This window comes from Symphalangus syndactylus, chromosome 8 (genome assembly GCF_028878055.3).
Source record: "Symphalangus syndactylus isolate Jambi chromosome 8, NHGRI_mSymSyn1-v2.1_pri, whole genome shotgun sequence".
In the NCBI taxonomy this organism is placed as follows: Eukaryota; Metazoa; Chordata; class Mammalia; order Primates; family Hylobatidae; genus Symphalangus; species Symphalangus syndactylus.
Window position 1 is genome coordinate 101,861,238 of NC_072430.2, and position 103,961 is coordinate 101,965,198.

Here is a 103,961-nt window from a genome sequence, read left to right on the forward strand (position 1 = left end):
GTTTTTTGGTTTCAATTTCATTTAGTTCTGCTCTGATCTTTGTTATTTATTTTCTTCTGCTCGGCTTGGGTTTGGTTTGTTCTTGTTTTTCTGATTTCTTGAAGTGTGACCTTAGATTATTTGTGCTCTTCAGTTTTTTTGATGTAGGCATTTAATGCTATGAACTTTCCTCCTACCACCACTTTTACTGTATCCCAGAGGCTTTGATAAGTTGTGTCCCTATTACCATTCAGTGAATATCCAATTTTATTCCACTGTGGTCTGAGAGGGTACTTGATATAATTTCAATTTTAAAAAATTTATTGATATTTGTTTTGTGGCCTATCATATGGTCTATCTTGGAGAATGTTCTACGTGCTGATGAAAAGAGTGTATATTCTGCAGTTTTTGGGTAGAATGTTCTAGAAATATCGGATAAGTCCATTTGTTCTAGGGTATAGCTTAAGTCCATTGTTTCTTTGTTGATTTTCTGTCTTGATGACCTGTCCATGCTGTTAGTAGAGTACTGAAGTCCCCACTATTATTGTGTTGCCGTCTATCTCATTTCTTATGTCTAGTAATAATTGTTTCATAAATCTGAGACCTCCCATGTTAGGTGCGTATATATTTAGGATTGTGATATTTTCCTGTTGGACTGATTTTTTAAATCATTATATAATTGTCCCTCTTTATCTTTTTAAACTGTTGTTGCTTTAAAATTTGTTTTGTCTGATACAAGAATAACTACTCCTGCTCCCTTTTGGTTTCCATTTGCATGGAATATCTTTTTCCACCACTTTCTCTTAGATTTATGTGAGTCCTCATGTATTAGGTGAGTATCTTGAAGACAGCAGATACTTGTTTGGTGGATTTTTATCCATTCTGCCATTCTGTAAAATTTTTTTTTAACTTGAAATGTTATTATTTATGTATTGGCATATAATAGATTATTTAAAGCTGTTAAAATTATTTAAAATAGTTTTTAAAATTATTATAATTTAAGTTCTAGGGTACATGTGCACAATGTGCAGGTTTGTTACATAGGTATACATGTGCCATGTTGGTGTGCTGCACCCATTAACTCGTCGTTTACATTAGGTATATCTCCTAATGCTATCCCTCCCCCCTCCCCCACCCCATGATAGGCCCCGGTGTGTGATGTTCTCCACCCTGTGTCCAAGTGTTCTCCTTGTTCAGTTTCCACCTATGAGTGAGACCATGCGATGTTTGGTTTTCTGTCCCTGTGATAGTTTGCTCAGAATGATGGTTTCCAGCTTCATCCATGTCTCTACAAAGGACATGAACTCATCCTTTTTTATGGCTGCATAGTATTCCATGGTATATATGTGCCACATTTTCTTAATCCAGTCTATCATTGATGGGCATTTGGGTTGGTTCCAAGTCTTTGCTATTGTGAATAGTGCCGCAATAAAGATACGTGTGCATGTGTCTTTATAGCAGCATGATTTATAATCCTTTGGGTATATACCCAGTAATGGGATGGCTAGGTCAAATGGTATTTCTAGTTCTAAATCCTTGAGACATTCTGTAAATTTTAAGTGGAGCGTTTAGGCCACTTACATTCAACATTAGTACTGAGATGTGAGGTGCCGTTTTATTCATAGTGCTAGTTGTTGACTAAATACCTTGTTGTTTTTTTTCCATTGTGTTATTGGCTTATAGGCCCTGTGAGATTTATGCTTTAAGGAGTTTCTATTTTGATGTATTTCAAGGTTTCATTTCAAGATTTAGAACTCCTTTTAGCAATTCTTGTAGTGCTGGCTTGGTAGTGGTGAATTCTCTCGGCATTTTTTTGTCTAAAAAATATTTTATTTTTCCTTCATTTATGAAGCTTTGTTTTGCTAGATACAAAATGCTTGGCTGGCAATTATTTTATTTGAGGAGGCTAAAGATAAACCCAGTCCCTTCTGGCTTGTAAGGTTTCTGCTGAAAAATCTGTTGTTAATCTGTTAGATTTTCCTTTATAGGTTACTTGATGCTTTTGCCTCACAGTTCTTAAGATTCTTTCCTTTGTCTTGACTTTAGATAACCTGATGACTATGTGCCTGGGTGATGATCTTTTTGTGATGAATTTCCCAGATGTTCTTAGAGTTTCTTCTATTTGGATGTCTAGATCTCTAGTGAGGCCAGGGAGGTTTTCCTTGATTATTCCCTCAAACATGTTTTCCAAACTCTTAGATTTATCTTCTTCCTCAGGAACACCAATTATTCTTAGGTTTGGCTGTTTAACATAGTCCCAACTTTCTTGGAGGTCTTGTTCTTTTTTTTTTTTCTTGAGACGAAGTCTCGCTCTCTTGCCCAGGCTGGAGTGCAGTGGCCCGATCTTGGCTCACCGCAACCTCCACCTCCCTGGTTCAAGCAATTCCCCTTCCTCACCTTCGCGAGTAGCTGGGATTACAGGCGCACACCACCACACCCGGCTAATTTTTTTGTGTTTTTCCTAGAGACAGGGTTTCACCATGTTGGCCAGACTGGCCTCGAACTCCTGACCTCAGGCGATCCTCAAAATGCTGGGTAATCCCAGCCATGCCCGGCCTGTTTATTTTTTTAAAATATTCTTTTTTCTTTGTCCTTGTCTGATTGGGTTAATTTAAAAGCATTGTCTTTGAGCTCTGAAGTTCTTCTTCTACTTGTTTGATTATGTTGTTGAACCTTTTAAGTGCATTTTGTATTTCTCTAAATGTGTCTTTCATTTTCAGATGTTTCGATATTTTTTTCTTTATGATATCTATTTCTCTGAAGCATTTTTCATCCATACTCTGTATTGTTTTTTAAAATTTCTTTCTCTGGTATCTTTTCCAGAAGCTTAATAATCACCCTTCTGAATTTTTATTCTGGCAATTCAGAGATTTCTTCTTGGTTTGGATCCATTGCTGGGAGCTAGTGTGGTCTTTTGGGGGTGTTATAGAAACTTGTTTTGTCATAATACCAGAATTACTTTTCTGATTCTTGCTCATTTGGGTAGACTATTTCAGTGGAACAATCTGAAACTCAAGGGCTGCTTCTCAGATTCTTTTGTCTGATGGGGTGATCCCTTGATGTGGTGCACTCCTCCTTTCCCTAAAGATGGGGCTCTGGCGAGCCAGACTGCAGACTGATTGTTATTGCTCTTCTGGGTCTAGCCACCCAGCGGTGCTACCAGACTCTAGGCTGGTGCTGGAGAATGTCTGTGAAGAGTCCTGTGATGCAATTCATCTTTAGGTCTCCTAGTTGTGGATACCAGCACCTGTTCTGGTAGAGATGGTACGGGAGTGACGTAGACTCTGTGAGGGTCCTTGGTTGTAGATACATTTAGAGTGTCTGCTTTCTCAAATGCTGGTTATGCCAGCAGTGAAGCTGTCACGTGGACAGATTCAGAACCACTGGTTAGCCAGGGTGTTGCAGGCAGTGGAATTAGCTGTTATTTTCTCCTTCCTTGGAACAGGGTTGTTCTGTCATGAGTTGCTGTAATGTCCTGAGTTGGTTGGCCTCTAGCCAGGAGGTAGTGTTTTTGAGATAGCACCAGAGTTTTTCACCTGTCTTGTGGAATTTGCAGTGGCCTGCCACTTATTTTAAAGGATCTGTGATTTGTTTTGGTTTTCTTGATATGCTTCTGCAGTGGTTGCTGGAGCAAAAGTTCATGGTGTGAATCTCCCCACACTGTTCTCTCCATCCAAGTGGGAGCTGCACATCAGCCCTGTCTCCTAACCACTATCTTCCCTCTCTCACTTTTTTCTTTTTTATTGCTGAGTAATAGTGCATCGTATAGATATATCACATTTGTTTCTCCATTCATCAGATGATGGACATTTGGGCTGTTTCCACCTTTTGTCTATTGTGAATACTGCTGTTATAAATAAACACTAGTGAGATAATACTTTACATCTATTTGACTGACAAAAATTAAGACAGACAATACCAAGTACTGGAGAGATCTATTCAAGGGTATATTGCTGAGTAGAGTGTAAATTTGTTTAACCATTGGAAAATAACTTGGCATTATTTTGAAAAATGGAAAACTCATACTCTCTATGATCCAGCAATTTCATTCCCATGTATATGTCCAACAGAAACTTTAGCATATAGGCACCAGGAGACATATACAACAGTGTTAATAGTAGTATTGTTTCTAAGAGCGAAAACTTGAATCACTGAAGTGTGTATCAACGGCCATTTCTTTAAGGAGTTCTGCTTTAAAGGGCGGGAAAGAAATGGTGCAGTAATGGAGGATGAGAATTTTTTTTTTAAATGGGAGAAAAAATAGCACACTTGTATGCTGAGGCAGTACTTCAATGGAAAAGGAAAAGGAAAAAAAATAGTAAGAATTTCTGGATAACCTGGTTTCTCAGACACTGAGCTTCAATTTATCTGCCAGTTCTGGAGGGTGCTGTATATACCTTCCAGTTTTAAGTTTTACCTATGTTCACTTGCCATTTTTAAAAAAACTTGTATTAGGTTCAGGGTACATGTACCTGTTTGTTATATAGGTAAATTGTGTGTCACAGCAGTTTGGTGTACAGATTATTTCTCCACCTAGGTAAAAAGCATAGTACCCAATAGGTGGTTTTTTAGTCCTCACTCTCCTCCCTTCCTCCACCCTCAAGTAGGCCCCAGTGTCTGCTGTCTCCTTTTTTGTGTCCATATGTACTCAATGTTTTGCTCCCACTTGTGAGAACATATGATAGTTGGCTTTCTGTTCCTGTGTTGGTTAACTTAGGATAATGGCATCCAGCTCCACCCATGTTGCTGTAAAGAACATGATCTTGTTCTTTTTTATGGTTGCATAGTATTCCATGGTGTACATGTACATTTTCTTTATTCAGTCTACTGTTGATGGGCATTTAGGGAAGATTCCATGTCTTTGCTATTGTGAAGAGTGCTGCAATAAACATAGGAGTGCGTTTTTTTTTTTTTTTTACAGTAGAATGATTTATATTCCTTTGGATATATACTCAATAATGAGATTGCCGAGTCAAATCATAATTATGCTTTGTGTTCGAGAAATCACCAAACTGCTTTCTATAATGGCTGAAGTAATTTACATTCCCACCAGCAGTGTATGTGTTCCTTTTCTCTGCAACCTTGCTAGCATCTGCTGTTTTTTGACTTTTTAATAATATTCATTCTGACTGGTGTGAGATGGTATCTAAATGTGATTTTGATTTGCATTACTGTAATGATGAGTAATGTTAAGCATTTTTTATATGCTTGTTGGCCACATGTCTATCTTCTTTTGAGAAGTGTCTGTTTATGTCCTTTGCCTTTTTAATGAAGTTTGTTGCTTATTGATTTGTTTAAATTCCTTATAGATCCTGGATATTAGACCTTTCTTGGATTCGTAGTTTGAAAATATTTTCTCCCATTCTGTAGATTGTCTGCTTACTCTGTTGATAGTTTATTTTGTGGTGCGGAAACTCTTTAGTTTAATTAGGTCCCATTTGTAAATTTTTGTTTTTGTTGCAATTGCTTTTGGCATCCTTATGATGAAATCTTTGTCAGGTCCTATGTCCAGAATGGTATTTCCCAGGTTACCTTCTAAGGTTTTTAGTTTTAGGTTTTACATTTAAGTCTTTAATCCATTTTGAGTTGATTTTTGTATATGGTATAGGAAGGGGGTCCTGTTTCATCTGTATATGGCTAGCTAGTTATCCAAGCACCATTTATTGAATAGGGAGTCTTTTGCCCATTGCTTGTTTTTATCAACTTTGTTGAAGACCAGATGGTTGTAGGTCATTCTTAAACTGCTGGATTAAATAAGAGCACATCAACTGAGTATCCAAAGTTATATTTTATATCTCTTATACAGAATTCGATTGGTCCACCTTTCATCATATCACTACAGAAATCAGATCCAAGTTACTATATGTGTTCAGTCAAAGGTTATTACACAGCAGTCAAAATGAATGAATTACATGCAACATGTATTAAGAACGTATGAATGCAGTTACATGCAACAATATGGATTAATATAGTAACAAAATGTTGAATAAAAAGGCAAGTTGAAGACTACATGTAGTATTATATCCTTTTTAGAATATTTAAATACAAGCAAAATTAAACAATGTTACTTAGACATCCTATGTATGTGATAACACAAATGTGCAAGAACAAAATTCAGGACAATGACTACCTCAGGGAGGAGGACAGTAAGAGAAGAAAAGGAGCACACAGATCTAAATCATTGGTAATTTTCTAGTTCAGTGTTTCTCAAACTTTAATGTGCATCAGAATCACCTTAAAATCTAAATTCCTGGGCCCTACCCTCAGAGTTTTCTGATTCAGTAGGTGGGGGATGGGGCCTAAGAATATACATATCGAACGAAGTTCCAGGTGCTGCTAGTTCTGCTGCTCTGGGGACCACGCTCTGAAACCACTTGTAGTTCTTAGATTGGGTTGTAGGTTCACAGCTGCTCCATTTTATTATTAAATGTATATGCTACTTAAATTAAATGAAAAAAAAAGATCAAAGATGACAGTGTGTTATGAACCAGGGATTAACATTAATTCATTTCTGGGCTCCTGAGGTTTCCTCCCCCCCAAAAATTCTAAGGTTCCATTACTAAAAGCAAACTTGAGAAACACTATTTTAAGAGAACTTCAAGACCATTAAAAAAAATTAACTATTTTTGAGAAATAAATTTGAAAATTATTCTTTATATGCACAGTGACAGCATATTGCACTCTACTTTCCTGGATCTCAATAAACTTTGGCAAGAACTTGGCAGATCACAAATCTACTTTTGTTGATTCAACAAAAACTGTTTAAAGACTTTTCTTCCATTCTCAGTTCTTATCCTTCTCTCAAAGTGCTGTAGGTAATGATTTTTCATCTTTTTTCTCTCTCCCTCCCTTACAGATTGATTCAGGCTCCAAGATAAAATTTAGATGACATTTTAGATATTGACTGGGCATGTGCAGAGCCATACTCTGTCTTGCAATATAACAACAGCCACGGACGGGGTTTAGACAAACGGCTGAATATAAAACTCTTGCCTACAAGCAGCTCAGCCTAGGGGGGAAACAGATTCATAAATATAAAATTACAATCCAAAGCAGGAAACACAGTATGTTATACGAAGGCAAAGCGGTTCGTCTTCTTTCATAGCCTCTCCTAAACCCGGCGACTCTGAGCTATTTTTCTGGCAAGCCGCCGTCCTTTGGGGACCTCTGGCGCCGTGGCTTTCGGCCTGCGGCGGGCGCAGGCGCGGGCGGGGCGGGGCCGGGCGGGGAGGGCCGGCGCTCGGGGCCGCCTTTCATTGGCTTTCCGGCCGGAAGCTGCGGCGAGACCCGGCTGCGCATGCGCCTCTCACACGTGCTGTCAGAACACCGCCTCCTCCGCTGGCGGCCGGTCTGCACCATGCTGCGAACGTCTGTCCTTCGGCTGCTAGGACGCACGGGGGCTAGTAGGCTCTCTCTCCTGGAGGACTTCGGCCTACGCTACTACAGTTCGGGCTCCCTCAGTGCCCGCGATGATGCTTGTGATGCGCGCGCCTACTTCACTACACCCATTTTCTACGTGAACGCGGCGCCGCACATCGGGCACCTGTACTCGGCACTACTGGCGGACGCCTTATGCCGCCACCGTCGCCTCCGAGGTCCCAGCACGACCGCCACGCGATTCTCCACTGGTACCGACGAGCACGGGCTGAAGATTCAGCAGGCAGCAGCTACTGCGGGCCTGGCCCCGACCGAGCTGTGCGACCGAGTCTCTGAGCAGTTCCAGCAGCTTTTCCAGGAGGCCGGTATCTCCTGCACTGATTTCATCCGCACCACGGAGGCCCGGCACCGGGTGGCTGTGCAGCACTTCTGGGGAGTGCTTAAGTCGCGCGGTCTGCTCTACAAGGGCGTCTATGAAGGTTGGTATTGCGCCTCCGACGAGTGCTTCCTGCCTGAGGCCAAGGTCACCCGGCAGCCGGGCCCATCGGGGGATTCGTTTCCTGTATCTCTCGAGAGCGGGCATCCAGTATCCTGGACCAAGGAAGAAAACTACATTTTCAGGCTTTCCCAGTTCCGGGAGCCACTCCAGCGGTGGCTGCGGGGCAACCCTCAGGCGATTACTCCCGAACCGTTTCATCACGTAGTTCTTCAGTGGCTGGACGAGGAGCTGCCCGACCTGTCCGTGTCTCGCAGAAGTAGCCACTTGCACTGGGGCATTCCGGTGCCCGGGGATGATTCGCAGACCATCTATGTATGGCTGGATGCCCTGGTCAACTACCTCACTGTAATTGGCTACCCAAATGCTGAGTTCAAATCTTGGTGGCCGGCCACCTCTCATATCATAGGTAAGGACATTCTCAAATTCCATGCCATCTATTGGCCTGCCTTCCTCTTAGGGGCCGGCATGAGCCCGCCACAGCGCATCTATGTCCATTCCCACTGGACAGTCTGTGGCCAAAAGATGTCCAAGAGCTTGGGCAACGTGGTGGATCCTAGGACTTGCCTTAACCGCTATACTGTGGATGGCTTCCGCTACTTTCTCCTTCGGCAGGGCGTCCCCAACTGGGACTGTGACTACTATGATGAAAAGGTGGTTAAGTTGCTGAACTCCGAGCTGGCAGATGCCTTGGGAGGTCTCTTGAACCGATGCACTGCCAAAAGAATAAATCCTTCTGAGACCTACCCAGCCTTCTGCACTACCTGCTTCCCTAGTGAGCCAGGGTTGGTGGGGCCATCAGTTCGTGCTCAGGCAGAGGATTACGCTCTGGTGAGCGCAGTGGCCACTTTGCCAAAGCAGGTAGCAGACCACTATGGTAACTTTCAGATATATAAGGCTCTGGAGGCCGTGTCCAGCTGTGTCCGGCAAACTAATGGTTTTGTCCAAAGGCATGCACCATGGAAGCTGAACTGGGAGAGCCCAGTGGATGCTCCCTGGCTGGGTACTGTGCTTCATGTGGCCTTGGAATGTTTGCGAGTCTTTGGGACTTTGTTGCAGCCTGTCACCCCAAGCCTAGCTGACAAGCTGCTGTCCAGGCTGGGGGTCTCTGCCTCAGAGAGGAGTCTTGGAGAGCTCTATTTCTTGCCTCGATTCTATGGACATCCATGCCCTTTTGAAGGGAGGAGGCTGGGACCTGAAACTGGGCTTTTGTTTCCAAGACTAGACCAGTCCAGGACTTGGCTGGTGAAAGCCCACCGGACCTAGAAACTCAAGTTCTTACCGGCTTGCGGTAAAAAAGCAAATGTGTTATTTTTTTATTTCTTATTTTCAGGAAAGTTATACTAGTATTTTCTTAAGTGTGTAATCAAATGAGCACATAAGCTGTGTCCCTGTGAAAAGAGGTTTGTAGCCTTTCAGGTGCCTACTCCTATTCTTCATTTCTCTGTGACCATTGATCACTGTCCTTTGTGCATTGTGTGTCTAAGATGTCTTCAGCGGAAAGATGGGTAAGAGACAGTGTTGCTAATGCTGTTCATTCTTTGTGCCTCCTTCCAAACCACAGTTATTTGCCCAAACTACCTCTCGTGGCTGGTGTTTCATTGGCCTGGCCTCTGCTTCTCAGGCTAATTAGTGGAGTGACTCCTTTATTTGAGGGTCAGGGTTGGAGGCCCCTTACCGGGGCTTTTACAGGGGGATCCTGCTTTGTTACACATGTTGGGTTTCCTGATAAAAAGAGAGTATTTTATTAAACCTTTGAACCAGCGTCCTAGACCAGATGATTTTTGCCCATGTGCATCCCCATTTAAATTCCTACGACTAAGGCTCACTGCTTTGTTAATAGTCCAACAGTTGGGTTGTGTAACATCACACTTCAACCGGTAGATGGCTCTAATCTCACATATTTAATTACTAAAGAGTGAGGATTCAGAATATTTATAATAAATTAGTTTTCTGCTTTCTAATTTTGCAGCTCTTTATATTTTTATTGCTTTTCTTAAAATAAGGGATAGCTTTGCAACCAGTGTTGTTTTAATGGAAAGCAAAAAAACCCCCCAAACTTATCAGAATCCTCGTTCTTTTTCAGACTACTGAAAAATGACATTTACTCTGTTAAATGTTTAATAAGTGGATAAGTAAATGTATCAAGTTGTTTATATAATAAATTATAAAACTCTTGAGGCACTTGGTATGTTAAAAATTTTAAACTTTAGTAACATTAGGTTACAGGTATGATTTAAAAATTTGTAAATAGTTCAAAAGGGCAATGTTTTCTTTATATTTCTTATAGTCTTAATTTTGTTATCCATGTACATAATATACCTCATGATTTCTTTTGATCAGGATCTATAATACAATATAGAAATTGTGTAATAGTTATTTTAAATGTTAATACACAATTTTCAGGTAATTTTAACTGATTATTTCTTTTGCTCTTTTAACTTAAGTTATTAAAGTTTAAAAGTTTGTAAGTACCTTATTCAGATCTGTTCTGTTGCATTCGTTGAAGGTGATGGTGAAAGGAGGAACTGACCAATGCTTCAGGAGTCTCAAACTGGATTTAGGAATCTCTCTAAGGCTCCATAAGAGAACATCACAGAGAAGATGTTAGCAATTTACACAGTGACTACAACATAGTAAGCCAGAGTTATGTCTCATAGGTGATTAGACAGCTGGGCCAAAGTTCAAAATGAGAACTTGCCTTGGAATATACATTCTAAGTACGGTAGCAAGTAGAGAGGGCCTGCAATGAATTAAACTATTGTACTGGTAGTTCCCCTGGATTTATTCGAGGTGCCACCATTCAGTTCCAGTTTCTATTTATTAATCAGTGAAATGAGGAATTTTTGGTTGCTGGAATATTGCTTAGAAGAGAATGCTTGAAGGCATTCTAAAGGTGGAAGGACTGTTTCCACAAATGTTCCTTCAGACCCTTCTTATTCATAAGTCTGGGCTTTCCACATGACATGTTCAAGTTAACTGCTGGGGTTATTAGCACAGACTACTGGGGCATAGGATGTAGGAGTGTAATATCTCCTACAGGTGGATAGAGCAGAGAGTGGAAAAAGATAACATGTATTTACATGGAAGGAAAACATATTTGAAAACCAGTGAGACGATAACTTCTGCCTTTGAAGTGCTCTTATAGCAGTGTTACAGTTCCTACCATGGATGGAGACAGTGTCTTCTACTTGAATGATCTTTCCTATGGCCTAGTGCTGGTCAATACAATCGATCTTTGCTTGCTGGAGGGTGTCAATGGAGTTCTTTTAGTGCAGTCTGTCATTTGTGCAGGCACTTAGCTGGCTACCTGGATATTTGTGATACTGGAGGACACAAGAACATAGGGGAACCAGATAGGACAGGGCGTAATTATTAGAAAGGATATTTAATTTAATTATTTATTTAATTATTTATTTATTTATTTATTTATTTATTTTTGTGTGAGCAATAAAGCTTTTTAATCACCTGGGTGCAGGCGGGCTGAGTTGGAAAAGAGAGTCAGCGAAGGGAGATAGCGGTGGGGCCGTTTTATAGGATTTGGGTAGATAAAGGAAAATTACAGTAAAAGGGGGTTGTTCTCTGGCGGGCAGGGGTGGGGGTCACAAGGTGCTCAGTGGGGGAGCTTTTGAACCAGGATAAGCCAGGAAAAGGAATTTCACAAGGTAATCTCAGTTAAGGCAGGCACAGGCCATTTTCACTTCTTTTGTGGTGGAATGTCATCAGTTAAGGCAGGAACCAGCCATCTGGATGTGTACGTGCAGGTCACAGGGGATATGAGCTTAGCTTTGGCTCAGAGGCCTGACTTTCCAAAGACAGGATATTTTAAATGGAGGAATGTGTGGTAAGTTGGATCTGACTTCTATGGTGATACTGAAGATGAACCAGTTGGATTCTCTATAGGAGGCACAATAGATACAGCAAATATTCTTTGAGTAATTAGTGATGTGTTTGAGTTGATCCAGCAGTTTAAGAATAGCAAATGGAGAATAGGTGAAAACTGGAGGGGATGTACTTCCAAGAGGGGGCATCCTAACCACTTCTGGTAGAAGATGATACACTTGTAGAATTCCCTACTCTAGCACTGTTAATACTTTATCTGGCATTTTCTGGATTCCTTCGCCAGAAAGTAACTGTCTTCCAAATACTGTCCTTGAAGTCCTAATATTCATTTTGGTGTGTTCCTGGAAGCAGTATTGCAGGAGGTGATAGACCACTGCCTAGATCAGGTATTCATGGATGTCACATTAGGAGAGTAATAAAAAGACGTCAACTCACTCAGCGGACTATAATCCTCTCTGTGAAGTCATGTGAGAAGTGGGCAATGCACATTTTAAGTGGCACCATTATATACTGGAGGGCTGTTTCACAAGTGAACTCATAGATGAGACACCTCAGAAGTCAGAAGACCTATGGCTATAGGAAGGAGCATAAGAAATAGATATAATCTCTGATTTTATTGAAACCTCAGTTTATTCTGCATGTAGACCTCATTATTTCTCTTAAGAATCTGTGGACTTTTTAGGGGCTATGATGAGCCCAATAAATTGAATATGAAGTTGATGTCAGAGTACTTAAGAAGGGCCTAGGCTGGAACATGGGCCCTGGGACACTGGTCTTCCCCCTCCCCTCCACCCCCCAAGGTGGTTGTAACTGTGATTGGGACTTAGCTCTTTAGCTCTGGGAAATGTCAAAACTGAAGTGAAACCAGTAGTTGGTCAGGTTGTGAGCCCTCAATGAGGATGACATCATCATGAAGTAAGACCTGGGGTGCTGGTGGGTCCTTGCCTTGTCTTTTGTGAGAAAGTGAATATCAATGGACCTAAAAGGATGTAGACATAGTGACAGCCATTTGTCTATTTTTGCAGCAATGGTTTACTAGTTCAGAGAGCTTGAGAGGAGCTAGGACACAGGGGTAACCAAGAGCAGATTCTAGAAGAAAGCTCTTGAGTCTCTTGCAAAACTAAGATAGTATAATATATGTAATTTCAGCACAACAAAACTCACCCTGCCCATTCCTGTTGCAGGAAGATTGGAGAGGATTGGTTAACTCTTATCAAGAGGAACACACCAAATTCAGAGGTTAATAACAGTAACAACCAAGTTAATTAAGGTTAATGGGAATTTTAACCTTTTAGGAAGAGTATCTTATTCTCTCTGGAGACAGGACAGGAGAAGCCCAGGTAAAACTTCCTTCCTATGTCACCAATAACTACTTTGAGCAGAGGGGAAGGGACTAACCAATTTAGAGGTGAAATTAGCTTCTTCTCTTTAGTAGGTAGTCTGGGGTTACCCAGAATAGATCCTCTGAATTAAAGGAACTACCTAGCAGGAAACAGTTGGCCATATTTAAATAGTTTGTTTAGGATTGTATTACATTAGTTTCTACTTACTTTTCACAATGAGGGAAGGGAACTGGAGGGAACTACATACCAAGAGGATCTTCCTATGGCCCCGACAACTAGAAATAATATATCCTCTACCATGCCTCTTTTGACGAGTACCACTTGGGAGGTTCAGCCATACTTGGATGTTCACCAAGGTAAGCAAGGCATAGTACATATGTTTCATCCTTGGCCTTGAGCTGAATTTTACCCCCTTAGCTAATGGCACAGTTTACTCACCATGGATTTTAAAGTCCACTGCTCCTCACTTAAGTACAGGATGGTGTGAGATGTCAAGATGTTTCAGGAAACCAAGTGTGCCATCTGCAAGAAGAAAATTATAGCTCCAAGGAGAGATGAGCCCTGCCCTTGAGTCACTTCTGGATGAAACATCTGCAGAGGGCCTGACTCACTGGGCAAGCTGAAGGGACAGACCCAGGAGTAACTATGGAAATGGAGGATGCTACCTTTCTTAGATTATGATGTGGGAGAAATGGTACTAACACCTCCATGCTACTGCTATTAAGGCCATGCCTTGTACATGTACCCCTCATTAGTTGAGAATCAATTGTTTATGGGATTTAACATGATGATGAAGCTTCAAAAACTAGATAATGATTGTTATAGGTTGGTATCATCATACTATTCTCTTAATACATTCCATAAAAATATGACCAATTACACATTTTTTCCTGATTGTATATTTTTGGAACACATTAAATAAAACAGCTTCAGTAGTTTGGCTTCCTTTGAAACCAGTCTAGAAGCTTCTATTGGTTAAAAAGCTATAGATATTAAAAATATAAAGTTAATAAACATAGTATACATCTTAGGTTAATCACAAAATAATACAAATAGAATGTATTTCTTTCAAGCCAGATGAAAAGAGAAGTGAAAGAAAACAATTCAACAGAAGCCAGGAAGGAACAATGCAATAGAAGACAGGTAGGAGAAAAAAGAGGCAAAGAAAAAGGAAAAATATTGTAAATAGAAAGCCCAAAATAAAATGGCAGAAATGAATACAAATATGTCAGTAATTGTAATAAAATAAAACTTCATGAGTCTTCTGTCAAAAGACAAAACTATTCAAAATTAAATTTAAAAAGCAATATATGTAGTTAAGAGGGATATACTTAAACATAGAAGAAACTAAGACATATGAAGAAACACTAGGCATATATTAACCAAAAGAAAGCTGGTATAGCAATATTAATATTACACAATCTATACTAGGGGGAAACCATTACTAAAAAAGTGGAATTTAAAAGGAATAATGCACGAAGTTACAGTTATAAACTTGTATGACCTAACCACATAGCCTCAAAATGTAAAAAGCTAAGATTGAAAATTACAAGAAATGTTCAAGTCTATAAAAAAAAAAGGCCCACACGGTAAAAGTATAACAACTCATACTAGACATTAGCATTTCAGTCTTTAATGCTTACTACTAAGTGTATCATCACTGCTAAATGCACGAAAAAAAATTAAGGCAGTCAAGGTTTTGTGACTCTAAAACTTTGTCTTTTTCCATCTATACCTGTGTGAAAATAACAGCTTGCTTTCTGAATATAACTGTCAGCCAAATATACCTATTCAGTAAGTCCTCTCAGTGGGTTACTAAAAGGGGGGAATCACATGGCCATAATTTTGCCAAATTTTCTGTTAGTTCAGTAATAAGTTGAGGGGAGAGAACCAACAGTTCTGTATTCCTTATTTGTGTTCTCTCATTTATTTTTCCCTTGAGGTACTCAGCGCCTTGAGGTACTCTTCTTGTGTTTAACCCATTTATGCCTGAGGTTGCAATTTTTTGAATTTTTGCATTCAGACCTTGGCAAAGACCTTGAGCAGGATATAAAATAACCCCCACATGCTTGGCGTTCCAATAATGGAACACTAGGCATAAATGGGCTAATGAGAAACTGAGGTACAGAGATTAAGCAACTTGGCTAGGGTTATACAGCTTGTAAAACGGGAGAGCCTGGGACTCAATCTTGTGTTAATGCCAAAGCCTTAGCACCACCTTTAGTACCAACACCACAATCAGTCAATGTGTATATACTGAGGGCATGGTTTTAAGTATTGTGGGGAAGAGGAAGTAGCATAATGAGATTTAAAGATCTGAAGATGAAAAGTCCAAATAAGAACCTTGAACTGAAATACATCAGTTAGTGTTTCAAGATGAGGAACCTGTTTGTTGATAGCCAGATTATGAAACTGATGAGTGCCAAAATAGAAATTCAGAAAAATATACTTAACCTTTATCATGAAATATGGTATATTTCACTTTTGCTTTTAGTATTTTCTTTATATCCTAAACCTGCTTATATGTGCTGTGCAAATTGTTAAAATTTTAAATAACTGTATAGTCCCTATTTTTGTTTGTCCTTGTTTTATTTTGTTTCTTAATTTTAGAATGATGTTCCAATTTCTAGAATCCAGCAGTTCTCTAAGTGAAAGTATATAGTCATAAATTCATGAATCTAAGTATTTTTTAATGATATTTTACTAATTATTTAAATATATATTTATCTCTGAACATGAAAACATCAACATTCAAAAGTTTTATTTGAATTAACTATTATAGTAACAAAGCCAGAGAATTTTATTAGAGGCCACAAACACTGAAACTTTTTCATACATACAGTTTTAATACAAATGAACTTATTAATATGACATCCATTTATTAACAATTTAAGTTCTATGAATTTATCAAACATTTATTACTGTATTCTTATATCTTTCCTAACAAGCCTGCAGAAACCAGATTAAATACCCTTGACTGTGGTTGTTACCAAAGCAAATACCACCCTGTTAGCTAAAATGCCACAGATTGGATAATTCCTGGTAAATTAAACACCTCATATCACAGTTGAGATAAGCTCTTATACCCCCAAACTAAGAGACTTTACTATGAATTGCATAATGAATACATAATGCTGTATTTTACATTTTTTCTGAAGTGTAGCTATTTTGTTGGACATGATGTGTCTTTGAAGAAATGTGTTGAATCTTATTTTTATATAGGTCTCTTAGCTATCATCTAAAATGTATTTAAAAAAATATCAAAAGGCATTAAAGTTCTTGCTAACTTGGAAGGCCAGGAAGGCCTATATTTTTATTCCATGTTTAAATAATTTTTTCAGGATTCTGTCTAAATGCAAGCAGTATAGTCCCATAGCAAAGCAGGATGGGTGCTTTTTCAGGTTTTTTTTTTTGGTATGGCAGGTTATGACTTTTTGACAGAATCAGATTGATAGATCATACAAAATGTCCTGGATAGCATATTTTAGATTACCTTTAAAACTCACTTAAGGAATTTATAAAGGCTTTCTCTCTCTCTCTTTTTTTTTTTTTTTTTTTGAGATGAAGTCTCACTCTGTTGCCTAGGCTGGAGTGCAGTGGCATGATCTCGGCTCACTGCAACCTCTGCCCCCTGAGTTCAAGCAATTCTCCTGCCTCAGCCTCCCGAGTAGCTGGGATTATAGGCACCTGCCACCGTGCCCGGCTAATTTTTGTATTTTTAGTAGAGACGGGGTTTCACCATCTTGGCCAGGCTGGTCTTGAACTCCTGACCTTGTAAGGTAAGAAAGGCCTCCCAAAGTGCTGGGATTACAGGCGTGAGCCACCGCTCCCGGCCTATAAAGGCTTTCGTAAAGAGTCTTCAATTTTGGTAAATTGAAGTTACTGCATTAATTTTTTATATTTAAATTTCTATAAAATTTATTTTACAGAAACATCCTATATTTAAATAAAAAGCAAAACAGTACTGAGTTCTGTTTGATTTTATAAGTAATTACTGGACTATTATATCAAGTTAAAATGTGTGAGAAGCCTATTGATTTATAGAATAAAATTGTAAGTACTAACATAAGCAAATTTTTGAAAATATATATGGTTAATTGCATGAAAGCTGATGATTGCATTTTCATGCCATTTTAAGAGTTGAAAAAAGTAGTTTTTGGCTTGGCTATAAAGGAAATATTTTTAACATTCATTGTGATATTGTTTAACCTACTACAAAAAATAATAATAGTCCTCAAAATAGTAAGTTTTTTCTTATTTAAATGTTACGTACATAAAAATCAGCCTCTAGAAGGTAGTTAATTCGTAACAAATTTTAAGTAAAACACTTTTGGTTGTAACTGATATCCTAAAATTAGTTTTTTAGCTTAAGGAGAATATGTAGCACTTCTTTCTTTTTCCATAATCCATGGAGATGATCTAAAAGTGGATCTATCAGCACTGAGGCATAAAATATAAATGTATAACTGTGTAGCTATTGTAAAAATTGGAATCAGTATGACACCAGTTAGAAAAACATAGGAAAAATAGTGAAATCTTATTGCTTAACACGGAGTAGAGAGAAGGGGAATACCCAAGTTAAACCAAGTTATTGAAACTCATCATTGGTAAGTTGGTTGAGGTAGATGTTTAAATATTCAGTATGTGAAGGTAGGTAGGTGAGTCTGAGCTCAAGAGTTTTAAATAAATTGTCTAAACAGCTATAGGGTGTAAGCATGAAAATCTATTTGGTAAACATAGGATTGTTGCTGCATTTATTTTAATTTTTCCTTAGACATAAGGAAATAGACAACATTAGGATATTAAATATGTTACTTTAATTGAAAGCTATTCTCACAGACAGTTGGAAATAGCCTGAATAAAATAATGCTAACAGGTTAACTGAAGTCAGTATGTGGGTACCTATATAGGGCAGGAAAAATTTACACGTATTAGTATCTTTTAAAATATTTTGCGTAATAGTTCAGATACTAATAAGGATTTTAGGAAATTTCTTTTATGTGTTGCTACAAATATATAAATGAATATTGTGTAGCTTTATTTTGGTATCAAAATTAGACATGTTAAAAGCAAAGATCCTGAGTGTGATTAGCAATTAATACACATTGTATTAAAATAATCTCAAATTGTTAATGAATACTTTAAAATTATCATCCTTTAGATGTTTTCTCCAAAACATCAAAGGAAAAAAAGGTATGCTTTTTAGGCAATACTTTTTATATTAATGAAACGTTTATATACTATCATTGTGTTGTTTCACAGCTATATGAGGTTAAAGATGAGAGTTTAGTCTCGGTATCTTCATTCATTTTTATACCATGATTTATAAAAATGATGTTGATAATTAAAAGTTAAAGCATTGATCTTTTATAGTTATTAAAGGTATTTTTGCTATCATGGATATGTTATATTACAAAATAAGAGCCAAATATCACAATTTAAGCAGAGTAAGTTTTTTGGGGGCAATACATTAATACATTTTCCTACCATCTCTGTTCTTCTGTACTTTATAGTTTGGAGTGAGAAATAAAGTAATATATAATATTTGTAGAACTGAACGAAAGTAATGTGGAAGCACATCAATACATTTTGGTAAAGAGCCAACTGCCTAAAATAAATTAGCTAAGAAAAACACTTCGATATCAATCTTTCTTGAACTAATATACAATGACTCTCAGACTCTTAAAATTTACAGATGGTGTGGAACAAAAATGCCTTGTTGTACACTTGAATAAGCCTGAATAATAAATATAGGATTAACATGTATGCTGAAAACATCAGACAAGCTGAATATGAAATAGATTGTTTCATGATATTTTGACTAGGGCTCTAATAACACTCTACTGGGCTTGTCCTACACAGCATGTTACTTTAAAAATAACTAGCTGGGCGTGCTGGCTCATGCCTGTAATCCTAGCACTTCGGGAGGCCGAGGCAGGTGGATCACAAGGTCAGGAGATAGAGACCATCCTGGTTAACATGGCAAAACCCCATCTCTACTAAAAATACAAAAAAATTAGCTGGGCGTGGTGGCGGGCGCCTGTAGTCCCAGCTACTGGGGAGGCTAAGGCAGGAGAATGGCATGAACCTGGGAAGTGGAGTTTGCAGTGAGCCGAGATGGCTCCACTGCACTCCAGCCTGTGCAACAGAGCGAGACTCAGTCTCAAATAAAGTAAAATAAGATAAAATAAAATAAAATTAAAATAAAAAAATAAAAAATAAATAAAAATAACTGCAGAACTCAGGCCTGTAATCCCAGCACTTTGGGAGGCTGAGGCGGGTGGATCACCTGAGATCAGGAGTTTGAGACCAGCCTTGCCAACATGGTGAAACCCTGTCTCTATTAAAAATACAAAATTAGCCGGGCGTGGTGGCAGGCGCCTGTAATCGTAGCTACTCGGGAGGCTGAGGCAGGAGAATCACTTGAACCTGGGAGGCAGAGGTTGCAGTGAGCCAAGATTGCGGCATTGCAATCCAGCCTCGGGGACAAGGGTGAGACTTCGTATCACAACAAAAGAAAAAACCAAAACAGAACAAAAAAACTGCAGGAAAAAAAAATTAAATAGATGGAGTGGCCTTAGGGTGTGCCAAAATATTCTTTAATGTAACTATGCTATTACATTTTATTCCTTAATCCAAATATTTGAGCTCAGAAACATTAGTACATTATCTTTTATGACAAGGTAAAATAAAATCACCTGAAGTTATTATTGGGTTATCTTCCTAATATTATGAGAAGATTTTTTATATATAATTCTTATTCTTCCCCAACAGAAGTACAAATCAACTTTAGATCTTAGAATGGATGTGAAATTAAAATAGCAAAATCCTAGTATTTCCTAGTATTGTGCAATCGAATTTTATTAAAGGCCAGAATAAATTTTCATGTAGTCAATATAAATATTGCTTATTTATGTAACTTATTTTTATTGTTTTATTAATCTAATCTTCTATAAAAGGAGTATAATGTTTTTACAGAAGAAAGTTGGGATATATATTAAACAGGCAATATTTAAAGAAAAGTTACTGTGGCAGTTATTTAATTTTAAAATGTTCTAGTTAGAGTGGCATTTTTCAATTGTAAAAAGCTTCTCTAATTCTGTAAAAGCAGACAATCATAGCTTCTTTGTATGTAAAAGGTGAAATATGCGCGGTGGCTCAATGCCTGTAATCCCAGCACTTTGGGAGGCCGAGGCGGGCAGATCACGAGGTCAGGAGGTCGGGACCATCCTGGCTAACACGCTGAAACCCCGTCTCTACTAAAAATACAAAAAATTAGCCGGGAGTAGTGGCGGGTGGCTGTAGTCCCAGCTACTCGGGAGGCTGAGGCAGGAGAATGGTGTGAACGAACCTGAGAGGTGGAGCTTGCAGTGAGCCGAGATTGCGCCATTGCACTCTGGCCTGGGCTACAGAGCCAGACTCCGTCTCAAAAAAAAAAAAAAAAAGATGCCATAGGGAATAAGGATCTTTATACTTCACGTATGGATGGCAAAAGAGGGCCAAAAATAGATATGGTGATAATCCAGATAATCATTAAGTATGTTTAAGAATAGTGTAAACTTTGGCCATTGTAATTGGTATAAAATAAAAATATGGTAGATTTCTGGATTTTTATATATATACAGATTATACTTTATAGATACTAATGTTTGCCAACATTTCTAATATAAACTTAGAGTTTGAAATGTTTCATCAAAACATTTAATACATGTAAAATATATACAAAGTTAAATACAGTAAAATCAAAATAATGTGGAAACTAGAATCTACTTGACATATCTCCCTAGCAAGATAGGGCTTTTTTTTTTCAACTGTACTATATTATACAAATGGCCTGTTGCTACACATATTCTGTACATGCCATGGCTATGTCTACAAATATGAAACAGCTGGAATAAAAGGGAAAAATCTAAACACCAAAGATGTTTGTACGTGGTTGTATATGAAATTATCATGTTGACAAAATAGCCAGATAATAACTAAATTTTTCAAACTCAACATTTTTGTTGTCTTATAGGTGTAAACTTTGTTCTATTTGTTACAGGTTATAAGTCTATGTTACTTAAGTGTGTGAATGAATAAAGGAAACATTAAGTTTATCCTGCATCTCCAATGTTCTGGTTACTAAGATTTCTTTAATTCTCTTAAAAAAGCAAAAACATTTAACCTTAAGCACATCCAAACCCTCATATTTGTTACCAGATCATATATGGGGCTAGTTGTTTTTTATTATTGGACAAAACAGTTATCCAAGATTCTACTTAACAGAATCAGTAGAGGAAGGTGGAGTAAGAATTGAATCCTCTGCTCTGAAATCTTTTCTAGGATGAAGGTGTGGGCTTTGAGAATATCAAGGTTTCAAACCTACAGACGAAGGCTGAGAAAAGCTTCTCACAGAATGTAACCTTGGTTCCTATTAAGAGATTTAAAGAAAATTAAGGTTTAATGCATTTTAAATGGCTCTAATTTTATAATTACTTGGGAAAGATTTAAAACATCAGATTAACTGGGCCTGGATTCTGCGGAGAGAAGGTGTGTTTTAGGAAATTCCCGCTAGAAAAAGTAGGTGACCTTATAACCTGCTGCTGGACAAGGAGGCATTCTAGGGCTATAAAAAGAGACTCACTTCAAGGGATCTGACGCCACATCCAGTGGTATTTCTAAACTATTAGGTTATGCTTTCTTTGTATCATCCCTGAACTTTGGTAAAGATTTGTTGAAAAAAAGATTTATGAACTTATGATACACAAAATTAAGATGAGATCTGATAGGTAATAAAGCAACTATCCAGAGAAAAATCAGAGAATTATTAATATACCACTTCATGTTAATAGAGTAACATCCTGTTAAAACATGCAACGAATAGACTCTGTGTCCCAACAAATGATTTTTATTCGATCCACTGCTGAACATAAGAAGCCTTTGAGATATTGTTTTGCTCAAGAAACTGAGAATAGGAAATTTCAGTTAAGCCATCCATAATGAATAAATGCTTACTTCAGGAGTCAAGATGTAACCAAATCCTTTTACCTAAAAATCTTGTAATTTTCCCTGCCTGCTTTAAGTGATTTGAGTTATGATTGAAGAAGAATGCAAGCATCAAGGAGGTGGGGTTAACTTCATAAAGATGAACACAACTTTTGAAGTAGCACTTAGGCCAAATCAACTGCCCGGCCTGCATCTAATAACAGAAATTTAATACTAAGTGTTCTGTTAGTTTTTCCAAAAACTTAACTAGGGACTTACATAGTTAAGGGAAATGAGCTAAAGATTCTAAGGTAAAAGGCAAAATTTTTGTAAAGAGGTATGTTTCATTATATATTGTAATTTCCATGATTTAGGTACGTAGGCCACTCTGCTGACTTACCAAAGCATTGAGCATGTCTACCAACAATCAATTTGCCACTGCTGGAATAGGTAAGTATCAGGAGTAAGTAATAAAAACAATGGATAATTTCTCATGGTATATAAGACCTAGATAACTCTAGGGTCGAGTGTTTTAAATTGTGCAATTACACAGAGAGTTTATTCTTATCAAGTATCTTAAAGCAGTATGAATAAGCTCTCTGTGTAAATGCACAATTATCGCTTGTGAAGTTATAAAATAGTCTACCAACTAGGAAAGAAACACATTTATGATGTATTTTAATAATAAGTTAAAGGTGGTTTATCAAAATCAGTGTTGTGAAAAAAATTCACTCCAATGACATCAGACTATTTTAACCTTAGGCACTGTTATAATTTTTGAGCTAAAAATACTTCAGTGGACAATTATGATAATGACCCATTTACCTTAGAGCCACATCCAAGTTTTATCAGTATAAAAAGTCTGGTACCTGTCATTAGGATATAAAAAGGAAAACTAAACTAGAATAACCCTTTCCCAAAATAGCAAATTCTACATGGAGGGCCTGTACTAAGACTGATACATGCCTACATTGTGGCAATTAGCAAGAAAAATTGAAAGGAAGAAAGAAGAAAAATAACATTTATTTTTGGTGAACTTTATTCTTTCATAAGCAGTGGAAATGTGCCATGTTCCCAATATACAAAGAGGTCACGGCACAGCCTCTAGGTATCTTCTGCTATAGCAGGGATTAAAGTTTTTCTGGGATACCTTAGAAGTTCTTTCTTCTCATGCTGTGTTCCTTCTTATATTTCCCAGAACGCTGACTTGCACAACGCTTTTAAAGAAAATTAAATTCTGGGGTAATTTATTTCCACTATTTTGGTTAGAAAACTGGTTCATATTTAGGTTACTTGATAAAAGCAGGATTAAACAGTTTTATGTTTATCACAATTTGTTTCTTTTTTTTAGAAGTGAAATATTTTTCTGATTCAGATTCCCGGATGCTAAAGGGATTAGAACAGATATTTATCTGAGTTAGATTTAATTTTGGTGATTCAATGAAAGATGGTCCATAACTCTTGGGTGGGACAAAAATTATTTTTGAAAAGCATTGTGTTAAGGAACTTTCTCCTACCCTCCTCCCACCACCACTTCCCAGAAATCACTTGCTTCCTTACAGGTGACCATTTATTAGTAAAAAAAAGTTCTGAGTTCTAACACTTAATAGTAATGTCACCTTGGGAAATTCTCTTAACTTTTCTGAGCTTCACTTCTGTCACAAAAAAGTGCCTGATTATCTCACAAAAATATTGAGTGGATAAAATGAGATAATGCATGTGAAGTGCTTGTACATTGTAAGGTGCTATATAAATATAAGGTATTACTCTTGTTTTGAAATAATATAGTTGGAAAAAACGTGGTATTTTAAGCAGGACTTTACAGCACATCATCAACAAAGTTAATACCATTTTTACTTGGAATATTATCATGGACTTTGAACAATCTTCAATGATGTAAGCAAAGCTTTTCTGTAGAACAGTGAACACAGGTTAAGTGACCAAAATTTCAAGACTAGTATCTTAAGACTATTCCATAGTTATAGACTCTGTTTCTTCATATATAAAGTAAGGGATAATAGGATCTCTGGGATCCTATTTGAGTCCTTAAATTATATAATTCTATGATTTCATATTTATAACATAGGAAAATAGGCTTATATCTAAACATAAGTCAATCTGTTTATATAGCTGTATCACTCACTGGCTAAACTGGAAACCATAAAGCTTCAAGGGTTAAACTAATAAAGCAGTCCAGCCCTAGGCCCTATAGCTTAATCCCTTTTTAGGCCATACTTTTTGATCCTGATTTAATGTTACATTTATTGTGTAATATATTAATAGGGTTAGCTATATTCCAATTTCCCTGAGACAGTCTAGGCTTACACTTACTGTATTACTAGAATTTTAGTTTTGAAAAACAGTTTTTGAATAGAACGATTTTATAGGCTTATTAATATGGCAAACTTCTTTGTTGGCCAATAAACACATATTTCAAAAAATATGTAATTTTAATTCTTTTTGGTGCCCCCTTTCTCAAGTATTCATATTTGGATGATAAGTAGATGATTACCCCATATAAGATCTCTGAGCAGAGATCAGCAAAGTCAAGAACTGGCTGACTAATAGAAGGAGAAGTTAAAGCAGAATTTGATATGACTGATGAAACATCAGAGGACCTCGTCTATAGGTGAATCACCTTGATTTCTATAAAGATAATAAAAATCAAGTCTGCTGCTCATCAATGCAGGTGGGGGTGAGATTCAAGAGGAAATATGTGTTGGAGAAGAAGGACTCCTAATTCTGAGTCCATATAATGTTGTTTCAGAGAAGGTTAAACTAATAATTACATTGGAACTTGGCATGTGTCTAAGGATGTAATCAGTTCTGACAAAAGATGTAGTTACGTTACTACACATGACCCTATTCAGGCAGACTGTAATTGTAAGTCTGTCTTACTTTAATAGAACGAATTGTACTTTATTTAAATAAAGATGAGATTTCTTTTGAAACTGCATGACCCGAGATTAAATCATGTCAGTAAAAACTGTACTGTTACTTACCTTTAGCTAGCATGTATGAAGATGTTTGGCTTGAAGGATGTTTAATAAGGAAAGACCAACTGGATGATTTATATGAAGAAATGACATTTAGAATGAATTCTGGATGTTTCTCCAAATAATTCATCATTTAGAAGAAAATAAGGAAAGCTGAATTCTCTGTAATGGATATACAAAATTTAAGCAAAGGTGACAGTGATTTAGAAAGTAATTTTCATGAAGCAAGTGAATGGATTAAATGAGTTGTAGAGTGTTAGGTTTATATCCCAAATCAAAGTTTGAATCTTTAAAAAAAGTGTTTAACTTCAAAAAGTCCCATCAAAAAAAAAACACATTATCTTTTCTTCAGCTTTCTAAACTTTTCCCATATCATGGCATAACCATAATATTCACATGGCACAGTGGGGCTAAGGGAGCCTGTGTGCACTGAAGGTGATACGAAAAGGTGTCCTGAATTCTCCATTGCTGTTTTTAATATGGTTACTAAGATAACAAAGTAATTTATTCACTGGGGGGTAGGGGAAAAAATAAATAATGCTTTAGCCTACCAATACAAACAAATACATATACTCCAGTTCTGTAGGAAACCACCACTTAAACATTTGATGCACGAAGAACTAAATCTTTTTTTTTTGTTTTGTTTTTGTTTTTGTTTTTGAGATGGAATCTTGCTCTGTCACCAGGCTGGAGTGCAGTGGTGTGATCTTGGCTCACTGCAATCTCTGCCTCCCGGCTTCAAGCGATTCCTCTGCCTCAGCCTTTTGAGTAGCTGGGACTACAGGCGTGCACCACCACACCTGGCTAGTTTTTTGTATTTCAGTAGAGATGGGGGTTCACCATGTTGGCCGGGATGGTCTCGATCTCCTGACCTCATGATCCACCTGCCTTGGCCTCCCACAGTGCTGGAATTACAGATGTGAGCCACTGCACCTGGCCAAGAACTAAATCTTAACAAGGAATTCAGACTTTTATATTTCTCAAAAATCAGATGTTGGTCAGTTCCCCCTAAACTAGAAATAAGTCCACAGAATTTTGATCCATTAATTAGATGGGATTTATCAGTTGCTTTTTTGATACCCTCTACAAAGGGATGGAATGATAGCTGTTAGATAAAGCTGCAAAAACTCACCTGTTAAAAAATTAGAACATGTCGCTAGCCTCAGATTCCCAGTCCAGACACCTAGAATAGGTGCCACACTACTTGTTAATAAGTAATATTACAATAATATTGTCTGTTCTAATTAACGTGTTTTCTGTTATACTTCTTTATATCTATACATTTATGCATACATATATATTTGTGTATATATATAATATATATAATATAGTTACATAAAAGCTCTAATCATCAAGATATTTCTATAAAAGGACTTCACTATAGATTATCACAAAGCCTCAGGTTTCAGATGACTATATTCCATTAGATTAATTAAAAAAACAGAATGAATGATGACATGAGCAATTGTACCCCAGTGGGCATCTGAAATTCAAATACTATGACATATTGAAGGATGAACTTAGAAATGTTTTTATCTCAAATGCTTCATGAGTGAAAGTAAAGCCACTATTAATGTAAATACCACAAGTCCCATTTGATGGAGAAAATACTTTACTGAGATAACGCATAGATTATATGATAGACCCAGCCTTCACAAATACTTTTTAAAGGAATAAAACCTATCAAAGACAAAGGTATAGAGAGAATGCCACAAAACTTGTCAGTGGTTAGTAAAGGGAGAAAATAAATATTAAGACATTAGGGGCAGTTACTTTGAAGGCTTTATACCTCTGGAAAGAAACCTGACTCATTATAAAACAAAATAACAACACAAAACTACCATCTTTTAAAATGATATTTTTTTCCCAGGAAATAAAAACTCTTAGAGATGTGTTTTTATCTTCACCATCTCATGCAGGAAGAAATGGAGAAGAAAAAAGTAGGAGTCTAATCAAAGAACTTTCTTCTTAGACATTCTCTCTTCAGGCCTAAGGGTATACCAGACTCTTATGGGTACATCCCAAGAGGTGTGAGGATCTAGGTCCCCAAAATTTTCTCTGATGACCAACCACCAACTGTTGCTTATCTCCTGAAGTGAGAAGACTCTTGGCAGGGGAGGAAGTGAGGGACTTTGGTCTCTAAGTATAGAGAGGTCACTTCTCACACTCCTGTATTTCAAAGGGAAGAGTAAGCCCAACAAACAGCAGCCACTGTAGTTGCTAATCAGAGAGTGGTATTCAACATGTAAGGACAAAGCTGATGCGATATTTTTAAGGACTTATGCACAGGGATAAAAACACTGAATAGAGTTGAAAGAAACAGCACCAATTATGAATATTATTTATATTCATTCTTTGGGTAAAATTTTCCTCTTTGCCACTTTTAGGGATTTCAGGATAAATTGGAGTCAAACTACAGATCTAGAGGCCAACCATTTATTACAGTAACAAAGAACATGTTGAAGCATGATATTGAAGTTGTATTGGATGCCCTCCTAACGTCCTTTGATTCTGTATTTTAATTCTATTGAAGTGCAATTTCTGGGAAAGATACAAATAATTTTTATGTGTGACCCCAAATCATTATTTTATAGTTAAGTGTAGCATAAATCCAGGAAACACACTCCTACATATGGGGGTTATCATGTATAAATTTGTTTGAAAATAATTGTACTGTTCTTGTTGGTGGAAATTTATAAAGCAATCTGTTTTAAACTAAATCATACCTCTTTCCAAGCCATCCTTCTGAAATCAGCTGACAGAGAAAGTTAAAGCCTAATTTCCCAAGATTCTTTATCTTTTGACCTGTTACCATCTTTCTATCTCTGATTGTATTAGAGATTTTTGGAAAACAGGCTGCAAAGTTATTACCTTGTGATTTTGGTACATGTACGAATATCTGTATTATCCATTTTATTCTAACACCCAGTGAATTTCAGATAATTTCTTCAGATTGGCCTTTCAAAATGGGTCCTAAGTAAAACCTTAATTTTCAAAATTATCAGAGATATACTACAAAATAGAAATAAATAAAATGGGCTTTACTTAGTATATGTAAGGAGAATTTTTGTTCTCTCAGTCTATCTGTTTTTAGAAGTAACATGTGTGGGGCCGGGTACAATGGTTCACGCCTGTAATCTCAGCACTTTGGATGGCCAAAGTAGTAGGATCACTTGAGCCCAGGAGTTTGAGACCAGCTTGGGGAACCTAGTAAGACCCTGTCTCTACAAAAAATAAAAAATTAGCTGGGTGTGGTGGTGCATGCCTGTAATCCTAGCTACTAGGGAGGCTGAGGTGAAAGATTGGCTTACGCCCAGGAGTTTGAGGTCACAGTGAGCCATGATCGCATAACTGCATTCCAACCTGGGGTCCAGAGCAAGACTGTCTCTTAAAAAAAAAAAAAAAAAAAGTAACATGTTTGGGCTATTAAGCTAGGCCATGAAGAAGGCTGAATGATATCCTCCATTTATTCAGATTGTCAAACTCCAAAATTTTTATTAGCTTCTCAAAATAAAGCTAAATTCTAAGAAAGTGCATATGTATAAATTATGTATGTGTGTATATATGTATATAAACATGTATATATGTGTATGCATATAATCTGTATGGTTGTGGAAGAAACACACTTGGGTATCAATTATCATCAAAATTCCTTATCCAATAATATGTCATTAATTTTTATTAACAGTCCAGGATTTGTATAGCATCTTGTTTAACATTTGAAAATCAAAACATAAACTTTTTGGTTCTCAAGGATAGTGCTATTAAAAGAAAATCTTGAACATCAGTGGTTAGTAATTTTTTACTTACAGAACAAAAACTTTTGAAATTTCATTGTGGGACTTAATCTATTTACATTCCTAAAACTGAGAATAATTAATGTATTTGAGATCCTTGTATGCTAGTATACATTCATAAGGTTCTACTGTTCTCATGAAACCATTTGACTGGCAAACATATTCATGACGGTTTCAAAAGAAAACACCCTATTTGGCTCACCAGAAAAACCTTTGTGATCTATATCCTATTATTTCTACTGCTGCTGCTGAGCGTAGAATACATTTGGGGTTGAAACAGGGGAGGAAAGAGATAGATTTATTAGGGTAATACCAACTTTTATGGCTCCCCCTGCCCCCTCCACCTAAAATTAGGAGGTCAGTGAAAGAACTGCAAATGAATGTAAAGAGGAATATTTCCTGTACTACTGTAGAAATTTTAGAGATTAAAAACCCCTATGATTTGTTCTGCACCTTTTGAAAAATGAATGACACCCCTCCCATCTATTTTCCAATTTTATAGTAAAAATCGGATTTAGAATCAGAATCTGAAATTTTCCTTTGGTGTAAAAAATAATTTTGCATTTTATGAAAACAATTGCCCTTTTAAAAATTAATCACATATATAATTGAATATATTGGTTGCATATAAGAAGAAAAGGTTTAAGGATTAAAGCATTCAAAGAACAGTAATTTGCTGGAATTTCAGTCAATGTTGTGGGATCATGTCAGAGATGAACCCTTCTTTATCAAAATTCCAAAGGTGGATCCATATTTTATAAAATTTGATACCAAATAAATTATGTTATAGGAAGATTTCAATATTGTCTCAAACATTGGAGAAAAAATTTAATATAGTCAAATTACATGAAAAGGCAAGACTATTGATCATGTTGATGGTGTTTCTAATATTTGGAAAATGTTATAAAAAAAGAAATATAAATACTATTCAGATTCTGAAAACCATGGCAGACGCAAAATTAAATAAGGAGTAACAGTAATAAATGAATGAAAAATTAGACAAAAGCATATTAAATGACAAAACAGCAAAGCAAAAATAGAATTAAGTCATTAATATTAAATAGTATACTGTTGTAAAATATATGAAAGTATTAAAAGTATTATAATTAAAAATGATTCTTATCCTAAATATGAAAATAAAAAATAATATGAAACATAACATCTAATAGTTTGATAAGAAAAAATAACACAAAGCAGAGAAAATAAAAGACACCTCACTATTCCCAATGTGGTTATTATTTATGGAATGGATAAAACATGTTGTAGAAAAGGTCATTACAGTTAGGTTAGCACATAAAAAACCAACATGCCACATCTACCCAAATAATTTTGTAGAACAGCTGAAAAAGCAAATTTCATCAAATTTAGACAGCTTATAGTGGAATAACTGAGTATGGTGAGGTATTAACTAACACTAAATTTCACAACGGGCAGCTTCTAGCTGGTTCGTTGAAGCTGGATCTCGGCCACGCAAGGATCATTGGACAAGAAATCAGTTGAGCTGGACTAGAGCTGCCCAATTGTCTTAATAATGAATGCTCCACACTGTCTGTTAAGTAAAGAGAAAATATAGATCAGGAAGACTGAATGGAAAAAAAAAAGATAAGTTAGAACAGATGAGTGCAGACCATCAATCAACATTCACTAAATATTTGCAGAACCTTGGTACCAATTAAATTAGAATGTTACAAAGTGAGAGGCTAGCAATTAGGAGGGCTCCAGAACTCAGGAAAACCTGCTCTCTGAGAGCTTAGAATCTGTATTAGACAATCTCTAGTCTAGTGTTACAGTATAAATGTTGAGTAAATAAAATGAGGGATGGGTCAGCACAGATTATGAGTTACAACATTTCCTTCTATTAGGTGGATCTTAAAAACCTGTTTTTAAAAGGGTAATAGTGTTTTTGGCAGGAGGCTATTTAGAACGCTGTCCAAAACCCAGAAGTATCGTCTAAGTGGGCATAAGTAGGACAGGCATACAGGTACTTATGCTGTATAATTCAGAAGAATTCCATATACCTGTGTCATTCTGGGATTTTTTTGTTGTTGTTGTTCATACTAGTTTGGGTCAAAAAATCAACCTAGTTACTACTACCTTTTTGGCAATTTGGGCCTAGGCCAGCTCCTAATTTAGGGAATCATGCTATCCTAAGACATACTTTAAATTTTGGATAGGCTCAAAATTTTCCATATTTGTTCCACTATCTCTAGAGCAGTGCCGTCCAATAGAACAGTCAATGTTGATGGGGATGTTTTATATCTACACTATCAAGTATGGTGGCCACTAGTCCCATGTGGCTATTTAGCACTTGAAATGTGGTTAGTTGCAACTCAAGAACGGAATTTTTAATTTAATTTAAATTAATTTAAAATTGAAATTCAATAGCCTCATGTGGCTAGTGGGTGCCATATTGGAAGCAGCATGGCTCTAGTGGCTCAAATTTGTTGGGTTTGCTAAAACCAAACTCTACAGACTGGCCTAGATTTCCCTGGCCTGTTTAATACCATCCAGTACCATTTACTAATGTTCATAGCTGTATTCCCAGTGTCTAGAATAATGGCAAACACAAGGTAGGTGCTCAACAAGCATTTGCTGAATGAATAAAATCTACTATGATAATACACAGCCATTCATACCTAGTTAACTACTTAGAGGTTATTGGCTGTAACCCAGTATACACTGGTCCTCTCAGGGGAAATAAAGATATATGAAGTCAAACTGTTTTATGTATGTGAAATTACTTGGTTAAAGGCTCACTGTGCTAGAGAGAACAGGGAGCAGTGCTAACTTCAGTATATTCATATATGAATAATTTAGGTTGATAAATATGGGAAAATGAGAGAATATATCTCAGTCTGTCACCCAGGCTGGAGTGTAGTGGCATGATCTCAGCTCACTGCAACCTCCGCCTCCCGGGTTCAAGCAATTCTCCTGTCTCAGCCTCATGAGTAGCTGGGACTACAGGTGCATGCTACCATGGCTGGCTAATTTTTGAATTTTTAGTAGAGACGGGGTTTCACTGTGTTGCTCAGGCTAGTATCGAACTCCTGACCTCAGAAGATCCACTCACCTCGGCCTCCCAAAGTGCTGGGATTACAGGCATGAGCCACTGCGCCCGGCCAGAGAATATAATATTTAATGGTAAGAGTGTGGCTAAAAGTTGATGAGAGTGATAAGAGGGGAAAAGGGAAAAATTAATGTTGGATAAAAAACTAAATTCAGATTTTATGCATGACTAAAAGATGGAAAGTGAAGATGTAGAAGTCTTGAAGAAATATATAGTAATCCCAGGCTGGGCGCTGTGGCTTACGCCTGTAATCCCAGCACTTTGGGAGGCTGAGCAGGTGGATCACGAGGTCAGGAGTTCGAGACTAGCCTGGCTAATATGGTGAAACCCTGTCTCTACTAAAAATAGAAAAACTAGCCAGGCGTGGTGGCGCACGCCTGCAGTCCCAGCTACTCGGGAGGCTGAGGCAGGAGAATCGCTTGAACCTGGGAGGCAGAGCTTGCAGTGAGTCAAGATCACGCCACTGCATTCCAGCCTGGGCAACAGAGCGAGACTCTGTCTCAAAAAAAGAAAAGAAAAGAAATATATAGTAATCTCATTAGGCAGTAATAGAGCTTTGAAAAGGGATTTGGCAGTGGAGAGAGAAATTAATACAGCTGACCCTTGAACAACATGGGTTTGAACTGCATGGGTGCACTTATTAAAGTTTTTGTCTGAGACAGTCTTACTCTTTTGCCCAGGCTGGAGTGCAATGGCATGATCTCAGCTCATTGCAACCTCTGCCTCCTGGGCTCAAGCGATTCTCATGCCTCAGCCACCTGAGTAGTTGGGATTACAGGCATGTGCCACCATTCCTGGCTAATTTTTGTATTTTTAGTAGAGACAGGGTTTTGCCATGTTGGCCAGGATAGTCTTGAACTCCTGGCCTCAAGTGATTCCCTTGCCTTGGCCTCCCAAAGTGCTGCAATTACAGGCATGAGCCACCACGCCTGGCCACTTATATGTGAAGTTTTTTCAATAAATATATCAGAAAATTCTTTGGAGATTTGCAACAATTTGAAAAAACTCGCAGATGAGCTATACTGCCTAGAAATACTGAAAAAGTTAATAAGGCACTTTTAAAGTTAGGCATGTCATGAGTGCATAAAATATATGTAGGGTCATTGTGTCATTTACTACCATAAAATATACAGAAATATTTAACAAAAAGTTGAAATTTATCAAAACTTCTACACACAAACATAGACATGGTGCCATTTGTGGTTGAGAAATGTAAAGATGCAGTACTATATCATAAAATTTACTTCATAAAATTTACTGTAGTATACTGTACTACTGTAAAAATTTCATAGCCACTTCCTGTTACTATTGCAGTAAGCTCAAATGGTGAGCTCAAGTGTTGTGTCTGCTTAAAATACTGTGTGATGATAATCATCTCTGCGTGAGCAGTTCACCTCTCCAGTAAAATGCATATCAAAGTAAAATTTAATCTCTCTCAGTTTTTGCATATTTCTCGTGTTTAGCGCAATACTGTGAACCTTGAATAACACCATAGGACCCTTATGAAATGCTACTAGTGATGCAGAAAGTGCTCCCAAGAAGCAAAGTCATGACATTAGAAGAAAAAGTTGAATTGCTTGATAGATACTGCAGATTGAGATCTGCAGCTGAGGGTGCCCACCATTTCAGGACAAATGAATCCAGTGTAAGGACCACTGTAAAAAAAAAAAAAAAAAAAAAAAAGGAAATTCATGAAGGCATTGCTGCAACTATGCCAGCAGGCACAAACACCTTGCACTTTTTAAAAAAAATAATATCTTTTTATCTTGTATTGGAAAATGTGGATTTTATGTGGATGTGGGATTGCTAAGATAAGAAAGGCATTCCTATAAACTCTAATATGATTCGAGAAAAAGCAAGGTCATTATATGATAACTTAAAGCAAAAGGAAGGTGAAGGATCTAAAGCTAGATAATTTAATGCCACTAAAGGGTGGTTTGATAATTTTAGAAAGAGGTTTGGCTTAAAAAATGTCAAGATAACAGGAGAAACAGCTTCCAAAAGGCAGCAGATGAGTTCCAAGATGCCATTAAGAAAATCACTGAGGAAAAAGGATATCTGCCTAAACAGGTTTTTAATGCAGACAGAAGTGCCTTATTCAAAAAAAATATGCAAAGGACTTTATTAATAAGGAAGAGAAGCAAGCACCAGCATTTAAGGCAGGAAGGTAAAGGCTAACTCTAGTGTTTTGTGCAAATGCAGTCAGGTTTATGATCAGTACTGCCCGTATCTATAAAGCTACTAATAACTGAGTCTTGAAGGGAAAACATAAACACCAGATGCCAGACTTTTTTTATTTATTTATTTATTTATTTTTTATTTTTTATTATACTTTAGGGTTTTAGGGTACATGTGCACAATGTGCAGGTTTGTTACATATGTATACATGTGCCATGTTGGTGTGCTGCACCCATTAACTCGTCACTTAGCATTAGGTATATCTCCTAATGCTATCCCTCCCCCCTCCCCCCTCCCCCCACCCCACAACAGTCCCCGGAGTGTGATGTTCCCCTTCCTGTGTCCATGAGTTCTCATTGTTCAATTCCCACCTATGAGTGAGAACATGCGGTGTTTGGTTTTTTGTCCTTGCGATAGTTTACTGAGAATGATGTTTTCCAGTTTCATCCATGTCCCTACAAAGGACACGAACTCATCATTTTTTATGGCTGCATAGTATTCCATGGTGTATATGTGCCACATTTTCTTAATCCAGTCTATTGTTGTTGGACATTTGGGTTGGTTCCAACTCTTTGCTATTGTGAATAGTGCCGCAATAAACATACGTGTGCATGTGTCTTTATAGCGGCATGATTTATAGTCCTTTGGGTATATACCCAGTAATGGGATGGCTGGGTCAAATGGTATTTCTAGTTCTAGATCCCTGAGGAATCGCCACACTGACCTCCACAATGGTTGAACTAGTTTACAGTCCCACCAACAGTGTAAAAGTGTTCCTATTTCTCCACATCCTCTCCAGCACCGGTTGTTTCCTGATTTTTTAATAATGGCCATTCTAACTGGTGTGAGATGGTATCTCACTGTGGTTTTGATTTGCATTTCTCTGATGGCCAGTGATGATGAGCATTTCTTCATGTGTTTTCTGGCTGCATAAATGTCTTCTTTTGAGAAGTGTCTGTTCATGTCCTCTGCCCACTTTTTGATGGGGTTGTTTTTTTCTTGTAAATTTGTTTGAGTTCTTTATAGATTCTGGATATTAGCCCTTTGTCAGATGAGTAGGTTGCAAAAATTTTCTCCCATTCTGTAGGTTGCCTGTTCACTCTGATGATAGTTTCTTTTGCTGTGCAGAAGCTGTTTAGTTTAATGAGATCCCATTTGTCGATTTTGGCTTTTGTTGCCATTGCTTTTGGTGTTTTAGACATGAAGTCCTTGCCCACGCCTATGTCCTGAATGGTATTGCCTAGGTTTTCTTGTAGGATTTTAATGGTTTTAGGTCTAACATATAAGTCTTTAATCCATCTTGAATTAATTTTTGTATAAGGTGTAAGGAAGGGATCCAGTTGCAGCTTTCTACATATGGCTAGCCAGTTTTCCCAGCACCATTTATTAAATAGGGAATCCTTTCCCCATTTCTTGTTTTTGTCAGGTTTGTCAAAGATCAGATAGTTGTAGCTATGCGGCATCATTTCTGAGGGCTCTGTTCTGTTCCATTGATCTATGTCTCTGTTGTGGTACCAGTACCATGCTGTTTTGGTTACTGTAGCCTTGTAGTATAGTTTAAAGTCAGGTAGCATGATGCCTCCAGCTTTGTTCTTTTGGCTTAGGATTGACTTGGCAATGCGGGCTCTTTTTTGGTTCCATATGAACTTTAAAGTAGTTTTTTCCAATTCTGTGAAGAAAGTCATTGGTAGCTTGATGGGGATGGCATTGAATCTATAAATTACCTTGGGTAGTATGGCCATTTTCACGATATTGATTCTTCCAACCCATGAGCATGGAATGTTCTTCCATTTGTTTGTATCCTCTTTTATTTCATTGAGCAGTGGTTTGTAGTTCTCCTTGAAGAGGTCCTTCACATCCCTTGTAAGTTGGATTCCTAGGTATTTTATTCTCTTTGAAGCAATTGTGAATGGGAGTTCACTCATGATTTGGCTCTCTGTTTGTCTGTTATTGGTGTACAAGAATGCTTGTGATTTTTGTACATTAATTTTGTATCCTGAGACTTTGCTGAAGTTGCTAATCAGCTTAAGGAGATTTTGGGCTGAGACAATGGGGTTTTCTAGATATACAATCATGTCATCTGCAAACAGGGACAATTTGACTTCCTCTTTTCCTAATTGAATACCCTTTATTTCCTTCTCCTGCCTGATTGCTCTGGCCAGAACTTCCAGCACTATGTTGAATAGGAGTGGTGAGAGAGGGCATCCCTGTCTTGTGCCAGTTTTCAGAGGGAATGCTTCCAGTTTTTGCCCATTCAGTATGATATTGGCTGTGGGTTTGTCATAGATAGCTCTTATTATTTTGAGATACGTCCCATCAATACCTAATTTATTGAGAGTTTTTAGCATGAAGGGTTGTTGAATTTTGTCAAAAGCCTTTTCTGCATCTATTGAGATAATCATGTGGTTTTTGTCTTTGGTTCTGTTTATATGCTGGATTACATTTATTGATTTGCATATGTTGAACCAGCCTTGCATCCCAGGGATGAAGCCCACTTGATCATGGTGGATAAGCTTTTTGATGTGCTGCTGGATTCGGTTTGCCAGTATTTTATTGAGGATTTTTGCATCAATGTTCATCAAGGATATTGGTCTGAAATTCTCTTTTTTGGTTAAGTCTCTGCCAGGTTTTGGTATCAGGACGATGCTGGCTTCATAAAATGTGTTAGGGAGGATTCCCTCTTTTTCTATCGACTGGAATAGTTTCAGAAGGAATGGTACCAGTTCCTCCTTGTACCTCTGGTAGAATTCGGCTGTGAATCTATCAGGTCCTGGACTCTTTTTGGTTGGTAAGCTATTGATTATTGCCACAATTTCAGAACCTGTTATTGGTCTATTCAGAGATTCAACTTCTTCCTGGTTTAGTCTTGGGAGGGTGTATTTGTCGAGGAATTTATCCATTTCTTCTAGATTTTCTAGTTTATTTGCATAGAGGTGTTTGTAGTGTTCTCTGATGGTAGATTGTATTTCTGTGGGATCGGTGGTGATATCCCCTTTTTCGTTTTTTATTGCATCTATTTGATTCTTCTCTCTTTTCTTCTTTATTAGTCTTGCTAGCGGTCCATCAATTTTGTTGATCTTTTCAAAAAACCAGCTCCTGGATTCATTAATTTTTTGAAGGGTTTTTTGTGTCTCTATTTCCTTCAGTTCTGCTCTGATTTTAGTTATTTCTAGCCTTCTGCTAGCTTTTGAATGTGTTTGCTCTTGCTTTTCTAGTTCTTTTAATTGTGATGTTAGGGTGTCAATTTTGGATCTTTCCTGCTTTCTCTTGTGGGCATTTAGTGCTATAAATTTCCCTCTACACACTGCTTTGAACGTGTCCCAGAGATTCTGGTATGTTGTGTCTTTGTTCTCATTGGTTTCGAAGAACATCTTTATTTCTGCCTTCATTTCATTATGTACCCAATAGTCATTCAGGAGCAGGTTGTTCAGTTTCCATGTAGTTGAGCGGTTTTGAGTGAGTTTCTTAATCCTGAGTTCTAGTTTGATTGCACTGTGGTCTGAGAGACAGTTTGTTATAATTTCTGTTTTTTTACATTTGCTGAGGAGAGCTTTACTTCCAACTATGTGGTCAATTTTGGAATAGGTGTGGTGTGGTGCTGAAAAAAATGTATATTCTGTTGACTTGGGGTGGAGAGTTCTGTAGATGTCTATTAGGTCCACTTTGTGTAGAGCTGAGTTCAATTCCTGGATATCCTTGTTAACTTTCTGTCTCGTTGATCTGTGTAATGTTGACAGTGGGGTGTTAAAATCTCCCATTATTATTGTGTGGGAGTTTAAGTCCCTTTGTAGGTCACTGAGGACTTGCTTTATGAATCTGGGTGCTCCTGTGTTGGGTGCATATATATTTAGGATAGTTAGCTCTTCTTGTTGAATTGATCCCTTTACCATTATGTAATGGCCTTCTTTGTCTCTTTTGATCTTTGTTGGTTTAAAGTCTATTTTATCAGAGACTAGGATTGCAACCCCTGCCTTTTTTTGATTTCCAGTTGCTTGATAGATCTTCCTCCATCCCTTTATTTTGAGTCTATGTGTGTCTCTGCACGTGAGATGGGTTTCCTGAATACAGCACACTGATGGGTCCTGACTCCTTATCCAGTTTGCCAGTCTGTGTCTTTTGATTGGAGCATTTAGCCCATTTACATTTAACGTTAATATTGTTATGTGTGAATCTGATCCTGTCATTATGATGTTAGTTGGTTATTTTGCTCATTAGTTGCTATAGCCTCGATGGTCTTTACAGTTTGGCATGTTTTTGCAGTGGCTGGTACTGGTTGTTCCTTTCCATGTTTAGTGCTTCCTTCAGGAGCTCTTTTAGGGCAGGCCTGGTGGTGACAAAATCACTCAGCGTTTGCTTGTCTGTAAAGTATTTTATTTCTCCTTCACTTGTGAAGCTTAGTTTGGCGGGATAGGAAATTCTGGGTTGATAATTCTTTTCTTTAAGAATGGTGAATATCGGCCCCCACTCTCTTCTGGCTTGTAGAGTTTCTGCTGAGAGATCAGCTGTTAGTCTGATGGGCTTCCCTTTGTGGGTAACCCGACCTTTCTCTCTGGCTGCCCTTAACATTTTTTCCTTCATTTCAACTTTGGTGAATCTGACAATTATGTGTCTTGGAGTTGCTCTTCTCGAGGAGTATCTTTGTGGCATTCTCTGTATTTCCTGAATCTGAATGCTGGCCTGCCTTGCTAGATTGGGGAAGTTCTCCTGGATAATATCTTGCAGAGTGTTTTCCAACTTGGTTCCATTCTCCCCATCATTTTCAGGTACACCAATCAGACGTAGGTTTGGTCTTTTCACATAGTCCCAAATTTCTTGGAGGCTTTGTTCATTTCTTTTTATTCTTTTTTCTCTAAACTTCCCTTCTCTCTTCATTTCATTCATTTCATCTTCCATCAGCGATACCCTTTCTTCCAGTTGATCGCATCTGCTACTGAGGCTTCTGCAATCTTCGCGTAGTTCTCAAAAGTTGGCTTTCAGCTCCATCAGCTCCTTTAAGCCCTTCTCTCCATTGGTTATTCTAGTTATCCATTCTTCTAATTTTTTTTCAAAGTTTTTAACTTCTTTGCTATTGTTTTGAATTTCCTCTCATAGCTCAGAGTAGTTTGATCGTCTGAAGCCTTCTTCTCTCAACTCATCAAGGTCATCCTCCATCCAGCTTTGTTCCGTTGCTGGTGAGGAACTGTGTTCCTTTGGAGGAGGAGAGGTGCTCTGTTTTTTAGAGTTTCCAGTTTTTGTGCTCTGTTTTTTCCCCATCTTTGTGGTTTTATCTACTTTTTGTCTTTGATGATGGTGATGTACAGATGGGTTTTTGGTGTGGATGTCCTTTCTGTTTGTTAGTTTTCCTTCTACCAGACAAGACCCTCAGCTGCAGGTCTGTTGGAGTTTACTAGAGGTCCACTCCAGACCCTGTTTGGCTGGGTGTCAGCAGAGGTGGCTGCAGAGCAGCAGATTTTCGTGAGACCACAAATTCAGCTGTCTGATAGTTCCTCTGAAAGTTTTGTCCAGAGGAGTACCCGGTTGAATGAGGTGTCAATGTGTCCCTACTGGGGGGGTGCCTCCCAATTAGGCTGCTCAGGGGTGAGGGACCCACTTTAGGAGGCAGTCTGTCCATTCTCAGATCTCCAGCTGCGTGCTGGGAGAACCACTACTCTCTTCAAAGCTGTCAGTCAGACAGGGACATTTAAGTCTGTGGAGGTTCTTGCTGAGTTTTTGTTTGTCTGTGCCCTGCCCCCAGACGTGGAGCCTACAGAGGCAGGCAGGCCTCCTTGAGCTGTGGTGGGCTCCACCCAGTTCGAGCTTCCTGGCTGCTTTGTTTACCTAAGCAAGCCTGGGCAATGGCGGGCGCCCGTCCCCCAGCCTCGCTGCCGCCTTGCAGCTTGATCTCAGACTGCTGTGGTAGCAATCAGCGAGACTCCGTGGGCATAGGACCCCCCGAGCCAGGTGCGGGACACAATCAGCGAGACTCCGTGGGCATAGGACCCCCCGAGCCAGGTGCGGGACACAATCTCCTAGTGTGCCGTTTTCCAGTCCCGTTGGAAAAGCGCAGTATTAGGATGGGACTGACCAGGTGTCTGTATTCCAGGTGCCGTCTGTTTCCCCTTTCTTTGACTAGGAAAGGGAACTCCCTGACCCCTTGCGCTTCCCGAGTGAGGCAATGCCTCGCCCTGCTTCGGCTCGCGCACAGTGCGCTTCACCGACTGTCCTGCACCCACTGTTAGGCACTCCCTAGTGAGATGAAACCGGTACCTCAAGCAGAATTGCAGAAATCACCCGTCTTCTGTGTCGCTGCGGCTCGGAGCTGGAGACGGGAGCTGTTCCTATTTGGCCATCTTGGCTCCACTCATATTATACTTTAAGAGGATACATTAACCTGTTAATGAATTAACTCAAGGGTCATAAAACTATGGACAGCAGGCCAAATCTGGGTCATCATCTGTTTTATAGATAATGTTTTACTGGAACACAGCCTTACTCATTGTTTCTGTTATGCCTATGGCTACTTTCATGCTACAATGGCAGAGTTGGGTAGTTTTGATAGCAACTATGTATTTGAGCCTGTAAAACTGAAAACATTTGGTATTGGGCCCTTTGTGACCCCTGGTTTAACTTTCCAGGCTGGAAAGAAATTTTCAGGCTGAGAACTTCTGATATACTATGAAAGGAAACCTTAATAAGGTGCTTTAAGTGCATAGGGTGAATGTATTCTTGCTATGGACTGAATGTTTGTGTCCCAGCCAAGTTCATATGTTAAAGCCCAGTCCCCAGTGTGATGGCATTTGGAGGTGGGATCTTTGGGAGGTAATTAGGTCATGAGGGTGAGCTCTCATGAATGAGATTACTGCCCTTTTAAGAAGAGACAGGAAGGAGCTTGCTTCTGCTCTCTCTGCTTTTCACCTTGCAGAAATGAGAAGACAGACATCAGCAAACGAGGAAGTCAGTCCTTAACAGATACCAGACCTCCCAGCACCTCAATGTTGGACTTTCCAACCTTTTCGTCTCCAAAACTTTGAGAAATAAATGTTGTTGCATAAGCTACCCAGTTTATGATATAGCTGTTATAGCAGTCTGAACTAAGACAACTTTTATTTCATAGTTTTTTATTTCATTTATTTCATATAATGTGGGAATAATTTATTACCAGACTTAAATATATTGGATTCACTTTAATTAAATGAAAGTGCAAATCAGAAATGACAAGTTTAATAGAAACCTTGAGAGAAAGAAGCTATAAAATACTACTGCTTTTGAGACTACAAAGAACAGGATTAACTAAATACATGTTTAGATATTTAGGAAGATAAGTAACTGTGCACTTGTTACCATGGTTAAGTTAAATCTCTATTTATTCTGTGTTTTACTGTTAGTTGAAAAATAAATGATGAGGGGACATCCTTGCCTTGTTGCTAATAGTTTTTATTCATTTCAAAATAGAAAAGTGATACCTTTGAGTCACAAATGTTCACATAAGAACTTCTAGAAATGTACATTATAGTACTTATAACTTAACCTGATATCCTAGAGAAGATCCATTGATATTTCCCTCATTTATTTCTTTTACTTCTTTCCAAAACAAGGTAAAATTTAACTTAGGTCCTGCCAGTTTCAATAAAAAGTACATGTTGGCACTGAATTTTGTGATATTTAAGGGAAATAGCCATTGACCATTTAAAGTAACAGTTAAAGTTACAAGAAAACTATGGGCTCAGGTCATGAAGAAAGTTGAAAGTTATCTTGAGGGTAAGGTCTTATTAATTGTATTTACAGCACTGTAAAATTATTCTTCAAATGTCATGCTCAATGGACGTCTGAGGAACTACTGAGAATGAGCTCTTACTTAAGGCTTGTCATATGGTAGAGCCTATATGTTATTTCTATGTGAAGGGTAACTTATGTGATTTATAGAGTTAACTAGTGGCTCATAATACATGAAGATTCTGCCAGATTTGACAGTACATAGCAATATGTAACAGAAATGGCAATAATAACTTAAATCCTTAAGTAAAGTTTTATTTTAGCTACAGTTTTTTTTTCTTTTTGACAGAGTTTTGCTCTGTCGCCCAGGATGGAGTGCATTGGCATATTGGCTCACTGAAACCTCTGCCTCCCGGGTTCAAGTGATTCTCATGCCTCAGCCTCCCGAGTCACTGGGATTACAGGCATGCACCACCACACCGAGCTAATTTTTTTTGTATTTTTAGTACAGGCAGGGTTTCACTGCATTGGTCAGGCTGGTCTTGAACTCCTGGCCTCAAGTGATCTGCCCACCATGGCCTCCCACAGTGCCAGGATTACAGGCATGGGCCTCTGTGCCCAGCCTATTTTAGCTATAGTTGTAATATCATCCTCCAATTAAATATATACCTTTTTTTCCAGATTAGAAGGATAAACACACTGATCTGATTTTTTATTCCATTTCCTTATTTTTAAGAAACTTACTTAAGGAGCAGCATTCAAAAATGAGAAAAAAACTTACCAAAAGTCAATATAGGAAGTGAAAATAAAAGGAACTGAGGTAATCTCCAGCTCATATAAGCATTATATGAATAAGACAAAATTGACAGTATGGAATAGAAAAGATATCCTATAAATATTTTTTAAGTAAAAATTATTTGACAAAACTTTAAAGTTGAATGAGGAGGGTTTTAAATAAACCTTGGTTTAAATTTCCAGGATGACATGAAGAACTCTTCCTTAAAGGTTTACAAGAAGAAATAGGTAGCTATTTTCCCATTGCAATGAAGAGCTAATACAGTTTGGGTTAGGAATATCTCACTGCAGAAAGAATTTATTCTGCAAAGATAAAGTGTTCTGCAATGTACAAATACTTTAAAATTTGCTATTATTTTCAAGTTTAAATATAAACAAAAAATATAACACTCTTAAATAACACTGGTTCATGAATGATATACCTAAGGTCTAAAGTACTTAAGAAAGAATGGCAAAGAAAATGTATGAAATGGAATTTTATCTGAATGTATTTTATCTGACTTAGTTGTACACAGAGAAACTAACTCATATTGATAGAATTCTATTTAAAGTGGGGTGGAGCCAAGATGGCTGAATAGGAACAGCTCCAGTCTACAGCTCCCAGTGAGAGCGACGCAGAAGACAGGTGATTTCTGAATTTCCAACTGAGGTACCAGGTTCATCTCATTGGGGAGTGAAGGACAGTGGATGCAGCGCACTGTGCATGAGCTGAAGCAGGGCGACACTTCGCCTCACCCAGGAAGTGCAAGGGGTCAGGGAATTCCCTTTCCTAGTCAAAGAAATGGGTGACAGATGGCACCTGGAAAATTGGGTCACTCCCACCCTAATACTGTGCTTTTCCACTGGGCTTAACAAACGGCACACCAGGAGATTATATCCCACACCTGGCTTGGAGGGTCCTACACCCACGGAGCCTTGCTGGTTGCTAGCACAGCAGTCTGAGATCAAACTGCAAGGCAGCAGCGAGGCTGGGGGAGGGGCGCCCGCCATTGCCTAGGCTTGAGTAGGTAAACAAAGCGGCCCAGAAGCTCGAACTGGGTGGAGCCCGCCACAGCTCAAGGATGCCTGCCTGCCTCTGTAGGCTCCACCTCTGGGGGCAGGGCACAGACAAACAAAAGGCAGCAGTAACCTCTGCAGACTTAAATGTCCCTGTCTGACAGCTTTGAAGAGAGTAGTGGTTCTCCCAGCACGCAGCTTGAGATCTGAGAATGGGCAGACTGCCTCCTCAAGTGGGTCCCTGACCCCTGAGTAGCTTAACTGGGAGGCACCCCCCAGTAGGGGTGGACTGACATCTCACACGGCCGGGTACTCCTATAAGACAAAACTTCCAGAGGAACAATCAGGCAGCAGCATTTGCGATTCACCAATATCTGCTGTTCTGCAGCCACCGCTGCTGATACCCAGGCAAACAGGGTCTGGAGTGGACCTCCAGAAAACTCCAACAGACCTGCAGCTGAGGGTCCTGACCGTTACAAGGAAAACTAACAAACAGAGAGGACATCCACACCAAAAACCCATCTGTACGTCACCATCATCAAAGACCAAAGGTAGATAAAACCACAAAGATGGGGAAAAAACAGAGTAGAAAAACTGGAAACTCTAAAAATCAGAGCACCTATCCTCCTCCAAAGGAACACAGCTCCTCACCAGAAACGGAACAAAGCTGGATGAAGAATGACTTTGACGAGTTGACAGAAGAAGGCTTCAGAAGATCAAACTACTCTGAGCTAAAGGAGGAAGTTTGAACCAAAGGCAAAGAAGTTAAAAACCTTGAAAAAAAATTAGACGAATGGCTAACTAGAATAACCAATGCAGAGAAGTCCTTAAAGGACCTGATGGACCTGAAAACCACAGCACAAGAACTACATGACAAGTGCACAAGACTCAGTAGCCGATGCAATCAACTGGAAGAAAGGGTATCAGCGATGGAAGACAAAATGAATGAAATGAAGCAAGAAGAGAAGTTTAGAGAAAAAGGAATAAAAAGAAACGAACAAAGCCTCCAAGAAATATGGGACTATGTGGAAAGACCAAATCTACGTCTGATTGGTGTACCTGAAAGTGACGGGGAGAATGGAACCAAGTTGGAAAACACTCTGCAGGATATTATCCAGGAGAACTTCCCCAGTCTAGCAAGGCAGGCCAACATTCAAATTCAGGAAATACAAAGAACGCCACAAAGATACTCCTCAAGGAGAGCAACTCCAAGACACATAATTGTCAGATTCACCAAACTTGAAATGAAGGAAAAAATGTTAAGGGCAGCCAGAGAGAAAGGTTGGGTTACCCACAAAGGGAAGTCCATCAGACTAACAACTGATCTCTTGGCAGAAACTCTACAAACCAGATATTCAACATTCTTTTTTTTTTTTTTTTTTTTTTTTTTTTGAGACGGAGTCTTGCTCTGTCACCCAGGCTGGAGTGCAGTGGCACAATCTTGGCTCACCGCAAGCTCTGCCTCCCGGGTTCACGCCATTCTCCTGCCTCAGCCTCTCCGAGTAGCTGGGACTACAGGCGCCCGCCACCACGCCCGGCTAATTTTTTGTATTTTTAGTAGAGACAGGGTTTCACCATGGTCTCGATCTCCTGACCTCGTGATCCACCTGCCTCGGCCTCCCAAAGTGCTGGGATTACAAGTGTGAGCCACCGCGCCCGACCCTCAACATTCTTAAAGAAAAGAATTTTCAACCCAGAATTTCATATCCAGCCAAACTAAGCTTCACAAGTGAAGGGGAAATAAAATACTTTACAGACAAGCAAATGCTGAGAGATTTTTTCACCACCAGGCCTGCCCTAAAAGAGCTCCTGAAGGAAGCACTAAACATGGAAAGGAACAACAGGTACCAGCCACTGCAAAAACAAGCCAAATTGTAAAGACCATTGAGGCTAGGAAGAAACTGCATCAACTAATGAGCAAAATAACCAGCTAACATCATAATGACAGGATCACATTCACACATAACAATATTAACCTTAAATGTAAATGAGCTAAATGCTCCAATTAAAAGACACAGACTGGCAAATTGGATAAAGAGTCAAGACCCATCAGTGTGCTGTATTCAGGAAACCCATCTCATGTGCAGAGACACACATAGGCTCAAAATAAAGGGATGGAGGAAGATCTACCAAGCAAATGGAAAACAAAAGAGGCAGAGGTTGCAATCCTAGTCTCGGATAAAACAGACTTTAAACCAACAAAGATCAAAAGAGACAAAGAAGGCCATTACATAATGATAAAGGGATCAATTCAACAAGAAGAGCTAACTATCCTAAATATATATGCACCCAATACAGGAGCACCCAGATTCATAAAGCAAGTCCTTAGAGACCTACAAAGAGACTTAGACTCCCACACAATAATAATGGGAGACTTTAACACCCCATTGTCAACATTAGACAGATCAACGAGACAGAAAGTTAACAAGGATATCCAGGAATTAAACTCAGCTCTGCACCAAGCGGACCTAATAGACATCTACAGAACTCTCCGCCCCAAATCTACAGAACATACATTCTTTTCAGCACCACGCCACACCTATTCCAAAATTGACCACATAGTTGGAAGTAAAGCACTCCTCAGCAAATGTAAAAGAACAGAAATTATAACAAACTGTCTCTCAGACCACAATGCAATCAAACTAGAACTCAGGATTAAGAAACTCACTCAAAACCACTCAACTACATGAAAACTGAACAACCTGCTCCTGAATGACTACTGAGTACATAACGAAATGAAGGCAGAAATAAAGATGTTCTTTGAAACCAATGAGAACAAAGATACAAAATACCAGAATCTCTGGGACACATTCAAAGCAGTGTGTAGAGGGAAATTTATAGCACTAAATGCCCACAAGAGAAAGCAGGAAAGATCTAAAATTGACATCCTAACATCACAATTAAAAGAACTAGAGAAGCAAGAGCAAACACATTCAAAAGCTGGCAGAAGGCAAGAAATAACTAAGATCAGAGCAGAACTGAAGGAAATAAGAGACACAAAACACCCTTAAAAAAAATCAATGAATCCAGGAGCTGGTTTTTTGAAAAGATCAACAAAATTGATAGACCACAAGCAAGACTAATAAAGAAGAAAAGAGAGAAGAATCAAATAGATGCAATAAAAAATGACAAAGGGGATATCACCACGATCCCACAGAAATACAAACTACCATCAGAGAATACTATAAACACCTCTACACAAATAAATTAGAAAATCTAGAAGAAATGGATAAATTCCTGGACACATACACCCTCCCAAGACTAAACCAGGAATAAGTTGAATCTCTGAATAGATCAATAACAGGCTCTGAAATTGAGGCAATAATTAATAGCTTACCAACCAAAAAAAGTCCAGGACCAGATGGATTCACAGCTGAATTCTACCAGAGGTACAAGGAGGAGCTGCTACTATTCCTTCTGAAGCTATTCCAATCAATAGAAAAAGAGGGAATCCTCCCTAACTAATTTTATGAGGCCAGCATCATCCTGATACCAAAGCCTGGCAGAGACACAACAAAAAAAAGAGAATTTTAGACCAATATCCTTGATGAACATTGCTGCAAAAATCTTCAATAAAATACTGGCAAACCGAATCCAGCAGCACATCAAAAAGCTTATCCACCATGATCAAGTGGGCTTCATCCCTGGGATGCAAGGCTGGTTCAACATATGAAAATCAATAAACGTAATCCAGCATATAAACAGAACCAAAGACAAAACCCACATGATTATCTCAACAGATGCAGAAAAGGCCTTTGACAAAATTCAACAACCCTTCACGCTAAAAACTCTCAATAAATTAGGTATTGATGGGACATATCTCAAAATAACAAAAGCTATCTATGAAAAACCCACAGCCAATATCATACTGAATGGACAAAAACTGGAAGCATTCCCTTTGAAATGGCACAAGACAGGGATGTCCTCTCTCACCACTCCTATTCAACATAGTGTTGGAAGTTCTGGCCAGGGCAATCAGGCAGGAGATGGAAATAAAGGGCATTCAAGTAGGAAAAGAGGAAGTCAAATTGTCCCTGTTTGCAGATGACATGATTGCATATCTAGAAAACCCCATCGTCTCAGCCCAAAATCTCCTTAAGCTGATAAGCAACTTCAGTAAAGTCTCAGGATACAAAATCAATGTTCAAAAACACAAGCATTCTTGTACACCAATAACAGACAAACAGAGAGCCAAATCATGAGTGAACTCCCATTCACAATTGCTTCAAAGAGAATAAAATACCTAGGAATCCAACTTACAAGGGATGTAAAGGACCTCTTCAAGGAGAACTACAAACCACTGCTCAGTGAAATAAAAGAGGATACAAACAAATGGAAGAACATTCCATGCTCATGGGTAGGAAGAATCAGTATCATGAAAATGGCCATACTGCCCAAGGTAATTTATAGATTCAATGCCATCCCATCAAGCTACCAATGACTTTCTTCACAGCATTGGAAAAAACTACTTTAAAGTTCATATGGAACCAAAAAAGAGCCCGCATCGCCAAGTCAATCCTAAGCCAAAAGAACAAAGCTGGAGGCATCACGCTACCTGACTTCAAATTATACTAACGAGGCTACAGTAACCAAAACAGCATGGTACTGGTACCAAAACAGAGATATAGACCAATGGAACAGAACAGAGCCCTCAGAAATAATGCCGCATATCTACAACTATCTTATCTTTGACAAACCTGACAAAAACAAGAAATGGGGAAAGGATTCCCTATTTAATAAATGGTGCTGGGAAAACTGGCTAGCCATATGTAGAAAGCTGCAACTGGATCCCTTCCTTACACCTTATACAAAAATTAATTCAAGATGGATTAAAGACTTACATGTTAGACCTAAAACCATAAAAACCTTAGAAGAAAACCTAGGCAATACCATTCAGGACATAGGCTGGGCAAGGACTTCATGTCTAAAACACCAAAAGCAATGGCAACACAAGCCAAAATAGACAAATGGGATCTAATTAAACTAAAGAGCTTCTGCACAGCAAAAGAAACTACCATCAGAGTGAACAGGCAACCTACACAATGGGAGAAAATTTTTGCAACCTACTCATCTGACAAAGGGCTAATATCCAGAATCTACAATGAACTCAAACAAATTTACAAGAAAAAAACAACCCCATCAAAAAGTGGACAAAGGACATGAACAGACACTTCTCAAAAGAAGACATTTATGCAGCCAAAAAACACATGAAAAAATGCTCACCCTCACTGGCCATCAGAGAAATGCAAATCAAAACCACAATGAGATACCATCTCACACCAGTCAGAATGGCCATCATTAAAAAATCAGGAAACAACAGGTGCTGGAGAGGATGTGGAGAAATAGGAACACTTTTACACTGTTGGTGGCACTGTAAACCAGTTCAACCATTGTGGAAGTCAGTGTGGCGACTCCTCAGGAATCTAGAACTAGAAATACCATTTGACCCAGCCATCCCATTACTGGCTATATACCCAAAGGATTATAAATCATGCTGCTATAAAGACATATGCACACGTATGTTTATTGCAGCACTATTCACAATAGCAAAGACTTGGAACCAACCCAAATGTCCACCAATGATAGACTGGATTAAGAAAATGTGGCACATATACACCGTGGAATACTATGCAGCCATAAAAAATGATGAGTTCATGTCCTTTGTAGGGACATGGATGAAGCTGGAAACCATCATTCTCAGCAAACTATCACAAGGACAAAAAACCAAACACCGCATGTTCTCACTCATAGGTGGGAACTGAACGATGAGAACACATGGACACAGGAAGGGGAACATCACACTCCGGGGACTGTTGTGGGGTGGGGGGAGGGGGGAGGGATAGCATTAGGAGATATACCTAATGCTAAATGACGAGTTAATGGGTGCAGCACACCAACATGGCACATGTATACATACATAACGAAACTGCACATTGTGACATGTACCCTAAAACTTTAATAACAATAAAATTAAAAAAAAGAATTCTATTTAAAGTCTTCATAATGAAAAATAAAGCAGAAAATTACTGCAAAAATACACAACATTCTTACAAAGTGAACCATTGAGACATAATTATTTCCAGGTTATATGATACATTTGAGGTAAAAGTTATTGTAAAATTTATTTAAAAAAATGGATAAGATCAAGGGAAAATGTGATCTATTTTCTCTCTTTAGTAGCTTTTGGAATTTTTTCTATTATTCCTGCCATTCTGAAATTTCACAATAATTGGCCTTAGTGTGAGTCTTTTGCAGTAATTGTGACAAGTAGTTGGTAGGCCCTTTCAATTTAGAGACTCTTGTCCTTAAGTTTCTAGGAAGTTTTCTCGTATTAATTTATTGATAATTTTCTTCAATGATTTTTCTCTATTCCTCTTTCTGCAATTTTAAAAAATATTTGACTTGGATTAATCTAATTTTATCTTTTCTCTATTATTATTCACCTCAGTCTTTTTTGATTCTACTTTCTGAAAACTTTTGCCTGTAATATTTAACTCACACATATTTTATTTCAGTTATCACATTAGTGGAAAAACCAGTGACATTTTAGAATAAGGTGTATAGTTTAGATTACTGTACTGATGTTCATTTCCTGTGCCAATGCCCTCTAGCCAAAGGATGAAGTAGGCGAAGGATATACAGAAACTATTATTTCTATAACTTCTCAGTAAATCTGAAATTATTTCAAAATGCAAGGCTAAAAAAATTAAAAGGACATATGTTTGAGAGAAAAAGTATCAGGCTGTCTATGCATGTACCACTTCTCAGTTTTTGCCTATTTCGGAGAGGATATTAATTGTAATTTCTTTGATATTTTCTTCTCCTCCCTGCATTGTATGTTTCTTATGAATTTCTTTTTTTCTGTTTATTTTGTTCTCTCACTCTAGAGATTTTCTTCTAACGTGGTTGCACGTCATAGTTAAGAGGGAGGCACTATAATCCTAATGGGAAATTCTTTGTGCATGGTTTGTCAGTGATGTTCATGCAAGGATTTAAGAGACCAGCTAACTTTTTCTCTACGGTAGAAAGCATGCTTAGATTAGAATCCTGGATCTGCCACTTACTCAACTATGCTACTGTGGGCAAGTTACTTTTTAAGCTTAAAGTGATCAAAGTTAACACTGCCAGTAATTAGACATTTTGACATCTTATATCCCCTGATATGACACACTGATAAGGGCATATCACCTCTGTGATATTATTGTCCCAAATTCATAACCTTTATCTAATTAAGAGAAAACATAGGCCAAACTCAAAGTGAAGAGTATTCTACAAAAAAATCAGTATTTTAAAAAAGAATCAAGGTCATGAAAGACAATAAAATACTACGTAAATGTCACAGATTGGTGGAGAATAAGGAGACATGACAAATTAATGTAGGATCTTAGATTAGATCCTAGAACAGAAAAAGAATATAAGTTAAAAAAATGGTGAAGTTTGTAGTTTACTTAATAGGTCTGTAGTTTACTTAATAGTACTTTATGAATGCTAATTTCTTGGTTTTGCTAATTGTTGATTATGTAAGCTGTTAAAATTAGAAGTTGAAGAGATACATGAACTCTATGTATTATTTTTACAACTTTTCTGTAAGTGTAAAATTATTTTAAAATAAAATGTTAAAAAATAGGTTAAAAGGCCAAGGACGTTTGGTAGGATGGGATGATGGGGGAAAGATAACTGCCAGGATATCTATGCATGGGTTGCCTCTCATTAATTTTGTTTGAGGCATGATGAATCCTTTTTTGATTTGTAAATTCAAGTCACAGTGCTTTTGATTTTGTTTTGCTGTTAAAATTTCTGCACATTCTTTCTGTTCCATTTATTCTGTATTCTTTTCTTGATAATTACTATTTTTTGGTTGGACCTGTCTCTCTGCTCTCTCTATTCTAGCATTTTATCTCATCATTTCATCTTTCATGTTATTTTCTTTTACATTCTGGAAGAATTAAAAATATCCTTCTCTATCAAGGATTTCATTTTCTTTTGTGACTACTGGCCCTTTATGACAAAGGCAAATATGATTCTTTCCATCATGTCAATAGTTTTTGGGCAGTATTTTCTTACACTAGCCAGCAACCATTTAATTTTTCCTGTTTTTCAGTTTGCAATTGTTTTTTAAAGATCCATTACTGAGAACATGGGATATATCTTAAAAACTGTATTTAATTTCCTCTCATACATATGTTCTTATACATATATACATATTTATACTATTCATCCTTGCCTTCAATGTAGTGCCATATTCAATTTTTTTCACAGAATCCATATAATATATACTTTTCTGTTTACTCATCCTTGAATGGGGATCTACCCATGACAATTAGAATTGGTGCCATGAACACTTGATTCTCTTTACTGTCCTATGTTGCCTCTTTTAGATTTACATCAAAAAGGAGGCTTGGTAGACACAGAACTTACACAATTTCTAATGTCTAAGTGGGTGAGCATTTTTTGCTCCTTCTGCCTAGTTCTTTATGAGTAAAAAACTTATTCTAGAGAATCTGAGTCTGTCTATTGTCTGACTATATATAGCATACATGAAAATTTATACCCTCCTTATATATTCAGAGTTACAAGGCACCAGCTTTTCCTGCCTCTGCCTTCTAGATTACATTGCTTTATACTTGTCCTTCCTAGGTTTTTCAGAATACAAGACAATTTTAGACTCTAAATTGATTTATAAGAAGTATTAATGATACTCAAGTGAGGAAATTGGTTGGGAAAAAGATACTGGTAGTGGAATCTTTTTGTAAAGTAGATATAGTTGCTAATTTTTAGGTAAGTGCACACTCTGGGCCTCTGAACTAGAAGTAGATAACGGTAGTAGTTCAGATCCCTCTCCAATTTACTTCTGAATCATACTTTGTAGACCATTAGTTGTGTTTTTCATTTAAGTCCAATCAGTACTTTAATTAGAAGAAATTCCTTATAGCCTGGGCAAGTGGTTAAATATGATCCTTAATAGCCATATGTTTTCATCGATTGTTAGTAGACATGGGAGTTAAATAAAATACACATTGAACTTAATCCATATAAGAACAAATTTATTAGATACTTATATTAACGCAAAAATGTAAAAACACTGTAAGAAAACCGAAACACTTTAGAATTCTCCACTCATACCTTTCATACCTTGGGGTTTGATATTTATCTTAGAAACATAATAGTTCATATACCCAGAAACACAGATTTTCTTTTTGTTCCTTCCTAGTCTAGTTCAGTGGGATAATTTTGACATTATGTGGTTTTGCTTTTTTTGACTTTAAAACTTAATTCTCTTTTTTTTCTTTTTTAAAATTATAGATGGGGTCTCTCCATATTGCCAGGCTGGCCTCAGACTCCTGGCTCAAGTGATCCTCCTGCCTTGGCCTCCCAAAGTGCTGGAGTTCAGGTATGAGTTACCACAACTGGCCTAAAACTTGATTCTGTATAAGATGTTACTGCTGAATTAGGGAATGATGGCCCTAATTAGTATCATATTAATCTAGTTACCTCTATATTGGTCTGTTTTGTATTTATTCGTTTTCGTATTTGATTTGACAGAGTATGTGGGCTGTGGCTTACAGTCAATGAGTAGTTTCTGGTAAACAGTACTTCACAGCAGTTAGACTTGTGCTTCGAACTCTGCATAAGGTTTCTATTTTATGGAATAGATTTGTTGTTTCAAGATAGTTTTGACATCTGAAATTCCTACTTTGGGATATCCTCAATTAACATTCATAAAGTTGTAATCATTAGAGTTTTAAAAATGAGTTTTATGCTTATAAAAACAACAACTTTTCCAAAGAATATTTCCACCTTTCTATTTTAAAAGTCACCAAGATTTTTGGTACTAGAGAAAATTTGCATTGGAAGTAAAAAAGGCTAATGTTTCAAATGTCATTCACTAATATTTTAATATTAATAATATGTTCTAGAAAAAGATTGTTTCGTAACGTAGAACAACATTTGTATATTAAGATTTCCATGTTATAATACAAATGCACTATAAATAAAAATAGATAATTTGCCACATAGTAATACATGCATATTAAAGCATTTCTACAGCATTATATAGTTCTAGAAAACTACAGAAGTGGTTTTGGAGTTTCTGTCTCTGAGTGGGGTAACGTTTTGTATTGAGGGCCACTAAACCACCTAAAGAAAAATATTGAGTATAAAATGCATGGAACATTTAACCTTAAAAAATAAAAATGAGAAACACAAAATTCTACATAACTGTCTTGTGTTCCAGTTTTGACTCTGGAAGTCTATTTTTTTTTCCATCTCTAACAAAAGAGGAATTGGTAATTTTTTTTTTTTTAATTTTAGAGATATACACGGTCTCACTCTGTTGCCCAGACTAGAATGCAATGGGGTGATCATAGCTCACTGTAACCTTGAACCTTGGGGCTCAAGTGATCATCCTGCCTCAGCCTCCTGAGTAGTTAGCACTATAGGGGTGCACCACCATGCCTGGCTAGTTTTTAAAATTTTTATTTTGTAGAGGCAAGGTCTCACTATGGTCTCAAACTCCTGGCTTCAAGCAATCCTCCTACCTTGGCCTCCCAAAATGCTGGGGTTACAGGCATGAGCCACCACAGTTGGCCAGAATTGGTAATCTTTATATGACTATATTAAAGAGTAAGATACCAGGTTCTCCGTACAATTTCTGATGTTACCTACTCACAGAACTAAGAAAATTTAGAGAAATATATACTCTTAAACTAGAAGAATTAAATTTTAAGAATGTTTAACATTAACACCCTTTGGAAATTTCTCCTATCCAAATACCACCCACCACTCCATCCTTTATTCACATTATTTAATTTGTATAATTGTATAAATTACACAGTTTCCATCCCTTGTGATATAGCTCTCTCTCAGTAACTGAAAATAACTATCACTTACATAATATGGCATAGCAACATCAGCCATTTCTGCAGAAGTATATTTGAAGTAAATGTTAACGACAGAAGAAGTCTGTTTTAGGAGATTTTCTAACAATACTAAAAATGAAGCCTCTATAAGTAATGTTTAGTAACACTATAGGTTTTGACAATATGTCAAAATTATGGTTTTATTTCATGTTTGGTGTATAGTGGTAAAGCCAATGAAGGGATGCAGTGAGTGGGATTGGGGTGAAGGGACACGAGAAGATCGGAAGGCTCCTTAAAGTAGACTGTGTTGGTATTGAGTTCAACACATAGGATGGGCCAGAACATAAATATGAGTGTGAAACAGCTAATATCCATTATTCTAATGCAAAGACTATGCCTACCTTCCTCACTAAAGTACACTGTATGCAGGATTCATATTACCATCTCAACAGTTGATCAGTCTGTGGCTCTTTACTGCAGATAAAGTTCATTTCCTTAATGGAATGATGCAAGAGTTTCACCAAGAAACTTGTTCATAAGGGAATAGGAAGAATTCCCTGCTACATAGTAGATAGTCAAAATATATTGAGTATATACATGGGTATAACTAGATTATCATTCTTTGGCCTGAATCTGACTAAGAAGGCATGAACATGATTCCCAAACTGGAAAAGGAGATAATTAATTGTTTTCACCTCCCCATAAATGCCACATGTCATCAACATAGATAATAAAAATCAGAGTAGTGTACATTAAATATCTAGAATAGGCAAATTCATATAGATAGAAAGTAAATTAGAGGTTACCAGGGACCAGGGGTTGGGAGGAAGCCCATAGGAAGAGTTATTGCTTAATGGGTGCAGAGTTTCAACTTGGGGTGAGGAAAAGGTTTGGAAACAATGGTGATGATTGCAGAGCACTGTGAATGTAATTAATGCCACCGAACTGTACACTTAACAATGGTTGAAATAGAAAATTTTTAAGTTGCATATGTTACCACAATAAATAAAAAAAGACCATTATAGTTAATTTAGAATTATATTTCCTTCACATGAAAGAGTTTGCTAATTTTGTACTTCTGATCACAAGTGTGATGCAAATATCCAAAATTGTTCCTTTCTAGAAGAGAAAGTTGGAAAACTTGAAATACAATGGAAGGAAAAACAAAGTAAAAAGTCAAAACAAATTTCTTACTTTAATTGGTTCAGGCTGCATCACAGGCGCAGGCATAGTGATGGCACTTGGAGCATAAACCTGGTGATACGTTGCTTGAACTCCATGATCAGAATAAGGCTATTACAAAAAAAGAGACAAAAAATATCACCTTTCATTTATTAATTCAAAATATTTACTCAGCATTTACAATATACTAATCATCTAGCTATAAAATGTAGAAACAGTTAAAAACACATTCCCTTATGTTTAATTAACTTATAATCTGATGAGTTAATATAATGAATTAACTTATAATCTGATGAGGGAAATAGACAGTAGTCAGAATGATCACAAATCCTATAGACACGTATAGGGATTCAACAGGCAAGGGAAGAGATTATGTAAATGCAGTTATGGCTTGTCCAGCAGATGGTGGTACCATTCATTGGAATATAGAATACAAGGAAAGCTTAATATTCATGTAATTGTGTCTAAAGGGTTGGAGAGAAGGAGTTAGGTTTGTGATATACAAAATTTGTGGTATTTGTAGAAATTCTAGTAGAGGTATACTGTTGATAGATGTGGCTCTAGACCAGCACTGTCAAATAGAAATATTTGATGGGTCCAGCACACCAACATGGCACATGTACACGTATGTAACAAACCTGCACGTTGTGCACATGTACTCTAAAACTTAAAGTATAATAATAAAATAAAAAAATAAAAAATAAAAAAAGAAATATAATGTGAGCTACATATGTTATTTAAAATTTTCCCATTGTCATGTTAGAAAAATAAATAAAGGTAGAATTTTTAGTAATGCCTTTTATTTAAACTAATACATATTAAATATTATCATATAAAAGTACAATCAATATAAAGATTACCAAGATGTTTTACACTCTGTTTTTCCTTTTTTTTTTTTTTTTTTGAGATGGAGTCTTGCTGTCTTCCAGGCTGGAGTGCAATGGCACGATCTTGGCTCACTGCAAGCTCTGCCTCCCGGGTTCACGCCATTCTCCTGCCTCAGCCTCCCGAGTAGCTGGGACTACAGGCGCCCGCCACTACGCCCGGCTAATTTTTTGTATTTTTAGTAGAGACAGGGTTTCACCGTGTTAGCCAGGATGGTCTCGATCTCCTGACCTCGAGATCCGCCTGCCTCGGCCTCCCAAAGTGCTGGGATTACAGGCGTGAGCCACTGAGCTGGGCTACATTCTTTTTTCATACTGTGTCTTCAAAACCCAGTATGTATTTTACACTTAGAGGACATCTCAATTCGGTCTTACCACATTTCAGGTGCTCAATTGCCACATGTGGCTAGTGGCTATTATAGTGGATAGTGCAGTCTAAAACTCAGGAGTGAGATGGGGGCTAGATACACGGCTATGGACGACAACATCAGAGTGAATACATGTGGTGAAAGAATGGAGAACCAAATATGAAATCTGCTTATAAAGGAAAACAAAAGGAGGTAAAAGGATTGCCACAAGAGAGTAGTATCATGGAAACCAAGGGTAGGAAGAGTTTTAGGGAGTAGCTACAATGTCTCTGAGAGGTCAAATAAGATTAAATAAAGAAAGGAAAGTTTGTGTCAGTTAGGAAGTCATTGAGGACCTTTACCCAAGGCAGCTTCAGCAGAAAGGTAATGAAGTGGGAATTGAACAATGAGAACTCATGGACACAGGAAGGGGAACATCACACTCCGGGGACTGTTGTGGGGTGGGGGGAGTGGGGAGGGACAGCATTAGGAGATATACCTAATGCTAAATGACGAGGTAATGGGTGCAGGAAATCAACATGGCACATGGATACATATGTAACAAACCTGCACATTGTGCACATGTACCCTAAAACCTAAAGTATAATAAAAAAAAAAAAAAAAAGAAAGGTAATGAAGTAGACTTCAGCAGGTGAGGAGTGAATGGGTAGTGAAGTAGCAGAAATTCTGAATGTAGACTACTTTTTCAAGAAACTTGGCTTTGGAAGGTAGCAGAAAATTAGGGAATTGGTGGGATTGTGTGTCACAGGATAATATTGCCTCTTACAAGGTGTTGGGCACTATACAAAGAACTTGGTATACCATATCTCTAGTCTTTACATCAATCCTGCAAAATAGTTTTTCCTGATGTCCTCATTTTCCAAATAAGGAAATTATGAAAGCAAGACCATGAAGGGTTAAGCAATTCCTCAAAGTAACACAGTTAGTAAGTGGTGAAGCTGTAAACCAATGGAGAGCAGAAGACTTCAAATACAAGAGAGAAAAAGAACAGTAGTTGGAATGAGGTCCCTGAGGAGGAGGGAACTGATAGCATCTAGATTGCATGAGGTAGAAATAACCTTGGACAAGACTGAAAGTCACTAAATAAATATAAGAAGCTAAGGATGAGTTAGGATACAGGTAAGTTTGTATTTCGGGGGTTGAAGGCTGAGTTGGTTTCCACAAATTGGTTCTTACTTACTCTGCAAAAGAGAAGACAAAGCTATATTCTCAGAGTGACATGGGCAGGCGGTGGAGTGGGTACAATCTGGTAGTACTGAGGGCTTGGCAAAGGTTTAAAATAATCATTGAAATAAGTGAGTGAAGAAGGTAACTTTTTTTTTTTTTTAAAAAAGAAATCTGACTATAACGCTCACAAGAAAAGTTGTGAAGTTCTTAATTTTAGGGAAAAAAACACTTCAACTGTAAACCATCCCACTCTATTCATTAAGTTATATATTAGTCAGACTATACCTTCTACTAGAAACAATATCAAAACAAAAACATGCAAATATTTTGTATGGAAATACACAAAAGTACAAGTTATAAGATAATGATGAGAAATATTCTCAGAAAAGCTTTATTAGATTCCATTAAATAGTGCATATATTCTGATGGTAAGTAAGTGTCTGATATCAGGAATTAAAAATATGATTTAATGCCAAAAGAGATTCTGACAAAAAATCAAATGTAAAACCATTCTTATCTCACTACCTGCTCCTTGCAAACCAGAAAACAACAAAATATAGATTTTTAAAATGCCATCATCAATTAAAGAAGAAAATGCCTGTGACTCTCAAACCATACACAACGTAGAATGTCTGCCAAGTGCTGTGCAAGTTGGACCAATATAAGGGAGGATTCTGAAGTCTCCTCAGACATGAGAAAGGATGATGATTTCCCTAGAGGTCGACGTTCTGGAAGACCTCCTCAAAAACACTTTAGAGTCTTGAATGCAGAAGTATGTATTGGTCAGGGTGAGGTAGAAGCACAAAATATCTCCACAGAGATCCTATTACTAATTAGGATAAATAATTAATAATAATTAATAATCCTGACTTAATAACAGGGGAGGTAGAATTGATGGAGAAATCATGTTTATACAATTTTTCTTGTCTACTATCTAGCCTTTTACCTGAGGAATACTGCTGGAGGTGAAGCAGGGAGAAAGTGGGAAAGGAAGTAGCAATTGCCACATCCCAATACAGAACCCCTGTGATACAAAGGGCTTTACAAGGAACAAAAATGATCTCTGACAAGGATGTGGAGGAAAGGGAATCCTTGTACACTGCTGGTGGGAATGTAAATTAGTATGGCCATTTTGGAAAACAGTAGGGTAGTTTCTCAGAAAATTAAAAATACTATCATATGATCTAGAAATCCCACTACTGTATATACATATCCAAAGGAAATGAAGTCACTATGTTAAAAAGATATCTCCATTTCCATGTTCACTCCAGCATTATGTATAATAGTCAAGATATGGAATCAACCTTAGTGTCCATCAGTCAGTGAATGGATAAAGAAAATGTAGTATCTGTATACACAATGGAATACTGTTCAGCCCTAACAAAGAAGGAGATCCTGTCATTTATGACAACATGGATGAACCTGGAGGACATTATGCTAAGTGAAATAAGCCAAGCACAGAAAGACAAATACTGCATGATTTCACTTATATGCAGAACGTGAAAAAGTCGAACTCATAGAAGCACAGAGGGCCGGGTGCGGTGGCTCACACCTGTAATCCCAGCACTTTTGGAGGCCGAAGCAGGTGGATCACGGGGTCAAGAAATTGAGACCATCCTGGCCAACATGGTGAAACCCTGTCTCTACTAAAAATATAAAAATTAGCCAGATGTGGTGGTGTGCGCCTGTAGTCCCAGCTATTTGGGAGGCTGGGACAGGGGGATCGCTTGAACCCAGGAGGCAGAAGTTAGAGTGAGCCGAGGTGGCGCCACTGCACTGCAGTCTGGGCGACAGAGCGAGACTCCGTCTCAAAAAAAAAATAAAATAAAATAAGTGGGGCATGAAATAAACAATAAAGAAATCCTAGTAAAAGTATTGATAGTAAATCTTAAGATCCAACTGTGGAAATTATTGTTTCAGAACAAAATTATAATATTACAAAAGTAATAAAACAATTACTTAAACTCGGAGGTAAATGATAATTTCCTAATCTTTCATCACGCTGATTTAAAACATACCATGCACATGGTACTGGTACAAAAACGGACACAGACCAATGGAACAGGATAGAGAACTCAAATAAGACCACACATCTACAACCATCTGATTTTCAACAAACCTGACAAAAACAAGCAATGGGGGAAGGATTCCCTGTTTAACAAATGGTTCTGGGGAAGTCCAGGGAAAGATGGCCAAATAGGACCAGCTCCAGTCTGCAGCTTCCAGTGAGACCAATGCAGAAGGCAGGTGATTTCTGCATTTCCAGCTGAGGTACCCAGCTCATCTCACTGGGACTGGTTAGACAAGTGGGTGTAGCCCACGGAGGGTGAGCAGAAGCAGGGTGGGGCGTCACCTCACCTGGAAAGCACAAGGGGTTGGGGATCTCCCTTCCCGAGCCAAGGGAAGCCATGAGGGACAGAGATATCTGGCCCAGATACTATGCTTTTCCCATGGCTTTTGCACCTGCAGACCAGGAGATCCCCTCGGGTACCTACACCACCAGGGCCCTGGGTTTCAAGCACAAAACTGGGTGCCCATTTGGGCAGACACTGAGCTAGCTACAGGGTTTTTTTTGTTCATACCCCAGTGGCACCTGGAACCCCAGAGAGACAGAACCATTCACTCTCCTGGAAAGGGAGCTGAAGCCAGGAGCCAAGTGGTCTTGCTCAGTGGATTCCACTTCCATGGAGCCCAGCAAGCTAAGACCCACTGGCTTGAAATTCTCGCTGCCAGCACAGCTGTCTGAAGTCGACCTGGGACGCTCGAGCTTGGTCGGGGGGAGGGGCATCTGCCATTACTGAGGCTTGAGTAAGCGGTTTTCCACTCACAGTGTAAATAAAGCCGCTGGGAAGTTTGGACTGGGCGGAACCCACCTCAGCACCGCAAAGCCACTGTAGCCAGACTGCCTCTCTAGATTCCTCCTCTCTGGGCAGGGCATCTCTGAAAGAAAGGCAGTAGCCCCAGTCAGGGGCTTATAGATAAAACTCCCATCTCCCCGGGACAAAACACCTGGGGGAAGAGGCAGCTGTGGGTGCAGCTTCAGCAAACTTAAACGTTCCTGCCTGCTGGCTCTGAAGAGAGCAATAGATCTCCCAGTACAGTGCTTGAGCTCTGCTAAGGGACAGAATGCCTCCTCAAGTGAGTCCCTGACACCTGTGCCTCATGACTGGGAGACAACTCCTAGCAGGGGTTGACAGACACCTCATATAGGAGAGCTCCGGTTGGCATCTGGAGGGTGTCCCTCCAGGATGAAGCTTCCAGAGGAAGGAGCAGGCAGCAATCTTTGCTGTTCTGCAGCTTCCGCTGGTGATACCCAAGCAACAGGGTCTGGGGTGTATCTCCAGCAAACTCCTGCAGTCCTGCAGCAGAGGGGCCCGACTCTTAGAAGGAAAACTAACAAACAGAAAGCAATAACATCAACATCAACAAAAACCCCATCCAAAGGTCATCAGCATCAAAGATCAAAGGTAGATAAATCCACGAAGATGAGGAAAAACCAGCACAAAAAGGCTGAAAATTCCAAAAACCAGAATGCCTCTTCCCCTCCAAAGAATCACAACTCCTCGCCAGCAAGAGAACAAAACTGGATGGAGAATGAGTTTGATGAATTGACAGAAGTAGCCTTCAGAGATGGGTAATAAACTCTTCCGAGCTAAAGGCACATGTTCTAACCCAGTGCAAGGGAGCTAAGAACCTTGATAAAAGGTTGCAGGAATTGCCAACTAGAATAACCAGTTTAGAGAAAAACATAAGTGACCTGATGGAACTGAAAAACACAGCACGAGAACTTCGTGAAGCATACACAAGTATCAATAGCTGAATTGATCAAGCAGAAGAAAGGATATCAGAGATGGAAGATTGACTTAATGAAATAAAGTGTGAAGACAAGATTAGAGAAAAAAGAATGAAAAGGAATGAACAAAGCCTCCAAGAAATATGGGGCTATGTGAAAAGGCCAAACTTAGGTTTGATTGGTGTACCTAAAAGTGATGTGGGGAATGGAACCAAGTTGGAAAACACACTTCAGGATATTATCCAGGAGAACTTCCTCAACCTAGCAAGACAGGCCAATATTCAAATTCAGAAAATACACAGACCACCAGAAAGATACTCCTTGAGAAGAGCAACTCAAAGACACATAATCGTCAGATTCACCAAGGTTGAAATGAAGGAAAAAAATGTTAAGGGCAGCCAGAGAAAGGTCAGGTTACCCACAAAGGGAAGCCCACCAAACTAACAGTGGATCTGTCTGCAGAAACCCTACAAGCCAGAAGAGAGTAGTGGCCAATATTCAACATTCTTAAAGAAAAGAATTTTCAACCCAGAATTTCATATCCAGCCAAACTAAGCTTTATAAGTGAAGGAGAAATAAAATCCTTTACAGACAAGCAAATGCTGAGAGACTTTGTCACCACCAGGCCTGCCTTACAAGAGCTCCTGAAGGAAGTACTAAATATAGAAAGGAAAAACCAGTACCAGTGACTGCAAAAACATACCAAAATGTAAAGACCATCGACACTATAAGGAAACTGCATCAACTAATGTGCAAAATAACCAGGTAACATCATAACGACAGGATCAAATTCACACATAACAATATTAACTTAAAATGTAAATGGGCTAAATGCCCCAATTAAAAGACACAGACTGGCAAATTGGATAGAGTCAAGACCCATTGGTGTGCTATATTCAGGAGACCCATCTCATGTGCAAAGACACACATAGGCTCAAAATAAAGGGATGGAGGAATATTTACCAAGCAAATGGAAAGCAAAAAAAAAGCAGGGGTTGCAATCCTAGCCTCTGATAAAACAGATTTTAAACCAACAAAGATCAAAAAAGACAAAGAAGGGCATTACATAATGGTAAAGGGATCAATGCAATAAGAAGAGCTAACTATCCTAAATATATATGCACCCAATACAGGAGCACCCAGATTCACAAAGCAGGTTCTTAGAGATCTACACAGGTTAGACTCCCACACAATAATAATGGGAGACTTTAACACCCCATTGTCAATATTAGATCAACGAGACAGAAAATTAACAAATATATTCAGGACTTGAACTCAGCTCTGGACCAAGTGGACCTAATAGACATCTACAGAACTCTCCACCCCAAATCAACAGAATATACATTCTTCTCAGCACCACATAGCACTTATTGTAAAATTGACCACATAACTGGAAGTAAAACACTCCTCAGCAAATGCTAAAGAACAGAAATCATAACAAACAGTCTCTCAGACCACAGTGCAATCAAATTAGAATGCAGGATTAAGGAACTCACTCAAAACCACACAACACATGGAAACTGAACAACCTGCTCCTGAATGACTAGTGGATAAATTACGAAATTAAGGCAGAAATAAATAGGTTCTTTGAAACCAATGAGAACAAAAAAACAACATACCAGAATCTCTGGGACACAGCTAATGCACTGTTTAGAGAGAAATTTATAGCACTAAATGCCCACAGGAGAAAGTGGGAAAGATCTAAAATTGACACCCTAACATCACAATTAAAAGAACTAGAGAAGCAAGATCAAACAAATTTGAAAGCTAGCAGAAGACAAGAAATAACTATATTATAGCAGAACTAAGGGAGACAGAGACACAAAAAACCCTTCAAAAAATCAATGAATCCAAGAGCTGGTTTTTTGAAAAGATTAGCAAAATAGATAGACCACTAGCCAGATTAATAAAGAAGAAAAGAGAGAAGAATCAAATAGACACAGTAAAAAATGATAAAAGGGATATCATCACTGATCCCACAGAAATACAAACTACCATCAGAGAATACTATAAACACCTCTACACAAATAAACTAGAAAATCTGGAAGAAATGGATAAATTTCTGGACACATACACCCTCCCAAGACTAAACCAGGAAGAAGTCGAATCCCTGAATAGGCCAATAACAAGTTCTGAAATTGAGGCAGTAATTAATAGCCTACTAAACAAAAAATGTCCAGGACCAGACAGATTCACAGCCGAATTCTACCAGAGGTACAAAGAGGAGCCAGTACCATTCCTTCTGAAACTATTCCAAATAATAGAAAAAGAAGCACTCCTTCCTAACTTATTTTATGAGGCTAGCATCATCCTGATACCAAAACCTGGCAGAAACACAACAAAACAAGAAAATTTCAGGCCAATATCCCTGATGAACATTGATGCGAAAATACTCAATAAAATACTGGCAAACCAAATCCAGCAGCACATCAAAAATCTCATCCAGCACCATCAAGTTGGCTTCATCCCTGGGATGCAAGGCTGCTTCAACATATGCAAATCAGTAAATGTAACCCATCATATAAACAGAACCAATGACAAAAACCACATGATTATCTCAATAGATGCAGAAAAGGCCTTCAAAAAAATTCAACACCTTTCATGCTAAAAACACTTAATAAACTAGGTATTGATGGAACATATCTCAAAATAATAAGAGCTATTTATGACAAACCAATAACCAATATCATACTGAATGGGCAAAAGCTGGAAGCATTCCCTTTGAAAACCTGCACAAGACAAGGATGCCCTCTCTCATCTCTCCTATTCAACATAGTATTGGAAGTTCTGGCCAGGGCAATCAGGCAAGAGAAAGAAATATAGGGTATTCAAATAGGAAGACAGGAAGTCAAACTATCTCTGTTTGCAGATGACATGATTGTGTATTTAGAAAACCCCATCGTCTCAGCCCCAAAACTCCTTAAACTGATAAGAAACTTCAGTAAAGTTTCAGTATACAAAATCAATGTGCAAAAATCACAAGCATTCAGCATTCCTATACTCCAATAATAGACAGACAGCCAAATCATGAGCGAACTCCCATTCACAATTGCTACAAAGAGAATAAAATAGCTAGGAATACAACTTACAAGGGATGTGAAGGACCTCTTCAAGGAGAACTACAAACCACTGCTCAAGGAAATACGAGAGGACACAATCAAATGGAAAAACATTCCATGCTCATGGGTAGGAAGATCAATATTGTGAAAATGGCCATACTGCCCAAGGTAATTTATAGATTCAATGCTATTCCCATCAAGCTACCATTGACTTTCTTCACAGAATCAGAAAAAACTAGTTTAAATTTCATATGCAACCAAAAAAGAGCCTGTATAACTAAGACAATCCTAAGTGAAAAGAACAAAGCTGGAGGCATCACGCTACCTGACTTCAAACTATACTACAAGGCTACCAAAACAGCATGGTACTGGTACCAAAACAGAGATATAGACCAATGGAACAGAACAGAGACCTCAGAAATAACATCACACATCTACAACCATCTGATCTTTGACAAACCTGACAAAAACAAGAAATGGGGAAAGGATTCCCTATTTAATAAATGGTGTTGAGAAAACTGGCTAGCCATATGCAGAAAACTGAAACTGGACCTCTTCCTTATACCTTATACAAAAATTAACTCAAGATGGATTAATGACTTAAATGTAAGAACTAAAACCATAAAAACCCTAGAAGAAAACCTAGATAATACCATTCAGGACATAGGCATGACTAAAACATTAAAAGTAATGGCAACAAAAGCCAAAATTGACAAATGGGATCTAATTAAACTAAAGAGCTTCTGCACAGCAAAAGAAACTATCATCACAGTGAACAGGCAACCTACAGAATGGGAGAAAATTTTTGCCATCTATCCATCTGACAACAGGCTAATATCCAGAATCTACATAGAACTTAAACAAATTTACAAGAAAAAAACAACCCCATCAAAGTGAAGGATATGAACAGACACTTCTCAAAAGAAGACATTTATGTCGCCAACAAACATATGAAAAAAAGCTCATCATCACTGGTCATTAGAGAAATGCAAATCAAAAGCACAATGAGATACCATCTCACGCCAGTTAGAATGGTGATCACTAAAAAGTCAGGAAACAACAGATGCTGGAGAGGATGTGGAGAAACAGGAACGCTTTTACACTGTTGGTGGGAGTGTAAATTAATTCAACCATTGTGGAACACAGTGTGGTGATTCCTCAAGGATCTAGAACCAGAAATACCATTTGACCCAGCAATCCCATTACTGGGTATATATTGAAAAGTTTATAAATACATGCACATGTATGTTTATTGCAGCACTATTTACAATAGCAAAGACTTGGAATCAACCCAAATGCCCATCAATGATAGACTAGATAAAGAAAATGTGGCACATATACAGCATGGAATACTATGCAGCCATGAAAAAGAATGAGTTCATGTCCTTTGCAGAGACATGGATGAAGCTGGAAACCATCATTCTCAGGAAACTAACACAGGAACAGAAAACCAAACACCGTGTGTTCTCACTCACAAGTGGGAGTTGAACAATGAGAACACATGGACACAGGGAGGGGAACATCACACACCAGGGCCTGTCAGGGGGTGGGGGCTAAGTGGAGGGATAGCATTAGGAGAAATACCTAACATAGATGATGGGCTGATGGGTGCAGTAAACCACCATGGCACATGTATACCTATGTAACAAACCTGCGCGTTCTGCATATGTATCCCAGAATGTAAAGTATAATAAAAAAAATGGTCCTGGGAAAACTGTCTAGCCATATATAGAAAATTGAAACTGGACCCCTTCCTTACACCTTATACAAAAACTAACTCAAGATGGATTAAAGACTTAAATGTAAAACCCAAAACTATAGAAACCATAGAAGGGCTGGGTGTGGCGGCTCATACCTGTAATCCCAGCACTTTGGGAGGCCAAGGCAGGCGGATCATGAGGTCAAGAGATCGAGACCATCCTGGCTAACATGGTGAAACCCCGTCTCTACTAAAAATACGAAAATATTAGCAGGCTGGGCATGGTGGCACGTGCCTGTAGTCCCAGCTACTCAGGAGGCTGAGGCAGGAGAATCACTCAAACCTGGGAGGTGGAGGTTGCAGTGAGCCGAGATCACGCCATTGCACTCTAGCCTGGGCGACAGAGCGAGACTCTGTCTCAAAAACCAAACAAACAAAAAAACAACAAAAAAACCCCCAAAAAACCAAAACACACACACACACACACACACACACACACACCATAGAAGAAAACATAGGCAATACCATTCATTCAGGACACAGGCATGGGCAAAGACTTCATGATGAAAACATCAAAAGCAATTGCAACTAAAGCAAAAATTGACAAATGGGATTTAATTAACTAAAGAGCTTCTGCTCAGCAAAAGAAACTATCATCAGAGTCAACAGACAACCTATAGAATGGGAGAAAATTTTTGCAATCTATCCATCTGACAAAAGTCCAATATCCAGAATGTACAAGGAACTTAAACAAATTCACAAGAAAAAAACAAAGAACCTCGTTAAAAAGTCGGCAAAGGACATGAACAGACACTTCTCAAAAGAAGACATTTATCCAGCCAAGAAACATAAAAAAAGCTCAACATCACTGATCATTGGAGAAATGCTAATCAACCACAATGAGATACCATCTCACACCAGTCAGAATGGCGATTATTAAAAAGTCAAGGAACAACAGATGCTGGTGAGGCTGTGGAGAAATAGGAACGCTTTTTTACACTGTTGGTGGAAATGTAAATTAGTTCAACCATTGTGGAAGACAGTGTGGTGATTCCTCAAAGACCTAGAGGCAGAAATACCATTTGACCCAGCAATCCCATTGCTGGGTATATACCCAAAGAATATAAATCATTCTATTATAAAGATACATGCATGTGTATGTTCATTGCAGCACTATTCACAATAGCAAAGACATGGAATCAACACAAATGCTTATCTGTGATAAGACTCGATAAAGAAAATGTGGTACATATACATCATGGAATGCTATGCAGCCATAAAAAGGAAAGAGATCATGTCCTTTGCTAGGACATGGATGGAGCTGGAAGCCATTATCCTCAGCAAACTAACACGGGAACAGAAAACCAAACACCGCACGTTCTCACTTGTAAGTGGGAGCTCAACAATGAGAAACACATGGACACAGGGAGGGGAACAACACAGACTGGGACCTGTCAGGGGCTGGGGAAGGTAGAGCATCAGGAAAAATAGCTAATGCATGCCAGGCTTAACACCTAGGTGATGGGTTGATAGATGCAGCAAACCAACATGGCACAGGTTTACCTATGTAATAAACCTGCACATCCTACACATATATACTGGAACTTAAAATAATATAAAATAAATAAAATATAAAATAAAACATACCAGACACAGTTCCTGGCACACAGATGGTGAAGCTATAAGTAATGGATCAGAAATATAATTTAAAGATGCTGAAGAGGATATTAAAGTTTGTAATTATAAATTTAATTTACATTTTTGTAGGAAGAATTTTTTTTAAAGATTTTTTCTTCTTCATCTTAATTATATGCTTTTGACTAATAGAATGTTAGTAACAATACAGATTGACAGGCAAAATGAGAACGCAGAGTATTTGGAATTTTACTATTTCAAAAAGATCAAATCAAAGATTAGCTTAGTGGAATGAATGGTTGATTTGGGAAATGGTTCAGAACTAGTTAGTGAAAAAGTCTAAGATGATGCATTCTTAGATATAAGAAAGGGGAAGAGATTTGAATGAATCAACAAAACAGAAGATGAAGCAGTTTCAATGAGGGTGGGGAACAAATTTAAAAAAGAGAAAAAGAAATAAACGTTAACATGAGGTAGTTATAGATTAATTACTTTAAGACTAATACATACCTCTGGAACTGAAGTTTCCATCAGAGACAGTGGAGGAGGAACACATCCACCATCCTGTGCAATTTCCACTGGTTGATAAATAACCTCAGAAGGTTGCAGGTATAAGAATGGAGCAGAAGAGGCAGGAGGCTAAAATACAAAACCATATTTCTAATTCAAATATGATTAGTTATTTCTGTTAAACCAAATGACTTAGCCAACAGATGAGAAGTATTTGTTTCATATTTTACTAAATTTTTTTTTTAGGAATAGCACAGAAGTATCTCAGCAATGGATTAGAAACTAATCTGTTATAAATTCCAATTGTGTAGCTATAGTTAAAGAATCTTATCACTGGTAAGCACTAAAACTTCTTAATGACTCAGAACCTCATATATAAATAAAGATAATAATTATGGTTATATTAATATCATCAGTAAAGGTTGTAATAATGTGACCTATGGTATTTAAATGGACATAAATGTCTACTCTCAGCTCTGTGACTTCTAATGGAAGTGGGAAAATGTCAAACAATTTTTTGGTGAAGTACTATTTGTTACTAAAAGTTGGGAAATAGAATACTTATTCAGGAACAGAATAAAAAGTGAAGCCAAATCCAAGTGAAGTTAGAAAAATGCTAAATTTTCAAATAACACTAATAGTAAAAAAGGGTAAGTTTTCATGTTTATACAGTACACATTTATAAAATGCTTTCATTTATGCATTATCATTCGATATTCACAAACATCATGTAAGGAAACTTACAAAGGTATAGTATCATTACATCCATTTTACAAATGAAGAAACTGAAAATGAACTGCCAAAAGAGTAAGTTAATAAACAGAAGAAGAAGGTCTCAAATCTAAAAAACTTTAGTATTCATGCAGTCATCACAAGAATATAATGAAAGAAGGATTTAAAATTATATATTGAAAGTTAACATTTACCTGAGGAACACTCCACTGCCACTGTCCTGGTAGATACTGTGTGGTGGCCTAAAATTAAATAAAAGAAAAGGAAAACCCATTCTGATGATAAACAAGGGTTAACACTAGATATCTACAGGCAAAAATGTGAAGTTGGACCCTCACACCATACACAAAAATTAACTAAAGCCATATACAAAAATTAACTCAAAATGGACCAGAGACTTAAATGTAAGAGCTAAAATTATACAACTCTTAGAAAAAAACATAGGTGTAAATGCCTGTGACCTTGAATTAGGATATGTTTTTAAAATTTTGATTCCAAAAGCACTAACAACAAAGCAACAACAAAAAATAGTTAAATTAGATTTCATCAAAACTTTAAAAACTTTTGTGCAAGTGAAAATACAACCCACAGGATGAGAGAAAATATGGAACTTATATCAAGAATGTATAAAGAACTCTTACAACTCAATAATCAAAAGACAAGTAACCCAACTTAAAAATAGGTAAATGATACGAATAGACTTTTCTCCAACGAAGATATACATATGGCCAATAAACACAAGAAATAATGCTCGACACTACTAGCCTTCAGGGAAATACAAATCAAAACCATAATACAACATCACTTCATACCCACTAGGATGGCTTTAATCAAAAAAGTAGATCATAAGTGTTGACGGGCATGTGGAGAAATTAGAACCCTCATAATCTGCTGGTGGGAATGTAAAATGGTACAGCCCTTTGGGAAAATAAACACTTCCTTAAAAGGTTAAACAAAGTTACCATATGACCCAGCAATTCCACTCTAGTTATAAGACCTAAAAGAAATAAAAATATACGTTCACATAAAAATTTGTATGTGAATGTCCATTGCAGCATTATTTATAACAGTCAAAAAGTAGAAACAACTCAAGTGTCCATCATCTGATGAAGGGATAAACAAAATGTGGTACAGTGTATCCATACAATGGGATATTATTCGAGAACGAAGTACTGAGATATGCCATGTCTCATTTATCATGACATACATAAATCTTGAAATCATTATGCTAAATGAAAGAAGCCAGTCACAAAAGACCACAAATTGTATGATTGTTTTTATAGGATATATCCAGAATAGGCAAATCTAGAAAAACAGGTAAGTAGATTACCAGTTGCCTAACGCTGGGATAAGGGGAAAAAGAAGACTCAACTCCTCTACTGTAGCACAAAAACAGCCATAGACAATAAGTAAACAAATGTGGCTGTGTTCCAATAATGTTTTATTTACAAAAACAGGCTGCTGACTGGAGTTTTGTCTGCAAGCCATAGTTTGATGACCCTGCTATAGACCAAAATGGTCTGGCATTATAGTTCACTGATCCCCAATTTTTCACTAAAATTAATGAAGAGTGCTGGTTAACTGAAAGAGGATGTCATAATATATAATAAACAACAATATATTATTTACTTTAATATAAATTACGTTAAATATAATATAGCAAGAAACTGACATATGTTAACGTTAAAAAACCAGCTTGCAGTCCAATATCTGTATCTTATTTGGGGAATTATCGCTAAAGACTTTTTAGATTAAAAGTTAGCCAGGGGAGCAAAACTGATCTCATCACATTTGGTAAAAGGAAGCAAAGAGTCCATCTTCTTGTATGACATTGTTTAGTTCCCTCGTAAGAAAAGAGAGGCATGATGTCAGCAAGATGGCTGACCAGAGATGCCTGGCATTCATTTTCCACTGGCTCCCCACCCCGCTACAAGAAATGACTAAGGCAACGAATAAACAGCTGCAATTTGACAGGAGCATCAAAGGGAGAGTGCTAGAGTGCAGCAGGGGAGTGGAGACACACCTGTGGTGATTGCAAATCCAGGAGCGCAGCATGGAGCCACTCAGCCTCTGCAACCCCTTCTCTTCTGCTAGGATTGGTTTTGCCTGGAGTCCTGCAATTTCTTATTGCAGGGAAAAGGTAAGCAGAAGATCCCCACCAGCCTGCATTGCTACTGCAAACACCCACACTCCTTGCAACAGGAGAATCCCGCAGTCTCACAGTTTGAAGAGCTGCTGGGAATTCGTGGCTGCATTGCCCTGAATTAGGAGTACAAAGTGTGTACTCCCCACCCCCTCAACCCCACCCTGTGAGCGAAGCTGCTGCAGCGTGACAGCATCTTGAGGCCATAGTCACCTCTAGGGGGCCAGTAGCTATTGCACATCTCCAGTACTGGGGTTCCATTTTCATTCTGCCAAGTCCATACCAGTGGCTGAACACAACCCCAGCAGCATGGAACCTGAGGCTCAAGATTGGCTGTGATTCTGGTTCTGTACAGTAGGGAAACCAACTTCTGTTGCCCTCACCTCCAGCTAGAGGAACAATCTGGCTGACCTGCCCAGGGTAAACCCACTCTTTAGCTGGTCAAACTGCTGCACTCCCCTGAGCAGGAGAAGTCCTCAAGCCTCGTAGCAGCTGAATGCTGCCAGGATGGAATGGTTACATACCTGCATACAGGGCTGAGAAACAGCCCAGAGGTGCCTCATGCCCTGCAGACAAGCCCCTGACCTACCCTGTGCATGTAATTAGAGCCCAAGAAACAGCTCTGGGGACTGCCATTGGCAGAAATGTCCCCAGGGGAGTGGAGTGGCTGTGTGTCCATCCCTCAGGCCTAAGAAATGGCCTCATGCCCACCCCTCCAGCAGACACATCCCCAGGACAGCTGAGCAGCCTGGAACCTGTGCGCCAGGCCTGAGAAGCAGCCCCATAGGCTGCTTCCAGTGGGCATGATCCCAGGCCAACCAATAGCCCTGTGCCTGCATTCTGGGCCTATGGAACAGCCGTCACAGAAACGTTTCCAGGCCGGGTGATCCACCCTATGCCTCTGTCCCAGACTTGAGAAATAGCTCCGTGGGCCAACCCCAGCAGACATGCCCCTAGGCCAGGTGAGCAGTTGTGCACCTGCATCCTGAGCCAGAGAAACAGCCCCTGACAAACATATCCCTAGCCAACTGAACAGCCATGTAGCTGTATCCCAGACCTGAGAAACAGTCCCATGGGCTGTCCCCAGCAGATGCACCCCCAGGCCAGCCAAGGAGCCATGTGCCTGCATACCAGACCTAAGAAACAGCCCCACAGGCTGCCTCTGGTGGGCACTCCCCTAGGCTGGCTGAGAAACTGCATGCCTGTGCTCTCAGCCAGAGTAACAGCCCTGTGGCCCCAAGCCCAGTGAGCCAGACTCACCATGTTCATGTACACAGCCCTGACCTGAGGAACAGCCGAGCAAGCCCACCCCGGCAAAGCCCCACCACCATTGTCACAGACTCTCTTGTCCTAGGTCACTGAGTAACTTGCAAACACAACTAGAGTATTACAACTTAAGAAACTAAACAGAGACTACCCTGCTGTGTCCACCTAGAACCAAGGCCAATGCACCCCACTGAACCAACACCCCAAGACTCATTCATAGAAATAAGTCTTGCCCCATGAAACCTACTCCAAATTTGAAAAGGCAACTTTTGTACCAGATGTGTAGAAATCAATGCAGGGACACATCAGCCATCAAGGAAACATGTCACCTCCAATAAAAACAGTAATTCTGTAGTAACAGACCCCAATCATAGGGAAATATTTGTATATATTTCATAATGCCAGAAAAAGAATTCAAAATAGTAATCTTAAGGAAATTCAGTGAGATACAAGAGAATACAGATAGACAATTCAACAAAATCAGGAAAACGACTCATAATTTGAATGAGAAATTTAACAAAGAGATAGATATCATAAAAAAGAACCAAACAGAAATCCTAGAGCTGAAGAATTCAATGAATAAAATAAAAATACAACTGAGAGCTTCAACAATACACTAGACCAAGCAGAAGAAAGAATTTCTGAACTTGAAGATAGGTCTTTTGAAATAACACAGGCAGACAAAAAAAGAACAACGAACAAAACCTACAGGATTTATAAGACACCATGAAGAGGAAAAATATTCATTCATATAATGGGCATTCCAGAAGGAAAAGAGAAGGGAAAATGTGAGGACAACACATTTAATGAAATAACAGCAGATAATTTTCCAAGTCTTGGGAGAAGAGAGGGATATCCAGGTCTGGGGAGCTCAAAGAATCCTAGTAGATTCAATCTAAACAGATCCTCTCAGAGGCACGTTATAGTCAAATTGTTAAAAGTCAAAGAGAAAGAAAGAATTTTAAAAGCAGCAAGAAAAAAGTGTCAAGTCACAATTAAAGGAATCCCCATTATACTAACAGCAGATTTCTTAGCAGAACTCTTACCAGGGAGAATGGGATGATATATTTAGATATATTCAAAATACTCAAGGAAAAAAAACCTGCCAGCCAAGAATATTACACCCAGTAAAGCTATCCTTCAGAAATGAAGGAGAAATACAATCTTTCACAAGGCCAGGTGTGGTGGAATCCCAGTGCTTTGGGAGACTAAGGCAGGAAGATTGCTTGAGCCCAGGAATTTGAGACCAGCCCGGGCAACATAGCAAGACCCTATCTCTTAAAAAAAATTAGCAGGCATGGCACATGCCTGTAGTCTCAGCTGTGTGGCAGGCTAAGGTGGGAGGGATTACTTGAGCTCACGAGTTTGACACTGCAGTGAGCTATGATCATGCCACTATACTCTGTCTCTAAAAAAACCAGCTCTTTTATAGACAAGCAAAAGCTGAGAGAATTTATCACCAATAGATTGGCCTTATAAAAAAAATACTCAAGGGAGTCTTACATCAGGAAGTGAAAGGATGGTAACAACCATCATGAAACATGCAAAACTATAAAATTCACTGGGACAGCCATTACACAAAGGACAAAGAGAAGAATCAAACCTTATAATTACAGAGAACCCAGCTGCAAAAAATCACCAAAAAGAGAGGGAACAAGGAACATAAGATATGCAAAATAACCAGAAAATGATAAAGAAAATGACAGGGTGTCCTCACCTATCAATAATAACCCTGAATGCAAATGGGTTAAATTCTCCATTTAAAAGATAGAGACTGGCTGAATAGATTAAAAAAAGAGACCCAACTATATGCTACCTAAAAGAAACTCACCTTACCCGTAAAGACACACATAGGCTGAAAGTGAAGGGATGGAAAGACATGTTCCACGCAAATGGAAACCAAAGCAAGCAAGAGTAGCTATACTTATATCAGACAAAACCGACTTCAAGTTAAAAGCTTTAAAAAGAGACAAAGAAGGACATTTATATAATAATATAGGGATCAATTCTGCAAGAGAATATAACAATGTAAATACGTATGTACCCAACACAAAGCACTCAGGTATATAAAGCAAGTCTTATTTGATCTAAAAAGAAAGGAGAAGCCCCAATAAAATAGTGGTTGGGGACTTCAACACCCCACTCTCAGCATTGGACAGATTATCTAGAAAGAAAATAAACAGGCCGGCACGGTGGCTCACACCTGTAATGCCAGCACTTTGGGAGGCCGAGGTGGGCAGATCACAAGGTTAGGAGTTCGAGACCGGCCTGACAAACATAGTGAAACCCCATCTCCACTAAAAATACAAAAATTAGCCGGGCTTGGTGGCATGCACCTGTAATCCCACCTACTCAGGAGGCTGAGGCAGGAGAATTGCTTGAACCTGGGAGGCAGAGGTTGAGGTGAGCTGAGATCACGCCATTGCACTTTAGCCTGGGTGACAGAGAGAGATTCCTTCTCAAAAAAAAAAAAAACACAAAAAACAAAAAGAAAAGAAACAAAGAAACATGGATTTAAACTGCACCATAGGCCAAACAGACCTAACAACCATTTAGAGAACATTTAACTGAACCGCTGCAGAATATACTTTCTTTTCATCAGCATATAAAACATTCTCCAGAATTACCATATTTTAGGAAATGAAACAAGTCTCAAAGAATTAAAAAACACTGAAATTATATCAAGTATCTTATCTGACCACAGTGGAATAAAATAAGACATCAATGACAAGAAAAACATTCAAAACTATAAAAATTCATGGAAATTAAGCAACATACTGCTGAATGACCAGTGGGTGAAGGAAGAAATTAAGAATGAAAATAGAAACACAACATACCAAAACCTATGGGACACAACAGTAGCAGTATTAAGAGGCAAATTTATAGCAATGAATGCTTACATCAAAAAACTAGAAATATTTCAAATAAACACCCTTACAATGTACTGCTAGGAACCAGAAGAGCAAGAACAAGCTAAACCCAAAATTAGTAGAAGAAAAGAAATAGTAATAATCAGGGCAGAAATAAACAATGTTGAGACTACAAAACAATACAAAAGATTAACAAAACAAAAGGTTGATTTTTTAGACAAACCATTAGCTAGTCTAAGAAAAAAAGAAAGTAGACCCAAATAAATAAAATCAGCAATGAAAAAGACATCACAATGGATACCACAGAAATACAAAGGATCATTAGAAATTAACATGAACAACTATATGCAAATAAATTAGAAAACCTAGAAGAAATGGATAAATTCCTGAACATATACAATCTGCTAAGACTAAACCAAGACTGAAGAAATTGAAAACCTTAAGAAACAAGGCTGGGCGCGGTGGCTCACGCCTGTAATCCCAGCACTTTGGGAGGCCGAGGCGGGTGGATCATGAGGTCAGGAGATCGAGACCATCCTGGCTAACACGGTGAAACTCCATCTCTACTAAAAATACAAAAAATTAGCCGGGCGTAGTGGCGGGCGCCTGTAGTCCCAGCTACTCGGGAGGCTGAGGCAGGAGAATGGCATGAACCCGGCAGGCGGAGCTTGCAGTGAGCTGAGATTGCGCCACTGCACACTCCAGCCTAGGCGACAGAGTGAGACTCCGTCTTAAAAAAAAAAGAAAAGAAAAAAGAAAACCTTAAGAAACAAATTTAAGTAACAAGATTGAACCAGTAATTAAAACGTCTTCCAACAAAGAAAAGTCCAGAACTATATGGCTGAATTCTACCAAACCTTTAGATAAGAATACCAGATCTTCCAAACTATTCCAAAAAATTGAAGCAGAGGGAATTCTCCCTAATTCATCCCATTAGTTTGATTATATTAAACGAAAAAGTTCCTGCACAGTGAAGAAAACAATCAACAGAGTGAACAAATAACCTGTTGAATGGGAGAAAACATCTGTAAACTACTTATCTGACACAGAATTAATATCCAAAATATACAAGGAACTGAGACATCTCAACAGCAAAATAAACAAAAAATAAACTGATTAAAAATGGGCAAATGATCTGAATAGACATTTCTCAAAAGAAGACAAATGGCTAACAAATATATGAAAAAATGATCAACATCACTAATTATCAGGAAACTGTAAATCAAAACCACAATGAGGTATTATCTACCCCGGTTAGGATGGTTATGTCAAAAAGAGAAAATAACAAATGCTGGTGAGGATGTAGAGAAAAGGGAACTCTTATACACTGTTAGTAGGAATGCAAACTAGTACAACCACTATGGAAAACAGTATGGAGATCCCTGAAGAAACTACAAATAGAACTACCATATGATCTGGTAATCCCACTACTGGGAATTTATTTGGAGAAAAGGAAATCATTGTATCAGAGAGACATCTGCACCCCCATGTTTATTACAGCATTATTCACAATAGCCAAAATACGAAATCAACCTAGGTGTCCAACAACAGATGAATAAAGAAAATGTGGTATATATATACATGATGGAATACTATTTGGCTACAAAAAAGAATAAAATCCTATCACTCATGGCAACATGGATGGAACTGGAGGTCATTATGTTAAATGAAATAAGCCAGGAACAGAAAGTTAAACAACACATGTTCTCACTCATATGTGGAAGCTAAAACACACTGATCTCAAAAATCTGCCACCTGCACAGATATTTTTGAAAGAAACAAGTTTTATTTTTTTCCCCCTTTCTTGTAATAAATGATAAAATTCCAAGTCTTTTTCACTGCCTTTCGAACCATGTTCAGAAGAGAGTAGCTTATCCTCTGCTGGTCTACACTGGTTGCTGAATTTACTTGTATTCCTGTTCTTGTATATGCTGCATTTAGACTTACATATGGCAAGAAGGCATTTTTCTTGTTGTTGTTGTTAAAGGAAACAAACTCTCAAATCATGAAGTGATGTAAATGTTGCATATGCCTACAAAGCTCTGAATTCAGGTCCCATTGCTGTCACAAAGAAATGAATGTAACTCCTACCCTAATCCCTTTTTTATATAATAAAAGTGCCTTAGCATGAGTTGCAACTGTCGTCACTACAGTAAGCTGGTTTACAGATGTTTTCCACTGAGCCACTGAGCATCACAATGAAGAGTACCATGTGCTACAAAAAAAAAAAAAAAAAAAAAGTTGATCTTATAGAAGTAAAAAGAATACTAGGGGCTGAGAACGATAGAGGGAAAGGAGGAATAGGGAGAGGTTTGTGAAAGGATACAAAATTACAGCTACCTCAGGAATGGAAAACCAAACATCCTATGTTCTCACTAGTAAGTGGGAGCTAAGCTATGAGTATGCAAAGGCATAAGAATGATACAATGGACTTTGGGGACTTAGGGAGAAGGGGTGGGAAGAGGGTGAGGGATAAAAGACTACAAATTGTGTTCAGTGTATACTGCTTGGGTGATGGGTGCATCAAAATGTCACAAATCACCGTTAAAGAACTTACTCATGTAACCAAATACCATCTGTTCCCCACAAACCTATGGAAATAAAAATTAAAAAAAAACAAAAAATCCAAAACACCCCCAAAATTACAGCTAGATAGGAGGAATAGGTTCTAATGTTCTATACCACTATAGGATGACTAGATTAACAATAATACTTAGTTTCAAATAGCTAGAAGGAGGCTATTGAATTGCTCCCAACACAAAGAAATGATAAATGTTTGAGATGATGGATATGCTAATTACTCTGATTTGATCACCATATTATATGTATCAAAACATCACTACATACCCCATGAATAGGTATAATTATCATTTGTCAATGAAAAAAATTTAAAAAAGAAAAAACACTACCAAGGATTAACTATCGATTTTTTATTTTTTATTTTCTAACTAATCATTTATTTTATTTTATTTATTTTTAAAACTTTTATTTTAGGTTCAGGGGTACATGTGAAGGTTGTTACATGGGTAAACTCGTGTCACAGGAGGTTGTTGCACAAATTATTTCATAGCCCAGTACCCAATAGTTATCTTTTCTGCTCTTCTCCCTCTTCCCACCCTCCACCCTCAAGTAGACCCCAGTGTCTACTGTTCCCTTCTTTGTGTTCATAAGTTCTCATCATTTAGCTCTCACTTATAAGTAGGAACATGTGTTATTAGGTTTTCTGTTCCTGTGTCAGTTTGCTAAGGATAATGGCCTCCAGCTCCATCCATGTCCCTGCAAAATATATGATCTCATTTTTTTTTATGACTGCATAATATTCCTTGGTGTATATGTACCACATTTTCTTTATTCATCTGTCATTGATAGGCATTCCATGTCTTTGCTATTGTGAATAGTGCTGCAATGAACATTCGCATGCATGTGTCTTTATGGTAGAAGGATTTATATTCCTCTGGCTATATACCCAGTAACGGGTCTAATGGTAGTTCTGCTTTTAGTTCTTTGAGGAATCTCCATACTGCTTTCCACAATGGTTGAACTAATTTACACTCCAACCAACAGTGTATAAGTGTTCCTGTTCTCTGTAACCTTGCCAGCATCTGCTATTTTTGACTTTTTAATAATAGCCATTCTGACTGGTGTGAGATAGTATATCATTGTGGTTTTGATTCACATTTCTCTAATGAACTATCTCTTTGTAATTAGCAAAGTAGTTGCATGAGAAAGAAATAAATGAAAGTTAGTTAAGAAAGGACTGAAAGTTTCAGAGAGAATTTTAATTGTAATTTATGTTTACCTGGTAGTGATATGCAGGTTGCTGATAAATGGGCTGAGCTACCATCACAGGGGAGCTACATACAGAACGTGACTATAAGAGGATGGAAAAAGAAAAATTAGGCATAAGCCTTTAAAATAGCTCACAATAAAATTTATCTCAAATTATTACTTAAACCCAGTCAACTTCTGGTTTATGATTAGAAATGTTATTTTTCTACCTCTTATTGATATGATTACCAACTCTGCTAAGTCTATTTATTAAAATCATTACAATATTTCTACTTCCACATGGTTTCATTTCCATCGTAATGCTAAAACAACCACCAGAAAAGTTGTTTTTAGTCTGAAATGTACCACCTCCAAAGATTATGAAAATATAGTTCTAAGAGAATACTTAGAGGAAAATGACAGCAAGACTTAGGGTGACGCTGCCTGTTTCCATTGTGGGGACCAGCAGGAAACAGTTAATGTTTATAATAGTATTTAGAACTGAATGAATAGTCGTATCTAATTTTCCCACTAGTTACAAATAATCAATGTTCTATTCCTTTGTTATACCTATAATTAAAGCGAAGATACTTTATTTTTATTTTAGTAATTTGACATTTAAATGAGTTAATAGTTTGATAAACTTATAAGTGAAAAATCTGTGTCTGAAAAAAGTACAGGTAACACTTGATTATTCAAAGTGAAAGAGTAAGCCCCAAAACAGATTACTTAAAACCAGATCTTTAATAAAACAGGCAAGTTGTATTGCAAGATAGTAAAACTGGCTCTAATATAGCAATTAAAATTCAATGTCTAATGTGGGATCTAACTTACATTGTTTCGTTTAATGTTTGCACCCCCAAAACCGAGGAAAAGTATCATAGTTTTGTACAATTCACAGACTATGGTATGCTAATAAAACTGTATCACAAATTAACATTAGAAAATAATAATGTAATTTCCTATATTAATAGATTAAAGGAGAAAAAATGGTAATTTCGACAGAGACAGAAAATACATCTGTTAAAATTCCATACCTTTTTATGATTAAAAACTCTTAACAAATATAGTAGAAAATGGCTTCCTTAATTAATTTAGGGCAGTAACTCTCAACCATGAGTGATTTTGTCCTCTAGGGAACATCTGGCAATGTTGGGAGACATTTTTGATTGTCATAACTATGGGGAGCCTAGGGATACTTCTAAACATCCTACAGTGCACAGGACAGCCTTTCACAACAAAGAAATTATCTGAGGCCGGGCACGGTGGCTCACGCTTGTAATCCCAGCACTTTGGGAGGCCGAGGTGGGCGGATCACGAGGTCAGGAGATCGAGACCACGGTGAAACCCCGTTTCTACTAAAAATACAAAAAATTAGCCGGGCGTGGTGGCGGGCGCCTGTAGTCCCAGCTACTCGGAGAGGCTGAGGCAGGAGAATGGCGTGAACCCGGGAGGTGGAGCTTGCAGTGAGCCGAGATTGCGCCACTGCACTCCAGCCTGGGCGACAGAGCAAGACTCCGTCTCAAAAAAAAAAAAAAAAAAAGAAATTATCTGGCTCAAAATGTCAACAGTGCTAAGATTGAGAAAGTCTGGTTACAAAGTATGCATGTGTGTGTGTGTGTCTACATATGTATGTATACACATGCATATATACATATGTATGTATATACGTGCATACATGTAAAGCTTAACGGTGAATCACTGAAATTGCTCCCTTTTTCAAGAACAAGGTCATGATGTTTTCACTACATCAATACTGTAGCAGAGACACCATCAGTGCAAAAACTCCAGGAAAAAAAGAAGTGAAAGAAATAGAAGTACACTGAATCATAAATAATTTGTAAATGAGAGCTTGGCAGGGTTACTGATAGAATATCAATACTGAAAAATCAAGAGGATTACTATACACCTATTAGGTGTATAGTACAATCTATTAGGAAATGTTATTTAAAAAACAGCATTCATGAAAGCAACAAAACTGTAGTCTACTAAGAATAAATTCAACAAAATGTGTCAAGCTTTTTTACGGAGAAAGAAAACTTTTTTATGGATAGAAGTAAAATAAGACAAATAAATGGTGAGATGTATCATGTTCATGGATAGGAAGATTCGATATTTTAAAATACTGAAATGTCCCAAGTTATTCACACTATTTAATGCAATTCTAATAAAAAAACAAGGGCTTTTCACTGAAATAAACAAACTGAATTAAAAAATTTATACATATAAAAGCAAAGACGTAAGGATAGATGAGAGACTCTTGAAGAAGAACAATGTACTTTAAGATTTCAAGACTCATTATAAAGTCAAAATAATTAGAACTGGGCAAGGTGAACAAATACACCAATGGAACAAAATAGCAGAAAAAAGGCCCACACACATGGAAACTTAGTATTTGGCAGAGGATTAATTTCAAAATAGTAGGAAATAGGTGGATTAGTCAATACATAAATTCAAGATTTAATATCTAGAAGTGAAAAGTGGCAATACTATAGCATTAAAAATAAAAAATAGAATATATTCTTGTAGTAAAAAAAAAAAAAACTAAAAAAGAAGAAAAAGTCTTGTGCCAGTTTTCAAAGGGAATACTTCCAGTTTTGCCCATCCAGTATGATATTGACTGTGGGTTTGTCATAAATAGCTCTTATTATTTTGAAATACATTCCATCAATACCTAGTTTATTGAGAGTTTTTAGCATGAAAGGCTGTTGAATTTTGTCAAAGGCCTTTTCTGCATCTGTTGAGATTAATTATGTGGTTTTTGTTGTTGGGTCTGTTTATGTGATAGATTATGTTTACTGATTTGTGATGTTGAACCAGCCTTGCATCCCAGGGATGAAGCCAACTTGATCATGGTGGATAAGCTTTTTGATGTGCTGCTGGATTTGGTTTGCCATATTTTATTGAGGATTTTTACATTGATGTTCATTAGGGATATTGGTCTAAAATTCTCTTTTTTTGTTATGTCTCTGCCAGGCTTTGGTATCAGGATGATGCTGGCCTCATAAAATGAGTTAGGGAGGATTCTCTCTTTGTCTATTGATTGAAATAGCTTCAGAAGGAATGGTACCAGCTCCTCTTTGTACCTCTGGTAAAATTCGGCTGTGAATCCATCTGGTCCTGGACTTTTTTTGCTTGGTAGGCTATTAATTATTGCTTCAACTTCAGAGGCTGTTATTGGCCTATTCAGAGATTCAACTTCTTCCTGGTTTAGTCTTGGGAGGGTGTATGTGTTCAGGAATTTATCCATTTCTTCTAGATTTTCTACTTTATTTGTGTAGAGCCCTCTCTTGTCACTCCTATTCAACATAATATTGGAAGTTCTGGCCAGGGCAATCAGGTAGGAGAAAGAAATAAAGGGTATTCAATTAGGAAAAGAGGAAGTCAAATTGTCCCTGTTTGCAGATGACATGATTGTATATTTAGAAAACCCCATAATCTCAGCCCAAAATCTCCTTAAGCTGATAAGAAACTTCAGCAAAGTCTCAGGATACAAAATCAATGTGCAAAAATCACAAGCATTCCTATACACAATAACAGACAGACAGCCAAATCATGAGTGAACTCCCATTCACAATTGCTACAAAGGAATAAAATACCTAGGAATCCAACTTACAAGGGATGTGAAGGACCTCTTCAAGGAGAACTACAAACTATTGCTCAACGAAATAAAAGAGGACACAAACAAATGGAAGAGCATTCCATGCTCATGGATAGGAAGAATCAATATTGTGAAAATGGCCATACTGCCCAACGTAATTTATAGATTCAATGCCATCCCATCAAGCTACCAATGACTTTCTTCACAGAACTGGAAAAAACTACTTTAAAGTTCATATGGAACCAAAAAAGAGCCTGCATTGCCAAGACAATCCTAAGCAAAAAGAACAAAGCTGGAGGCATCATGCTACCTGACTTCAAACTATACTACAAGGCTACAGTAACCAAAACAGCATAGTAATGATACCAAAACAGAGATATAGACCAGTGGAACAGGACTCAGGCCTCAGAAATAACACCACACATCTGCAACCATCTGATATTTGACAAACCTGACAAAAACAAGAAATGGGGAAAGGATTCCCTATTTAATAAATGGTGCTGGGAAAATTGTTTAGCCATGTGTAGAAAGCTGAAACTGGATCCCTTCCTTACACCTTATACAAAAGTTAATTCAAGATGGATTAAAGACTTAAAATGTTAGACCCAAAACTATAAAAACTCTAGAAGAAAACCTAAGCAATACCATTCAGGATACAGGCATGGGCAAGGACTTCATGTCTAAAACACCAAAAGCAATGGCAACAAAAGCCAAAATAGACAAATGGGATCTAATTAAACTAAAGAGCTTCTGCACAGCAAAAGAAACTGCCATCAGAGTGAAAAGGCAACCTACAGAATGGGAGAAAATTTTTGCAATCTACCCATCTGACAAAGGGCTAATATCCACAATCTACTAAGAACTTAAACAAACTTAGAAGAAAAAAATCAAACAACCCCACCAAAAAATGGGCAAAGGATATGAACAGACACTTCTCAAAAGAAGATATTTATGCAGCCAAAAGACACAAGAAAAAATGCTCATCATCCCTGGCCATCAGAGAAATGCAAATCAAAACCACAGTGAGACACCATCTCACACCAGTTAGAACGGCGATCATTAAAAAGTCAGGAAACAACAGGTTCTGGAGAGGATATGGTGAAATAGGAGCACTTTTACGCTATTGGTGGGAGTGTAAACTAGTTCAACTATTGTGGAAGACAGTGTGGCAATTCCTCAAGGATCTAGAACTAGAAATACCATTTGACCCAGCCATCCCATTACTGGATATATACCCAAAGGATTATAAATCTTGCTGCTATAAAGAAACATGCACATGTATGTTTATTGCAGCACTATTCACAATAGCAAAGACTGGAACCAACCCAAATGCCCATCAATGATAGACTGGATTAAGAAAATGTGGCACATATACACCATGGAATACTATGCAGCCATAAAAAAGGATGAGTTTATGTGCTTGGCAGGGATATGAATGAAGCTGGAAACCATCATTCTGAGCAAACTATTGCAAGGACAGAAAACCAAACACCACATGGTCTCACTCATAGGTGGGAATTGAACAATGAGAACACTTGGACACAGGATGGGGAACATCACACACTGGGGCTTGTTGTGGGGTGGGGGGAGGGGGAGGGATAGCATTAGGAGATATACCTAATGTAAATGATGAGTTAACAGGTGCAGCACACCAACCTGGTACATGTATACATATGTTACAAACCTGCACGTTGTACACATGTACCCTAGAACTTAAAGTATATAAAAAAAAGAAATGCAAAAAATAAAAAATAAAAACCACTAAAGCAGTATTATATGTCATTTATGAATACATATATTTGTAGTAAAAATATATAAAATGGATAGGAAAGATATTCTGCTTACTTCTGAACAGGAAAGAGGGTAAGGAAGTGGGGGTAACGAGAATTGATCTGAAGCTATCTTGCTTTACTCCCCATTTTAAGAACTTAAGTAAATGTGGCAAAATGTTGATGTCTATTAAATTTGATTGATGTGTGTTATTATTTGTAATTATCTGTGGTTGAGATATTTCAGAAATATAACAAACATTAAAAAATTGATAGTAATAGATGGAAATCCTTTTTAAATGAAATTACTTACAGGCCAAGGTGGTGGGACAGAAGTTACCTCTGGAGTATGAAAATAAGCAACACCATTATGGTAAGTATAAGGATATCCAGTTGAAGTTGTTAGATACATTGTTCCAGCTGCTGGCATTATACTAGAACCTAAAGCAAAGATTAAATAATAATAATTGAAATGTTCAATTTAACTGTTAAAAATGTAGTTTCTAAACACTTCAGAAAAATATTTATCTTAATATACCTATGTAGCTATGGTAAAAATTGAATGTCACAGGTATTTAAAAACAATTCCTTATGTCAAAGTATCTTTGAAGCCTGTATTTTTAAACTCAATACCTTAAAGCTTTTAGTTTAAGATGATTAAAGGAAAAGATAAACAATGCTAATAAGAAATACTAAAAATGTATCAATTCAGATTCCAACACCAGTATGCTACACAGAGCTTAACAATTTAGATTATCATCAGCAAAGTAATTATTTGTACAAATATAAATTACGTGTAATTTAAAGTTACTTCAAGACTAAAGTTCCTAAAGTCTTGGCTAGAACTTTTATTTCTGAAAGTCCAAAGATGATGGAGGCAGTAAAGTTGGAGAAGATTCTACTTTCCTAAAGACATTTTGGTTCCACCCTACTGATTCTTTGGATATCCTACCAGCAAACATTCATTCATGCTATGGCTGTCTTTTATCTCTCTTTTCTATGATCTATTCTCTATCTGGTCTCCCTTTGCTACAACTGCTGCTGTTGCAAACATGACCGCAAGTCTTCATGTGGCTAGCCTGGGGTCCCCATCTCTTTTCCCGGGCCAAGTTATATAAACCCCCACCACAAACCAAAAAAAATAAATTTTATATATATATATATATATATATATATAGAGAGAGAGAGTATATATATATATATATAGTCATTGAAGAGACTTTAAAAGTTAAATTAGCCAAATTAGATTAGGGTCTTAACCAGCAAGGTTATATAAATTAGTGAAACTGACAATCCTTCTTCCACCTATACCAGTGCTTCTCAAAATTTCACATAAATTAGAATCACCTAAATTGTTTTTTAAAATGCAAATTCCAGGGATTTATCTTCAGAGATTTTGAGTCAGTAAATCTGGGACAGGGCCTAAGAATTTGCATTTTGACAGCTTCCAGTGAACTGACATTGTCTGCAAACCACACTTCAAATAGCATGGGCCTACCACTTTAAGTAATACTATTGCTCCTCAGCTTTTATATTTTCACTGCATTTGATCTAGTATTGTTATTATTTATTTTAATGGTTCTTAATTAGATCCTTTTGAGAATTTGATGAAAACCAGGGACGCTTTCCTCAGATATATATACAGTCCAACACAATTTTACACACAATTTTGGAGGTCCATGGATTCCCCCCAAAAGATATTCAACTATTATTCAAGGATAATGATAATGGTTCATTATTCAATAATGGTTCATTATTCAAAGAAAATGAACCATGCTTTACCTGCTAAATAAATAAATTTTCAGTGCATACTATTTCAAGGCATTGAACAGGGCCCTAGCGATACAGCAAAAAATACAAAAATTAGACGTGAGATGGTCTGTATCCTCAAAGAAGTTAGGTCTGGTAGAGAAGATAGTCATTAGTTGATTACACAATTAATTAATTAAATACAATTTTGATAAATACATGAGGCAGTATAGGGTACGATACTGAACATTTCAATTATTATATATACAAAAATATATAAAATCTCTCTCTCTATATATAATATATATGGAACATTTGTGATGAAATGATGTTTCAGCTAAGCTCTAAAGAATGAATTGGATGGCAAAGAACATTCTAGGTAAAGAAAATAGTATATTAGATTCTGAGAACAGGAGTATAGTATGTTCTGGAACTGAAAGAAGGCTAGATGGCTAAAGCATGGAAAGAAAAGGGAAGAATACTTCAAAATAAGCTGAACATAAGACAATAAGAGGTGCACTTTTGAAAGATCACTCTGGCTGCCTTGTGAATGATGGATTGGAAGGTAGAAAGATTGGATTCAGAGAGACCACTTAGGATGTTTTTCCAGGAATTAAGGTAAGCAAAGTGGTTAGTTGGGACACGGTGTTGGTAATGGAGATGGAAAGAAATGACAGATCTAAGAAAAAACTAAGATAAGAATCCCTTATTTGTAAACGTACTTTTAATACCTATTTTTCTTCGCAGAAAAGTCAAAAGAACTTTGGAGTCAAACAGTCCTTCATTTGAAGGCTAGTGCTACCACTCACCATTAGGCTATTTAACCCCATACTTCTTAAAGTTGGATAAGGGATGGATGGTATAGCAGGAGATATGAAAAAGCAGAGGCTGAACATAGTAATCTTCCTACAGAATCAGTTTTATTCAATTATTTTTGGGAAACATTTTTAAATTCAAATAAACAATATGATATTATGGAACAGAATGCAAATTATACATGATATTTTTACATAAATCGTGAGACTTTAAAGAAAATTTGCAATTCCAGTATGCTGCAGTGGGTTAGGAACCACAACATGCCAAGATTAACTCTCCTCTAGCTTTAGGAGTATTTCAGCAGAAACATTTTTAAAACAATGACTTTCCTTTTTGGGAATGAATTTTCTATTTACAAAAATAGAGATAACAATACGTCATGGGATTCTATGAAGATTAAATGAAAACCCATAACATTGACGCTTGCACTAAGTAGTTTTGAAAAATCTATTTGTATATTTGAAAGCATTCAGCATAGTGCTGATTTATTTTCTATTTCAGCAAGTGGTAGATGATACTATGAACATTACTATTTAGTACATATTGCTGGTGATAATGGGCTAAAGGACCGTTACTATATGTCCTAGCTTAACAACAGTAGTCTGAAAATATTCAGCATTCTGCCATATTTAGTGCATTCCATTTTGTATTAATCTACTGAGGATACTTTGATTGTCTCCTAAATTAACAAATACTAAGTCAAAATTAAACTTAATATACGTCAATCTCTTTTTTGTTGTAGTTGTGACAACTGTACTAGCCGAATATCTATTATTTCTAAGTCAAAAGCATAACAGTCCAAATGAATACAATCTATTAATTTGTTAACAGATTATATATAATAACCTAATGTTTTAAACATTCCCGTAGACACTAGGATGTGGCAAAGGGAAAATAAGTTAGTTATAAATTTTACACCACATTTCTCCTTCTAGCCAGACTATTCGGAATTTTAATAAATATTAAAGGTAAAAAGTTAACTATAAAGATGCCTAACTTAATAAATAGAAAGAGTGAGGAAAGAATAATAGAATTGAAAGCATTAGAGAAATTTGAGGAAGGTAGATACATAATTTAGCTAATTCCTAAAGCTTTAGGGATTGTCCCCCTGAAAATTATGACATACCTGGCTGAGTTACAGTACACAGCATGCAGCGAGTTTCTGATATTAGTTCTATGTTTTCACTTTCAATATTTTTACTCTGATTAATTTTAAATTACTTTCTAATTAAAATTTTTCTCATTAGTAAGTCTAAATTATTAAATTACTTCTAATTAATTTTGCTATTTTAAATGATATTTTCATCACAAAAGATTTTTTCCTTTAATAATGTAACTACATGGAAGATACTTAAGCATCTTTATGTATATAAATTTTTTCCCAGCCAAAAAAAAAATTGAGATATATTATTTTGTGGCAAAAATATTCAGTTTTTCCACCAACTTTGCTAAAATAACTTTATTAGATGAAAGAAACATGATCTTTTAATAAAGTTCTATAAAAAGTCTTATATTTCAAAAAAGAACCATGCAAAAACATTTAAAAATACATTAGTTCTCAATACATACGAGGGATCCCTACTTGTTGTTTTCTTATTGCTGGACCAATGTTCAGCTTCTTATCCTTATAATTAAGTTTTTCAGCCTAAAATAAAAAAGAAATTATTTTATTATTTTAGCACTATTATTTATAAAATCAATAAGAAAAAACTAGTTAGAAAGAATTTCAAAAATTCAGACTATGATATTCTTTGAAAGTAGCAAGGAATAGTGGGAAAGAGCAGTCTTCAGACTGAAATAGATCTGGGTCTGACTGCAATTCCCGATTTTCCCCATTTGTAATACAGTCAATCCTCATTACTCGTGGATTCTGTATTTGTGAATTTGCCTATTTGCTAAAATTTATTTGTAATCCTAAAATTAATATTTGTGGCAATTTTGAGGTTATTAGTGGACACGTGCAGAGTGGCAGAAAATTTGAGTAGCCTGATGCACATGCTCCCAGCTGAGGTCAAATAAGGCGCTATTCTTTCTTCTTGTTCCAGTGCTCATACTCTAAGAGAGAGCTTTCTATTTAGTGCCATGTTTTCTCCACTTTCGTGCTTTTTGTTGGTGATTTTGCTATTTAAAATGGCCCCCATGTGTATTGTTGAAGTGCTGGCTAGCACAAGAAGACTGTTGTAGGCCTTATGGAGAATATATATATATATTAGATGTGCTTAATGCTATTGGCCATGGCTTCAATGTTAATGAACTAGTAATCTGTTATATATGATGCCTTTAGATGGAAAAACACATAAAACAAGGTTATATATTGATGGGTTCATGGCAATATTATGACCAGAGGTTCTTGGGAACATTATCTTCTATTTCCCCTAGAAAGAGGAGTTCAGCATTTGCTAATTCAGTGTTCCTAGCAATGTTAGAGAACATAACTGCCACAAATAAGAACGGACTTTTGTATATATTTTATACATACAAAATATACATACAAAGTATATGATTTTAATAACATACAATTCAAATTCTACTTTTTTTCTAAAAAAGTTAAATGTTATATTTGCCTTAAAGTTATTACACTGAATTGCTGGCTATAGGCTTTTTCTGTGAATATTCTTAGTTTATATAATGTTTTTCACAGGAGGGAAATCATCTCAGATAACCTCACTGTTGGAATCCACATTTGTAGTGTTTTTTAAACATTCAAAATGCTATTAACACTTTGCAAAAGATATATCCCCAAGTTCTTAGTTTCAGTAAAGAAAGCGAAACATTATATTACAGTTTCACAACCATACTCGTAATGATTTTGGAATTTGCTCTTCTGCAGATTAAGTTTCCTAGAGACCAATGCCAATCTTAAGATGCAAATCTTTTTTAAAAAGCAATTGATTATTGTATTTGAACCCTGAAAAGATTAGTTTCAAATACAAAAGTTCCAGAAATGAAGTTAAATACACCAAAAGATCATACCTCTTGTAAAATTTTTTGTGCATCTTCTTGTGTTTCAAAAGTGACGAAACCATACCTAAATAAATGCATTAATTATTACTAATTAATCATTTTCTTAGAATGTTATATTAATTATATTAAAATGTTTTAAAATTTTGTTTTTAAATAATGGGCCACTGTAGGAGTAGGCATCTTTCTATGCTGCACTAGCATGGGAATCTTAGAAGAATCATTCACAGCTTAACACTGTCACCTCCCTTTAGTCAGGGAACTAAAAGAAAAAAGAACCTCTGAGATCTTGAAATAGCTTCAGCTCTCAGCTGTATGCACGGAAGAAAAGCACAAGAGATTCATGCTGTGGCTTGAAAATTGGGATGCAATAAATTTCAATCCAGAGCAATAATCTCCTTTTAAACTAATAGAAGTTTGGCTAAGAGAAATCAAAGTAGAAAAATAACTAAAAAATTTAAAATTTCAACACAATAAAATTTCTTATATTGGTGAATGACAATGTAAATGTATTATTTTATTATTATTAGCGCATATAACTGATAATGTAATTATTAGTATATTCCCAAACGATATCAATTAAAATATGTACGACCCAGATTTCACATCTGTTTTTCATACATAATTAACTTCAAGTACAATTCATATAATGTTCAAGATACAAATACACATAAATGATGTGCTCCGTGTCCAAAAAGCCAACATAGGTAGAGAAAAAAGTAACAAAAGAAAGAAAAAGTGTATCTGTCAAAACATAATTGCTATTCAGATAACTTAAAGAAACTCTTCTGAGTAATGCTAAATATCTTCACTATTTGCTTCAATTCATAATTACTGGATCATATACAAAGTTTCTTCTTTTAAACAAAGGAATTTCTCTTTATCTATTTGCCCAAAAAAGGAATTATTTTTACACTATTTTTTTGGTAGAACACACACACCACCCAGTGGAAAAGGCATAAAATACAGTTTACATTTCCATGTATGTTTTTCAATGATTAAAAAATGGATATTACCAAAACAGCAAATTCTGTTAGTCAAACACAAGAGGTAAATCTCACTTCATCTTAACATTGTTTGGCATTCTGAGGAAGTATCTCATCTGTTTAAAAATAACCTTTCTGTAGAATCCCATCTCTTCCAGAGTATCCATCTGTTGAATGTTGTTTCTCACTAATGCCACCTCAATGGGTCCCTTTTCTTATGCCTATAAATATTTATGTTTTGCCTCTCTTTCAAGAAAATAAATACAATACTTTACTGCCTTATCTATTTTCTTTTAACTTTGCAGTCCAACTCCTTAAGTGAGTGTACTATGTAAACTATCTTTTTCCTTTCTGAAATTCGGCTTTGTACACATAGCAATCCACCGAAACAGCTCTATACACATTTAAATACACAGTCTATTGCTTTCTTCTCAATTTTCACTATCATTGATATGTCAATTAAAAATCATTCTTACTAGAATTATATTTCTCATACTGGTCCCCTAATTAGGTCTCTGAGGCACAACATAGAGACATTTCTTGGTGTCAGCTGTTTTCAAATAAAGCTCTCTATGGCCTAAAGCAGGGATACAATTCCAAAAGAATCTGATTCCTTTTGCTTCTCATTCCTCAGCTAATGTACATCTGCTACTCACATTAAGTGCTTGCTGCCTACCACTGAATGGTCCCTCCACTCATGCAAAACTAACTTCTCAACAAATTAAGAAATATTACAGTGTCTCTTCCCTCCAAAATACACACACACACACACACACACACGGAAATCAAAAGGTAGGAGGAAAGAAGAGGGCATGATAGTCTCTGCTGGAAAATGGAACGAAAGTAAACTGGCATACAAAACCTAGTCATCCAATGAAAATAGAGTTGTTAATTCTATAGACAATCTGTAGTGATACTAACCCTTTGGATACTCCAGCTCTGTCATTTACAATCTTCACTTCTTTCACAGACCCATACTGGGAAAAAAATTTTCTTAAATCACTTTCATTTGTCTAATGGCATAAAAAGAAAACATTAAAAAACATTTTTAGTTGATAAAAGATGAATAATTCTCATGTTTGCTCTGGAGACAGAAAAAGTTATAGATAAGATGCAAGAAAAATGCCTCTCATCATCAAAACAGTGCATAAACCACTAGGTGATTAAAATCAAGGTAAATACCTTGCTTTATGCGATAGCTATGTTGTTAAATTACTATATGCCAATAAAAATGTAAGCTGAATTATTTTAAAACTACCAAGCTCACTATTTAAAGAAATCTTTAAATGATTCTTGTTCTCTAGCTGGCCAGTTTTAAAAAAACCAATTTGGATTAGGAATGCTATTTCCATAGTAAGGGTACAATACTATTGGCTCTTGTGGCTCAGAGACAGTCATGGCAGTGGAACTAGGTTGTGTTGGCCTACATCAGTCATTCTATTTTAATCAGTAGTCTCAGGAACTCCTTTCCTAAGTCAGTTTTAGGAAAGGAATGTATTTCCAAAAGTGCTTGAACTCAACTGTGAGAACAATGGTGTGACTATAAGATTTAAAGTTATTAGATTCCTTATCTGTACTCAATATACATTTCAGCTAAATTCAGACATTGTTTTGATAGTAAAATAAAAATTGGAATCATAATTAGATTTAAAGCATACAAGGTATCTACAAAGATGGTTTTGGCATGTCTTTTTTTTAATTGAAATAGTCTGATAATAGACTCTCATCACCTTTTCTCAGAATACTGACACTAAATTCATTGCAATTTCATTTTCTGGTTTAGCTATAACTGTTTGTCTACAAGAGTAACTTTTCTCTAGAAAAAAATTTCTTTATATACACTGCAAAAAGACATGCTTTAGTGCAGAGCTATGCCTTTTGGGTTTAACTGCCACCTCACTACTTACATACACTATTGGTTTTTAGTTGGTAACATAAAGCCTGCTAAGCTGGATAATGACAAATACTGATTCAATCTAAGAAAAACTGAATGCCTTTTATTTCAGTTAATAGAAAATGAAATCAATGCTAGAATAAGAATTGTTACTAGATATTTGAATACAAATTAATTCCAACTATTCTCTGGTAGAATAATCACTAGCTCAATTTTGTAGCTCCACTTCTTCAGTGACAGTCAAGAAAAGTAAGAATTAAGAGGGATAGGCTGTTTGCTTATAAAAATGAAAGGTTAAAAAGTCTGTGACTACTTGCTATTAAAGTAAATGATTTCCTTGCTGGCCTTTATCTGTGGTTTTGAAAAAGGTATAAGTATACAGGAGGAAGCCCTAGCAGTTACCTTAAAACTATGGCTGCATTATAACAACCGTCTCCAAAGTTCATGCTGTAGCTGATGGGCTTCAGTAACCTAAAATAACTTGGCCATACGAATGTTTATATTTATTGATAACTTACTTTTAATAGCATGCTAAGCTATTGTAATGTAAATGAATTCCCAAATTGAACATTTCTGCCAGCCATCAGTATTTTCCACAGATAAAGAAAATCTTTTTAAAAATAAATATTTTATAAGAAATAATTTTTCTTACTTTATTTTTAGTGAAACAATCATATACTTGTTTCGGACTCATTGTTTTGGCAAATACACTACGTGTAACATTTCTCTTGTGCAGGAAAAAAGAAATTCCACCCAAATTGTAACAGATTGATTATATGGAAATAGAGAGTTATAAATGTCAAATATCACACCTAATGGCATAAGGAAGGTTTTTTTTTTTGTTGAAAATGATAACTCTCCCTATAATTTGTAATATGTAAAATAGAAGCTCGGAAATCCTTCTATATATCCATTTGAAAGTAAGAGTATTACACTTAAAATATCTATGCATGCCTTTCTTGCAGGCGTTTACTCTTACCTCCCCTCTGCGGGCTGGGAGGCACTGCACGTCATCTCATGAACTACGCTTCCTTGAAACAGTGGAATAGTTGATTACATGATGTAAATATATTGCTTTTTAAAAAACTTTTATTTTAGGTTCGGGGTACACGTGCAGATTTGTTACAAACTCGTCATGGGAGTTTGTTGTATAGATTATTTCGGCACCCCAGGTACTAAGCCTAGTACCGAATAGTTATTTTTTTCTGCTTAAATATATTACTTTTAAGATGCTTTATTCTGACAAGGACACAGGACTTTTTTGGTGATCAAATCCTAAATTCTAACATAGAAAGTGTTTTGCAAAGAATAGATGCCTAGGAGGTTGCTCAGGAATCTGAGATAAGAGTTGGGGTAAAGAAATAGTATTTCATAAAACTAAGTTTTTAAAAAATGGAGTCTCTTTTGAAAATTATAATCATCGATTATTTTGGCTACTGGAATATTAGGGAAGAAAGTATAATTAGTTCTGGTATGGAAGAGTATGGAGCTATAAGACAGAAAACTAGGCTTCTAGTCTCACTCTGTCACTATGTGGCTAAGAGCCTACAGCAAGTCAGTGAGGATCAATTTCTTTATATTTGACGAACAGTTTTTAATGCTTTATGTAACCTACATGCTGGTTGAAAAGATTCTTTATAATAAGATATTCGAAATCTGTTAATCATTATGCAAATATGTTATTGTTTTATAGTTGCACAAAGAAACAATTTCTGAGAAATAAAGACTTCTAACGAAAAAATACACTTTACTGCATGCATAAATAGGTACCTTAAAGTCAATTCCTCCTACAAAGATGCGATTAGGGATCACTGTTCCATATCTTGGGGCACTTGTTGGGTTATTCAAAGGCACAGGCGACACAGGACTAGGGGATGGAGATAATGAATCTGTTTGCATCTGGTTTGATGTTTGCTGTAAAATAAAATTCTTTTACACTTTTTGCACTGGGTATAATGCAGTCTGCTTTTGATGCAGACCAAAAACATATATCTTTCAAAAAGAAGAGTCATTTAGGCAAAATATAGTATTCTAGGCTTTACTTTTATTATTATAAAAATTATAATTAGAGCTAAGAGCTTTTTAAGGCAACAGATCTAGGAAACACAGAATCTACTCCACTATAGAGATTTTAAATATTAAATATATTACTTAAAATGCTTATATTATTATCAAACCTATTACTTAATTATTAAGGGGAATATTAAACTCATGAAGATGTTTGAGAAAGAGAAAAACAGTCCCAGCCTGACACAATCAACTAGGCCCTGGTGTTGTTAGGAGTTGGCCTGGCACTCACAGCTAGGCTGTGGTGTTCTCTTGTTAACAGAACACCAACATCAGACAAAGTCACCCTATGACTCTGATGGATCAAGATTAAAAACAAGACCACTCCATAATCATGTTTGAATGCTGACAAAAACAAAGGCATTGCCCAAACCACAAGAATAACCAAACAACCCTCCATTCTGGCTGATATGAGTGACTGCTCCTTCTTTATTAGCTATATTTTTAGCCTCGATCCATTTTTCTTTCCTTTTAGATAAAAGTTAACACATCCAATCATAGAATTACTACAACTTCCTGACACTATACATTCCAGAGTAAAGCCCTACTTCCTTAAACCCTCTCTAAAAATTGCTCAACACAAGCCTATATCCTGTAAGTTCTAACACCTTCTGATTGAGAGGCCCCATGGTTTATGTTTTCCCTTGTTTGAACAATTAACAGACCCAACTTTACTAAATGACGCATGTGTTCCTGGTGGTCTTTAACTAATGGTCATTGACAAGCTAATAAACTCTAACATTCACATTCACCATTTTCAGCCTGAAAGTCAAAATTTTAAATGCACTTGTCAATTTGAAGATTGGACTGATTTTGTTAAAAAATTATATACTTGTAGCTCGTAAATGTTTATTCCAAAGAATTAGCTCAGTACATATCCACATGTTCACAATTCTAAGTTAGAGGACCTAATTTAAATTTTAATAAATATATATAAATGTATAAGCCTTTGCAGAATGGTAAGATAATAGACTTTTAAGGTATAACTGAAAAAAAAACCAAGACTTGAGAATCGCGTTGAAGAGAAACCAATTCAAGAACTGTTGAATTATTTTCCATCTGAAAACACTAAACACACTTCTGAGACAAACTCCATAATATCCTAAAGACAAACCCCATAATATCCTAAATATGTGCCTCAAAAAACTTGAAGTAAACTGGGTGTTGTGGCTTGTGCCTGTAATCCCAGCTGCTTGGGAGGCTGAGGCAGGAGGATTGCTTGAGATCAGGAGTTCAAGACCAGCCTGGGCAACAAAGAAATACCCCATCTCAAAAAGAAAGAAAAAGAAAATAACAAAAGCTTGAAGTTCATAATTCCAATTCTCTGAGAAACAAACTCATGAAAATGAATTTCCAGCTCAGGTAATAAAGTTGTTCTTTTTCAAATTTGTTCTGCTCTTTCTTCTCTGGCCAATACAATCACAATCCCTATATTAATCTTTGCAAGATGTACAGAGAAATGACTAGGGCAGGAGTGGCAATTGGGCTATAGGCTGGACCTTATGGGCTCTCTTCCCCATCCAGCCTTAAGGAAGTATGTACTCCTAATAAGGGAATATGTAAATACTTCTTTTAAAACACAGAAAAGCCACCACATTTCATAATTACTATGTTGTAGTTTCCAATGAAAGAAACTGGGAATCTAATCTTAACAGCTTTCTCTCTGGGCACTTGGAGGTTATTTGTGACTTCAGTCACTTTGCTCAGTAGGATATAATGCTCAGAATGGGTAATTCTGGAATGCTTAGTATTTTTCAACCATGGATTTTGTATTGCTAGAGATAATATAACAGCTCTAGTAGATGTAATCTTGTCTTTCTGCCCATTTGTTTACAGTGTCAAAATTACCTATTTGCTAAATTAAAAAAAAATTCTTCATGAAATTCTCTTATTGAAAATTAGATGTACTAATTTGTTCGCAAGTTTAAGTAAAAGACAAACCCCATTATATTTCACTGAGAGAAGGATGAAATGAACGGAAGTAAACAGTGCTTTATTTCCAATCTCGAGAAACTAAAGGATACTCCCTGAGAAAAGAAAAACAACCTTTCACACTCAATTCACTTCATTCTCCTCCACTCTCTAAGGCTCCTGCTCTATTGTGGGCTCGCTCTGCTTAAGTTTTCTCCCTCATCATTTTCTAACATATGATTTAGTTTACTTAGTATGTTTATTATCTGTCTCCACTATTATGTAATGCATTAGGGCAGGAGTTTTGCTTTTTTCACGGCAGCATCTAAAGTACTGACAGTACACAGCAGGTGCTCAATAAATATCTGTTGAATGACTAAAAGTGAATCATTTCTTCAGTAGAGACCTGCTCACGATATGCCAAATAGGCTGAAGGCTAAAGAATACAGTATAACAGCAGTCTAATATATATATATATATATATATATATATATATACACACACATATATACATATATATACATTATATATACATATATACACATACATATATATATATATACACACACATATATATATATTTGAGACAGTCTTGCTCTGTCGCCAGGCTGGAGTGCAGTGGCATGATTTCGGCTCACTGCAACCTCCGCCTCCCCGGTTCAAGAGATTCTCCTGCCTCAGCCTCCCGAGTAGCTGAGACTACAGGGGCGCACCACCACGCCCAGCTAATTTTTTTGTATTAGTAGAGATGGGTTTTCACCATGTTAGCCAGGATGGTCTTGATCTCCTGACCTCGTGATCCGCCCGCCTTGGCCTCCCAAAGTGCTGGGATTACAGGCGTGAGCCATTGCACCAGGCCTACAAAATATTTTAATGTTAGCAATAGCAAGGCTCAGGTGGAGGCAACATCTAAGTTCATTATAAACAATTAGCGATGCATTGAGTTAAACAACAAAGAAGGCCTCAAATTCCACTAGCAATAATTCTGCACGTGTTACGGAAACACCTAGATGGGGACTGTTGCCGGGTTTGAAGGCTCCTCCGCTTGCTAAAACTTCCAGCACTAGAGAGTTTATTAAACTTCTCCAAAGCAATGTGCCCTCACTGGCTCCTCCCCTTGAGAATCAACCTCGAGATCTAGCATCTATTTTGCAAACGAAGACAGCAGGAACGGGCAGGCTAACCGTCGCAGTCACTGCCTCGGCGCTCCTCCCCCTCCAAGGCCAGCAAGTTGCCGCACTCGGGGAAATGGCCGCAGCGACAACTTCCTCGAGTTCTCTCGGGTCATCGTGAACTTGGGCACCGAAACGAGGATCCACCCCCTCCCCACCAAAGTGCGGGAGGGAAAAGAAGGCTAGCCAGCGAGAAATTTTGCCCCGCAAATCCGCCAGCAGCAGTGGCGGGAACCCTCAACGGCACCGACCCCGCCGCTGGCCTCGTGCGCAGCTGGTCCCCACCCTCTCGCGGCGCTCCCTGATTGGCTGCTGGCGGCGGGACGGGGCGGGGCGGGACGGCATGTTGCCGCTGCGCCTCGGGCCTGTGCGGGAAGTCCTCGTTCACTTCCCCAAGTCAGCCCTGACTGGCTCGGGAGCACAGCCAATGCTAGAGTGTCCGGGTCCCGCCTGGGCCACAGGCAGGCCCCTGCCAGGACTCTCAGACCTTCCGGTCCTCGCTGACCAGTCGGGGAGTGGAGGCGTCGACCGCCCTGGCAACTCCTCGCCTTGGGCGGCTGGGTCGAGTTCGGCAGGAGGGAGCGTCAAAGACGCTGCCTAGCCCAATTTCGGCGGGAAAGCGGTTTATCTGCTCGGACTCCGTTGGGTGCCTGGCCGCCCGCCGCCTCCCGAAACATCCACGCCTGAGGTCCCCTGGCCCGTCTACACCCAGTCCAGGCCCCGTGGCGGCGCCTTCCTGACCCCCCATGAGACAGCCAGACGAGGTCTGCGGGAGGGCGGCTCCTGGCAGCGGTCGGTGGGGCACCTGGCCACGTTTCTTCCCAACCAGATAGCGAGCGTTTGGGGCCTTCACCTCGCCCCTCCAGGCCCTCAGGTACAGGCTCCACGCTGCTCTTCCTCCCTGCTACCCCGCGCCCTGGGGCCCTGATCGCCGTACTCACCGGCCCGGACTCGGTTTCCATCTTCCTCTCCGCTCTTCAGAGACGCGGGGTAGGGAAGAGAAGCCTACAGTTTGAAGCCACCTTCACGCCAAGGCAGCTGCGCTGCTTGTCCTGCCTGGGACTCTCGCCCCCTGGCGGCGAGGGCGGCAGTGGTAGCTGCAGGGGAGCAGGCTCGGACCCGGGCCCTGAACCTGCCACCTGGCGGGTGGGGAGAAGCGTACTGCGTCGCCTCGGGTGGCAGGTGGCGGTGCGGGCGGGCGCGGCAAGCCGGAGAGGGGCGCAGGCGGGCGAGTTTCGGCTGTGGCCTTGGGACTCCGAGCCGGGGCGTCTCAGGGGCAGAGCGCACGGCACAGCGGGGCGGGCGTGGGGCGTGCGGAGCGAGGGCTCGGTTCTGGGACCCCTCTCGCCTTCTCAGACGGCTGGGGAGGAGAGAGCGAGCGGTCAGGCAAAGCTCCATGCACGCCTTCCCCTCTCCTCCACTTGAGAAGAGTCGGCCTCTGGGACTGGTGGGTTTCGAAAGGTTGAGGTGACCTTAAGGCTTTACTGAGGTGGAAGAAGCCGGTTGACGGGTGACTTCCGAAGACTGGTGTAAAGCGAAGAAGGTTCTAGAGTCAAACTCTGACTCTTGGGGCCTGACGCGCAAAACTCGGGGGCTCCCGAGAAGCCGCGGACGCCGCTCTGCACCTGTTGCCGCCGTCACTCATCCCGCCAGGCGGGCGGGGCCGCGCGGGTGGCTTGGTCAGGACCTGCCATTCAGCCCAGGCTCCGGTGCCCGCCCCGGAGGGCGCCCCAAGCGGGTCCCGGCCCCGCTGAGCACCTCCAGCAGTGGCACAGCCTCTGGAGGGGTCCGGGACGAAGCCACCCGCGCGGTAGGGGGCGACTTAGCGGCTCCAGCCTCCAACAGCCTTGGGATCGCCTTTGGAAGAAGATTGCGCTTTTTTTTTTTTTTAAATTAATGAATTAATTAACTAATTATTTTTATTTTTGAGACGGAGTCTCGCACTGTTGCCGAGGCTGGGCTGCAGTGGCGCGATCTCGGCTCACTGCAACATCTGCCTCCTGGATTCAAGCGATTCTCCTTGTCTCAGCCTCCCGAGTAGCTGGGATTACAGGCGCCCGCTACCACGGCTAATTTTTGTATTTTTAGTAGAGACGGGGTTTCACCATGTTGGCCAGGCTTGAACTCCTGACTTCAAGTGATCTGCCTGTCTTGGCCTCTCAAATTGTTGGGATTACAGGCGTGAGCCACCGTGCCCGTCCAGTTAACTAATTATTTAGACACGAAGGCTCACTCTGTCGCCCAGGCTGGAGTGCGGTGGTGCAATCACGCTCACTGCATTCTCGACCTCCTGGGCTCAAGCGAGCCTCCCACCTCAGCCTTTTGAGTAGCTGGGACCACAGGCAGGTCCACGCCACCACGCCTGGCTGAAAGAAGACTGCTTTGTAAAGAATACGTATTTCTAGTAGGTAGCTAAAATGATTACAACGGGATAAACTTATAGTAATGATTATCATTATTATAGCTGCCATTTATCAAGTACTTTGTTTCAGGCACAATGCTTTGTGATTAGTATCATTTAATCTTTTCATTCTCACAGCAACCTTTCAGATAGATGCTCCAATTATTGTCATAGTACGTGATGAAGCAGAGATTTGAAGGATGAGTAATTTGGTCAAGATCTAAAGCTGTAGGAGGTTTAACCGTCGTCTCCCCCCCCACCTACAGTTCTTGATCTTAACCATTTTGCCATATATTTTTAAAGAATCAGCAGTAACAACTGTTAAAAGTTACACCAGTAATAACTATTGTACACACTACTATGAAAGTTTGACTTTGGGTTACTTTGCCTTCAAGATATAGAATTAAAAAGAGAGTGACTATATTAATTTTTGATTTATTCAAAGATTAGCTCTTCATATTATTTTACCCCCAAAAAAATGGGAAACAATTTTTGTTTATCTTACCCGAAGAATCACTAAAGTCATTATACATTTCTGCATGCAATTTAAGCTAATTTTGTCGGGTTTAAGTCTCTGTGCAAATCGAGAATACAAACCTATTTAGATGAAAACTCATATTCTAAAGCATAATAATTTTACTGTTCAATACCAGTAGAACTAATCTTCTTTGGGCAATTTTTTTTCTAGGACTGTTGATGGATTTGGGTAGATGTTCCTATCCTCTCTTGCCCAAATTTTTTTGACTAAAAACACTTATTTTCGAGAACTACATTCTCTTAAAAAATGTACTCGGCGCAATAGGTGTTTAATCTGACAAAAATTTACATAATTTAGGGAACACTAACTGTATTTCAAGGCTGGTGTTGGGTACTAGAGGGATATACTTTATTTTCAGCATGGCAATTCTCTGTTCTGCCTCTTACTATTAATTCTTACACCAAAAGGAATGTTCAACTTTAAAACTTGGATAAACCACATAATATTATGCAATGCACTCCAATTTAGTAGACACGGAGTTCCTATTCTGTGCAGTAAATAATGGAATATAATATGGTAGATATGAAGATGAAGAACAGGGGTGTCCAATCTTTTGGCTTCCCTGGGCTAGATTGGAAGAAGAAGAATTGTCTTGGGCCACACATAAAATACATAAACACTAATGATAGCTTATGAGCTAAAAAAAAAAAATCACAAAAAAACTCATAATGTTTTAAGAAAGTTTATGAATTTGTATTGGGCCGCATTCAGATGTGGCCCACGGGCTACCAGTTGGGCAAGTTTGATGAACAAGGTCAAACCTCTGTTCTCAAAGCATTTTAAATCTAGAAGGATAGAAAAAACTAATTACTCAAAACAGTGTAATATAAATATGCTTATAAGAAAATAAAATACAGGCATAACAGTCTAAGTGATATATGAACAATGATCAACGGTCTGTGGGAGCATAGAGGATAGCATCATAGAGCACAGCGTCCAGGGCCGGGTAAGAGCATCGTTAAGGCTGGAATGCTGGTCTGGGCAGAAAAGTTGAGGGAAAGATATTGAGCCTGTATCATGTACCTAACGCTGGGCTAGTCACATTCTTTTTAAGTCTTAGTTCTCTCTTTTTCTTAGTCTCTCTTTTTCTCTCTCTCATTGGAAACCTGAGTCTTAGAGAGGTAAAAGTGACTCTTGTGGTCACATAGCTAGTAAGTGGTGGATGCCGTTTTCAAAACTTAGTTCCTTTTTTTTTTTTAATTATGCTTTAAGTTCTAGGGTACATGTGCACAACGTGCAGGTTTGTTACATAGGTATACATGTACCATGTTGGTTTGCTGCACCCATTAATTCGTCATTTACGTTAGGTATTTCTCCTAATGCTATCCCCCCGCCCAGCTCCCCACCCAACAACAGACACTGGGGTGTGATGTTTCCCACCCTGTGTCCAAGTGTTCTCATTGTTCAGTTCCCGCCTATGAGTGAGAACATGTGGTGTTTGGTTTTCGGTCCTTGTGATAGTTTGCTCAGAATGATGGTTTCCAGCTGCATCCATGTCCCTGCAAAGGACATGAACTCATCCTTTTTTATGGCTGCATAGTATTCCATGGTGTATATGTGCCACATTTTCTTAATCCAGTCTATCATTGATGGACATTTGGGTTGGTTCCAAGTCTTTGCTATTGTGAATAGTGCTGCAATAAACATACGTATGCATGTGTCTTTGTAGTAGCATGATTTATGTTCGGGCAAAGTGCATTTTGTCATGTTACTTATACTGTGGCAATAAAGATAATTTTATTCTGGAGACCTTTGTAAATAGGGACCATTGAAGATGATTGAACCAAGAAGTTGTATAATCAGAGCCAAATTTTAGGAAGATATTTTCATATCAAAGAAGAGTTTCTGAGGGGCACAGACTGGAAACAGATAATTAAATTTGGAGGAGAAAACAATTCAAGTGAAAAATAATGGGGACCTGAACAAAGGTGACAGGAGTGAGAATCAAACACTGGGAAAAGGTTAAAGAGATACCAGTGAGGAATTGAGACTGTTGGGCGTGGGTGATGATGGAGAGGGATTGGTGAGGCTTATTCAGAAATCTGGTTTCATATATGGGAGATACTGTTTACCAAGATAAACATAAAAGTATAGCACATTACAAATTGCAAACATAAACGTCCCATTTTCTTAAGTTTTCTGCCAGCTTCCCAATGTTTCTCATCTTTTTTCTTCACACAATCTGTTCCGATCATAGTCTTTGTTTCAGGGATTTACCCAAACCTACCCTTCTTTCTTGCCTTCGCTAGCTGGCAGTTCTTTCCTTCTTGCCTCTTGAGTTTTCTAACTTCAGATTCTAGCTCCTAATATCTACTTCTGGTTCTCGTTTTCTTGATAACCCTTTGGATGCATTCTCTAGTTTATAGATGTGGATAACTATTTTGTGCCTCCTGTGGGCGGGCTTTATGCTATGGCATGGGATACAGCAATGATTAAGGCCTAGTTCTTGCTCTGGTAGCAAGACCTAGTGGCAGCCTGTGGTCTAGTGCAAGAAGCAGCTAAGCAGCCTGTGGTCTAGTGCAAGAAGCAGCTAAGTAAGTAAAAAGTTTATACATTCATTGTGCTAAGCATGGCAGTAGAAGAGTTGCCAGGTACAGAGATAGCCCAGACCAGGGAGTGATTTAACTTGGTAGAT

At 37.9% G+C, this 103,961-nt stretch overlaps 2 protein-coding genes across 6 annotated transcripts; one reads left to right on the forward strand and one right to left on the reverse strand.

Moving 5' to 3' along the window:
- Positions 1 to 7,263: 7,263 nt before the first annotated feature.
- On the forward strand, positions 7,264 to 10,331 carry MARS2 (methionyl-tRNA synthetase 2, mitochondrial). Its single transcript, XM_063644866.1, has one exon. The coding sequence runs from the start codon at positions 7,277 to 7,279 to the stop codon at positions 9,116 to 9,118; it is 1,842 nt and encodes a 613-aa protein (XP_063500936.1). The 5' UTR covers positions 7,264 to 7,276; the 3' UTR covers positions 9,119 to 10,331.
- A 10,989-nt stretch (positions 10,332 to 21,320) lies between these two features.
- On the reverse strand, positions 21,321 to 100,147 carry BOLL (boule homolog, RNA binding protein). Of its 5 annotated transcripts, XR_008659626.2 has the most exons (12): positions 99,329 to 99,746; positions 95,008 to 95,151; positions 92,265 to 92,356; positions 90,370 to 90,424; positions 88,966 to 89,041; positions 85,145 to 85,272; positions 79,493 to 79,564; positions 69,609 to 69,656; positions 68,683 to 68,811; positions 55,580 to 55,678; positions 25,008 to 25,163; positions 21,321 to 21,451 (listed from the first exon to the last, which is right to left on the reverse strand). XR_008659626.2 is itself a non-coding variant. In XM_063644871.1 (11 exons), the coding sequence occupies exons 1-11, from the start codon at positions 99,347 to 99,349 to the stop codon at positions 21,389 to 21,391; spliced, it is 927 nt and encodes a 308-aa protein (XP_063500941.1). In that variant the 5' UTR covers positions 99,350 to 99,747; the 3' UTR covers positions 21,368 to 21,388. The 5 variants fall into 5 exon arrangements, 4 of the variants coding, with proteins under 4 accessions (XP_063500941.1, XP_063500942.1, XP_055146091.1 ...); XM_063644871.1 differs by lacking the exon at positions 25,008 to 25,163 and having other exon boundaries at positions 21,368 to 21,451; positions 99,329 to 99,747; XM_063644872.1 differs by lacking the exons at positions 25,008 to 25,163; positions 99,329 to 99,746 and adding an exon at positions 98,400 to 98,667 and having other exon boundaries at positions 21,371 to 21,451.
- Between the last annotated feature and the right edge of the window lie 3,814 nt (positions 100,148 to 103,961).

Excerpts from the sequence above, each read along its gene's own strand:
- MARS2 (XM_063644866.1), top strand. The coding sequence starts at position 7,277 with ATGCGCCTCTCACACGTGCTGTCAGAACACCGCCTCCTCCGCTGGCGG.
- BOLL (XM_063644871.1), bottom strand. The coding sequence starts at position 99,349 with ATGGAAACCGAGTCCGGGCCG. Across the intron at positions 90,425-92,264 it reads AGAGCTGGAGTATCCAAAGG|GTATGGTTTCGTCACTTTTG; the intron begins GTTAGTATCACT and ends GCATTTATTTAG. Across the intron at positions 21,452-55,579 it reads TGCAGCCTGAACCAATTAAA|GAACCAAGGTTACATTCTGT; the intron begins GTAAGAAATTTG and ends ATCTCTTAATAG.